The 121,896-nt window shown below is 44.2% G+C and overlaps 4 protein-coding genes across 7 annotated transcripts; 2 read left to right on the top strand and 2 right to left on the bottom strand.

Moving 5' to 3' along the window:
* The first annotated feature begins 6,235 nt into the window (after positions 1-6,235).
* Positions 6,236-63,361, top strand: IGFBP2 (insulin like growth factor binding protein 2). 2 transcript variants are annotated; one of them, XM_035128175.2, is made up of 4 exons: positions 6,236-6,686; positions 51,554-51,753; positions 55,376-55,516; positions 60,481-63,361. In XM_035128175.2, the coding sequence occupies exons 1-4, from the start codon at positions 6,257-6,259 to the stop codon at positions 60,646-60,648; spliced, it is 939 nt and encodes a 312-aa protein (XP_034984066.1). In that variant the 5' UTR covers positions 6,236-6,256; the 3' UTR covers positions 60,649-63,361. The 2 variants fall into 2 exon arrangements, with proteins under 2 accessions (XP_034984066.1, XP_060134458.1); XM_060278475.1 differs by having other exon boundaries at positions 51,554-51,744; positions 60,481-63,356.
* Positions 63,362-68,761: 5,400 nt separating this feature from the next.
* On the bottom strand, positions 68,762-73,680 carry RPL37A (ribosomal protein L37a). The gene is made up of 4 exons (XM_035128202.2): positions 73,525-73,680; positions 72,452-72,580; positions 71,183-71,265; positions 68,762-68,906 (listed from the first exon to the last, which is right to left on the bottom strand). Exons 1-4 carry the CDS (start codon positions 73,525-73,527, stop codon positions 68,843-68,845), a joined length of 279 nt encoding a protein of 92 aa, XP_034984093.1. The 5' UTR covers positions 73,528-73,680; the 3' UTR covers positions 68,762-68,842.
* A 64-nt stretch (positions 73,681-73,744) lies between these two features.
* Positions 73,745-75,203, top strand: LOC118091321 (ras-related GTP-binding protein A). Its single transcript, XM_035128188.2, has one exon. The coding sequence runs from the start codon at positions 73,921-73,923 to the stop codon at positions 74,860-74,862; it is 942 nt and encodes a 313-aa protein (XP_034984079.1). The 5' UTR covers positions 73,745-73,920; the 3' UTR covers positions 74,863-75,203.
* A 2,356-nt stretch (positions 75,204-77,559) lies between these two features.
* On the bottom strand, positions 77,560-121,342 carry SMARCAL1 (SWI/SNF related, matrix associated, actin dependent regulator of chromatin, subfamily a like 1). Of its 3 annotated transcripts, none has more exons than XM_035128216.2 (18): positions 121,284-121,342; positions 119,513-119,605; positions 116,715-117,652; positions 113,271-113,321; positions 112,306-112,566; positions 110,552-110,602; positions 107,342-107,525; positions 106,210-106,360; positions 103,272-103,430; positions 98,452-98,517; positions 94,538-94,678; positions 89,253-89,471; positions 87,906-87,976; positions 87,179-87,281; positions 85,350-85,532; positions 83,036-83,136; positions 78,937-79,036; positions 77,560-77,980 (listed from the first exon to the last, which is right to left on the bottom strand). In XM_035128216.2, the coding sequence occupies exons 3-18, from the start codon at positions 117,613-117,615 to the stop codon at positions 77,786-77,788; spliced, it is 2,937 nt and encodes a 978-aa protein (XP_034984107.2). In that variant the 5' UTR covers positions 117,616-117,652; positions 119,513-119,605; positions 121,284-121,342; the 3' UTR covers positions 77,560-77,785. The 3 variants fall into 3 exon arrangements, with proteins under 3 accessions (XP_034984107.2, XP_060134440.1, XP_034984112.2); XM_060278457.1 differs by lacking the exon at positions 121,284-121,342 and adding an exon at positions 120,925-121,124 and having other exon boundaries at positions 77,560-77,977; XM_035128221.2 differs by lacking the exon at positions 121,284-121,342 and adding an exon at positions 120,925-121,124.
* Between the last annotated feature and the right edge of the window lie 554 nt (positions 121,343-121,896).

The following is a 121,896-nucleotide window of genomic DNA, read 5'->3' on the forward strand; positions in this document are numbered from 1 at the left end:
CACCCAAGTTCTGCTAAGTTATATCTCTCCCCACCCCCCTTAAAAAAAAACACACACACAATAACATAAGGACACCCCAGTCCTTGGTGTCTCCTTTTTGCTTTGCCCATTTATTTTGCACAGTGCTTCATTGACCAAGCAGAGCTGTAAAATCATCAATGGTAGATGTCTGTGGGAAAGTGCTGCTTTGAAAGAGAATACTTTTTAACAGACAATTGCAAGACCTCATGCCTCTGGGAGGAGGTGCAATCGCAGTCCTCCCTCCTTTTTTTTAACAAAAGCAAAACTCCCCTCCCCGCCTGAACAAGCCTACATCTGTTTGGCAATGCCACATTTTCTGGGGTAAAATAAAACCCTGACAACAAACAGCTCGACTTATATATGGAGGGTAACTGCTTAGGAACAGAGCCCTGCTTGTTAAAGCTTAAATCTGTCAGAAACCTGCCATTCTCTCCACCACCACCCCTTGGGAGTAATTGCAGCTTGCCGCTCACATGAACTGCATCCTGCTTTCTACACATCCCAGGGAGAAAGAAACTCGGAACAGCTGTAATTCACACACACACACACACAAACACCATGAATGTCTGTGCTTTAGAAACAGGGGCTCCTTTCCATTTTGCATATCTGCAGAGAAGCAACACATATGTCATCTGAATCTGTCTAATTTGCTTCCATTATTATGGTTTCAGCTGGAAACAAAGAATCTCAAATGAATAAGAGCAGCAGACAATGGCTCAGGCAAGCACCGAGAGCCTCTGAACAAAGATTGCCCTTCCTTCCCACCACAGAACGATATTCAGTTGCAAAGAGAAAGAAAAGTGACGTTAACTCCTGAGCTAAGGCACAAAGTCAGAACAATGGATAGGCCCTAAGGAAGGAAGTGAAAAGCTGAGCAATTCCTGCCCTCAGTGAACAACCTGGTCCATGGTCACTATAGCAATCGTATAAAAGTGCAACAGTTGCTTTTGAAAAATGAGACTTTAGAGCTGGTTGTAACGATGCCACACAGTGTAACAGCTCAATTCTATTACAGTATGTGCCTTCTCAAATATAAACTCCACTGAGCTCAAGGGGATTTACTTCCAGGTAAGAGGGCATCTTATTGAAGGCTTAGTCGAGAGTTTTAAATAAACTGTTTCCTTTTCATCAGTTTATTTGGCTCATACTCCCATATTCCTGTGAATTTGAGGACATGCAGAAGTCCTAATGTCACATTTCTTAGTGTAGGGCTTGGTGGACGGGTTCCAGCTGGTGTGCTGGAGGTTCCCCAACCCTGATCTAGGCAACGATATACTGCACAATGGTTTAGGACACATGTAAAGTAAAGGTAAAGGACCCCTGGGCAGTTAAGTCCAATCAAAGGTGACTATGGGGTGCGGCGCTCATCTCCCTTCAGGCCGAGGGAGCCAGCTGTCCACAGACAGCTTTCCGGGTCATGTGGCCAGCAGGACTAAACTGCTCCTGGTGCATCGGGGCACTGTGATGGAATGTAGGGAACCTTTGGCTCAACAGATGTTGCTGAACTACAACTCCCATCGTTCCTGCCCATTAGCCATGCTTGCTGGGGCTGATGGCAGCTGTAGTTCAGCAGCATCTGGGGGACCAAAGGTTCCCCACACCTGGCATAATGGGCCCAGAGGACAGCAGTCGCAATGCTAGTGAATGGCTGCAGCACAGCACAGTGAGGACATCGTTGGCTTATGTATGTTTTGTGGTATTTTGCGCATCATGACTTTTTATTGATTCTTGTTTTGTAATTCTTTATTGTAATTGTTAAGCGTAACCTGTTTAATTATTTGCTGATAATTTAATTTTGCCCTTTACTGTTATATTCTGATTAATATTGCTTCTTTTTATTGGATCAGATTGTTATTAGGTGTGTGACCTTTGCTGTCTATTTTGTTGTTTCTTCAGCTTGTAAACTGCCCTGTGTATAGTAATATAGAAGGGAGGTATACAAATTAAAAGTGCAATGAAATGAAATGAAATTCACCCACTGCACAGCTGCAAGGGGCCTCCTTAGCTTCTCCCTGCCTCCTCCACTGTCACCAAGCAGCAGTCCCTGCTAAAGGTGGCTTGCTTGGTCGTTGTCTCCCATCCTACCTCACCAGCCACTGCCCTTCATCTTCCATTGCCCTCCCAAAAATGAGGATAATACTATACAAGCACCAACAGGGATAAAACTCTTTGCAAATGAAAAACCATTGTCAGATATACCAACAGCAAAAGGCTCTGAAACTGAAGAGTAATCCTTTCCCCCAGGAGACATCACTCAATGGCTCCTAAGGTCTCATCTAAGCAATATTTGCATGATTTTGGACTGCATTCCTATACCTACTTATTCAGCATTAAGCCCCACTGAACTCAAAGGGACTTATTTTATAGGATCATTTTTAAGGAACTGTTCCCTTTATCATTCAGACACCTAGCCAAATACTCCCCAGGGTGTTCTGATGACATCAAGGCTGCAAAGTGAATGGCAGCTGAAGAGATGCCACACCCCACTCATTAAAGTCATTCACTGTCTAACAACCCTTGCCCTCTGTGAGCTGAGAAAATAACAGGCCAAAAAAGGTTGCAGGGGTGGAGGAAAATACCACTGTGGGTTTTTTAAAAAAAATTATGGTGAAAAAGAACACTAGAATTGCTCATAATCACGCCATCTCTTGAAGTCTTCTTTCCCCTACAAGCCTGTTCTTGCCTCCTGCAGAATGTGAGGTCAAAGCAATGAGCCATTCAAAGCTCACCCATCTGAATTATTTGCAGCCTTTCAATATATACCGGTATATGTATGCCCTGATGTCTGCCTATAATTCTTCCATAGAACACAGACACCTCTTGCTTCTGTTCTTTCTTGTTCAACTTGGTCAGCTTCCTGGTGCAAGGAAAAGCCAGGGAATGAGAGTCAGCTTCTGTCTCAAGGGACCAGGGCTGCAGAGTTTGATTAGAGCACTGAATTAACCAATTACAAAAGCAAAGAGTTGATGGACTTACTTCTGAGTACAGTAGAGATGGTTAGGCTTGTGCTATAAGTGTGCACAGGATTGCAGTCAAAGTGTGAGTTTGGGTGGGGTTTTTAAAGCAGAACACCAATAGTGAAGGCAAACTTGATTTATTACTACCAAGGAAGCAGGTAGGACTTTATATCAAACAAGATAGTGGCACAGAGATAATTGTGTCTTTCTGTCTGTTGTTCACTTGATTCATAAAACTATTATACTTTTTTATTTATGGACATATTGATTTGGGAGGAAAGAGAGAATGGGGAGGTTTCCCACTTTGACCTTAAAATTCTTATAACAGTACCTTGGACAGAAGACAGTCAGGCGAACTAATGCCTGTGTACTGGAAGAAGCAAAGATCACTAGTGTCGAAACAATGATTCTTCAACATTTCAGTCATCCCACAATGAGTTTACATGGGACCACAAATCACAGGGCTAATGGCTATCTGCATCCACTCATAAAGCACTACTCCTCACCCCCACCCCAGAATCTGCAGCAGGCAGATCTAATACTAATGTAGTCCTCTTCATTCCACCAAACTGTGTGCATTGTTGTCTTAGCACTTGACCCAGCTGCTTCAGTACCATTTTGTTAAGGTTTCTCCCACCCCCTTTTTCTTTTCTTTTTGCTTCACTTGTCCAAAGGTCATTGAACTCAGTTAATGATAATATATAGGCAGGGCTTTTTCTCTCCCTCTTTCCCCGGCATTTGAATTAACCCTTTGGTCTATAACTGAGGGAACATGGGCTGCTTCCAGCGGTACCAGGAGCTCAAATTGGTTTCTGTACACCTAATAATAGAAAGAATCCTCTACCATTTGCTATGTGTGTTTACATTCTGGGGGAAAGTCCTGGAGAACTAGTGTGTGAGAATTGCAAGCCTTCTGTTTGCTCTGTGTGTGTTCTAAGAAGTGTACTATTAATTTTAAGGTTGCTTCCGAGCCATCATTCACACCAGTAAGGTGGAATTTGTAGAATTTGATTATATATCTATATATAAATATAGCAGTAGCCTTGCTAGTAAGTTGTGGGGATTTTCTTAGTTCTCTCATAGGGCTTTAATAGATAAACTGCAGGTGTCTGATATATTAATTATAAGGCTCAGATATATTCCTTTTCAGATGATTTCCCCCAGTTTCTTTTTTTTGTGTGTGTGTGGGGGGGGGAGGTTGGTCATAGAATATTATTGTGTTGGATTTTCAGATTCTTTTTGAAAAATCATGACCATAGTATCTGCCAAGTTTTCTTTCAGTGCCCAGATATTGCAAAGATCTTTCAGAAGCTAAAATTTTATTTCTAATCCTTCATGTTGCTGATAGCATGATTAGGTCATCTGTGTGCAGCACATTCTGAACTTCTGAGTCATGTAGGGACAGACTTGGAATATTTCAAGTGAGTGGAAGATTGTTGAGGTATATAGAGTGAGTGGTGTCATCTGAGATCTCGGACAAGACCTAGGGGTTATGGTCTGAAGGCACATAAAGTCCACTCTCTTGCTGAAACTAAGCAAGTTTGGGTCTGGTCTGGTCAGTGCCTGAACTGGTGACTTCCTAGAAACTCCATGTATCACCAACTTAGGTTCCATGATGGAAGGTAAACCTCGCTTCATTACCATATCAAGGCTTTAGAAGCCCATCTGCTGAAGCACAACGGAAAGAACGTTAAGACAGCTATTATGCTAGTGTTGTGTTATGATGTCATCACAGACAAATACAGCATCATGATATTTAGGATGGATACATTTACTCGTAATTCTCTCCCTGCATTTGAGGCAACAAGTTCAACCCAATCTCACCCATGTCTAAGCAGAAACAATTCCCACTGGTTTTAATTTATTGTAAATTACTCTCAAGTAGGATTTCAGCCTTAAATAAACTATAAATTTATTTAAAGCTTTTTTTTCAATTACAAGAGTGCAATAAGTGCATTTACAAGCACCTCACACACTCACATTTTAAATCCAACCACCAATTTTCACTTTGGGTTATCAAAGATCAAACACAATCAGTATTTCACAAATTGGTATTGTCTTTGTTAATGCCTTCAAAACTTGATTTCTAAAAGGAAGAAAAGTTGAGTTTAGCAGGCTTTTTAAACACCCACTTTTTTAGAATCAACTTTTTAAAAAATAGGAAATTTCCCCAAGAAATCATCTGTGAAATTAGGTTGTCCTTTTACAAGCAATTATTACTGTGTTGATATATCCCTTAATATATGGTATGTTTATTTTTGTACCATTTTAGTCCAAAGCAGGTGTACAATAATAAAAAAGAAACCCACAGAAAATAAAACAAAATGCAGTTGATCAAACCAGAACTCTGCACCATGCTCCTTTGGGAGAACAAGCAGGATATAAATTTAAGAAGAAATCAATCAATAATTTTAATGCTTCTTTAAAATAACAGGAAATGGAGAAACATTGGTAATCACATCTATACCGGTAATAGCAGAGGGGTGAATACTGCCAGCCTCCTGATTCAGCTTCTAGTCAAGGTTGTTGCATGAGCTTCATTCTCACCTGCCCTCTTGGTTGGCTCCCCCTCCCCATGATTTTCATTGAGTACCTAATGTGAATTTGCTTTTCAGGGATTTACAGGGTTATCTCTTTATTATAGCACAGCAACCCTGTGAGGTCGGCCCTGAGAGCCTGTCCCTCGTTGTCAAGGCCATCACACCCAAACTCAAAGCGGCCCTCTCTTCCCGAGCTCTTTGGAGAGGAAAGCCAAGATACAAATTGCTGCCGGAAGAAAGCTGCACCTGTTGAATTGCTGCCTGTCATGCAACCGTTAACCGCAAAGGAAGCCCTGCCATACACCTCAAATATTTTAGGGGCGAGCAAAGGGATCTCATCCCCTGGGAGTTGGGCGTGCTTATATGATTTTTTTACTCCGAAGGAAGACTGTGTGGTCTCCGTCGAGGCAGGCAGGGCAGAACGCGTCACCTTCTCTCTCTCTCTCTCTGTCTCTCTCTCTGTGTGGGGGGGGGGGGGAGAGAGAGAATGAGAATGTGTGAAAGAGACAGACAGACAGACAGACAGACAGACAGACAGACAGACAGACAGACAGACAGACAGCGCGAGAGAGGGGTGGAGCAGAGCGGAGCCCAGCTCCCTCCCCGAGCGATCCTGCCTTTAGGACCCAGCGGCGGCGGCGCGCCCGCCCCTCTCTCGCCTCGCAGCACCTGCCCGGCCGGCGGGCGCTCTCTGGCAGGCTGGCTGGCTCGCTCACTCCGCGAAGCGCTGCCTCCACGATGGTGCAGTTGCTGTTGCAGCCGCGCGCCGGGCGCTGCTCCTTGTGGCTGGGCTTGGGGCTGGCGCTGTGGGCGTCTCTGCCGGCGGCTCGCGTGGCGCTGCCCGAGGTGCTGTTCATGTGCTCGCCGTGCACAGCCGAGCGCCTGGCCGCTTGCGCGCCGTCGTCGCCGCCCGTCTCGTCCGGATCCGAGGGGGACGCGTGCCCGGAGCTGGTGCGGGAGCCCGGCTGCGGCTGCTGCCGGGTGTGCGCCCGCCTCGAGGGGGAGCCGTGCGGGGTCTACACGCCGCGCTGCGCCTCGGGGCTCCGCTGCTACCCGCGTCCCGGCGCCGAGCTGCCCCTGCAGGCGCTAGTGCAGGGCCAGGGCACCTGCGCCCGACGGAGCGACGCCGCCGAGTACGGCGCCGCCAGCGCCGAGCACCGAGCGGCCGGTGAGTGGACGGGGCGCCGGTTCCGCGCGGGAGGCTTTGGGGGGAACTAGGGCGTCAAATGAACCCCCGCCCTCTGAGCATGTGCAGTGTGCTCCCCCCTCTCCAATTATATGTATATATGTATCTATTTTATTGCTGCTATGTCCCACCTTTTCCTCCCAAGAGCTCAGGGCGGCGCGCGCGGCTCTCCCCCTCCCCATTTAGTCCCCCCAACAACCCTGTGAGGTAGGTTAGGCAGAAGGGCGAGGACTGGCCCCAGATCACTCTTCATTTGAGCTGAGTGGGGAGTCAAGCCATGTTCCTAGCCTGACACTCTAACCACTACACTACCCTGGCTCTAACCACTAGGCTTGAAAAGACGCTGGGCTTACTTCGAAGGAGAGGTGTCCCAGGTATTCTTATGAATCGACCTAATAACAATGTATTTAAGTGAGTTGCTTTAGTCATCTCTGAGGATCCCGTGTGGGAAATTGGCTGGCGAGGGTAAACTACCCGGTAGCTGTTGGGGCAGCAAGCAGCAGAAGAATCTGGTGTGAAAGGATATCAGGAGTCAAGAGTTGAACTAGTGAGCAGATGCATTATTGTGCAAGGATGGGGAGGGAGGGAGGCATGGGTAGCAATGGGTGAACACAAACATTGGGGAATTTGATGTGGGGTGAGTGGGAGGGGAAGGTCTTATGCATAAGGATCTTGAGGTGGGAGTCGGGACACAGGTAGTTTGGGTAAATTTGACAGGTGTGGGGTTGGATCTGAGGAATAGACTTCCTATTGTATGCAAAATTAAAAGACCAATGTATTATGCAAAAATGAAGATATGGCAATAGAGTTCTGAACTATTAGTAACTTCATAACTCTGTGTTTTTGTATCTGTTTAAGGTGTACATTGTTGCTTAGGTGTTTCCTACACCACTTAGAAACATTTTAAACACATAGACACTAAATAATCCACTCTACCCTATCAAGACTGTAAATGAGATGCCTTCTGTTTAACTACTTTCCTGTGTGAAAAGTTGCGTGCAATAAGCAAGTGTGCTCACAAAAGGCTTCGTCAAACTTCCCAACATAGCACGCTGGCTTTTTAAAGGCAGGATAGCGGGGAGAGAGCAGCAGCAGCAACATTCAAAAATATGGTCCATCACAATTCTGCCTGTTGGCTCTGTGGCACAAAGATTCTCACGAGCTACTTTACAGTCTTACATCGCAGCTCTGGCTGCTGTGATTGCACAGATATTACTCTGCTGTGTCTTGCGGAGTAATATGTGAAGTGTGAATGAAAATTATATATCTTTTACCATGCAGTGGACCTGTGTTTAAGAGCTGTCCACCTGTGGCACCCTGACTCATGTCCTTGGGAATGTTTAAGAACATGATTTGCCATTTAGATGTTTGTGGTGTACCTGTCGCAGACAGGGCTGCCGTATGAAGCAGCCGGAGGCAACACTGGGTGAGTTTAACTTTCTTTGGTCATCTGCTCTTAACTTCCCTTGTCTAAGCAGCTAAAGCTATAGGGCAGGAATGGGAAACCATTCCACCAACTACAGCCAGCATGACCAATGGTTAGGGATGATGGGAGTTGCAATCCTTCCTCAACTGGAGGGACAAAGGCTCCCCAATTCTGCTATAGAATGAAATCCAATGTTAGCCACACTCAGAGTAGACCCACTGAAATCAGTGGAATAACTCAAGTCCACGGGTTTCAATGGGTCTACTTTTGAGTATGACTGAGTTGGATATCACCCATTGTGTCCGGTTATCAATTGATTGCAGTTAGTTGCAATGACATTTTAACTCATGCTGACCAAGGTAGAGAATGAAGGGTTGCATGTGTGGGTCTGTATCTCTCATATTATGGTTTGATGTGGGAAGAAACTGTCTTAAAAACCAGTGTGTAAAATATAGGTATAAACACACAGCTTCTGGCGGACACATGCCATCTTTACCTACAATAAGTACCGTACTTTGTTGTAATTTTTTCCCATTATGAGTTGTTGACTGTATAATTATCTCAGACATTTCTGAATATATGTATTTGGACTCACTTAACTTTTCACACACACACAGCACACTCACAAGCCTGTCTGTTGGAAAAGTAAACTTTAAATTCAGCAGGACTCACTGAGGGCAAATTATCATAGCTGAGTTCTAGGGGATCTGACTTGTGTTTAGAAGTTCTCAGGTTGAATCCCTGGTGTCTCAAAGAAGAGCTTCCTGAAACCCAGGAGAGCCTCTGCAAGCCAGAGTAGACCATATTGAACTAGATCAGGGGTCCCCAAACTAAGGCCCAGGGGCCGGATGCGGCCCAATCGCCTTCTAAATCTGGTCCGCGAACGGTCCGGGAATCAGCATGTTTTTACATGAGTAGAATGTGCCCTTTTATTTAAAATGCATCTCGGGGTTATTTGTGGGGCATAGGAATTCGTTCATATTTTTTTTCAAAATATAGTCCGGTCCCCTACAAGGTCTGCGGGACAGTGGACCGGCCCCTGCTGAAAAAGTTTGCTGACCCCTGAACTAGATGGATGAACCAATGGTCTTACTCGGGAACACAGGAAACTCCCTTATGCTATGTATTTAGGATTGCAGCATGAAACAAAATGAAACTTTTCTACCTGAGCCCTGCGCTGCATAGTGTTCAGAAAACCACGAGCCTTACAGAATAAAAGGAATGTGGAGTCAGAAAAGCGGGGGATTGGATGAATGTGGATTTTGGATTGAACTACTTTTCAGCTATAATAAATGATTCACCTTAACACTTCGTTTCATTGGTGTTGCTCAAATTAACTTCATAAATCCTTTTGTAGCAGTTTCCCTGATAACACTTTCAAAAAAGCACACTGACAGCTTTCTCCATGCACCTCAGTATTGTCCCAAGAGATGGCAAATGGAACTGCAGAACATAACCATAATAGTGTAATGATAAAAGTGAGGAACTCTGATATTTAAAACCAGAGAGGTCTAGGAAAGCAGCAAAACAAGCTCAAACCATTGAACCACAGAAAGCAGGACTCCCATCAGATATAGGCTAAGTTGTAGTGAGTTTTTGGAAATGGGTTTACTCTTCATTTAATTAAGTTAACTTTTCAACCGGAAAAAACTTCACATAATGTTGTTTGTTCAGTATTGCATTCCAATACAATAAAAAATGAGTGTGTGATGGGAGGTTTTCCTTGATAAACAGAGATGGCTAACTGGGGCAATTGGTATTTGCTGAATTCAAGTGTGGAGGGGGGTAGCTTAAGATCATTCTCAGGAGCGCATGTGAAATTATTCTGAAACATACTTTGGCATGTTCTCATCTGTCAAAAGCTGATTTTAAAATTTTTATTTCTGTTTTACATGCAAATCTCATGGACTGCACTTATTTGCACAGGGCAGGTTGGGGTAGAAAAATCCTTCTCTTGACTGGGGATTGGCATGCAAAACTTGTATGCAATTCCTAAATTAAGGGGTTGGCAACTTTTATTTTGTCCCTGATGAGAGTCAGGAAGGTTGCCCAAGTGAAACAAGGAATAAGACTGAGAATTCTCCTGCTGTGGGCTTTGGTATTGTTTAATCTTCCACTGAGGTCTGGGCTGCCAATCCAGAAAAGGCTGTAGGCAGAAAGAAATACAAATAATCCACAGCAAGAAACGGATGCTGTTGCTGATTGCAAAAAAGGCTGTGGGTATTCTGGGGAATGTTGGAATGAAAATATCAAGTCTGTGCAAATCAAACTGACGGGCCAAATAGAGCTGTACCCTTTTGGGGTCCAGTTTTATAAAGTCTTAAACCTTCACTTCTCCCCATGAAGTTACTCAGTGCCAATTAGATTGACTGAGGTAGTGTCTCGATGCTATTTTGAGTGGATTTCCTTCCTCACTTCTGCTCACAAGCAACCGCATTCCATCCATTGCAGGCATGGGTAGATGTAACCAAGAGTCGCTGCCAACTGTTTTCAGTATAGCCTTCCAAATTCTATGTGCAAAGAGTCCATAGGTTTCATTCTAAGCTCCTGAATGATAAATATCCATTTGGCAATTGACCCTAGACCTCAAAGGACTGTCTGTAACTTACTGACATAAACACAACTTGCTGAATGAGGACCCGGCAATCTTTTATTTGAAGTTTCAGAGGCTAAAGGTTGCTGACTGCTTATTATGTTAACTCATCAACATGGGAGAATACTCATTTCTGAAAATAGACTAAAATATGTTGTGAAAACCAGGATACATGCACCTGGTTCCTGGAAAGAGGAACCAGGAACTGAGGAGGCTGTGTAGCCTGGGAAGAGCTGCAAGGGTCTTTACTGGGGAGGCAATAGGGCAGAGGGGGGCTACATATTGTCACTCATATCTTGGATAAGCATGTGATTATCGTCAGTTAGCCTTGAAGATTCATGTGTGCAGTGGGGGCTTAGATCATTTTCATTACCTTTATGCAATGACTATTTTTGGTATCGTCAACCAATAATGCTAAGTTTGGCTACAATAGTCTCTATAGCAATAGCAAAGGTGAATGCTACCTGGGAGTTAGCCCCAGTGAACTTGAAAAACCCCAGGTCACCTTTGTGGCTGTGGTAGGGACTAACTTTGAAATCCACAGCCAACTCCGCTCATACTTTCAACAGACTTGTGAAAAATGAATATGTTGCTTATTTATGTATTCACAATGTTTCTGTACCACCCAATAATGAGTGTTCTCTGGGTGATTCACAAAAGTTAAAGCCATGACATACAGAAATGGAACATACGGTAGACATAGAACTGAGGAACAGCAGATAGTCAATGGGCAGTGTCTAAACCCTTGCCAAAGGAAGAATGAGTAGGGATAGGATGAGAAAAGAAGTTCAGCTCTGTGGGTGGGGAGAAACCCAGCCAGGTGGTCAGTCTGTCCATCCTAGAGGTCCCTACTCCCTAGTCTGTCCCTGGGAAGTGTCATGGTCTAATCTGGGGTGCCTTTTGGGTGGGTTCGAAACCCCTTGATCAAAAGCTGCCTTGTTTCCGTGTCAGTGCCCTGGCTCAGGACTCTTAACTAGAACAGCCTGAAGCTGGTGTAGTTAATTTTCCTCTCAGTGGACAATTTTTTTTTGTTTTAAACTGCCTGCAAGGGGGAGGGAATAAAAAGTGCCCCCCACTTCTTCCTTGGCCGGCAGAGCTTGGGAAGTGATTTATGTTTTGCAGCTTAAATCTCCATCTCACTTAGGATTGCTCTGCATGGCAACTGGGTGAGAACTAAAGTTAATGCAGTTTACACAAGCCAGTTCCCACAAAAGATCATCAGCGAACATAACATTGAAAATGAGGAATTTGCACATCAGCAGGGGAGCACTTAAGGAATCCTGAACTCTTCAGTTATTAGCCATTGATATTGGATGCTACAGAACTGGGATCCATAAACCTATTTAACATAATTTCTCAAGGTTTGAATAAAAGGATTGTATGTGGCAATTTTGTTGTAAACCCCTCCCCCCCAATCCCCAACCCCACACTTCCTTCCATTTGTTGCGGAAGTATTCTTGTTAGGTTTCCCCCCTTTCCTGTTCTCTCACCTTGTTAACTTGATTGATCATCCTCTGTTCCTCCCTCAAGCACCTTCTTAGTGTGCTTTTACACATCAGATGTAATAAACTTGCTGCAGATGTTCCAGAGGCAATAAATCAGCTTGTCCCCAAGAGATCATAGGACCATCACCTCCTAATGCACAGTATTTCTGTGGAGTGGATTGGGTGTTGCAGCTTTTTGTTTGTAGGGTGTTTTTAGGTTGCCATTCTGCCCCTGCTTTAAATGTTTCCCAAGTTATGGAGCACTGCTAACCGGTCAAGATCCTGGCAGTACAGTATTTTATTGCTATTGGAGCTGTCACTGAAATTGTCACTATCACAGCCTCTTTTGCACTTTTCCAGGAGTAGCACCGGTGTAACAGAATTTTGGAACGGTGGGAAGACCTCGAACCATTTCTGATCATTCCACAGAGACTATCCTTAGAAAGACAATTCAGATGCTCCTTGATTTTGCAAAGGCAGGAAGAATTACAATGCTGGTTATTTAAAACTACTAGCACAGCTAATAAATATCAAGCAAGCAACTAACTGAATAAATATAGGCTTTTGACTCATGTGGCTGTCTTTCTGTGTGGGTGCTATATAACTGTGGACTTCAGGAAAATATTTTGCAAGGCTTTAAACTTTTCTCTTGCCTTTTAGCAGATGTTCTGCTCTCTCCTTGTTTCAAACATGCCTTGCTTCCTCTTCTTCTAGATTGGAGGTGGGTGTTAACTGAACCTGGTATTGCTAAAGGGGGCTGTTGGAGCTTCTGGACTGTGGAAAGCAGTTTGATGGGGCTTGAGTAAGGACTAACAATTTGGGGTGTGTTTGTGAGGAGTGTGAGATACAGAATGCATTTAAAATTAAAATAAAATTCTGCAATAATAAAACCTGCCAATCTGTGCTAGCACAGAGTCTGGAACAGCTATATCAGTTTTGCTTGCCAGACCTATAACATGACTTAAGACAGGGATGGGGAATCTGTCGTTGGACTCCTATAATTCCTGCTCATAGACCATTCATGTTGGGGTTGATAGTACTGTAGTCTGAAGGCCAGCAATATTGTGAGGACCACAGGTTAGCCACCCCTGCTGTAAGTGATGGTCCAAAGTTACCCAGTGTTTCCATGACTATGCTAGAATTCGTATCCACGTGTGTTAGCACCATAAATCCATTTAGTCCAGTACTCTTATCTCCAGCAGTTGCTGAGCTTGGGAAGCTTACAAGTACAGGGCAATATTGCATTGTATGTGGATTTAAGTAAGATAAAGTAAATAAGAGGAAATAGAAATGCAAAGAAGATAGGAAATGTAATTAGAAAGCTATCTAGGGGAAAGGGAGGAAGGAGTGGACTCAAGAGAGTCAGAATATATGTGAGGATAAGAAATGTTGATGATCTTTGTATTGAAATGGAAAACTAATAAATATTATTTGGGGGGGGGATACAAGTACAGGGCAATAAAAAACAGCCACTTCCTGATAGTTTGTCCCCAGCATCTGGTCACTAGAGATACATCTGATTATGGATGTTGCATTTATCTGTCATGGATACTGCACCTATCTCATCCTTCCATGAGTTTGTCTAATCCCAAGCAATATTATAGCACAAGATGCTTAGGATCTGTGGCATCTTATTGATTAGTTATTGCTGTCCTAAGCAATAAGGGCTCTGCACTTTTGAAATGATCTGATTTGAGCAATTTGAGACCTTAAAAATTATTAAAGATTTTCTTGGTTTACAAAAATACATGCATTTTCTCTTTTTTCAGGTTGTATTTTCTACAGATCAGTTATATTTCTGTTGAGACATTAGTGTTGTACACAGTATAAGGTTGGGGAAGGAGAGAGGGGGGTGGGATGGTAAAACTTACCGGTATATTCTTTTACCTAGTGTATGTGTGGAGTTTAGCTCTCCCTTGGTATGAAGAGGAGTTAAGAAGACTTGTGACCTTGCATGGAATTTAGCCTTTGGCCCGATGCAACATTAGTTCAGTACAGACGGTTTTACAAGTTCTGCTAATGGAGACTTCAGTAATTGCAGTGCCCTGATCCATGGGGTTCATGTTACACGAGCATGTTTGGGCTAGGATGAGGAACAGGATCATCCTTCTCTTTAAAACGAGAATGACTTTTCCAGCATGAGAGAAAATCTGAAAAGCAAAGTTCCTTTTTAAAAAATAGAATTTGAAATTGATGCCGAAATGTGATACTAGAAAAACATAGATAGAATAGATGTTGCTTCATTTTCTAATACCCTGCTCACATGGCATAGCTGCCAAGTCTCCCACTGAAAAATGCAGGATCAGCAGCGGCGCGGCACCGGAAGTCTCTTCTACGCATGTCTGGACATGCGTAGAAGCAACTTCCGGTGCCGCTCTGCCCGATTTCCGGTGCCCAGGCATGGGCAGAGCGGCACCCGAAATGGAGCCTCCCTGGCAGGTAGGAAATCTGGGGGATTTCTGGGATTTTTTTCTATTTGGGATAACAGCGGGAAACGGATTAAAATCTGGGGGTTTCCTGCGAAAAACGGAAGGCTTGGCAGCTATGTCATGTGGTGGCACTTCACAGAGACCAGTACTGTACTTTGATACCTAGCAGTACAGTTGCAAAAGGTATGTATGTTTTTGTTGGACCTAAACAGAGAGAGATGTTTTGTGCCTGTTGTGGGATTCTGCATCCTTTCTTGAAAATACTTATTTACCTTTCTATTCTCATTCATAGGAATACAGAGTTATGCATCTTTGGTTTCCCCATCTAGTGCAGTTTTATAATCCACAAGAAACAGGATTCTTTGTTTCCAGAAGCTCTCGCTTGAACCAGATCAATGCTGATGTGTGTGCTTGCTTGGTTTTGGAAGTTTCCGTTCATACAAAATCTCTACATTGCAGAAATCTTGTGATTTTTTAAATAAACATTTCTTAGAATCTAACAATATGTCTAAACCACCCATCCTAGCTAGAGACAGGTTTTCATTGTTAATGACTTTGCCTTTATATGAATGACTCATTCAGTTGGCTATTGAACAACAATTATATATTCTTGCACATATGTAAAGGTGTTACAAAGGCCCCTTTCTGTAGGGTAGCACTAATGTCCTCCCGGGTATGCCGTCCTGAATTTCCATCAACTTTGCGGGAGCCAGATCATAGTCCTGATCACTAAAAGTGCCATCCATTGATACTTCAGATAAAAGAGCGATTCCTCCAGTATTTACCCAATGACATGACATACTCACCCAGTTTTAATTATATCCTTGAGTCTGCAGCAGTCTCTCACAATTGCATACAAGTTTGTTCCTATGCTGATGCATTTCTAAACTCATTGGCAGTTCAGTTAAGCTTCCTTTATAGAATTGTTCCTATAAGCAGAAACATTTTAATATTGGGAAAGTTGAGGCAAATTTCTCTCTCTCTCTCTCTTTCAAAAAACACACCAAAAAAACCAACTCTTACACTGAACTGAGCTCTGGCATTTGTGACTGAATCTTGGTGGTCCTTTTTGAGAATTCAGACAATATGCAGTGATACCTCAGTTTAAGAACAGTCCAGTTTAAGAACAATTTGGTTTACAAACTCCGCAAAACCAGAAATAGTGTCTTGGTTTGAGAACTTGAATCCGAACTGTGGAAGGGCACAGGAGGTGGGAGGCCTCATTAGGGAAAGCGCGCCTCAGTTTAAGAACGGTTTTGGTTTAAGAATGGACTTCCAGAACGGGTTAAGTTTGTAAACCGAGGTACCGTTTTACCTGCATATATAACTTGTGACAATAGCTCTGCACACACCTTTTGCCTTATGGCTCACAAATTATGGCATTAAGACTGTTTTCCATCTTACACTGTTGCTGCTTGAGATAAATTACTGGTTCTACCAACACCACAGAGCAAGATTTGAATTTACTCTATGTGCAACTCAAAATATACTGATTCCCAAGCAATGTGAGCTTGTAGAGCTTAGATAGATCAACGGATCGATGGATCGACAGACAGACAGACAGACAGACAAGCAGATAGTTGTGCTTCATTTCTGGCACAGGAAGCCCACATGGGGGGGGGGCAGCATGACCATTTTTATCCCAGCCACATCCACCTGCCTTGCACCTGTTGACTGATGCAGAATAAATAATGTTGTGGTTGTTAGGGAATATAATCAGTGCCAAATGCCACCCCCACTTTCCGTAGGAATCTTCCTTTGCATGTGCTGCTTGATTCAAGCTGCAAAGGAAGAAAGTGCACTCCTGATTTCTCTTCTGAAGTTATGTCACTCGCCACCCCGGCCAAAAGAGCTCAGGATCCTGCCTGCTAGCCAGATCCTGTTTCCCCGCCTCTGATCTATCTTGGTGCAATCTAACTCAGAGCTCAAGCAAGTGAAGAAGGAAAGTGACTTTGCATTTATGGAACACGTGGCAAGCCTCCCACATGCCCCCTCCTCCTCAAAGGATGTGCTCACACCTTACTCCGTATAGCTGGCTTTCCGCAGTTCCCCTCCATCTGGTGCTTTTCTATTCAGAGTCTGGCACAGGGCCACTGAAAAACAAAAAAGGCAACCCATAGCAACAGAAAAGGAATGTATAAAAAGACTGCTTTAACAACACCCCCAAATTGTTCTTGTAAAATCAGGCAATCTAGACTACTGCAACCTCTTCCCACCTTTGGTTTCCTTTAAGGCATGTTCCCACATGCCACAGGAAATGGCAGATCCCTCTAGCACATGCCTCATCAAAGTGGTTTCAGAATAATGTCAGACCATTGAGATTGCAAGCAGAGTCCTACTGGGTCACGCCAAAGGCACATGTAACCCTGCATCCGCTATGGTTTTCCCAGTAGTGCTGTATGGAAGTGAGAGCTGGACCATAAAGAAGGCTGATCGCCGAAGAATTGATGCTTTTGAATTATGGTGCTGGAGGAGACTCTTGAGAGTCCCATGGACTGCAAGAAGACCAAACCTATCCATTTTGAAGGAAATCAGCCCTGAGTGCTCACTGGAAGGACAGATCGTGAAGCTGAGGCTCCAATACTTTGGCCACCTCATGAGAAGAGAAGACTCCCTGGAAAAGACCCTGATGTTGGGAAAGATGGAGGGCACTAGGAGAAGGGGACAACAGAGGACAATATGGTTGGACAGTGTTCTCGAAGCTACCAACATGAGTCTGACCAAACTGCAGGAGGCAGTGGAAGACAGGAGTGCCTGGTGTGCTCTGGTCCATGGGGGTCACGAAGACTAAACGACAGCTTCCAATTGAGTGCAGGAAGCTCTTGCAGCCTATCGGAAGCCACACCTTTGTTTTTGAACAGTTCCGGGAGTCAAAGAAACTCCCAGAACGGATTAAATTCGACAACCAAGGTACCACTGTAATGTCAACACTTTTTCCTGGTAGGAATCTTGATGCAACATGACAAGAGTGTGATTTGGTTGGGACCCCATGCAATACCAGAGTGTGAGCCGGCCCAATATTATTTATTTATTTTGTATACTGCCTTATACTCATGGGTCTATACCCGCAATAGGATTTTCTTATCCTTTAGCACGTAGTGAAGGACTGGCATAAAGAAAGGAAATGCCTTCGACTTTAATTCTGATATTAAAGAGTGGTGTCAACTATAGAACACTTTGGGTGGACCTTTTTAGACTTGCCTGACCTTGTTGAGACTAGATCTTGGTGTCAAGATCAACAGAAATCCAGCTTAATTTCTCTAGCCGTTCTTGTTGTTAGTCACGTACATGAGCTGACCTTGTGCATGTCTCTGTACTTAACAAATCACATGAAGGTGAATTTGTGGCTGAATTCTCCATGTAGTAGGCATGCCTGTGTTGAAAAGACACACCCACTACTATAAGAACTCCTTTATAACTATGGAGCTGCTTTCTACTGAGGGTGGCTGAAGGAGGAGGAGGAGGAGGAGGAGGAGGAGGAGGAGGAGGAGGAGGAGGAGGAGGAGGAGGAGGAGGGGAGAGAATCGAAGCACGATGCCTATTCACAGAGGCCAAGCCACAATTTAGCAATTGCATCTGAATCAGACCAAAGCTGCACAGTCCGGAGACCGCAGTGTGTCATCATATAGAGATAGTAAATGGCAAGGGTCTCTTAGAGAAAAGTATTTCTAGTGATCATAATTTGGGACAGCGGGTAGAATTATCACAGATTATGGCAAGACATCATCTGGAATGTTATCCCACTCCATATAACAGGATCCAATTTCCACCCAGCAGATTTTGGCCAACCTGAGGAGCTAGTAGTTGTTCATTCTTCATTGGTCAACTTCATGTAGTGTGGCTCTCACTCATCCACTAGCACAGAGGGAGGCAGAAGCAGCTTTACTACTTACAGAACAATGGAATGAAGCACCACACATTTTCTCTACTGTCTGTAGAACTACAGACTTGTGGACTTATTTCTTTTTCGCCCCCTACGAAAGAGAGTGAAGTACCAGTGGGCCAGTTAATTCCCTCAATGGGTGATACATGGCATGTCTGGATTCCCAGTCAAACTCTGCTATCCAAAGAGTATGGCGATTCTGCCTTTGGCAAATACACAGTGTGGTATTTGTTTGTTGGTGTGTGTGTATCATAAGAGAGGCAACCCAATCCCACTTGTGTGCTTACTTGCTAGTAAGCCAGTGGGACTTGCGCCTAAGAAACAGTGTTTAGGATTACAGGTCCAGTGAAAATAATTTCTTTTAACAGAACAGCAATATTTTAAACTAAATTCTGCTGGGTTTAGGGAACAGAGAGAAGTACTGAAGATTTCCCTGATTTGCCTGGATTTCCCTGACTTGTGCTTGTTTCTATTAGGTATTTTGCATTCTCATTTTGTATTTTTATATTGTGAATAGCCCTGTGATCTTCAGATGAAAGATAGGATACAAATTTAATCAACCAACCAATCAATCAGTTAATTATAATGATGAGGATGAGGATAACAACAACCAAGTGATGCGCAACCCATTAAATTTATCGGGAAATTGTCTTTGCCTCAGACCACAGAACTCATTTTAACCACTGTAATCTTTGTTTGGCTGTTTCTTTAATTAAAAAGCAAAATAAGTCTTTTCTCACTTGCTTTCCCTCAGCCCTCCCTTTCCAGACAACATAAAATTACAAGCCCTTTACAATTTACCACTCCTGTTGCATCCTGGGGGATCTCTCTCCAGATGTTCCTGACCGCGGTTGCAGGCATGCTAAAAAAAGAAAAGACGCTGCCCTCCCATAAACCTTTAATTGATCCTTTTATTCTCCCAACACATGTTGGAACAAGACTTTGAAAGAGTTTAGTCAGTACTGCATGACTGCCCATCCTGCGGGAAGATACAATCGGTGAAGCTCTTAGCTTATATGTGCTTAATTTATAGCAAAGGTGAGAGCGGCTTCACCTACCCTTCGGGCAACATCTTGCCTTGATGTAGAAGAGCAAGCTGAGTGTCTTCCTTGTGACTCTGCAGCTTAGAGCCATGATTCAGTGTAAAGTTATGTCTCTAATAAAAGAGAGGGCTGTTTTGTTTTGTTTTATCTTGGAGGTGCAATTACTTTAGAGGCTGATGGGGGTGAAAAACAGCCCATGGGTAATAGCGTCTATATGTTACTGTGGATTACTTCTGCACCTAGGAGGGAATTATGCCAGGTTCAGTCCAGGTAGGTCTTGGACGGTCCCAGGCCTGAAATGCTGGAGATCTGCTGTCAGTCTGTGTAGACAATACTGCATTTGATTGGCTAATGGTCTGCCTCTGTATAAGATGGAATTCTGTGTTCTTTGAACATTTCCTGACAGCTTGGGCAATTTCCCTGCACGGGGCATTGAGCCGAGGGGACTAATAATAATAATACCTATATTTATATGGGTACCTACTCAAAGTGAGGGGGGACACAATAAATTGTGCCCTTCCTCATGGTTCTGCCCCTGCTGCCAGGAACCACATTAAGTGGCTTATCTGATCTAACTTTCATAATTTTATGGCCCATTATGGGTTTCCAAATTGTTTCAGTTGTTGAAACTTTTGAATTACCGGCTCCAACGTGTGTGTGTGTTTTTAAACTGGGAGATTTCTCCCCCCCCCCTCCAGAGTAACAGCTTGTCTTTGAGCAGCAAAAATGTTCCAGCTGACTTCGAAAACAGTGCAGAGGTAAAGAGAGAGAAAGAGGGTAAATGTTTAACTTTTTTCAATAACAAAACAGGGTAGGATGTTAACTTAAACTACAGCCCTTCTCTCCTATAATGAACTGCTTTTCCCTATGGAAAAGCGGCAAGGCTCTTGAGAAACATAAGCTTCTGATGCAGACATCCTCCACAAAATACCATCAAGTGGGCTTATTGCAAAGGTAAATGGCCTTCATCTATGCCTAAGGAAGAAGGCTTTCATATATGTTGGCTGTAATTATTACATGCTAAAAGAGCCTTCTTGTGTTTTCACTCAGTATCAGCCACCCTGCAATGGCTATGAAAACACTGGATGGCACCAATGCCAGTGGAGTTAATAGACACGACGAAGTTCCACCCACTAATTTCAGCAGGTCTACTCTGAGTAGGATTGAGGAAATTTCAAGGATTGCCCCAACTTCCCTTCATGTTTCTGCAGTGTGCTCAAGCTTGTGGACGAAGTGCTTGCGAAGCTGCCACTGGATCCCAGTCTAGGATGTGATCTGTATTGGGGACCCTGACACTTTTCTACTAAAAACAGGGGGAGAGAAACTCTGTAAAAGTACAATTTGCTCCAAACAGCATCTTCAGGGGCATATAGATACCAGGGAAAAGGCGATATTTCAGCAGGAAACGGCCCTTGGGGCCCTGATCCAGATCCAGAACATGTTCCAGATCAGAGCTCTGCAGCTGCTTTTTCCTCAAACGAAGAGGCCAAGTTTAAGCATCCCGTTTCCAAATATGCCGACAACATAAAGTATATGAAAAGAGCACAAGTAAGAGTCCTACTAGATTACAGGCATGTCCAACAGGTAGATCGTGATGTACCGGTAGATCACTGCACGTCTGCGGTAGATCACTGGTAGATCATTGGCTCCCCCCAAAGAAGCTGAACAACTGTGGCTCCCCTAAAAAAAAGCTCAACATTTTACCTCCTCCCTGAAAAAACTCAACAACTTTGACCCAAACCCCCCAAAAGGGGGTAGATCACTGCCAGTTTTTAACTCTGTGAGTAGACCTGTACTAGAACAAATCAAAGGCTTATCTATCTCAGACTCCTATGACCCACAGTGGCCAGCCAGATGCCTATGGAAAGCCCACAAGCAGGACGTGAGGAGGGCAATTGCCTCACCTGTTGCTGTTTTGCAGCAACTGGCGTTCAGAGACACAATGTCTCTGATTCTGGAGGTAGCATCTAGCTGTCATAACCAGTAGCTGCTGATAGCGTTATCCTTCATGAGTTTATCTAATTCCCTGTTCTGTGGCGGCAAATTCCATAGCTTTAACTATGCACTGTGTGAAGAAATCCTTCCTTTCATCTGTCCTGAATCTGCCACTATGGATGTTTATTGGATAGCCCTGCATTCTAGAATTCGGAAAGGGGGGCTTATCTCTATCTGCTTTCCCCTCATGCATCGCTTTATAAACCTCTGTCATGTTTCCCATTACAGTACTCACCGTTTTCTCTAGAATCTGACCTATGGGCTCACTAAAATAATAAATGCACAAAAATCTGAAATCTTCCTGCATTTTTAAGCATCAACGTCTGGCGGGGGCTCTCAGCATAAACAGCACTTTCAATTGTGAGTTGTTCTGGGTTGTGGAGTAGGCTGCAAGTGTACAACCAATTCTAATTGGTAGAACATCACCTGAACTGGACATGTCTATACTCATTGGTTAAATGTGCTCCTTGGCTAAAGCATAAAGTGCATATAGTCATACCTTGGTTCCCGAACATAATCCGTTCTGGAAGTCCGCTTGACTTCTGAAATGTTCGAAAACCAAGGCGTGGCTTCTGATTGGCTGCAGCAGCTTCCTGCACTCAAGTGGAAGTTGTGTTGGATGTTCAGCTTCCAGAAAACATTTGAAAACTGGAACACTTACTTCCGGGAGTTTTCGCCACTCGGGAGCCAAAATGTACAAGTACCAAGGCATTCGAGAACCAAGGTACGACTGTATTTGGAATGTCAAAAGGTGGTTGCATGGTGGAGAAGGTGTAAGGGAGTCATGTACCTAAGGTTGGTTTGCACTCCTCCCTTCCTCTTCTGTGCTCCAGTTAGCTTCCTGATTAGTGCAAACTATAGTCTTCTTCTTTGGCAATCACTCGTAGTCGAGTAAGATTCCATGAACACTATCTGAACCAGCAAGCTGTGATTCAACCTTGCACTCCAGTCTAGAACATGTTTCTCTTTCTGGTTTGGAGGAAAGTACAAACCATTGTTTGTCATTTTCTTTGTTGTTGTTGTTTAGTCGTCTTAGTCGTGTTCGACTCTCAGTGACCCCATGAACGAGAGCATGCCTTGGAAACTCTCACTTTCTTCTCAAAGCTTCTCCTTTTTTTGTCCATGGAGTTTTCTTGGCAGTGGATTGCCAGTTCCTTCTCCAGGTGGATCACATTTAGTCTAAACTCTCGGCTATTGCCTGTCCGTCTTGGGTGGCCCTGCACGGCCTAGCTCATAGCTTCTTGGAGTTATTCAAACCCCTTCGCCACGACAAGGCAGTGATCCATGAAGGGGTTGTCAGTTTCTTATGTAAGAGCAAATTTTGGTTTGTACTAAGCATGAAGATTGGAGCGCAGGATGGGAGAGGATGCAATACCCAATCACTTATGTGTTACCCATCCATGGTTGGCATTACAAGTGAACTGGCTTGTACTCACTATTCATATGTAATATTAGTTTAAACACCTTTGTCTCTACATCTTGGCTCTTATGCCAGACATATTATATGCAGCCCACCTTTTGGGCTGGAAACATCTTGTACCCCCAGAATGCTGAAGGCAGCTGGAAAGAAGGGCCATTGTATGCACACCTGTCCTACCTCTAGGTATTTTCTCCACTGGTTCAAAATTGATTGATCACAGGTCAAAAGAAGTGTGACACATACAAGCACAGCATGGGAAATAACACTTTTGGCTTTAAAACTACCATCTGTTTCCAACCTCTATAGAAACCATTGTATCCAAACTTCAGTTTTTTGGAAGGTCATGTTCCATGAATTTCTTGAGCCAGTATAAGCCTAGGTATACAGTAGCATTGTTGTTTTATCCTGTCTTATTACTTGAGTGTTTAAAATACATATGCTTCCATTTTCTTATACTGCAGATAAATTGTTGTGCCCATTCTCAAAGTGTTCTAACAGGGGTGGTGTTCAGAAAGGGTTTTACTTATGTGTTTGAAACAGATGTCTTCCCTTAAGTGAGTTTCCATAAATGGGCTTGGTGAAAAACAAGTGTGGTGATCACATGCTTCCTTGGAAAATATATTCTATAGAGCCACTTAGGGCCGCTTCACCACCTCAAAATCAGTGGATACATTGGTGTTGTACCTTGCAGTGTGCATAAAGCAAGCTTGTTCCTTCTTTTAACTACATGCGCTGATATGTACTGGCATTAAAGAGCTAGCTTGTGATTGTCCTCCATTCTCTTTTGGTTTGTACAATCATTGTAAAAGCACGCTGTGTACTTTTATTTGCAGAACCCTACTGGGTATGCTATGTGTATAAGCAACATACAGTACCTGCTTGTTTTGTAGCATGATGTAAGTCTGAGCTGGCAGCACTGATGGACATCTTTTCACATCCAGAAAGTCAAGTTAGTGTATGTACGTATATGCCCTTAAGGGAGAAAGTCTTATTTTTAATTTCAACGAGCTCAATATGGTGGTGGAGTTCCAAGAAAATCTGATTGGAACACTAGGCTCCTTTTGTTTGTGTTAGTTCAGTCTTGATAGCAAGTATATTCCACAGTCATTTGAATATGGGTAGAAAGTTTGAAAGCAACTCTACATGTATGATTCCTTTCTTATGTATGATCTTAATCTGCTAAGAGTCCTTAAAGGTGCAAATACTGTATGCAGAATAACACAAACCCATTCCATGTTTTCACAACAAAATTAATCAAACTATGGCTTATAAGGTCTGCATGAATGTGTGGATTCTCAGAAAGGAAGTTGCAGCTGCTTTGCTTCTCCCCAGTCTATTGGGCTCCTGTGTCATGCTGAGCTAAGGCAAGATTTCGCTTGGTATGTTGTCTGAACCAGGACTTGTGATTCGACTCTCTCCTCACCATAACCACAAGATGCAGCCAAGGTTTGTTCCTGTCTGTGGCTTGTGGTTAAGCTCCCTCTTCACTAGCTTTAGATGCAACTCATGGTTAGTGCGGAGAGATTTTAAACACAAGTTCCAGATCGGATGACACACCAAGCCAAATCTTGAATTAATGCAGTGCAGTGCAGCAGTAAAAAGCACCAGGGAGGAGCAAAATGGCAGTGAGCTCTTCTCCAGGAGGCCACACATCTGTGCTAAGGCATACTTTGTGTCATGCAAACCAGACCATAGAATAAGCGGGCAAGGGAGACCCTGAGCCATTTTGCTCTGGTCACTTTCCTGTATTATGTAGGACATGTTTGGTTTTTATATCTCAAAGATTCTTAACTTTGGGGAACTTGCGTAGAGTAGTAGAGCAGGGGTCAGCAAACTTTTTCAGCAGGGGGCCGGTCCACTGTCCCTCAGACCTTGTGGGAGGCCGGACTATATTTTTTGGGGGGAAATGAACAAATTCCTATGCCCCACAAATAACCCAGAGATGCATTTGAAATAAAAGCACACATTCTACTCATGTAAAAACGCGCTGATTCCCAGACCGTCCGCGGGTCGGATTTAGAAGGCAATTGGGTTGGATCTGGGCCCCGGGCCTTAGTTTGCCTACCCATGGAATAGAGCATTGAACTGGGCTGATATGGGTTTAAATACCTGATCGCACATGAAGCATGTGCCTAGCCTAGCTCCCACAAAAGTTGTTGCAAAGATAAAAGAGGAAGGGGGTGAACCCTTGTATAGGACCCTGAACTCCTTGGTGGGAAGATATTGAAATGGTTCTAAACTGGTGCAAATTCTATTTCCTTGTTTGTTAGAACTTCTCTGGTTCACTTGGCTTAAACGTCAGTGCAAAGTAGCACCTGCCCTTGCCAGATAAGACTCCAGCCTTTTGTGTTGAGCTTGTTTACAGTCTTGTGTGTGTTGCTTTCCTGCTCAGAATCTTTTGTCTGGCAAAGTGGTGCCCTTTTACTGGTGGCGAGGGATTTAGGGGAGTGGGGGTGATGATGGTTTTCCTTGTGCTTGAAAAAAAGGATAATGAATTTCCCCCTCTTATGCTAAACAAAACCAGGAAACAGTAAAAAGAAAATTGAGGAGGAAACGAGAAGTTTCTCCTACTTCCATGTGGGCACATGACGCCCACCATCTGGAAGAGCCATTCTTGGAGGGGGACCCCATTCGCTGTTCTCCACCCCACCCCACCCCTCCCAAAACGTATCAAAAAAAGAAAATTAGGGCTCCTTCAGACTGGTGGTTTTCTGTGGGTGTATTTTGCAGCCTGCCAGTGATGCAATAATAGCGCATTAGTAGTGGATTTCTACTTGACAGTCCACGCATCATTCCATTTTGCTCTGTGATGCTTCCCCAGTGTTGTTGCATTATTATCATCATCCAGAGGGGCACACCTGCACTACACATAGCTGCCAAGTCTCCCGTATTCCCCGGGAAACCCCCGTTTCCCCAGCTGTTCCAGCTGCTCATTAGGCCGGGGGGGGGGAGTCAGAGGAAGGGCATCCTGCAAAGGCTTCAGCCTCCCCTTTGCTGACTCCTCAGACCCCGAAGGGGCGGCTCGCAAGAGGCGCCCTGCTTTGTCCACCTCAGCATCAGAGACGGGGTGCGGGAGGTATCTTGCGCCATCCCGAGCAGGCTTGTTCGGGTGTTCTGAACCAAAAGCAGAGCAATACAAAATTAAAAAATCCTTCCATTAGCACCTTAGAGACCAACTAAGTTTGTCATAGGTATGAGCTTTCGTGTGCATGCACACTTCTTCAGATACCCAGAGCAGGTAGAATTGAGGAGGAGTTGCATTTCTGAAATCAGGATGTTGCCCCATCACCCCCCCTTTCTGGGTTTGCATTTCAGGCAGAAAGGTAAACAATATTATATATACTGAGGTTGGATAGAACTGGGCATAGGGAAGGCTTTAGATAATTATCCACCCTGGTGGAACAACAGCTTGTCATAAATTGAACATGGCAAACTGCTGCAGCATTCACTCTCGCCGCCCTCCAGCCTGCCCACCGGGCCGGAAACGTGGGGGGGGGGGCACCAGAGGGATTTTTGCACCACGCCGCTGGATACCCTTAAGACGGCCCTGAGTTCTTCTACTGTAATTCAACTGAAGCCAGTAGAATTATCCCACTTAACTTCCTTTTTATACTAAAAGTAGTCATAAAACATAGATAGTCTGTGTCAGGCACCCCCAAACTGCGGCCCTCCAGATGTTTTGGCCTAAAACTCCCATGATCCCTAGCTAACAGGACCAGTGGTCAGGGATGATGGGAATTGTAGTCCAAAACATCTGGAGGGGCGAAGTTTGGGGATGCCTGGTCTGGGTAAAGCAGACGTGGCTTATAGTTCCATGGTGGGCTGTAACATTCTCATTTAATATTTCTTCTATTTTCCATGGGAATAATCTTTATTACTTTATGTAACGGGCTATCTCCTAAGTTGTTTTTTATCAGAACTAGTTTTCTCGGCTTTGTGAGAAAGGAGACAGAGCTAGCTCTGTGAAATCCTTGAGTGTCACTTCTGGGTGCTGCTTCTGTCATTAGTGATATGAGAGGCCAACCTCCATGGGTGCCACCCTTCCAGCACAAGCGCTTGCACAATTTTTAGCTGAACCTTCCTTAGTGGCCAAGCATTTCCCTAATAGCAAAGTATCACAGCACTCTTAGTTATTTTATAGATAAAACAGTGAGTGCAAACAAGGCACTCCTCCTCCACTTACTTTTTTGAATAGGTTTTTTTTAATCTAAGAGTGGCCAGCATGATGCCCTTTTCCCTCAGAAAAAGTTTTGTTAGGTCACTGGGGCTGCCCAGCTGTCGATTTTCCTTCCCCTGCATGTCTATAGGGTTATGTAAAATCCCCAGAGTTCAGATCTCCTGGCTGATGTGTTTTTTATTTGCATAAGACTGTTTTCAGTTCAAGGGCACCATTGCCTTTGGGATTCACAACATTTCCTAGGCTTGTGCAGTTTTCAGAGGACAGCAGACTTGCACAATCTCTGCAGTGGTTGTGTCGGTGACCGAGAACATGCTCATATTATTCTGCCACTGCCCTTGTACCCAGTTAATGTTTGTGCATTCGTTCAGCACTTCCTTGGGAAGTTGTGATGCGCTTTGAAAAAGATTGTGTGTGATTGTGATATCAACATATTCTGACCCCTTAATTTTGTCAGAATTTCAGATTCTAGAGTGTTTGTATATAGTGGAACCTCGGTGTTCGAACACAATCCGTTCTGGAAGACCGTTCAACTTCCAAAATGTTTGACAACCGAGGAGCAATTGCCGATCTGTAAATTCCTTTTAAAATGTGTCTCGGAAGCTGTTCAACTTCCAAGGCACGTTCAAAAATGGAAGCATTCACTTCTGGGTTGTTGGTGTTCGGGTTCCGAATTGTTCAGCTTCTGAAGCTTTCAACAACTGAGGTTCCACTGTATTAAGTTTGGGGATAAATGGCAAAAGTCATGTCCCAAAACTCAGAGCAAATTAGCAATGCTGCAAATGATATGTAATAACCCCTTGGTACTGAACAGCATAAAAAAATTTTTTATATATAAATAGCAACTTTATAAACAAGTAAAGTAAAAAGGAAATCAATTTTATTGTGAAGCTGGGTTGCTCTGAAAGTTCTGTTTTCAAACTAAGATGCACTAAAGCTAATGCATCTTAATTCAAAGCATCAGTTACTTCTGTGACAAAGCATCGTGGATGGAAATTGATCAGAAATTAAATCTTACCGTGGCATATTACCCACCCTACGTTTAAAGCACACAACTTTCCCCCAAAAGAATCCTGGGAATCATAGTTTACCTAGACAGAGAAAGCAACAATTCTCAGCACCCATAAGCCACAGTTCCCAGAATTCTTTGGGGGAAGGCATGTGTGGTGTGTAAACAGTCTTCAACACTGACAATGGGACAGCACAACTGAGGTCAGCAGGCTTGCTTAGAGGACTCTGGGTAAGCTCTGTAGCACACACACCTCCATCCTCATTACTTCCCAGCATGTGCCTGAGGCGGCTGCCTCACTCTGCCTAATGATAGGGCTGGCCCTGGTCTCAGGCTTTGCCTGCACATTACAGTAAATGTCTACTAATCATATCAGGTGGGTTGTTAAATTGGGGGATAATTTTTATTGGAAGGATTCCTTCTCCAGCCAGGATCTCTTCCATTAAATCACCTGACATAGCAATTAGTCTTATGGAGAAAAGTTCCCACTAGCTCTAGGATTGTGCTGTTTTCTTCTTTGTGGCAGTGGCAGGGATTAGCACTGCAATTCTCCTCCTCCTCTCTCCCCACTCCCACCCGCCCCAGGGATATCCCAGAACATTGCTGGCAGGTTTTAAGTGCTCTTTCAGGGAAAGGTAAGAATCCTGCAAAATCCAATGGAGGTGGTTTTATGCCCTCCCCATACACCGTTAAAAAAAGTCCAGGGGGGATTGTCAGGTCCTTTCCTGCTCTGTCACAGTATGACCTCCCCCAGTTTCCATCATTAGATATTCACACAGGAATGTTGGAAATGGGATCTAGATTTCATACTTATAAGTGTGTTTGGGTCAGAACTGGAATATAATACAGTACAGTATGTATAAATATAGGGTTGCCATATTTCAAAAGGGACACAGGGACACATAGGGACACAGGTGGCGCTGCGGGTTAAACCACAGAGCCTAGGGCTTGCTGATCAGAAGGTCGGCGGTTCAAATCCCTGCGACGGGGTGAGCTCCCGTTGTTTGGTCCCAGCTCCTGCCAACCTAGAAGTTCGAAAGCACGTCAAAGTGCAAGTAGATAAATAGGGACCACTACAGCGGGAAGGTAAACGGCGTTTCCGTGTGCTGCTCTGGTTTGCCAGAAGCAGCTTTGTCATGCTGGCCACATGACCTGGAAGCTGTATGCCGGCTCCCTCGGCCAATAATGCGAGATGAGCACGCAACCCCAGAGTCGGTCATGACTCGACCTAATGGTCAGGGGTCCCTTTACCTTTACCCTTTTATATTTCAAAAAGTAAAAACCAGGACACCCCCTTTTTTGATTGACTTGCCTAAGATCCAGGACAAAGCACCGCCTTTTGGAAATCTCTCCCAACCCCCCATACGTCAATTCCGCCTTTGAAATCCCAGTCATGTCTGGGGAAATATGGCAGCCCTATATAAATATCAATTGACAGTGGCACCTCAGGTTACAAACGCTTCAGGTTACAGATGCTTCAGGTTCATAGCTGCCAAGTACCCCGTTTTTCCCGGGAAACCCCCGTATTTTCTTACTGTTTCCCGCTGGTCTCCCGAATGGATTTATACCCCGTAAATCCCCCGGAAAGCAGCTCCTGCCAGCGGCCATATTTCTGGTGCCGCTCTGCCCATTTCCAAAATGTCTGTGGTGCCAGAAGTCGCTTCTACGCATGTCCGGAAGTCGTGTAGAAGCGACTTCCGGTGCCGCGCCACTGCTGGTCCTGGATTTTTTAATCCGGAACTTGGCAGCTATGTTCAGGTTACAGACTCTGCTAACCCAGAAATAGTACCTTGGGTTAAGAACTTTGCTTCAGGATGAGAACAGAAATTGTGTGGCGGCCCAGTGGCAGCAGGAGGCCCCTTTAGCTAAAGTGGTACCTCAGGTTAAGAACCGTTTCAGGTTAAGAACAGACCTCTGGAATGAATTAAGTTCTTAACCAGAGGTACCACTGTACATATGTAAAATTAAAAACATTCTGCACCATACGTAAGGCATTGAATGTACTATAAAAGTAATTTTGTTATTATTAAAAGCCCTACTGTAATTGTGGATTGCAATAAAATCAGTATTGATAAACAAGCTTTGAATTGAAGTGCTGACTTACTGAACATCTACTGACATAAACATAATAAGATGTCACCAAACTCATATTAAACACTACAGCCCTATGGCACGCAAACAGACTCTGAAGGAGACAGAATAGGCAGGCAGGGTGGAACATCCTCTTTGTTTTACCTTCATTTTTTAGGAAAATCTGATCACAAAGCAGGAAACTCAGTGGAGCAACTTTTGGATCTGATGCTCTTTCAACTAGCACAAAGTTGATCTGATAAAGACACCTATCCCCTTACTTTTTATAGTACATTTATTTCTCTTGCATAGCAATTAAGGCTGCACTTGTACTAAACTTATCTGACATGCTAAATAGTTCAATGTTAAGAGCAAGTTCTCTTAACAAGTTATGGCAAACTCTTAAACCACCACCTTATTTAAATGTTAAAAGTGAACTATTTTTAGATGTAGAACATCACTTTTGAGTGCCGTTTGTGTTCCACCACCATCCAAACTAAGTATAAGGGGAACGGGAGGCGGAAATCAACCTTCACTGGCAAAGGAAATACATGCTGACCTATTTTGAACACTTATTTATATTCAAGGTGCTTCTCTCCCTCTGTATAAGAAGCTGCTGTGACACAATATATTTTCTAAATTCTCTCTGCACTCTTGATTTGTGCTGATCTTTCTACTGTAGTATTGCCCTCAAAGTAAGAGGGTTAAGTATTCTAATGAATGTTTCTCTAGAATGAATCCAAATTTTACAAGAGTAATTTGTTGAAATACGGTAATATTTTTTTCTCTCTCTCTCTAAAATCATGCGGCTTTTAAAAATTCATTTGCAAGTACAGTACGCTCATATTTCTTGTGTAAAACAAATGCAAACAGTAATTTCACCCTGAAAATGTAAGTGAAATTTAACTTGAAGTATCTCATTGCTAATCTGAAATACTAAACCTGCATAGTAGCCATGAGGAAATTATATATTTGTGAAACTTTTGAACTTCCAAGTTGCATCAATCTTTAAACCATCTTTTGAAACCATGCATGTTGGGCGGGGTTCATCTAGTACAGGCATCCCCAAACTGCAGCTCTCCAGATGTTTTGGCCTACAACTCACATGATCCCTAGCTAACAGGACCAGTGGTTGGGGAAGATGGTAATTGTAGTCCAAAACATCTGGAGGGCCGAAGTTTGGGGATGCCTGATCTAGTAAGTCTCAACAGTGGAAATCCTACACAAGGACTTCAACTTGCACAATAGGACTTTCCTCCCTCCCTCTGGACACCCCCCTATGCCCCCCCATTTGCATTACCTGTTTGGTTTCCCCATGCTTGCAATCCCTGCAAACTCCTATTCACGAATCTCTCATCTGCACATGTGCAATGGCTGTCTCAAAGGTACACACCTCAGCTTAAGTGAAAAGTGAATGTGGCTTACATTTTCAAATGGAATGAAAGCTGGAATGAGGGGGAAATGCATCAAACAGCAGTATTTCTCAAGAAACTACAGAATAGATTGTGGCTAACATCATGTGTAGGGTAAAAGGTAAAGGACCCATGGATGGTTAAATCCAGTCAAAGCCGACTATGGAGTTGCAGTGCTAATCTTGCTTCAGGCTGATGGAGTCAACGTTTGTCCACAGACAGCTTTCCGGGTCATGTGGCCAGCATGAGTAAACCGCTTATGGCGCAATGGGACACAGTGAAGAGTGCCAGAGCGCACGGAAATGCCATTTACCTTCCCACCACAGCGGTACCTACCGGTATTTATCTACTTGCATGCTTTTGAACTGCTAGGTTAGCAGAAGCTGGGACAGAGCAACAGGAGCTAACTCCGTTGTGCGGATTCGAATCGCCAACAAGCCCAAGAGGTTCAGTGGTTTAGACCAGTGTTTCCCAACCAGTGTGCCTCCAGATGTTTTGGGACTACAACTCCCATCATTCCTGACCACTGGTCTTGCTAGCTAGGGATGATGGGAGTTGTAGTCCCAAAACATCTGGAGGCACACTGGTTGGGAAACACTGGTTTAGACCACAGTGCTACCCATGTCCCTAATGTACGTTACATGTACACAGCTTCAAATACCAGCAGTAAGAGTGCAGTGGAGTCAGAGTAAATGGTAATGTGTACACAGCCAGAGGGTTGAAAGAAAGGAGCTTGATTTTGGCTGGTGAATGAAGCTTTAATGCTATCAGAATGCCACTGAAGAAGAGCTCCGGTGGTTCTGTTTGCCGCTTTGCTCTTCATCCAATTCATGTCCTCACCTTCACCCTCTACTCCCACGCAATTGTCCCAAGAAGACCCATCAGCTGATGAATAAGTTTGTTTTTGGCTTTCTCCAGCTATCAGCTTTGTAGTGGGGCCTCTCATCCCTGGGTCAATGTCACAAGGCCAGGATCATCCACTATTGCATTCCATCAAGGTTTCGGGAGGAGGTGGAGGAGCAGCTGTTTCAGCAGGGCAATTGGCCCAGCAAGACACTTCGTTTAAAGATTAAGCTTTTGTTTTGCATCGTGAGATGGTATGTCTTGGGGCTTGACTTACGAAGGTGAACGTGCCCTGACAGATCAGAGAACTAAACCTACCTACTGAAGGCGATGGCTACACCTCTAATTAGGATCTGTGTCTATAATTTCTTTCCCCATTCTGTGGTGACTGATGGGTCAAGTAAGAACTTGTATGATATGCTTTGTGATTTATTCTGGCACATTTCTTTCTGCTAAGACAGAAAGAAATGTATAGAGTTCTACAGGAGCTTGGGAGCTGGCAGATAAAAATGTATGAGTTGGAAATGACCTCTAGTACCATTTATTCCATAGATAACCTGTATGGGGCCTTGCAGGTGTTGCTGGACTATAACTCCCATCATTTCTGATCATTGCCCACACTGGAAGGGGCTGATGGGAGCTGGAGTCTAACAACATTGGCTACCCCTGATCTAGCCCCAAACCAATTCTGCCAGCCCTCTGAGGGATTGGAATAGCTGAGCTCAAATCTTAATGTAGTTCTTTTGAATGTGTGAAGGCTATCTTCTCTAAAGAAATGAACAAGTTGTACCATACCCTTCCACAGCCAAGGAAGTATATACAGGCAACTCAGCTTACGCTGGGGTTACATTCCGGGGATAGCTCCTAAGCCAAAATAATATTTAGTCAAAATACATAGGGGTCAATGGCAGATGGAACTGCCAAACCCTTTTTTCCTGGATGCCCACCCCCTTTTATTTTGCTTTTTTAAAAATTCTCCAAGTGTGTAAAGCTGAATGCTCACAAGTTAAATGTGCATAAGTTGCACTTTGGCTTTACTGAGCTATCCCATTATATTCCCCTGATTAGACTGAGAGGTAGCCATTTGCGTAAGCGAGCTTCATAATGAAGTAGGGTCCCCCTCCCATCTCAGCCCCAGCATTCTGTCCACTACATACACAGCCTTGGCTTGGGGTCTGCTTTCTGAGGGCAGTTCCTGAACCTCTGTTTATCTCAGAATGTTAATGCAAGATCTGGGAAGGCATTTTATAGGGAAGTTTCAGAGTGTTGGAATTGTGATGCTCAACTCTTCTGTTGTCTGACAGTTCTCCTGTGTGAGGCCTCCCTGACTGTTTGGCCTTCCTCTTCTCTCATTCCCACACCATCATCATGCTAAGGCTCTTAGCATCCATGGGTACATTGGAGTGGGAAATGCATGGTCCCTCCTCCATATGCTGTCGAACTACATCTCCTGGTCCCATCAACTAGGATGGTGGGAAATGATGGGAGCTGTAATTCGGCAACATCTGAAAGGCTGCAGATTCCCCATCCCTGATCTGCGTGTAACTTGTGGACTTGCCCTTTTTCAGTCATACTCCTGCTGCAATTTTGGGTCTTGGGTGCTATGTTTCTGTCTACATCCTTCCCAGCAGAGTTCGTTTTGCTTTGCCAAGACAAAAGCTGATGCATACGTCTCAATTTGAGGGAAGGTGTTTGATGGCACCTTGAAGATTAAATGCCTTATTGTGACATGAGCTTCTCTGGGCAAGTGCTAAGTTGATCAGAGGCATGAAATACAGTACAGCCAATGGGAAGCTTGAAATATAGCCAATGGGAAGTTTGTACAGCCAATGGGAAGCTAGCAAAGCATCAGATGGAAAGATGAAATGGGCCTGGTGGGTTTTCTGAACTTTCTCAGTGTGAATTTATCAGGAATTTCCCATCTACTACAGCCACTGTTTCAAAATTAATCACACATGTCTTTTTATTTAAAGTGACATTAATGATATTCCCCAAAGAAAAGCTGTTTCTTCCCCAGGATCGCAGAGAAAAGTCACAGATAAGTGGGCAATTCAGTCTTTTTATAAATATATCCCTCCATTGTGAGAGCTTAACAGAGTTAGGAAGTGTTCAATTTAAAATAGCGTCCAAGGGCTCCTGTTTCTTAGCTGAGGTCTTGGGGGTTGAGGCAAGCTATGGTTCTTTTGCAGAAACCTCTTTATTTTGAAAAGAATTATTCATGCCATTACGCAATCTATGCTGAATGTTTAATTTGTCACAGTGTCCCTTTCCCTTTTGTTTGCCGGCTCAAGTAGACTTCTACTGAGTCACTTTTCCTATTGACGGGCTTTAGATGCAATAATGATCCATGGGCACAATTTGATTGGGAATTCTCCATGTGAGCAACGACCATGGTGGCAAATCCGAGGTCTTCGTGAAAGCAAATGTTAGCCAAACTGAAATTGCTTTCTATCGTGAATTCTTGTCCCAGTTCACACGGTTGCCTGGCATCGTGGCTCCCTCCCTCTCTCCCCTGACTCTGTGTGCAGAAACCAGCAGCAGCATTCAATAAGAAGTGGTCCTTGTTCCCTGCTTCAATATGGTTTTGAAAAATAAGACCTCTGTTACAGCCAGAAATTGAACATAGTGGACATCTGTGGGTGAGGTGTTTTGGGGGTGATACCTGCAGTCTTTTCAATGATGAGGACTAAAACTAATTTGAAGAAGACCTTGTTGCCATGTTGTAAGCTTCAGACATGAGTATAGAATGTATCTCTACCTAAGAAACTCATCCATTCATTCATTCATTCATTCTTTCATTCAATCATCCATCCATCCATTCATTCATTCATTTATGTAATTTATTTTTTGTGGGAAACAGAGAGGAGGCAGTCCCAGCGGGGAGCAAGGGGGGCGGGTCGCCCCAGGTGTCACCACTGAGGTGAGGAGATCTGCAATTTCCTGCATTCCTTCAGCCAATCCCCTTTTTTCTTGTTATTTTCTAGCCCTCTGGTATGGAGGCTGATTTTAGGAACAAGTAATATGACTTTTGTTAGATCAGCAATTTCACGTTTGAGTTTTTCAAGAATTCTTAAGCAGACGCCATTCAGACACTACAATTCGTCAACTTCAGTGTGTAGGTAAATAAGACCTAGAACTTTCCAATCTTTCCAATGCCTGTTCTGCTGGGTGCTGTGAACCCCAAACCAAAAATGCCAAGAATATAGGTCCTGCTTTTGGGGAGCATCCTTGGGGAGCATTCCCACTTACAGAAACCCCCTCTGAAATAATTTGATAAGCTAACAAGTAGCAGAATTTCGCCCCTGCCAGGAGCTTGAGGTTTGACTGCAGCACCCACCAGGCTTAACACTTTGGGAAAAGAGATCCCTAATCTCAAGTACAAGAAAAAAAAGTATTTATATGAATGCTATAGTCAGGAAATAGAAAAGTCAGCAGAGCAAGGTATTTAGCCTACATGCTATCAGTTCTTTTACTTTAAAAAAAAGCCTCACATTTTTGGAAAAACTGCAAAGGAAGCAAATTTTTGAGAACTATTTGAAATCGGCTTGCAAGAGAAAAGTATCCACTGTGAAGTGTAGAGAGTGCACTTAGTTTTGAATAGTGTCTTTAAACTCTGCTACCCAGTAATTTTAATAGTCCAATTTTACGTAGAACTCCAGTCGCCTAGGCTGATCGGCTTCCAGTGGGCTTTGATGTGCCTAATTTAGCAGACAATTGGGCAGCACGACATCTACAAAGGACACCCCTTATTTCTCCCCGATGTGATATGTCCTATTAAATTTTAAACCCCTTTTGTTGTCAACCCCTCCTCAGCACAAGCTGTAACCAGCATTGGAACCCCAGCTGCTGAGCATCACTCAGACTGTGTTGCAACCTCCCTGCTGACGTGCCTCTCCTTGCGTCTTTTGTGTGCTGTCCTCATCCTGACGCAGCTCTTTCCTTTCTTTTCCTCTTTTATAAGGGTTCAGGCTGGAGGCGTGACAGATTTTAGGCTTGTCAACCTTGACGGTGTCTGTTGGAAACTGCCCCGGCAGTAGAGTGGAAAACTTCACGGAGCGTTAGATATGCCGCCTGGCTTGACAGCCTCCCGGGTAAATGTGTCTGGACAGGGCGATATTTGCCCTTTTCACAAGCGCCTGATTGGAGGGAGCAGCTCCGTGCATGCAGAGACTGTCCCCGAATCACGTCATTCCGCCCGTGGCGTCAAGCTGGGCCTCGTCAGCACCCCACTTTGAATTAGTTTTTTGTTTTGTTAATGAAATCACACGCACATTTATTCATGAGGTACGAGATTATTTTGCTTTGAATTCCCTCCCTCCTGGAGCTGCCAAGCCGGTGGGGATTCCCCATGTGGGCGCACTGACAAAAATGTGGGAAAGCTTTTGCTTGGGAGGATGTAGCCTTGGGGGTCGGGGACTGTATTGTGTAGGAAGGTAGAAAAAATCCCAGTCATCTCACTTTCTTTCCTCCTCTGTGGAAGGTCCCGTGTTCAAATCCTCAGGTAAAAGGATCACGTAGCAGATGATGCCCAAGACCCTCAAGAGCCAGCGCCTATCAAGTTAAGACCATACCAGGCTAGATGGCAAAATAGGCCGACTTGTTGTGTATATTTCATAGCTTGGTTCCTTGAGGTTGGGATAAGACTTGAAGGATCCAAACTGTCCTGTCTATGCTGTCAGAGTACAAGGAAAGGGGAGACTCCTGTTGCACTCACGTCCTACTCATCAGCATCCCCTGGGCATCTGATGGTCCACTATGAGTGCAGTACTGTATCCTGAACTAGATAGACCCATCAGGCTCTAATTACATTCTCAAGTGATTGACAATGGATAGGTGGGCAACACTGTTCTTCAAAAAAAAAGTGCTTAATGTAAGAAAGATAAAAAAATGTGTTTTTTAAAAGCATATGTTTTCAGTTTTTTAAAAAAAAATGGAGACACTGTGAGTTCTGAATCTACTTTGAAGCAGTAATTTTTCATTTCATTATAGCCAGAAACTCATTTTAGCAACTGAAAATGTTTTATTTGCAAAAGGCGATGTTCATTTTCCTTTGCCTTATTATGTAAATTGAATGCCATTATGGTGTATAGAAGCTGATTTATCTTAATATTTGGCAACTGAAAGTGACAATTTGGCTGCATTAGACTGTTTAGTTGTATTCACCTCTATCTGATACATTCAGAAATTTTTATTTTATTTCATTGCAAATATATATCCACAAATGAAAGCAGGGATTTTTATCCTGACTTTTCACACTGTCCCCTTTTAGTCTCAAGTGGTCAGGAGTTACTCTACTTTGTTTGATTCTGACCACAACAGAGAGGACAGATGGACAAATAGTCTATCTGCTATCTGGTATTTGGGGAAGTTAGCACATTCTTTTGAGAGTTCTAGTAAAATGTGCTGGTAAACAGAGTGCTGAGATTCTCATAAGACTTCTGTAATTGTAAGCACATCAGTTTTGAAAATTATTATTGTACACTAGAGTACAACTCAGTAATAGAGGGTCAAGATGTGTGTCTGAGTGAGTGAGAGAGAAATGTGTTGACATAAGAGAGCACAACTTTCAGCATGCGCCACTGAGGTCAGATAATTTTCCTCCTGAAGTCGCTTGATTGAAGAACCAAGAAATGAAGAACCAAGAACCACAAATGTAAGTATTCAGACAGGATTAAAATACAAACCTTTTAAGGAAAGCAACATAAACTCTGAAATGGAGACTGCATTCTGATCCTAGGTAAAGGGTAAAGATAAAGGGACCCCTGACCATTAGGTCCAGTCACGGATGACTCTGGGGTTGCGGCGCTCATCTCGCTTTATTGGCCGAGGGAGCCAGCGTACAGCTTCCGGGTCATGTGGCCAGCATGACTAAGCTGCTTCTGGCGAACCAGAGCAGCGCATGGAAACACAGTTTACCTTCCCGCCGGAGCAGTACCTATTTATCTACTTGCACTTTGACGTGCTTTCAAATTGCTAGGTTGGCAGGAGCAGGAGCGAGCAATGGGAGCTCACCCCGTCGCAGGGATTTGAACCGCTGACCTTCTGATCAGCAAACCCTAGGCTCTGTGGTTTTCATGAGAATTTGGTGGTGGGGAGAGGAGTGCATAGTTATGTTTGGTTTCACAACTTGGAAACAGATAATACTGGTACTTATGATGGTTTTTTCAGGAGCTTACCTTGTCAGTACTCAGTTTTGGACTATGTCATTCTTGTTTTCCCTCCTTTACAAAAGTAACTTTTGGCATATAAAATGGAGTTTCAAAGTCCAGTATTCGTCCACTGATTAAAAAAGAATGTCATTTAGCAATTGGGATTTCAGTCCAAAGGGCAGTCTAGTACATTTTACTGCAGCAACATCCACACACTGCAACTGGTTACTGTAATTAATATAAAAAGAAGCTATTGTTAGCATGAATGTTCAGGTTAGTGGATTATGGTAGCTGGAGGGAGCATGGATGCTCCTTTTTGTTCCGCTTTAAAATCCACCTTAAAATATTTCAGTGCTAATAATAATAATAATAATAATAATAATAATAATAATTTATTATTTGTACCCCGCCCATCTGGCTTGGTCTCCCCAGCCACTCTGGGTGGCTTCCAACAAAGATTAAAAATACATTAAAATATCACACATGAAGGGCTGCCTTCATATGGTGACATAATGCAATATTTTATGCTAATGTTTTGAATACTTAACTTTTAACTCCCATCAGCCCCTGCCTGCACGGCCAGCAATCAAGGACAATGTTGCAAGGGCAAACCATAGAGAGTCTTTGGTTTGCCTGCACCTCCCTCACTTTTCCTGTAGTGTACTGGCCCCCAGGGTTTCACAGCACACTGGTTGAAAATCACTCAATTAGGGCAACAGGGCCAGGGTAGATCTTTGATCCTAATGGGGAAGAACTTTTTCAGCAGGGGGCTGGTCCACTGTCCCTCAGACCTTGTGGGGGGGGCAGATTATATTGGGGGGGGGGTGAACGAATTCCTATGCCCCACAAATAACCCAAAGATGCATTTTAAAGAAAAGAACACATTCTACTCACGTAAAAACACACTGATTCCCGGACCGTCTGCAGGCCAGATTTCGGGCCTTAGTTTGCCTACCCATATACTGTATTAGAAGAAATTTTATGGGTGTTTGCAAGTTCTTGAACAGAGCAACCTAGCTGGTGACAAAGAAAGCCTTGACTGGCCTGTGGCTCTCAGAGCAATCAAAAGTGGGTTGGGAATGCTGGTTTCAAATTGTAATGAGGGCAGTTTGCACAGGCTTATTTATCACACCACCTTTTTGTCTCTGGCTGGGTTAATAACCAGGCCACTAGACCAGGCAAGCAGCAGGCCGCTTCAGGTCCCCTCTCTGTGGTCTGGCTCCCTTTCCACGCCTGCCACCTCCTCCAGAGACCTTCACATGTTGGGTAAAGGGGCAGGACCCTTGGAAGCATAATTTGAGGGTGGTTTTGTGTTCTTGTTTCTAATGGAGGGGAGCCTTGGCCCGGAGCCCAGGAATTGGGTGTGCAGCAGTTCTCAGCAGCGTGACAGCGATGTGTGTGAAATTTGAATAGCGGTAATGAGGTGCAGCACTCAACCTAATTGAATCTTGTCTTGCAATTTAGGTTATTGACACATAGCCTCAGCAAATGAGGTCATCGTTGGTGCTGTGGCCATATCCTATATTCCTTCTATTTTGAAGATAGATGTTTATTAACTTGTGCTGTTCATTTTTTTATCATTATTTTATATGTGTGATCCCCTTGGAGAAGACTGAGCACTTTATATGTAATATAGCTGATTCCTAATGTTGCCTGAAAGCTTGATGTGTCTCTCTCCATTTTAGCTTCCTGCTTCTCTACCCATCGCATAGGGACTCCCTGGCTTTATGTGAAGCCTTTACTGCAGTGATGGAGAGCCTGTGGCCATCCAGATGTTGCTGGACATTAATAGTCTTTACTCATTGGCCATGCTGGCTGGTGTGACATCTGGAGGGCTGAGGGTCCTCCATGCCTGTTTTACTGTGGCTATTCTCTCTCCTGCAGGTTGCTAGGGATTTTGCTGTGGCTACAAGACAGGATGCAGTGGAGCAATTGGAAAGTGGAAGCCAGAATCGATTCCACAGTCTAAGGCTATTGATGGGAGAAGCAGTTTCATGGATGTGTATGAAAGGAAGGAACAAGGCAGCGTTAAAACAAGCGAAACTGCTTTATACCTTATGGTTCATTTGACCCACTATTGCCCTCTCCAGCTAGCAAGGGGTTTTTCAGGGTTTTGGACAAATGACTTTCCTAGTCGTGCTAGCTTAATTGCTTTTTTAAAACCCCAAAATTTGGATTTTCTTTTGTGCTGTGACTTTTGCAAAATCAGAAGCTTTTGGTGAGGTGAGCCGGGTGACTTTTGTTTACAGCATTTGGTTGGAAGACTTTTGGCCTGGGCTTTTCCCCTCTAAGGAGTTAAGAGTCAGTGTTTTGAAATGTCCCCAACTTAGAGCATACACTGCCAGGTTATTTAGGATCTGTTTCAGAGCTCAGATGGGGTAAGGGACTTGCTTTTAATGCTGGCTCAAGGCATACAAGCGATAACAGCTTGCGCTTTTCATGCCCACCTTAGGTGGAGTTTTCCACTAGAAAAGGGAAAATAAACCTGTCCGGGAGATGGAAATAAAGTAGCTATAAACTGAGTACAATTGAGCCAGACGTATCTGCTTTTGAAACACTAGCAGATGTAGTAGTAGCTGTAACAGCTGTAACACAATACAGCCTTTTTATTAACTGAGGGCGGTGGATGGTTCTGAGTGTTTTAGAGCATGGATTTATTTTTAGGAGCTATGAAATTTTATATACTAGCTGCAGGTGCTCGTACTTCAGCTTTTGCTTCTAGTGCCTAGAGCAAAGCAGGCAGCTTTATTCAGCAATTTTGCTGTTAACCGGCTTGCTCTCACTCAGCTGATGTGCTTTATCTTTAGACGAAGAGGTAGGGGAGAGGTTGTCTTGTGAGGGTCTCAAGGAGAATTAAAGAGCCTGTAAGTTCTGTTGAGAAGTCTCGTAGGAATGTGCCATTTCCAATCCCAGTGTTTGTAAAGGCTTTCTACATATTTCAGGCTGAGGTTCAGATGATGTGAAATGATGATGTGAAATTAGGTTCATCCTATTTTCCAACAGTTTTAAAATGTATCTTTCACTCTCTGGCTCTTCCCAAAACATTGCAAGGGAGACCAATACATTGTTTGGTTTGGCTAAAGGTGTGGAAAGCAAAGGAAGCTGGTGGTGATGGCTTTGATGTGCCAGTCCTTTTTTAGTGTCTCTGCAAAAGGATGCACCTTAGATGCCTCTGTCCCTGCCTCCTCTCTCTTAGAATCATAGAATTGTAGAGTGGGAAGGGACCACAAATGTCATCTAGTCCAGCCCCCCACAATGCAGGAATCTTTTGCCCAATGTGGGCCTCAAACCCAGGACCCTGAGATTAACCAACTGAGCTATGTCCTACCTCTTCTTTTTCATTGTCCTTTGTTGCTGTGGACTACAGCTCCTATCACCCCTGACCATTGGATAAGATGACTGGGGATTGTGGGATTTGTAGTCCAGGGATGTCTTAAGCCCTAAGGCTCCAGAACACTGATCCAACAGATTTTAGATGTCACAGCCCTACTTCTTTCCACAAACACCTCACTACTCAGCAAGAATTTACTGGAGTTAATTAGTTGGTATAAGTGGAAATGCAAACCTAAGTTACATTCACTGTCCTTCTGAGCATCTGTGTGTGATACTCATTTGTTAGACTAAGGACTAGCAAACCAGGGCTAAACCTAGACATGCCCAATACCTTAAAAACAGCCTTGTGTTTCATTCTAACCCATAACTCAATGTCATGTGTTGAGAACTGTACAGTATTTCTAAATACTGTTACTCACCACCTCAATTTCTGAGCAGTGCAAGATTCTAGGGGTCCACTGGAGACTGTGGTGCCTTTATGATATGGGGATTATTTATACATATATACAGCATAAGGGACACGGGTGGCGCTGTGGGTTAAACCACAGAGCCTAGGGCTTGCCAATCAGAAGGTTGGTGGTTTGAATCCCCGCAACGGGGTGAGCTCTTGTTGCTAGGTCCCAGCTCCTGCCCACCTAGCAGTTCGAAAGCACGTCAAAGTGCAAGTAGATAAATAGGTACCGCTCTGGCGGGAAGGTGAAGGCGTTTCCGTGCGCTGCTCTGGTTCACGTGACTCGGAAGCTGTCTGCAGACAAACACTGGCTCCCTCGGCCTATAGAGTGAGATGAGCGCAGCAACCCCAGAGACGTCCGTGACTGGACCTAATGGTTAGGGGTTCCTTTACCTTTACCTTTAGAACCTGTACCTATGATAGAGGAGCTCACAGCATTGTGCTCCAAGAGGTTATTGCTTCTCCCATGGCCCGCAGTCTTGGATTCCGGCAGAAATTAGTCATTGCCCACTGTGCTCCTGCTTGCTGCCTTTAACTGACTGCAGTTATTTTGCCTCCAGTCCACATCATCCCCAGCTGCAATCCTAAAAACCACTGCTTTAGAACTCTACTTCAAAGGCTTTTGTCTTTCTAACTAATTCTGAATTGGGGAGGGGAGCTCCCACTTGCTCTCTAGCACAGAGCCACTCCCTTTGTCCTCCTAAAGACTTATATTTAGTGGGTCATCACTAGGCTGTCTCCTGGCATGTATTTCCACATGCTAAATCCAGTATATGGCACCCAATAATTAGAAGGGGCGTTTAGGCACCCCACAAACTGATAGCAATATTGTGCAGTCAGAGAGACAGGGTTACTGATTGAAGTGACAGCCTCATATAAACTTTAATACTTACCGTAGTTCCAGCTGGAGGGCATTGACCACAAGAGGGCTTTGCTCTCTCTTAGTACTCCAGCTGGATATGTAAGAAGAAGTCGGGACAAAAGAAGAGGTTTGCATGCCCTCACTGTGGACTTTACAGCCTATTATAGCTTGCCATGCTGTGGAACATGGGGGATCTAACCAGAGACACAAATAACTCTGAGCAAATGTGTCATAAAGGGGGAAAGTGAGAGTAGGCCTACTTGGGAATTAAGTCTGTGGTCTGAAGGACCCAAGGAAAGAATGGGGTCTTGAGAAATAAATTGTTAGAAGGACAAATGAAACAGCAGCACACAAGCAACACACAAAATATTGGGGAAACCCAATTGAGTTTTTGCTTCTGCTAGCAGTTGCCTGTGCCCTTTAGAGACGTCCCACTCCCTCAGACTTGGAAATTAGCAGGTGCAAGGTGTTGTTGTTGATGATGATTTAAAAATAATTTTAAAATGATTTTTTAAAAACACTATAGCTTTTTTAAAAATTAGTGATGGTCCTGCTGTCTTCTGGGCATAAGCACTGGAATGTCTTGTCTTCTTTATTGAAGACTAAATTCTTTGTCCTGTGCACATACTGGAGGAATCCACAAACTATTCCGTTTTTTTTAAAAAAAAATGAGGAAACTATTGGGGTGACTTTGTTCTTTGTGAGTAAATCATGAAAAGGAAATGGTAATGGTTACAGAGCATTCTTTCCACTCTGTATCACATTACTGGTTCCATTGATGTTTTGAGTATGGAAAATGAAGGAATGGAAGAAAGGAAAACTGTGTTATTAATAACTTCTTGTTTTGTTTTAATGGGCCAAGTGCTTCACAGTCTTAGTCCTGTGTGGAAGGTCATTATTCCTGTTTTATGAAGACTGAAAGATAGTGACTTTAAGGCCAGAGTGTTATGGAAGAAGGATTTGGACAAACATCATTGGGCTGCACTGGCTTTTATGAGTATGAATTGCAAGGCATTTTGATTTTTTGTAGCTGATGCTTCTCAAATGGGTATTTTACTAATCAAGCAACTTTCGCCCAACTGAAATTCAAGGCTGCTTTCCTAGGTGTGGAAATCAATTGCAGAAATGATTTTTCAGAGAGTAGATGCTGGGGAATGTTGAGATAGGAAGCCAATAGGCAGAGAAAAGGGAATGGGACAATGTTGAAGGAATAAAGCAGAAGATTGCAACAAGCTTTAATGAGTGTGCCATAAACCTAAGCTGAGGCACTCTGTGGCATTCAAACAGGTCTATGCAAATTCTTGGCAGTAGAATCCCACTGTGACTTTGAAAACAACAGAGCAAGTGAAAAGGACACCAGGATGAGGATACTTCAAGATGCCCTGATCATTGAAAAGTCACCCTTATTTATTTGCAGGGAGGTTAGAGGTCACTTATTAAATGAGCACCCATACTGATTTGTTTGTGGGGAGGTTCGATGGTGTTGGAAATATCCACAGCATACCTATAACTCTTCTACAACTTCAAAGAAGTCATGACTTCCCTTACTGTAGCATCAATAATGGGAAAACTAGCTTAGGCAATGTGCTGTAGGCTACCGGTATGTAGCACAGCAATGTCCCTCAACATATTGCTGCTACTCGTCAGCATTTGCCACTTGAGGCAGCTGCCTCACTCTGCCTAATGTTAGGACTGGGTCTGCTGCTAGCTGATTTTTAAAATTATGTTTGGCATGAGGATTGATTTCATGATTCTTCCATGCACCCGAAGCATGGGTTGCCATGTATTCCAAGATCTAGGTTGAGCCAAACTGGGGCTAATTGTGACCCCCTTCTGAATTTTCCTGAAATCTATGGAGCCTCCTCTATCGTCTCTCACCAGATGCTGCCCATATGCTTCCAAGTCTTTTATTACCTAAAACGGAACATTACAAGAACTTGAACTTGCTTTCTTAAAAGAATGACAACTGCCATTCTGGTGATTGCAAATTTTGCTCAAGAGGTCAGAGTTCGTTTTGGAGAGGCCATTTGGGCAGGTTGAGTAGTGAGGCACAGCCCACTTTATCAGATGTGGCAAATGGATATTTCCTTTTCCTTTTCTAATAGTCTGACGTCTGCAGCTCCTCCTTTAAGCTTAAGGTAAATGATCTAAGTGGAGTGCCCTGCAAGTGGATGGAACCAGATTTGGTTTGGTCTATATGGGACATAGAATCACTGATAAACAGTTCCTCATGAGTGACCTTAAGAAAAGGCAGACGGAGAAAATGCAAAGTGAAATGGGGAAAGGAAAAGGGGGAGGGGAGGGGAGGGGAACGCCCTGGGCAGAACCACTGTCTGGAAAATAGACAGTGGAAAAGTGTGATGTGGTTTCAAAGCTAACAATATTTTAATACATTCTGCTGAAGCCAGTGTGGCTGAGGAGGTAAAGTGGACAAAATCAAAGATGGGCACACAGACAGCAATAAAAGGGTAGGGTGGAGCACTTCTTTGACCTTTTGGTGTGTGTGTGTGTGTGTGTGTGTGTGTGTGTGTGTGCGTGCGTGCGTGCGTGCGTGTTTTGGAAAAAATATATATGTAGAATTCCCCACCACCACCGGCTTCAATTTCTTGAGTGGAAAGTCAGACTTCGGGCCATACTGCACTCTGTCCTTCCCAAAACCTATACTAAAATATTCAGTTCTGGGTTCCCGAGGTGAAATTGTATCACTGAAGGCATAGGGACCTCTCTTTTTGTCACTTTTGTGGAAGCACATAGCTGCTGGTGTGTTTATGCCAAGGGTTGGCCACCTCCTGTCAGCAGAGGTTAGATAGGCAGCAAACATACATAGCCTGTAACTTGGACGTGTCTGTTGGAAGCCCTGCCCCATTGGCTGCAAAATCCTCTCTCTCTCTCTCTCTCTCTCTCTTTACAGGTAGGTAGCCGTGTTGGTCTGAGTCGAAGCAAAATAAAAAAATTCCTTCAGTAGCACCTTAAAGACCAACTAAGTTTATATTTTGGTATGAGCTTTCGTGTGCATGCACACGAAAGCTCATACCAAAATATAAACTTAGTTGGTCTTTAAGGTGCTACTGAAGGAATTTTTTTATTTTGCTTCTCTCTCTCTTTGTGTGTGCTTGTGTATATACACATCCTGGTGAGGGTGGAGTGGGGGAGACTCATGGCTTGGATCCAAAGGAATGTGAGTGTGTGACTCCTTACCCAAAGACTCTTTCCTGCCGCATTTTGTTCACTGCTGTCCCTTGAAAAGCAGAACACTCCAGGACAAACAGGGTGGATGTGTTGTGGTGGGAAATGCATCTAGGGGTGTTTGTGGAAATTTGGGTGGGGTGGGAGAGCAAGCGTCTTGGCCCCCACAGCATTCTGTAATGTGCAAAGCAGCCCTTAGTGGTGCCCCCTTAGGAGCTGAGTCCTGCTCTTTAAGACAGTTTCCAGCACTAAACTATGGTTCAGCTGAGGTATTCCTACTTCCAGTGGCATAGTAATGGGGGTGGGGGTGGGGGGCGTGCCGCCCCGGGTGGCAGGCTGGGTAGGGGGCAGCAGGCTGGACCGGGGTGACCACCTCCGACAGCCACCACCGCTGCGAGCGCCCCTCGCTGCCCATGTGGAGGCGAGGCCGGGGTGCGCTGCGGAAAGAGCTCTGGCGGCTTCTGAACTTGGCTCCTCCACGGCGTCTCCTCCCTGCCTGAGGAGCCCCCCTCCGCCAGCAGCGCAGCCTTCACCCGCTTCCACGATGGCCCTGAAGAAAGCCAGGCGGCAGGTGAGCAGGACCAGCCCCTGCGGAGCCAGCGCAAACTGGCTGTGAGGAGAACCGCCTCGAGTGTGGTAAGGACAGGCGGAGGGAGGGCCAGAGGGAGAGGGGGAGGCCTGCCGGACGCCGCTGCCTGCTGTGTCACCGTGTCGCCACGTCGTATCCCTCCTGTGCGCATGTGCATCGTGTGTCGTGCGTCATGACGCATGCGCGTGATGGACACCCCGCCCCCCAGTGGGGTGCCTTCGGGTTTTCTGCCCAGGGCGGCCAGGCGGCTAGCTACGCTGCTGCCTACTTCCCGCCTGCCAGGGTGAGAACCAATGATGTGATGCCCAAATAGTCTTGAAAAGTGTGGGTTAATTTTATTTATTTATTTTGTTTAATGAAATGTATGCACCGCTTGACCAAAAATCTCAAGGCAGTTTGCAAAAAGATAAAATCAAGAAAAACTCACAACCCTTCCTTTAAAGCATACAAAAGTTAAAATACTAAAATGCTAATATTAACACCTTGAACTTGGCCCGGTATCAAATCTGCAGCCAGTGCAGACCTCTGAGCACAGGTGTTTTATGCTGACAAGGCCTCGCTCCTGTCACCAATCATGCGCCAGTCTTCTGCACTAGCTGCAGCTCCCGGATCAAGTGCAAGGGAATCTCCACATGGAGAGCATTGCAGTAATCCAGCCTTGAAGTAACCATTGCATTAACTACTGTGAGCAGGCTTTCCCAGTCCAGGAATGCCCATAGCTGTTGAACAAGCCACAGTTGGTAAAAGGCATTTCTAGTCACTGAGGCTACCTGAGTCTACAGTGACAGAGCTGAATTCAGAAGCACCCCCCTCCTGCTCCTTTTTTTTGGGGGGGGAGTGCAACCCCATCCAGGGTAGACAGCTGACCAATTTCTCGGACACGGGAGCTACTCACCCACAGTGCCTCCATTTCCCCCTCTTGCTTTATGGGTGATTTTGCTATGACAAGATTTGAGAACAACTGTGAGGCACAGGAATGTTGTTTGCTTAAAGGTGACCACTGTACTAGACTAAAATATATTGGAAGTGTTGGGATGCAACTGGGCTTGCCCTGGAGGCTGATATGTCTGCATGGGAAAGAGCAGATAGAGAGGGGTCCTCCACATTTCCTAGACTGTTCTCTAACCTTTGCTGACCTTCCTTGATGGCTAGAACGATACTCTTAGGGCTACTAACCTCATTTTGCTACTTCTTTCTTCTCCATGCCTTGCCTTAGGGGAGAGGTGTCTGTTTTGGCTATCTCTCCATCTAAGATGCAAGGGCAAGCATAGCTTTTTGCATTCTCCTCCTTAGTTACATAGAACTAGGATCTTTCCCCTATCAAGCATGTCTTTCCTGCAATAAAAAAATAGTCCCATTGTGGTCATATCCAGGGCAAAGCAGGTTGCCTCCACAGTGATTAAGTGCCAAGTTCAACTTCTGCCGGTGCATTTAAATAGTCATTGGAGCAGACATTGCAAAAGCAGGGGATCCTCCCAAATCTTTCCCTCTCCAAGCAGACTTGAGACTTTTGCTGCCCAAGGATCCCAGCAGAAGTTCAGAAAAGGTTGGTGCGGGGATGCTGCCGCAACACATCGGAGCTGGGACATGTATTCTGGACTATAAATTGAATGAATGAAGAGGACTGCATCACACCAGCTCGGGGAAGGATGGGAAGAATGAGTGCATTGTTCAGGCCCCCAATATGTACCTTCAGCGATGGAAAGCGAGCAAAACGGGCAAGTAGGGCATGCTGCTAAAAGCTGGATTTGCTCGTGCTGAAGAGGGATTGTCAAAGCTGCCGTTTCCATGTGCTTTTGAAGGGCTTGAAAGCACTTCCTGTGGGGAGGTGACAGCCAAAGGAGGCCACGGGATGCCCATTTGGATCATCCCTGTGCCAGCAGCCGTCCGGGACAACCAGAGGAACTTGCTAAGCAACCACCCATTGGAACATACTGTTCATTCTCCTGCTTAGCAATCCCTTTTCTACTCTCACAGTTATGCTGAAAAGACCGGACAGCAGCGGAAGATAATGCATCGGAGGAGGGGGCAGAGTGGGGTTAATATTGCATCACTTATCTGAAAGGCTCTTGACCAGCCTTGAGTTCCAGATCTTCAGCTTTTGCATAGTTCTTAACGCTTTGAGCTAAGCACAAATCCAACCATGCAATGATGGCTGGATCATCAGGTGATTATCTTTTTTAAAAAAATAATAATAATTATGTGCCAGTGTCATGCATTAATTAGTAGGGAAGTATCATCTTGGGCTGGAAGGAAGCTACCTTGGTAAGTACCCAGCAGACTATTTTAGGCTACATGATGGTAATAATTTGAAACTTTGACGCTGGTGGACAGGTGAGCCATATGATACCATTGGATTGGACAGCCCAGGCATTAAAGCACAACAAAATTGGACCCTGGTCTTCTATGAAGACTTGATCAAAGGAAGTATGCCAGTTGCATGCCAGGCCAATCTCCAAATTCCAGCAAGGGATTTGGGGCTGGAGAACCCAGGTCTGGTTTCTGGTATGGCTCCAGCTCAGCCCTGGGAAAACTGTGAAACCACAGCTGAATTTGTCACACTAATTGTGAAAAACTGGGCAGCACTTCCCAACTGTGCAATATTTAGGGGTCATGCGGGCTAGAAAGACAGTCGAGGTTCTGCATAAGAGGTTTGGAGCAGCTGGGTCTTTGCCAAGTCACAGTCAACAGTTGTCAGTGAATTTTTGATGTTTCCATGCATGCTCCTACACCAGCCAGGTGAGGTCAGGCTTTGGCAGCCAATCTGTACTGAGCCTCATCATAGAAGCTCATAGAAACCGCCTGTAAAAAGTCTGGTCTGGAGTTGGCGACATCCAAACAGCTACAGGTCCAAATTCAGCTGACTTGTGCTGAAATCAAACCTAGATGCCATAGGTTGCTGGTTAAGGCAGAATGGACTAAAATGAGGACTAGGCCAAATGTTCACCGGCTCTGATCTTTATCTTTATCTGATCTTCAGTGAAATAGAACTAACTCGTGACATAGCCAATTAGATTTGTCTGTAGGGGAAAAAAAGTTTCACATTTTGACACATTGAAGAAACAGTTGAAATTTTAGCTTGGAAGTGTTGATGAAGGTACCAGAACAAGAGACCTTTTTCCACGCTGCCCCCCCCCAAAAAAATCATTAAAATCGTGAATCTTTTCAGCTCAGCCATGACTTGAATGATGACCTGTCCTCCCCTTCCTGGCCTTTCATTAAGATCTTGTAGGGGGGGCTTTACATTTGTTATACAATCGTGTATACAGTGATGCATCACAAGACGAAATTAATTCATTCCGTGAGTCGTTTCGTATTGCGAAAATTTCGTCTTGCAAAGCGCGGTTCCCCATAGGGGAAAAAATTGCAATACAATTTTTTCTATGGCTGTGCTTCGCAAACCGAAATTTTTTTGCAATATATATAGAAAAAATCGTCTTGCGAGTCACCAAAAAAACCGCGAACGCCTTTCGTCTTGCGCGAGTTTTTCGTTGCGTGAGGCATTCGTCTTGCGAGGTACCACTGTATTTGATTTCAGTTACATGATGAGATAGTGAATTTGTTTATAAACAATGCAAAGCCTGCTTTGTTATGTTGCTTTTTATTATTATTGTTATTATTATTCTTGGCGTGATTTCTCATCTAGTTGCTTTCTTCCTTTTTTGGTTCTTTTTACTTATTTCCCCAAAAGGGGCCTCTTTTTAAATTCATTTTATTTATTTAACCAGAGCCCTTAGGAGTAATTATTTGCCCCTCACCCCCCATCCCCCATCCCCTTGAGCTACTTGGCCATGTTCAGCTCAGATTCTGCTTTGGAACCTCTTGAAAGCCTGAGGGTGACAGGTCAGGAATGAACTTGGCCCACAGTATCTGAGTGGAGGGGGATCATCAAAGGATGGGGACCAAGATGCTTAGCTTATCCATTTTAAAATAAAAAATCTTTCTCCTTACAGTATAAATGGGACATAATGTTCTGCATGCTTAGCCAAATGGTCTCCTGCGGTTCAGACATGTGCGACTTCTGATTTGAAATAAATGCATTATTAAATACTTTTGACCATTTTTGTAACCAAGCATTTAAAGGCTGGAACAGGGGGCGGGGAGAGAGTGTTTCCTCAAAGCAGAAGCTCCACCTTGTCTTGGCTGCTCTGCAGGGGGAGTTTTTTGGGAATCTCACACAGCTGGGATGCCACTTCCACGGAGCTGTGACTGGAGTTCATATCCCTCACTGTGGGGATTTTCCCAATTTGTTCCATCATGGGCATCTCTGGGCAGAGCATTTGGGTTCTGTGGCTAACATAACCAATACGCCAGTTCTAATTTTTCTAGAAAAAGAGGTGCCAGAACTCACCATGAACAGCTCTCTCGTTCTCTTATAATGGCATTGGCGCCCACCTGAGAGGTGCCGGAACTGGGTTCGGAACTGGGGGGGAAAGCCTTGCTGATGCCCCTTTTCTTTCTTCTCCCACCTCCTTTTCTTTTTTTGTCTGTGTAGATGAGGAACAAACCGAAGTATCTATTGCAGAGAACGTGGTGGATGCCGCCTCCAGTGTGGTGAGTGGCGGTGGACGGATAAAGCCCCCTAAAAATGGCAAGGAGTTTGCCGTCATCCGTGAGAAGGTGAATGAGCAGCAAAAGCAGCTGGGCAAGCCTACCAAGCACCACCACCACTCGCCATCAGTCAGGGTGAGTGAGGTAAACAACGGGTGCAGGGGATGGTCTTCAAGTCCCTGGAAAGGGTGCAACATGTTATTCTTCTTGGGGGGGGGGGGGAGAACTATATGTAGTTCGAAGATGATCACTTGGTGGGCTTTTTCTCTAGCTGTCAGAGGCATCCCTGTCCCCAGTCTCCATTAGTAGCTGGAGGAGACTTGCAGAGAGTGAAGGATGTGCTGTTGAGTAGAAGAGTAGGAGCTTTTCCCATCGTCTGGACCCCCTGGGAAACTCGGCAAACCTGCTGGAACTGGGTGTGGAGAGGGCAGCTGAATGGGACACAGCTGTTGGGCTACCTGAGAAAGTACCAGCCACTTTGAGCCCGCCCGTAAAAAGCGAGTCTAGAGTGAGAAACTAGGATGGTGTCCGCTGTTTCTAGGAACTCTTCTCATTGTGAGACTTTTGTGGGCGAGCTGGGAGTTTCTTTGGACCCTGAGTGAGAACCCAGAGGCTGAGAGCTTGATCCACAGAGTTTCTGGTTGTCAAATGAATAAAGTTCATTGGGTGAGACTGAATTCTGCTCACCTCCCCCGTTGTAAACAGTGCTGAAGGTTACATCGGGGCCAGGCTACAGGAAGAGATGAGACAGCACAGCGAGGAGGAAAATAGAGCCAAACAAACAGAACACAGGATACCTCTTCATGAGATTGATGGATTTTGGCAGGGCCCAGGAGGAGGACTTTGCCACACAGTTGTCATTCAGGATTACAGCTGGCATCATCAACCAGAGTGCAGGGATAATTCCTATCAATAGCTTTTCTAATTTAGCTGTGGATCCTCTTCCCCCACTTGTCGGGTAGAACTGATGCCACATAAGCTTTTGGTCTTATACTCACAACTCTTGGAGGCTCCTAGAGCACCATTGCTTAGATGCCTCCAGAGCAGTCTTGGTGGTGGTGCTGCTGCTGCTTTTCCTGGGGTTTTCCATTCTCCTGCTCTGTGCTTTTAATTGCCACACTCAAGCTGGTCTAGTTGGCTTCACTGTTCCCTGGCGGGCCAGGTTCCAGGCAGAGTCTGAGTGGCTGAAAGGTATTCAGGATGCTTTCTTGGACAGAAACTGGTGGACCGGAGTGCTAAAAATTGGTTTTCAGAGTCTCTTCAAAGCAATTGCAGGCTGCATTTAGGGACCTGGCGTGCCGTCAGCTTGTTGGTGGCCTTTGCAATCTTCAAAATCAAAAGAGAAGGGCAGCGCACTGGTGGCCCAATCAGATAAGACACGTAGCTCTGGTTATAACTTATGGAATACTATGGAGTCGATAAGCTAAATAAAACCACTCACCCAGAACAGGGAAAAGAACCGTGGCAATTTATCTGTGAAAGATTCCTTGCCCAGCTGATTGCCCAGAACAAGATCTACCACTGATATGAAGATGGCTGGAGTATTAAGGCCTCACTGAACATGTCTGAGTAAGCATGCTTAGGATTGTCCTGAAAGTTTGCATTCTTTATATAGGCTGTAAAATTTTCAGCCTTGTACAGCAATGGATCCCAACCATCATACTATGTGTTTCCTGGTCTGGGGTCTATAGGCGGGATAATGGAGCGTCTCAGCAGGATGATTGCATTATGTATGCCAGGTAGTGTTAAACATTGCAGCTGGGGCAGCAACCTCATGACCAAACACCACTGGGAATTAGAAGGTAGCATCGGGGTGGTGGGGGAGCTTAGTCTCTCACAGTACATGAATATTAGCTTGCAGAGCAGTGAATCAAGATGTATACAAAATGGTAATGTTTGCCCTCCATGATGAATGGAGGCACTGATTTTGTGCACACTCCCGGACTGGATAGTACAACCTGAGGCAATATAAAATGTCACATTACTACCAGCAGCATAGCCAGGGATATGTGTATATATAAACTGTGTGCTAAAAATATCCCAAGTTTTGGGCCACACTATAGCCTAACATCCAAGCCAAGAGGAGCTGAATTCTGCTGTCCGTACATCACTTATGCAGAGCAGGAACATGTTGCGTGGGTTTTCTTTTTCTGTAGCATTTCCTCAGAGGCTACCATTAGGGGTAAAGAGTAACACACCGTGTCATACCTTTGCTTCCTAACTATTGGAAACTCTTTACAGCACCCTCTGCCTCTTTTGATTTCATCAGTTGATTTCATCATTCAGTTCCTATTTTTCCACAGCCCAAAGAGTCAGGAACATGTTGCTGCTGTTGTTGTTAAGGAAATAAAAGTCGAGAGATCTCAGAGAGCTGAACTCTGTGGCAAATAGCGAGACTGTATCGTATGATCACAAGGATAGCTCAGTTGGTTCGAGTGTGGTGCTGATTAACACCAAGGTCGCAGGTTCGAGCGTCGTAAGGGACAGCTGTATATTCCTGCATTGCAGGGGGTTGGACGAGATGAACCTTGGGGTCCCTCCCAACTCTTATGATTCCAAGAATCCCAGAACACACTGGTGCCCTTCTTAAAACCGTACAGGAGCTTCGTGGGAGGTGTTTTGCCATGGGTTCTCCCTATGTGCCCCCTAGCATTTAAAAGGCTGCAATCACATATGATCAACCTTGGAAAGACCCATGTGATCAAGGGTCTCCATGCAAGGAGGGCTGACAAGGACTGCCTCAGCCCTTCTATCCCAGCCCAATCATCCAGAGGATCCCTGTTAGTTGTCTCTCTGTGTTACAGAGCCCTGACCAACCTCAGCTAAATGTCGGGCATTTACAGTACTGTGATTAGTCCCACAATATAAAGCAGAGATTCTACAGGCATCCTTGGGCATCTCTTGAGGACTTTTTAATACAGAGGAGACGATTGCAGCTGTATAATTTTTATCTTTGATTAGCCAGCTGCCTTAAAGACTATCTGTTTTTTTCAATACAGTAGTTCAAGGAGCTACTCATTGGTGCTTTTTTTCATAAGTATAGTGGGTGTAGATTTCTATCCAGTGTTTGAACTTTGTTTTGAGGCTATAAATCAAAGTTCCTCCTGAGAAGAGGTTGAATTTGATCAACTTAAGTTTGCAATTTTACTGGAACAGGTAGAATCTCCATGGAAATTGGGCATGTAACTAACCTCCTATGATTCTTCTAAGAAAGAAATGGTAGGAAACTGTCTTAAAGCATAAATATTTGCAAAGAGCTCTCAACAGTTCTTCTTCCCAGCCCAGACCTGTCTAAAAAGTATATTCAGAAGACAAAAAAAATCCTTGTTACATTATCCCCTTGTATCTTCATATCCGTTAATCAAAGATGATGCAAGCCAGTTATTTCAAATCGTTTGATATTGAGTGACCCAAGCTGCCTCTATACCAAGTGTGTTGTGTCTTTGGGCCTTGGGCAAATAACCATTGGGTCATAACACTTTGATCCTTTCTGGCAAATGTTCAACAGCCTCGAGACAGTATGACTACAGACGAAGTGAGGTGTGCTAGAATGCTTTCTATGATGCTTTGGGATGAAAAGGAGTCGGGTGTGGGTTTGGGGGCAGAACCTGCAAAGCTACCGTAAGCAAGAACTGCAAGCATTATGTGGCAGAGAGACCCCTTGACTTATATCCCACATGTGTCAGAAGGTGAAAGCCATTGTGTCAGCTGAGCCCTGCCTGATGTCCTCATTTGTTTTTTCTTCTGCTTTCTTGACCTTTTGCAGACCCCCTGCCAACAGGAATTAGATCAAGTCTTGGAACGCATCTCAACCATGCGCCTGCCAGATGAACGGGGTCCGTTGGAGCACCTCTATTCCCTAAATATCCCAAACTGCGACAAGCAAGGCCTTTACAATCTCAAACAGGCAAGTGCAGAGGGTGCTTGGGGCCAGGGTCCTTCAGACAGCTGTCATTTGAGGGATCACCAGTGCTGATCAAGGTATGCAGGGCGGTTCAGCCGGTTCTGGTTTTTGCAGGTCAGCATACCTAAACAGAGATCAGCATGGGCAGCTTGGTAGGACTCTGGGTAGGTTTGAATACCTTTTGAATAGCCTTTCAGAACTGGGCGAAAAGGCCATCTGGTTCTGTCTAGGGCAGGGGTCAGGAAACTTTTTCAGCAGGGGGCTGGTCCACTGTCCCTCAGACCTTGTGGGGGCCTGGACTATATTTTGAAAAAAATATGAATGAATTCCTATGCCCCACAATTAACCCAGAGATGCATTTTAAATAAAAGGACACATTCTACTCACATAAAAACACCAGGCAGGCCCCACAAATAACCCAGAGATGCATTTTAAATAAAAGGACACATTCTACTCATGTAAAAACATGCTGATTCCCGCATCCGGCCCCCAGGCCTTAGTTTGGGAACCCCTGGTCTAGGGAGATGCTCTCCAGCAGCCAACACAGCACTCTTCAGGACCTAAAATTCCCATAATCCATGCCCATTGGCCATGTTGGCTGAGGGTGATGGGGTTAGGAGTCCCAACAGCATTTGGAGGGTACCACATTGGCCACTGCTGCTCTTAATGCTCATGGGGAAATCATAATGGTGCGAGTGAAAGCCCCACTTTTCCTGTTGTTCGTTTGCCAAGTGGCAGAAACCGCCTGCTTTCCTCCAACCAGTCTTACACTCCCCAAGGATGTACTGTATCTGGAATACAGAACGGTTGAATGAATCCTAAATCTGGTAGATAAATCTACCAGTCTTCCTTTGAGCTTATGTGCCACTCAACAACAAGCATATTTCACTTGCAAACCTTGTTCTGAAACCCAGGGTCCATTCATGAGCAGGAATGTAATAAGAGTTCAGTCGACATCTTGGTTGAGGTTTATCAGGGGGTGGGAGGTCGGGACGCCGAGCAGGCCTTAGGAAGCCTTGTGGCAATGATTCTACGTAATCATTTGGGCATGGGTCTGTGACAACAATGGCGACCTTCTGAAGGTAATGGGGCTCTCCTGGTCAGCAGACAAGAGCTGCATTTCTAGGTTAGCAGCTGACCTTGTACCACATCCCATGTTCAATCCAGAGCCTCAACTTTTGGTTGGAGATAAAGCACACCAAAAATATGCCCATCAATTCTTGGAAAGCAAATGCGCCTAATGGCATTTGAGGGGACTTCAGCTCCCAAAGTTTTGAGTTTGCAGGCACTGCTGTATGGATCAAGCTCTAAGGGAGAAAAGGGCTTTCTGGACCCTGCATCCTGCTGACCCATGCAATAAGGCATAAGAGCAGCAGCAGCTCCCAGGAACATGGAGCCAGGAGTATACTTCTGGTCAGCGGCGGAGGAAGCTGCTTGGGCACCTGGGGCGGTGCGCAGGGTGAGGGCGGGGCCTCTGGAGTCTGCTTGCCTCCTCCCACTCAGCCACCCTATAGCTGGGGGGGGGGAGGCAGCAAGCGGACCGTTTGGGCAGTGCGAAGCCTGCGCATGCTCAAGCCACCGTATACGGTATCTCCCAGAAGAGATGCGTGGCTCGGGTGCACTCCAGGCCCCACGGTGAGTGCCACCCGGCATTTTGTCACCCCCCTCAGTGGTGACACCCGGGGCGGCCTGCATCCACCGCACCCCCGTTTCTGGTCCCATCTGGTGTCTCTTGGCGGGAGCACCTGTTATTCTCTAAAGCATGCATCCCCAAACTGCAGCCCTCCAGATGTTTGGGCCTACAACTCCCATGATCCCTAGCTAACAGGACCAGTGGTCGGGGAAGATGGGAATTGTAGTCCAAAACATCTGGAGGGCCGAAGTTTGGGGATGCCTGCTCTAAAGGTTGACTTGGCAGATGTATCTCTCTGCTTTTTCCCTTTCTAAGGCTAGCAAGCATAATTTATTATTATTATTATTAGTCCTGCTGGACAAGCTGGGTGTGGACCCAAATGTAGGGTGTGGTTGCTTTGATGCAACTTTCCCCCTTTGGGGGAGATGAAAGCGGCAACCTTGATTCCCCCAAGGTTCTAATTACCTTGCAAGGCCCACACCCCACAGCTGTGGCTAATCCCCCTTAAATGAATTAGTTCCCTAAAGGGATTTAGCTGTGCTGAGTGAATCTTGCTCTTCACATTGCCTTGTCTTGCACCAACATTTTCCATTGACTCAGGAAGCAGGCAGGTACATACATAGTTCAGACCTGTACAGCCCTTGCCCGTCATGTTCATCCCTGCCGCAAAGAGAAAAAGAAAAACAGTATTGCCTGAAGTTTGGTTGCTCACACGGGTATTACAGACACACGTATTTATACCGTGTTTCCCCCTTTTTAAGGCGTAGCCATAAAGTAAGCCATGGCAGGATTTTTAAACATTTGCTAAACATAAGACATACCCCGAAAATAAGACATACCTCCATGCCATGTGGAGAGAGACCGCCGAGCGCCCCAACCAGCCAGTGGGACTCAGAACGCTGGCTGCAGCAGCAGCAGGAGGAAGCCTGCCGGCTCGGTGCCTGGAGCCAGCTGCTGCAGCGACGAGCGCGCAGAGCACCCGAGCCAGCGGTCTTGCCTCCGCCTGGCCCGACCGAGGAGACCTGCCTCCCCGCCTCCCAGAACCAGTGGCTGCAGCATGGAGCGCGTCGAGCGCTCCGCAGGACCCAACGCTTGTAGTGCTCTGTCGGGCCGGGCGGAGCGCCTGAGCCAGCGGCCTCCGCCTGGCCCGGCCAAGGAGACCTGCCTCCCCACCGCCCAGATCCGGTGGCTGCAGCGTGGAGCGCATTGAGCGCTCCGCAAGACCAAGCGCTTGGAGCGCTCTGTCGGGCTGGGCGGAGCGCCTGAGCCAGCGGCCTCCGCCTGGCCCGGCCAAGGAGACCTGCCTCCCCACCGCTCAGATCCGGCGGCTGCAGCGTGGAACGCATTGAGCGCTCTGCAAGACCGAGCGCTTGGAGCGCTCTGTCGGGCCGGGCGGAGCGCCTGAGCCAGTGGCCTCCGCCTGGCCGGCCGAGGAGACCTCCCTCCCCACCGCCCAGATCCGGCGGCTGCAGCGTCGGGCGCTCCGCAGGACCGAGCGCTTGGAGCGCTCTGTCGCGCCGGGCGGAGCGCCTGAGCCAGCGGCCTCCGCCTGGCCCGGCCATGGAGACCTGACTCCCTGCCGCCCAGATACGGCGGCTGCAGCGTGGAGCGCGTTAAGCGCTCCGCAAGACCAAGCGCTTGGAGCGCTCTGTCGGCCGGGCGGAGTGCCCGAGCCAGCGGTCTCCGCCTGACCCAGCCGAGGAGACCTGCCTCCCCGCCGCCCAGAACCGGCGCAGCGCCAAGCGCTTGGAGCGCCCTGCCAGGCCGGGCGGACCACCTAAGCCAGTTTTTCTTCTTTTTTTCTTCCCTTTTTGTAATGTACAGAAATGCAAACTATAGCTTATCATCATCATTAATTAATGTACAGAAATGTAATGTACAGAAATGCAAACTATATCTTATCATCATCAGGTAATTAAAAAAAAAAGACACCCCACCGAAAATAAGACACCCTGTGTTTTTTTGAGAAAAAAAAGTTGTAAGACGGTGTCTTAAAAAAGGGGAAACACGGTAGATGCCTTGTTCATTTGCTTTCTATTACTGGTTCAAGAGCTAGGATAGTCAAATCCTTCTTAGCAATGAATCTGCAAAGGACCTTCAGGACAAGTCCCAGTCTCTGAGTCTCAGTTCCCTTATGCATTAAATTGAAATGTCAGAGGCCTGTAAGTTGTCCTAGCCAATGAGTATAAGAATGGCTCATCGTTTTTTGCATTCCATACGCTGAGATCTTTCTGTGGCCTCAACCTTGTTACATATGCATTAGCTCCACTGCTAAACACTTTACTGCTTTTGAAATGTCAAGTGCTAATCACATAACTCCCCACTGTTGTCACATTTTTGCAGTTTATGCATGGTAGCATGTGAAAAGAGTGATCTTTGCTAAAATATACTGTTAGCGGAGTTTTTCTTTTTCAGGTCACTCTTTCCCACTCCTTTCCATGAAGCTCCCCCTCCCTCGTTCCTTTGCCACACACGTTCCTCTCCTGTTTCCCACCAGGAAACTGGTATTGCAGCTGCTTTTTAGGAAAGCCAATTTAAACCTTACATGTGGTCAGGGCCGTAGCTAGGGGGTGGTGAGGTGGGCCCCCACCAGGGGTGCAGGCGATGGGGGGGTGGGCGCAAAATCTGCTTTAAAATAGGTCCATAAATATAAATATTGATTGCCTCATAAGAAATGGTTTTTAATAGAGGGTGAATTGAGTGGGTAGGGTGGGGTTGGAGGAGAGGCAGAAAGAAGAGCTAATTTGCCCCTAGCTAGGGGGCACAATCTGGATGGTTCTGCCAGGGGTGCAAGATCACCTAGCTACGGCTCTGCATTATCATATGGTGAAATCTGTGGACACTCCAGGATCCCCGACGCTTATGAATCCTAGCCATGAGTTAAATCCACTGTAGAAGTAATGGGTGGGTGGGTGCAGAAGAAGTGTATCTCTTGCACACCTGTTCCTATATACCACTTGCACCAGATATGAGGAAGCCCCTACTGCAGTAGAACATTTGCATCATCTCAGACTTTCCCTAAATATGATGTTGGTCTCTTTTAAAAAAAAACACCACAAGAGGTGCTTGTATATTTTGATGGGATGTATAATGGTGTTACAGTGAAACTTCAATGCTCTCACTGCACGACAGTTGCAGGCAGCGATTTCCCTTGCATTCTTGCAGCACCTCCAGCCCATTGGTGCTGCTCTTAGAGGTGAATGGTGTAAACTGCTTCTTCCCTTCCCTGTCTGCGAAGGAAGGAAGTCGAGAACGTTGTTTTCCATGTGCTCCATTTCAGGTAGTCATGCCTAAGCCAATGGTCTCTTCTTCTCTCTCTCTTCTCCAACTTTAGTGTAAGATGTCGGTGAATGGCCAGCGAGGAGAATGCTGGTGCGTTAACCCCAACACTGGGAAAATCATCCAGGGGTCGCCCACTGTCCGCGGAGATCCTGAGTGCCACCTCTTCTACCCTGTGCATGAGCAAGAGGACCGGGGAGCACATGCTTTGCATGTGCAATAGACGGACGTGTTCTCTCTCTCTCTTTCTCTCACTCGCTGGCAGGCAGGCAGCTTGGCCTCTCGTCTCAGCGCTGGATTTTACATGGGTTTCGATGCATCTTATTTTTATCTCTCTCTCTCTTTTCTTGGAAGGTCCAGAAGCCCTTTTGTGGGCTTCGTGTGCCTCCCAGTTGCTTACCTTTAAATCCTTGGGGAAGAATTGCAAAGGGGCTTGGTGGCAGGGGTGGGGACGGGGACTGGTTTCTAAACCTTAAAAATAATCTTTTGCCTAAGAGGTTTCACGATTATTAGACCACTTGTAGCCTTGCAGCAAACAAGCAGGAGAAACAAGGGAGCTGAACTTCCCTCTTGGCCGTTGAATTTCTTACCCAGGCCTCTCCAAAGAACCCGGGGGATCATGGTGGATGGGAGAATAATTGCCCCAGCCCCCACCTGCCATACACACACACCAAAGACCAAAGATTGTAAATACTGCATGTTGCCTGCTACACACAGCCCTGACAACCCGTTCCCCTGTTATTGTGTGGGTTGTAGCATATATTGAGGGGGTGAAGAGAATCCTTGTCCAGCACATAACTCAGCTGGAATGCTACACAAAAAGCATATAGAGTGGGAGGGAGCTACTTCCTGACACCAATTTCTTCCACAAAGCACTGCACTTGACACAGAAGTTCAACCCCTCCTCTTTCCCTGCCCTGGGAGCCTTATTCTTTAAGAATTTTGCACCTCTGGGCAACTTTCTCTTAGGTAGGACCTTGTATTGCATTCAGTCTTGATGCATCCTAAGAAACACTAATACACAGAAAATGTCAACGCTAGGCAGTCAACTCTTTCAGATAAGGTTATAACGAGAGTTAAACTCAAAAGCAGGGAAGAGAGGGGTCAAAAATTGGGGGAAGAAGCTTAAATTCAGTTGTTGTTATTCCCCCTCCCCCAAGAAGCCAAAACCCATTTAAAACCCACATTTTAAGCTGCTGCCAATGTCCCTCCTTCCTTTTGCTTGGGACCCAAGTGAGCAATGCAATAGGTAAACAACACTTTATACAGTGTGCGGTAATCCCCCGAAATGCAGACTGAGAAGATGATGGACACACATGCATATATACACATGGACAGAATAATAATTAATATCTGGGAGCTGGGGTGATGTGGTGTTGAATATGACGTTCCCAATAATAGATTGTGCTTCTCTGATATTGTTTCAGACACTCTTGATTTGGCTTTTGTGTGGATCATGCAAATGCTGAAAACTGATTTAGCAGCTGCATGAACAATTAGATTTTCTTTTATTATATATACCAATTCATATTTACAGGACAACTGCTAGGTTCATCTACTTAGTATAATCATTGGAGGTTGGGTGCTTTTGTTTTTCTGAAATACAGTATTTTGAGGGGGGGAACCCAAGCAACATAGTTTCCCCCCCCCCTTTCTGCAAATGTCCTGAGTGTGCAGCAAGTGCTTTACTTTACCACCACGTTTTCACAAGTGGAGCAATTTCCTTGTCCTAACCGCCATCTTGGAAGAGAAGTGTCTTGAACCATTATGCAGCAGTTAGTAATCGGAGGTGGTTTCAACTACTTTTATTCTTCCCTCTCCTCTCCATTGTGAAAATGAGGTGGTAAATGAACAGTGTGAAAACGCCACCACACACCACCCTAAAATAAATGACTCATAGAGATTGACTTTCTTAGTTGGGTTCTTTCTCCCCCAAGGCAGAGATCAGATGGAAGAAATGAGGTGAAATTTAAATGTGTAATGCAAAAGAGTGCGAGCAGTCGTTGAGTAGTTTGCTGGATAGAGAAAACAGTGGTGGTGCGGCAAAATGCTAGGTAAGTGTTTGTGGAATGAGGGTGCCTGCTCTGTGAGGGAGTACAGAACAAGGGCAACGATGCAAGTGGTTATGACGGAAACAGATCCCAAGTACACTGGAGACTTTTTAGGAGTGGACATTGTTCAATGACCATCCCATTAGACCATTTGGATAAAAAATATGGCACATTCTAGCCTGCTGCGATGATGGATGGATGAAAATGAAGAGTGTTAATGTGGTGGTGAGATTACCTTTTTTAGTACCAGGCAATTTTGCCTGGCATTTCCCGAACCCATAGGCTCATAAAACAGAAAGTGTTATTGTTTTTGGGATTCCCCACACAGCAAAAGGGGGGGAAGGGGGGGGAGAATAATTACTGCTTCCCATTTTCAATCTATTTAGCACCCATGAACATTAGTGTTAGTGCCTTGATGGGGAACATCAGCTGCCCCTCAGACTTACCTTTAGCTACCTTTAGGTTCTTTTTAAGTACAAACCTAGAACTGTGGTGCATTCAGCATCAATGAGGACATCAAAGCACCTCCAAGTTCTGGGGGCATAAATATGTGTTTCTTTTTTTGTTGGGTTTTCCCCCCTCTGAGAGGCATCCAGATTCCATACTGCAACACCTAGTGATTATAAGGGGGCAGGTGGTGCTCTTTGTGGTTGATACACATTGAAGAGGAATTTGAACATCACAAGCATCAACTCACAACTGAAATTTGTACTCCTGTTTAGAAATCACAATGCTTTTTTCTATTTTGTTTTGATTGCTAAATTGTGAGAAAGTTGGAATAAATGAAATGGGATGCCAAACAAAACATGTGTCGCCCTGCAGTTTATTGTATTGTGTGTGGCCCAGGGTGAGAGCATCAGCATTCACCTGGTGAGCCAGCTTAATGATACAGTGGTACCTTGGTTCTCAAACTTAATCCATTCCAGAAGTCTGTTCCAAAACCAAAGTTTTCCAAAAACCATAGAATCATAGAGTTGGAAGAGACCACAAGGGCCATCCAGTCCAACCCCCTGCCAAGCAGGAAACACCATCAAAGCTTTCTTGACATATGCCTGTCAAGCCGCTGCTTAAAGACCTCCAAAGAAGGAGACTCCACCACACTCCTTGGTAGCAAATTCCACTGCCAAACAGCTCTTGCTGTCAGGAAGTTCTTCCTAATGTTTAGGTGGAATTTTCTTTATTGTAGTTTGAATCCATTGCTCCGTGTTTGCTTCTCTGGAGCAGCAGAAAACAACCTTTCTCCCTCCTCTATATGACATCCTTTTATGTATTTGAACATGGCTATCATATCACCCCTATCAACCAAGGTGCGCTTTCCCATTGAAAGTAATGCAAAATGGATTAATCCGTTCCAGACTTTTGAAAACAACCCCTAAAACAGCAATTTAACATGAATTTTACTTTCTAACGAGACCATTGATCCATAAAATGAAAGCAATAACCAATGTACTGCAGCCACACAATCAATCAATCAGTAGCTGAACTAGGTTCCACACAGTCACAAAAACAAAACAAAGAGCCGAAAATACAAAAAATGGAAAAAGCAAAGACAGACAGACCTCAGTGTGACACTCAAATTGGAAGCGTAACACTCAAAACAGAGCATGTTCAGCTTCCGAAAAAAGTTCGTAAACTGGAACATTTACTTCAGGGTTTGCAGTGTTAGGGTTCCAAGTTGTTTGAGTACCAAGGCGTTTGAGAACCAAGGTACCACTGTAAATTACAAACGCTGCTCTCATTAGGCATCACTGCACATCTTCAGCTGTTGATCCTATTTGTCTGCTCAGAAAGGGGAGATGTTCATGACCAGCTTTTTATGTATCTGTATGAGTTAGCATCCACACAACTGGAGTGTGAGACTTTGCTCCCAGGTGCAAACACTTTCCTGATTGGTAGGACTGTCAGAGACAGTCTTGGTAAGGTAAATCTCCCTTGAAAAATGGTGGACATCTCCTCAAATACAGCAGCATCTGTCCAGAAAAGACCAGGCACATCCTGACACATACATTTGAAAGTGCATCACAAAAATGTAGCAAGGTAAATAAAATGAAGGGGATTGATTGAACTTCAAGCTAAAATTCCACTGCCGAAATGGAAATAGCCTCTTTGGGGAAGCCATGTACACACACAAAAAAAACAACCCAGGCCAAATATGTATTGAGCCTCTTTCAGCATCTTTCCATTTCCTGGGGGCTAAGGACAACTAGGTAACTACAGAAGGAGTTGCATGCTCTTGAATAAAGTTGTCTCAGCTCATTTATAAAATGAAAAGGCAAGATCAATAGAACAGTGGCCAGGGAGGGAAATGGAACTAGTGGAACTGCAGCTCCCACATGAGGCCATTTGTAAAACTGAAGCTCAAGTATCACAGCAACCCAGCAGAGAAGAGATGTGTTTGTTATTTCCCATATAAATGCAATATTCCCCATGCATGCTTTTAATTTAGTTCTTACAAACTTATTATTGATATACTATTATTCTGTGGTCAGTGACGGAGCAGGACTACGTGTTACTTGTGCCAAAATGCCCTCACCGTATTAGGCAAATATTTTCTTGTGGTTGAATAGAATGTTGGACTTAAACGTAGAGTTCGTTTTCTGCAGGGTATGGAGGGGAGTCCTGGATGGGTTGTTCCTCCCACTTGCTCCACTGAGCAGGATCAGTCAGATTCTGTTTCTAATTCCAAAGTGCACTACAGCTTTAAACAAAACAAAAACTACAGTACCACCTTGCAGCACAATAAATAGAAAAATAACCATGTAATGGAAGAGATGAGAAGAAATGACAAAGTTGGCTCCAATCTAGGACAAACCTCTTCAATGATAACTCCATCTCGCCCTATACTGTAAGTTCCCAATTAGCTAATTACTGAGGACCCCCTATTTTTTCAAAAGCCAAACCACAGGTACCCCCTACTCTTGGAAATTTTGATAATTCTATAGTAGTTGCCTGTGCAAAGCTGTTTTTTGAAGAAAATGTGGGGTAGCCCATAATAAGCAATGGGTTTTAGGTATACTATAAAAAAAACCTGGCGCGCTCTGCTCCATGGGGTCACGAAGAGTTGGACACGACTAAACTACAACAAACAAACAAAACAGACCATAAAATTCATTATATTACCATGCAAAAAAGACAGTAATCCAGTTGGGAGGCAGACATTTTATTAATGTATAGTACAAGTGAACAAATTATGTCTAGCAGCTACTAAATGATGATGATGATACTTACTTACTTACTTACTTACTTACTTACTTACTTACTTACTTCCTAGCCACACATCTGTCTGGGGGTTGTCCCAGCCACTGAGCGGCTCCTAACAAAATGTTCAAAACACACTAAACCTAAATGTGATGGGAGAAATCATGCTTCTTTTTGTCTTGAACAATCTCTTCCACATCTGGTTCAATATTTCCTACTTTTATTCTCAAATCTGGTTCAACATCAGGCCAATTTCTATGCTTGTTCATATAACAAAATGTTGAAAATGTTTGTTCACAAAGAGATGTGGAACAAAAGGGAACTAGATGTTTCAAAGCTAGATGTTCAGCTAACTTCTTATAATCAGCAAAAACTTTCACCCAAAATTGGTCCACTCTACATTCTTTGATTTCAATGAACCATCACAAGTCATGTCAAGAAGTGCATCTTGCTTTTCTGTAGATGAGCCGTTAGTTGTACATCACCACATTCAAAAGGATTCCTTATCCGAAGGTTTTCAGGATTTGGCGCAGGGAAGTAATCTAAATCATGCAGGTGCTTAGTAATGTAATGTTTTCCTTCTGGTATCAATTCGTCGTCAGTGGCCTCCAGAAATTTCTCCAGTGTTGGGATGTTAGTGAGGCTTCCTTCGACTTGGCTTCCTCAAAACCATAGTTTTTTAATCACTGCCTCAATCTTATCTTCAATGCAAAAAATATTCATATCGCTACCTTGAAGACTTGGTGTTGAGGGTGTTAAGTATGTGAAAACATCTGCTAAGTAGGCTACAGTAGCCCTTTCGAGGACTCGGAAATCCTTAAGACTGCAGTAATAGCCACAAAGAGCAGTTTCCAGCCCTGATCCCTCAGGCTATAATTTGTATGGGCTAGAGGGGCGATTTGGCGTCTTCCACATGTGCTGGTCCCAGTTGAAAACATTTACGCACTGTGGGAGGTATCAACAGAATGGCTCATCGCAATAATCTCAAAATGGACTCGGACCCTTTTGTTCCATGACTGAATGGGAGAACGGCCACTTGCCTCTTTCAAGATACTAGGTTTCAGGCCCTGATCTCCCCTTAACATTTGCATTTAAGAAAATTTCAGCTTCCTCCTGCACCACATCACCTTCCGGGTTCCCTCATATATGCACGTGCAAGATCTACCAGAAGCCAAGATGGCGATCTCTATCCTCCCATAACAATACTATGCTCCTCTGCCAGATGTGAACCCACCATTACAAGACCATGGCCCTGCTTAAGAGCTGTGCAGTGGAACCTCGAGTTACAGACATAATCCGTCCCGGAAGCACGTCCGCAACTCAAAGTGTTCGCATCCAGAATTGCCACGTCTGCTCATCATGCACACAGCACGATTTAGTGCTTCTGCGCATGCACCAAGCGTAATTTAGTGCTTCTGCACATGCGTGAGCAGTGAAACGCAGAAATAACCCGTTCTGGTACTTTCGGGTTGCTGCGGGACACAAGACGAAAACATGCAAAAGTTCCTTTGCTGGAAAATATCCACTACTGCATTGAGACTTTCCATCTTAAAGGTAAAGGGACCCCTGATCATTAGGTCCAGTCGCAGACGACTCTGCGGTTGCAGCGCTCATCTCGCTTTACTGGCCGAGGGAGCTGGCGTACAGCTTCCGGGTCATGTGGCCGGCATGACAAAGCCGTTTCTGGCAAACCAGAGCAGCGCACGGAAATGCCATTTACCTTCCCGCCAGAGCGGTACCTATTTATCTACTTGCACTTTGACGTGCTTTTGAACTGCTAGGTTGGCAGGAGCAGGGACCGAGCAACAGGAGCTCACCCAGTCGCGGGGATTCGAACCACTGACCTTCTGATCAGCAAGCCCTAGGCTCTGTGGTTTAACCCACAGCGCCACCCGTGTCCCCCTTTCCATCTTACTTATGGTACTTCTAAAAGAAAGGAAATGCCTGATAAAACTACCTTCTAAACAACATTGTTTAGGAGATGTGCTCAGTATCTTGAGATTCAAGAGAAAAGAACATACCAGATTTTTTTAAAAAATGATTTGAATAGACATCAAATTTTAAAAAAATTATTTCAGACAAAAACAATCGTTGACGTATATGGTACAGATTTTATGAGTTTTTGTTATATTCCAAGTTAAAGTTTCAATATGGCAATAATGTTTAGCCAAGATTTCGGCATTGCATGGGGTTGGACCATTGAGTCCCGTTCAACTCTACAAAAATATGATTCCCGAATGCTTTGAACTCAGCCAATTATGTGTGTGAAAAGTGTCTCACTCACTGCACTGGCAAAATACTGGCATCCCATTAGAAAAGTGTGAAAAATGCAGGGCAGAGAAATCTTCACTCCCAATTTTTCCACTCCTGCTGGGGATCAGGATTTAGCAAAAGTGCCCCTCTACCAGTGTGGAAGGCCCTGCTGTGCCCACCAGGCGCAGTGAAGACACATTACCTCTGGGCAAAGCTATTTTGGGCGGCACACGGAACAGAGCAATGCTGGTGCTAGATCCACTGATGAAAAGGTAGCCCAACTCTTGGAGACAGCTGATTTCTGCCCTGATGCCAAAGCAGCCTGGAGCTGGTGGAACAAAACCACCCACCCATTCACTGCCCCAGTCAGGAGGGAATCTGCTGCTCCTCGTCCTTCCAATTAGGATTGCTCCGTTTTCTGAAAATAGAACTCTACAACTATTCATGAGGCCTTAACAGCATTTTCTGTTCTGTACCTTAGCTCCAATTATATTTGGAAGAGTACAGATCACATGCTGGCAAAAATATCAGTTAAGTGGGATCAATTTCAATGTGAGTGATTATGTGCTTAACTCTCCCACCAAAATCAGCATGACTTACAAGCACTTCATTCTGCATGCTTTAATTTGTTCATTATACTTTTATTGGGATGTTACTGCTTGACAAATATGTCAACATTCTATTTTAACTTGACCTGATTTGGAATCCACATGTATAGCACATTATTGCTACTCTTACATAAACCAACTGAGATTAGGTGCAGAAAGGGAAAAAGCAAGATCAAAAAGGTACACTGCCTGATGGGACTGTTCTTGCACAAAACACCCAACAGGGTTCAATGTTCACAGCCACCTTTAATTGACAATAAGGACATGAACTGTAGAGGAAGAGTAACAGTGGAACAAAAATATGCTTCTACTGGTCTTTTAACTCCTTCAGTCTTCTGATGGCAGATTTCACTGTCACCGCTGAAGTGGTGCTGGAAGAAACAAAAAGTATCACTATTACTTCAAATGAGACAATTAGCAGTTTCTGTAATAAGCTTTTAAACTTTTTTTTTTAGAACAAGAGTCAGCTAAATGAAATGTTTAATAGAACATACAAAATGTTGGGGTTTTTCTTCTTTAGATAAATAATAATAATAATGTATTATTTTTACTCTGCCCATCTGGCTGGATTTCCCCAGCCACTCTGGGCGACTTCCAACAAAATATTAAAAATACAAAAAAAATCAGACATTGCTGCCTTCAGATGTCTTCTAAAAGTCAGATACCTGTAGTTGTTTATTTCCTTGACATCTGATGGGAGGGTTTTCCACAGGGTGGATTTGATTTAAATCAATCTGATTTAAATCACGATTTAAATCACGATTTAAATCACTAGTCAGTAAGGCTTGATTTAAATCATAGTTTTCTACATAAAGACTAATTATTCCTGGTATAACTTTAATATGCAAGTAGATGAAGATTTTTAGAATAACAACTTTTCATATTAGTTTTTTATCCCCAGTTTAATGGGTTATTCATATTTGGACAACTTAAAAATAATCATTACCTTAATAATAACAATTTAAATAGATTTATTGAACTGAAACAATAACATTACAGCATATGTTATTTGCTTAAACAAACATCCATGTTTGTTAACTAATTTGGCTAAACAAAATAATATATTTTAAGAAACTTAGACTGTCAGCCCAGCCTACACATGAAAAACTTAAATACTGTCCACTCCAAACAATCAGAAAAATATTGTTTCTATTCTATTCACTGAACTTCTTGAAACTTAGCACTGAAGGGGTTGTTTCTGTATTCATAGGTTTGTAGAACAATAGGATTAAGGTCTTTTTCTCAACTCTGTTCATGTTATAACATTTTTGCTGTGAAGAAGAGGCATGTGATCTCTGTTGAGTCAAATTCAGTTTTGAGAACTGCAAAAGTAAACCAAGCATCTGTGATAATATCTTGTAGGGTTAGGGTTAGAAAATGCCCAATAATCTTACAAAAACCTCTGGAAGAGCATGACATTGTGAATGGATTAATGGAATTTATTTACCCAAAAAAATAAACATATACAACCTTATTCTACATAATTAAAAAACTAATCTTTATTTCATGATGGAATAACCTTTGGATGGTAATATATTTTCCTCAAAAAGCATTTTATTTAAAAAAATCCAATTTAAATAAAAAAAATCGATTTAAATCAAAAAAATCCGATTTAAATAAAAAAAATCCGATTTTTTTGATTTTTTTAAAAAAATCATTGATTTTTATCCACCCTGGTTTTCCACAGGGCAGGCGCCACTACCGAGAAGGAGCAATCATGAGGACTGCCCCCATCCCTTGCATCAAGTATTTTTTAAACACATACAGTCAAACCTCTTCTTACGTCCGCCTCTGCTTGTGTCCATTTCACCCAACGTCTGCAGCAAACCTGGAAGTAACCGGCAGGTTTGCTGCCGTCCGCACATGCGCAGAAGCGGCAATTGCCGCCCATGCCTGCACACAATGGCACCTCTCCCAGCGTTTCGACCTCCGGAACGGATTATGGTCGCAGGTAGAGGTTTGACTGTACATGTTTGATAATTACATTGCTAATGTCTCTATTTCAGGGATGTCCAATAGGTCAATGGCGATCTACTGGTCAATGGCAGGGGTAAATCACGGTTGACCCCCCCCCCGAAAAAAGCTCAACAACTGACTTCCTAAAAAAAAGCTCAACAACTTTTATCAATTCAATGGGTAGGTCACTGCCAGTTGTTTTTTTTAATAGTGGGAGTAGATCGCAGTCTCTTGTAGGCTGGACATCCCTGCTCTATTTAAATAACTTCTACCTTCCCTTTCACTCCCAAACACTGATCACTGTGAAGTTGAAGAGAAAATGTTTGATATACAACCATGAACCGTTTTTCAAGGGGATTAGACAAATGAATTAGAGAAGACTACCTAGTCATTGCAGCTATGTACTATCTCCTGTGTCAAGAGGAAGCATGCCTCTGAATACCAGCTCTGGGAGTCAAGAGCAGGAATGCACTTCTACACGTCCTGTTTGAGTGTATCATAAGGTTCAGGTTAACCACACCACTGCAAAAGCAGAATCCTGGACTAGATGGGTCCTTGATCTGATTCAGCTGGGTTCTTCTTAATTTACTTTCCACCAGCATACCAAACTCCACACAGCACCCACCACAGATGAAAATGGAATATTCCCCCCTAGGTGCGCATACCCCTCAACCAATATAATTTCTCTTACTTGTATGTCCAGGCGCCACCAGCTACTGTTTTCATACAAGAGCCACAGTGCCAAATACCCACAGCTTTCCTCTTCATTTTGGTCTGTAAAAAAACACACAAAAGCTACTTACTTCCCCAGGGAGCATCCAGCATACCATGGCACTTCCATCAAAATGCATCTCAGTATCTAGTCAACATTTTAAACCAGGGGTAGGCAACCTAAGGCCCGTGGACCGGATGTGGCCCAATCACCTTCTCAATCCGGCCCACGGACGGTCCAGGATTCAGTGTGCTTTTACGCAAGTAGAATGTGTGCTTTTATTTAAAATGCATCTCTGGGTTATTTGTGGGGCATAGGAATTCATTCATTCCCCCCCCCTCAAAAAATATAGTCCGGCCAACCACATGGTCTGAGGGATGGTGGACTGACCCACAGCTGAAAAAAGTTGCTGACCCGTTTTAAACACACAACAGTGTTAAAAAAAAGTGATGATAATGCATGTTTTTAACCCTACACACATGAATTTGCATAGAATCAGGTCTGAGCAAATGTAAGCTCAGGACCACACACCAAGAAACGCCACAACATGTTCTGAAACAGCAAGCACATATTGGGAGAACTGTTTAGCCCCATGGATTCTCTACTACAGTATGTACTTCCACAGGGGGTCAGTCCTATCCTTCCCCCATTTAACATCTACCTGAAATGGTGGTGTGGTCACTCAAGAGTTTTGTAGACTGCTGTTGTTACGATGCAGCTCTACTTCTCTTCATCGTCAGCAGCTGAGGCCATGAATGTGCTGAATCGGTGCCTGGCACCATTCAGATAACAAAAACTACTATAGAGTCCCTTTCAACTCTACAATTCTATGAAAATTTTCAAAAGTAGGGGGCTCATGGCTTAATTAATAAAAAAAACAGTGAGTCCACGGTCTACAGTACTTGGCTAACCACTGATCTACCTCATTTGTGGCACTCTAGATGCTGTTGGACTATCATTCCCACCATCTCTAACCATTGGCCATGCCAGATGGGGCTGAATACTGTTGAAACTACAACACCTGGAGGGCCACAGGTTCTTCATACCTACTCTATACTCTCATGAATTTGATTGCACATGGTGGTTACTTTCAAGCCTCTTTAAGTTGATTATTACAAAGAATACTATGCCTGAGCAGTTTAGTTAGCATAAGAGGCAAAAGGTAAACTATGACTATTAAGTGGAGTTTTGAAAAAAAAAAATGAAATTATGGACTGGGAGCTCTGCAGCAACAGAGGGTGCACTTACCTTGCCACAGAAGGAGCAAGTATATTTAGCATGCTGGCTAATTTCAATCTTCTTCACCATTTTCCTCAAGGAAGCTCCGTATCGGGTGCCATATTTACCCACAATCCCAACCTTCTTGGTTCGTTTGGCCTATTACCATTAGAAAAAAAAAGAAGCACATTAAATTTTCATTTCTGGCAAAGTTATTTGCAACTATACCCACACTTACAACAATTAACAGCCTGACTCTAGGCATGTTTACTCAGAAGACACGGTGAACTCAGAAAAACACAAATTCCAAGTTAAAGCCATTTATTACCGGTTCTCCAGTGTAGCCGTGACTAACAACTTGTAATAGATACTGAACTGGCATAGAGACCAGGTAACCAGGAGCAGAGGGCTGGCGACCCCTTTGCTATATTCATTTTTAATACGTGTGCATGCATTGCAGCATCAGTCCTAAACTGGTGGGTCAGGACCTACCAGGCCCATGCAGAGCATAGCTTTCAAGAGGACCCGAAAACCCAGGGATTCCTTAGCCACCTTCTGCAGCAAATGCTGAAGACCAGGCACCCTCAAATTCGGCCCTCCAGCTGCTTTGGGACTACAATTCCCATAATCCCTGACCACTGGTCCTGTTAGCTAGGGATGATGGGAGTTGTAGTCCCAAAACAGCTGGAGGGCCGAGTTTAGGGATGCCTGATTAAGACGAAGGCGACAACCCCTCTCTACTTCCCATCGTTGAATTTAAACTGGAGGAAGAGGAGGGAAAGGAAAACACTCTCCAGCTGGCCACCGCGCTAAGTCAAGCGAGGCCTCACAGCAGCAGCAACAGAGCACAAGCAAGGGAATCCAGCCCGCCGCCGCCACCATCCCTCTCCCCCGCCTCCAGCCCGCAAGCAGCAAGCGCCCCTTCCACCAAGCCGACTTCCCCAAGCGCCGGTACCGATCAAAACTGCTCCCAATGCTCGGCTGCCTGGATTAGCCTGCCCCCATGTTTCCCACTCCCGGCGATCCCGTGCGGGAGAGGCGAGCGACGGAGAGGATGGCGGCGGATAAAACCCAAGTAGCAAAGGAAAGGAGCGGTTGCTCACCATCTTGTTACCGCTGCAGGCCCCAGGGAGAGAGAAGGAAGTGCCCTCTGCGCACGCGCAATGCCCCACCCGGCCAGGAAGGGAAAAAAAATTCAGAGCGTGACGCAACCATTGAGACCACGGAAGCGACTGTCTGCACGCCAGGAGGTACTGCGACTCTATGGTCAAGACTTCCTCGTCTCTCTAGCTTTTCGGTTGCCTCGAATAGAGAGTAGCAGCCGCCGTAGAAGACGCGAGAACTAGCCTGAAGTCACCTGACCCTCCAGTCTGAAGTCACCTGACCCTCCAGCCTGAAGTCACCTGACCCTCCAGCGACGTCGACGGAGAGGTTGCTCGCGCCGCAGCGTCTCCCCCGCCGATTCTCCCCGGGCGCGGCCTTCTGTCGCCGGGCGTGTGATGCCAAACGCAGCCATGAAGAAGAAGGTTCTCCTGATGGGCAAGAGCGGCTCTGGCAAAACCAGCATGAGGTCCATCATTTTCGCCAACTACATCGCCCGCGACACCCGCCGACTGGGCGCCACAATCGACGTGGAGCACTCGCACGTCCGCTTCCTGGGTAATCTGGTCCTCAACCTCTGGGACTGCGGCGGCCAGGACACCTTCATGGAGAACTACTTCACCAGCCAGAGGGACAACATCTTCCGCAACGTCGAGGTCCTGATTTACGTCTTCGATGTCGAGAGTCGGGAGCTTGAGAAGGACATGCACTACTACCAGTCGTGCCTGGAGGCCATCTTGCAGAACTCGCCCGATGCCAAAGTCTTCTGCCTGGTTCACAAGATGGACTTGGTCCAGGAGGATCAGCGCGATGTGATTTTCAGGGAGAGGGAGGAGGATTTGAAGCGGCTCTCGCGCCCGTTGGAGTGCGCCTGCTTCCGGACCTCCATCTGGGATGAAACTCTCTACAAGGCGTGGTCCAGCATAGTCTACCAGCTGATCCCCAACGTTCAGCAACTGGAGACTAACCTGAGGAATTTTGCGCAGATCATTGAAGCTGACGAGGTCCTTCTTTTCGAGCGGGCGACTTTCCTGGTGATTTCCCACTATCAGTGCAAAGAGCAGCGCGACATCCACCGATTTGAGAAAATCAGCAATATCATCAAGCAATTCAAACTGAGCTGCAGCAAACTGGCTGCCTCCTTCCAGAGCATGGAGGTGCGCAATTCGAATTTCGCCGCCTTCATTGACATCTTCACCTCCAACACCTACGTGATGGTCGTCATGTCCGACCCTTCCATACCTTCCGCTGCCACCCTGATCAACATCCGCAACGCTCGCAAGCACTTTGAGAAGCTGGAGAGGGTGGATGGGCCCAAGCACAGCCTCCTCATGCGCTGAGCGCGCTGGGGCGGCTGCTCCTGCCCAGGGAAGCTCAGCCAACACGGGAAAAGGGCGCAACCTCCAGGCCTATAACTCTGGAAATGGCAATTAAATTTGGAATGTTATGAGATAATAAATGCACGTCCTGTACGTCAATAAAAGAAGACGACGACGTGACAACTCTGAACGACTTACAGTAACTGCATCCTTCTTATGGCACAGTACAGTAACTCCCTTTGGATGCTAATCTTGCATTGTGACATAATATGGTGCATAATAGAAAGTAAGCCACTGTACTAGGGGAGGTCAGAGTCAAAAAGCTGGGACACTGGGAATGAATAAATAATATGAAATGGCAACGTGCTATATTCTTTTTTAATATGTGTGCATGCATTGCAGCATCAGTCCTGAACTGGTGGGTCAGGACCTACCAGGTCTATGCAGAGCTTGTCTGAGGGTCAGGGCGTGAGTCTTGTTAGAATAAAGTTACAAACTCAAAACAAAAAAAAAACAGCTGGTCCCTGGTGGGGGGCCCCAGCCCGCTTAACCCTCCAAGCTCCAGGGCAAGTGTAACCAGGGTGCCCTCGCTCCTGTACAGTCCTGGGACTTACCACGAGGTAATGGTCTGATGCAAGACAGGTCACAACAGCAGCATTACTACAGAAATAAGTGGGTTTTTTTTTAAAAAAAAAAACATAAGAAATGGGTGCCCATATGCATGCTTGAGTTAAAAGTAGCTCCTGAAGACGACCGCCTTAAAGTATCCACAGGGCAGTTTAGCATCCGGATAAATGAATGCCTTTGGGCAGCTTTGGCAGGAATAGGCAGTTGTGATGCACACAAATATTTGTTACAGTCAAACTGGGCTGCTGTATTGAGCTGCCTCCAAAGAACATCCAGAAATGTCAGCTGGCACAAAATGCAGCTCCAATCATGCTAAGCAGAACCTGTTGTATGGAGTATAATTCCACTTTTATACCAGTTTCACCATTAATTATCTGCTATAATCCCAAATCTTAACCTGCAAACATAAATGAAAGGCCCAAAGAACTCTCCCTTTGAAGGCAATTTCCCAATTCAAGCACCATTACCAAAAAGGTCCTGTCTCCACAGCTATCCTGCTGCACGTCATATGGTGGGATGAGGACAGAGAGAAGGGCCTTGGAAAATTAGCTGCAAATGGGAATATTTCTATGGGAGAATGAGGTTTTAAATTAAAGTCATATACAATAAAGGTTAATTTCAAAATGTTTTATTATTTTGTGTCCTTCAATCAAAGTGAAATCGCCTGGAGGAAACAAAGAAAATCCTTGAATAGAGATCCACTGAGTCCTGCCTGTGCAGACAACCTGATTCTGCAGCTGACTCAGTTCAGTGAATGGTAAACGAAGGTAGCTTGGTGGAAGGGTACATGAATTGCACGCAAAAAGGTCCCCTGTTCAATTCCCACCATCTCCAGGTGGGGCAAGGAAAGACAACTGCCCAAACCCTAGCTGCTGCCAAGTCAGTTGTAGACGATACACCGAGCAGACCAGTGCTTTGATTCTGTATAAGGGAGCTTCCTATTTTCTAAACCAAGTTATGCAGGGAGACCAGAATCAACGTAGGCTCGCTATTCAAATTAGTCAGTGCAGAAGCTCCATCCTTACCCAAGTGTGAGCAAATCCCATGCCTATATAGATGTGGCCTGGACTTGTGCTTTGGTGCTTGTAAGAAAAAGCTTGTTGGGCTTGAGTAAAAGCAAGGATGTTAAATGACAGAGGATGGGTGGAAAAGCAAAGTATGCTCTGCAGGTTGCCTGTTGTCTACCTGGAATAGAATCTGAAGGTTGCCAAGTCTTTCTCCCCACAAGGAATTACCCACCATCTATGATAAGGGTGGAAAACCTGTGGCCCTCCAGATGTTGTTGGACTCCAGCTCTCATCAGCCCCAACCAGTATGGCCAATGGTCATGGATTATGGGAGCTGCAGTCCAGCATCTCCTGGAGGACCATGGGTTTCTCACCCTTAGGTAAAGGTAAAGGACCCCTGGACGGTTAAGTCCAGTCAAAGGCGACTGAGGTTGTGGCACTCATCTCACTTTCAGGCTGAGGGAGCCGGCATTTGTCCACAAACAGCTTTCCGAGTTGTGGCCAGCATGACTAAACCACTTCTGGAGCAATGGAACACTGACGGAAGCCAGAGCACACAGAAAATGCTGTTTACCTTCTCTCCACAGCAGTACCGTACCTATTTACTTGCCCTGGTGTGCTTTCAAATTGCTAGGTTGGCAGAAGCTGGAACAGAGCAACAGAAGCTTATCCTGTTGCGTGGATTCAAACCACCGACCTTCTCACCCTGAACCTCTAACAAGTCATATCTGGTTCTAGTTTATTGTAACTTACGGATTCAAGGAAAACAAACAATTAAAGCATGCCTCCTTTTTCAGTACCACTGTGCAAACAAAACATTCATTTTATAAAATGTAACCAGAAGTGTTACCTTTCTCATAGAATTTTACAGGCCTGCCCTCAAAACAGGCACCCCACAGTTCTTTCTAGCAGCTTCTTGCTTAATTATTTAAATCTGTCCCACGAGAATAGAATTGTTGAAAGCCTCTAAACTCGCCAAACAGGATTTATTTGCTGCATGAGGAGGAGTATTCCATCTCTCAAGAAATCCTGTGGAGAGGTATTAAACGCAGAGCTGCAGCAAAGATTCAAGCAGTAAAATTCATCTGTATCACTGCAGATTTTATTGGAGTGTGGGTAGAGTCACAGATTCTTGATTTCCCAGCTAGAGAAGTAATAAAAAGAAGGCAGCTAAAGCTGTTCAAGTCAGCAAACAAGCTAACCCATCTTAAAAATAAATATTTAACAATCAAAGCAATTTTCACTGATTTTTTTTGGCCCTCCTTTAAATACAATCTTAGTTAACAAAAAAAGCGCATCATTTTCTGAGTTTACTGTCTGCAAAAATATTCATCAACACGCCGTTTCTTGCACAGACTTGATTCCGTTTCACTCGATGGAGTCTGTGGTCCAGAACCTTCACATGCATCAACTATTTCCACAAGCAGGGCTTCATCCATATCATCTGCATCCTCCGAGAAGGTCCTCTGGAAAAGGTTTAAGATGGTCTGCTGATTTGTGTCCTGCTAGGAAATTAAAGAGGGATGTCACTGGCAAGCAGACAAAAGAGCTCTGCTAGTCAACAGAACAGACTAAGAAGACAGTCAATAGAGAACAGATGGAGGAGACATGGAGGTATCCCCCAAGATAATAAGATGCAGACTAGACCATCAGCCTGCTTTCCTCTCCCTGCTATTTGAGTGGTAAAGAGAAATGGGGCACATTGAAATAGGAGGATCTCTGAAGAGCAAAGGATGGAGCTTCTCCATCAAAGTCATTGCAGTGAGTGACACCATCCGATAGGTGCCTTTGATTCAAGTATGGCTGCTGTCCACAGAAGGAATCAGAACATGGTAAGTCATGCTTGGAGATGCCTGAATAATTGCTTTTTTATTCTTTTATTGCAGGGGTGGGGAATCTGTGGCCCTCCAGATGCTGTTAGATGCCTACCGTATCAGCACCTGCCAGCATCAGTAATGGGAATGATGGGAACTCTAATCCAACAACACCTGGAGGGCCTCATGTTTCCTACCCCAACTTTATTGCACGAAAGACCATGCATGTTGGAGAGAAACTAAGTGCCTCCAGGAATTTAGGTAAAGGTAAAGGGACCCCTGACCATCAGGTCCAGTCGTGACTGACTCTGGGGTTGCGGCGCTCATCTCGGGTTATTGGCCGAGGGAGCCAGCGTACAGCTTCCGGGTCATGTGGCCAGCATGACAAAGCCGCTTCTGGCAAACCAGAGCAGCACACGGAAATGCTGTTTACCTTCCCGCTGTAGCGGTATCTATTTATCTACTTGCACTTCGACGTGCTTTCGAACTGCTAGGTTGGCAGGAGCTGGGACCGAGCAATGGGAGATCACCCCGTCGCAGGGATTCGAACTGCCAACCTTCTGATCGGCAAGCCCTAGGCTCAGTGGTTTAACCCACAGCGCCACCTGCGTCCCACTCCAGGAATTTAGTTTAATGTTAAAAGTTACCTTGTAGAAGAAGTAATCTGTAGCTTCGGCTGTCTCAGAGAACTTTGCTTCAGACAGGCCAGCTTCCCCTAAGACTCTGATCTTCTCTTGAATCATTGGCCTAGTGGAGAATACAGGCATTACAATTACAAAGAAGATTCTTTGAAGCAAGCATCTTTCTTAGTGAAAGCACTATAAGCATTGAACTACTCAGCCAGTAAGCAGAGGACATCACAGATGAGAATTTTTTTCATTACTTTGCTGCACACTATTTGCATATATACTGTCTTTTCAGATTTCTATGTGAAGACGTCAAAGGTCTGCATTTTAAATTCCACCTCCCAAATAAAAACAATTCCTTCACAATGAATTTGGGATATTTTGCTTGGAAGTGGAGGAACGTGGGAAACATTAAGGAGTAACAGGGATATCAGGAAAGAAGATTCATACAAGCATTTGTGCTGCCCAGCAAAGTCCATCCTCTGCCTCTGTGGTTTCAAAACACTGCTATATAGACACACCTCCCCTTCTAGCCTAGGAGGACTGGGAACTTGCGCCTATAGAAAATACCAAGAGCTCTGGGAAAATAGCAGTTTGGTGTATTACTGCAGCTGTGCATATCCCTAAAGTTAAAAACTAATTCCCATTAGTTGGCTGCCAACATAGGCTTAGCAAGACGGCAAGACTGGATCCCTGCTGAGAGTGGTGGGGGAGAGAGGGGAGAATCCTGCAGGGAAATATTGTTTTGAAAATGAATGGAACACCCCACCCCACCCCCACACCATTTGGAAAGACAACACTGGGGAAACTGTTGGGGTCTGCATGCACAGCCAAAGTATTCAGATGACCATCAGTGCCAGGTGAACAAGCTTCACTTCACTCCCCTCCACCCCAGCACAATCTGAAGGGGAGAGAGTAAGGCAGGAATGAGGAACCTCTGGGCCCTCCAGATGTTGCTGGACTCCAACTTCCATCAGCCCCAGCTAGCATGGCCAATAGTGAGGGATCATGGGAATTGGAGTCCAAGAATGGAGGGCCATGAATTCTTTACTCCTGTTGTAAGGAATACAAGCAAAGCCTGTGTTCTACTTAGTCAGCTCCTGAAACTCTAATTTCATGCAAGTCAGGGTGTGGTATGATAATGCAACCTGAGAAGTTTTCTGATTAGAGACAGAAAGAAAGAACAAACAACATTATCTGAAAATACGCTGTGTGTATGTCTGAATTTTTGAACATGCACAGGCTGAGAGCTGGGAGCAGAGAAAAGAAACATGAATACATGCTTAGAACAACAACAACAACAACAAGGTAGTGGGTAGATTTCAGCAAAGATTAAATTATTATAGTCGAAAGCCGTGAAAATTTCTGAGACTGGGGGTGAAAAGTTAACACATAAGATAGGCAACAGACTATAAAGGAGAAATGAAAGTCAGTGAAACCCAGATGGTGCAAAGTTGTAAATGAAAGGAAGATGGACAGATTTTACAGCTAGGGGATCCAGAAAGGGAATAACATAAGGTCTGTGTGTGGATGAAGACGATATAGAAAGTGCCCAAGTTGGGACACTAGCAATTAACAGTGCAAGCTTATAAGTGTAAGAGTAAGTCCCATTGAGTGTGCAGGATTGCAGCCTATTCAACAAGGAGGAAAAAATGTGCAACTAATTAAAAAGAAAATAATTGGTTTTGAAGTAAAAGTGTTGTGAAAATATTTAAACATTCTGCATTAGGGTGATGCCTTTTTCATTTTTTTTCCTCAAAAATTATTTCCTGTAGCACAAATGGATGAACTTTTGCCTATTAATGACTAAAATGAGGTATATTTCATTGAAATATTTAAAAAGGTTACGCACAAACCATTTTTAATTTTTTTTGTATGCTGTTTTACCATTTCATAAAATTGTATTAACAATTCTATATATATTTCATATCAAATTTGGACACAACATCACAATCCACAATGGGGAGTGTTCTTAGCAACGTAGGGTATACAAATGTCACACCTGCGCAAGGTAAAAGCCTCTTTTTGGGACCTCAAAACTCAGCCAGCAGACCCTACCGGGCATGCTGGGAAAAGAACCTACAGGAGAGGTAGCAAAACATCGTCCTCTAGCGGCGTCTATTCTGTTACTGCAGCTAAAAAAAGCTTCCTTGTGTGTTTGATGACCCTATATAATGTTGTATATATGTGACTCTAAAGCTTGGGTTCCAATTTTATATCTGCTTACAGTGACTTCAAAAATGGTCAAAAAACTGATAAATAAAATTTTAAAAATCATTTTGTGCGTGAGGGTTTTATAATCAAATCTCTTTGAAAGTAAGATTTTCTCTAATCTTTAATGAAAGCTCATCAAATTATGATATAGGGAAATGAGGTTGTAAAAAAAGTCATCACCCTATTCTGCATAGAGCAAGGGGTACTTCTTTTTCTGTCAATGGACACACACTCTCTATAACCTTCCTATAACCAGTCCCAGCCAGCCAGCCACATGAAATTTCTGAGCACTTTTCAAACGCAGCCCCATGTAGAGCTTTGCATGCTTACTACCACTGTGGTTAAGGTGATGCATATCAAAAGGTCCAGCTGCCACCAGCAGCCCAAGCGAGCTCTGCTACATGGCAAGTTTCCCACTGCTTACGTACAGTAGCTCCCTCCCACTGGCGAGTGCCATGTTCATATTCTGTAGCAGCTCATCTGTGACAGCTGCAATTGCCATGCAATAAATACAGTCCTGCAAATCAGCCTCAAGATAAAAGAAAAAGAATGTCACTTCTTTTCAACGGAAGGCAACGCTTCATACGATAACACAAACTTTCCGCTAGCCAAGTGTTCTCACAGTGCCTCGTGGAAAGAGACGGGAACAACCCCCCACCCTGGCAAACAGCACATTTTCTTCCACTCTCGCACTAACCATTTTATGGGCGGCGATTTACAAGTAAAATGGGGAAATGACTGTCATTAGCTTTCTTTCATGTGTGGGCGATATGTCATCTCCTACTTTCTTCTGAGGGAAGGATATAATTATTTGCAAAGCTGATATTCAGGGCTCCAGAGAGTACAAAACATCTGATGATGTGCCTTGTCTTGCTGCCGGTGGGCCATTTCCCCACCTCCACCTTGCAGCACAATCCTCCCAAGCCTATAGGCGTTCCTGGCTTCATCCTACTTTTCTTCTCAGTCATGAATGCGGACTGCTGGAGAGCTGTAACAGAAGTTACAGAAGGAAGATGCCACCCAAGCATGAATAGACCCAACCAAACTACTTGGGCTCTGGTCTTCAGATCCTCCACACACACACACCCAAAGAAACCCTCTTGAGCGCATTGCAAGCTCAGAGTGAGCAATAACCTGAGATGGCTTGCATTTCTTCACTTAAACCCTTGCAAAATGCTGAAAACCAAGGAACAATCAAGTACCAGTCATCCTGCACTTGAATGACACTTGTGATGAACAGGAAAGATGCTGATTTTCCCAAACTGATTCTGATTGCAAGAGCAGAGTGCTTCCAGTCTCTAGGCGTTTTTGTAATAGTCTGGCATGCTCAGGTTGTGGGGAGAGTCATTGAGCAGTGCTGACAAAACATATGGCTGCTCACTGCCCATGGACTCCAAGTGGAATCAAAGGGTTCTAACTGGGTGACCTTCATCCTCTCCCGATCAAAGTTATAAACCACAGCATGGAGGGAAGGAGATGGAGAGGACCAACAGAATCATTGAATTGTAGAGTTGGAAGGGACCGTGAGGGTCATCTAGTCCAACCCCCAGCAATGCAGGAATCTTTTGCCCAACTCAAACCCATGACTAGGGCTGGGTGATATATAAATCTATCATCCAAAATCAGTTTGAGGTCCATATCAGGATATCAGTTTCATTCATTTTTGACCTGACAATGCATTACAAATCATGGTGTGTGGGTGTAGGCGCGCACTATGCAAAAATCACAATGTGGGGGAAACCGTGAAGCCGGTCAATGCCTCTAAATAGTTCCATCCTTTTTGGGGGGGCATTTTTGTGATACATCAGTATATCCCAATGTTTAGCTGGTGATATTTTGCAATGTTGAAAACCAGGTATCGTCCAGCCCTCGATAATAAGAGTCTCATGCTCCACCAGCTTCTTACCACAAGTAATCATCAGCTGTGCCTTTTGCTACCAAGTAGTGAACATCCACAGAATTTGTTTGCCCAATTCGGTGCGCCCGATCTTCTGCTTGGATCAAAACCTGCATTTAAAAACCACATACACAAATTAGAAAACAGAGAGAGAGAGAGGAGAGCAATTACTGCTGCTACAACCCCTCACAATAAACCAATGAATCATTATGCTTGGGTACAGAGCAGATGGCCCTTTCCTTGCTGACAAGAATTATTAAAATGTAAAGAATGAATGACTGAAAAGAAAGCATTTTACAAAAAGGAAACATTGAGGATCAAAGAGGGAGCTAACATTTACAAGGTGTGAGGGACAGGGGATATCGCGAAGTCCCTCCCCTCCTGAGTTCAAGCCCAGCACTGACCACAGGGGAAAGCAGAGGGAGCTCTGATTCCAGTGGGGAAGCAGGAAGTCGGGTCCGAGGCTCAGGCAAGGTAGCGGAGCCAGGGTCCCAGGTGGGACAGGAAGGGGCAAGTAAGGGGGGGAGACCCATCCCTCCAACGCCAGAATTACGCAGAAAGAGGAGGGGCAAGAGGATGGGTCTTCCGAGGCTTTTGTGCTGGGGAAAGACGCGCCAAAAGTCATTCGGAGGTTCTGATACCGACTGAACACATCACTCTGTGTAAATAGCAATGACTTTAGCACTGTAAATACGCAGCACCAATAAAAGAATAAAATGCAGAGCTGCGTAGCGTCGTTACTCTGAAGTAGCCTACTCCGGCCACTGTGACACAAGGTGACACGAAATGGGCTACCTTGTCACTTTGTGTACTTCTATTTTCACAATGGTAAGAACAAATGAAGAGAGAGCCTAGCAGAATCAGGCCAGATTCCCATATGGGATTCTGTTCCCACAGTAGTCAACTAGACGGCTATATAAGAGCGCTATAACACTCATGGCCAGTAACCAGTGCAAACCTAATCCTCCATGAAATGAGTCAGGATGTTCCATTAAAACAGCACAAAAGAGCTGCTGTTTGAAAGTGTACAAAGTTTATTCCAAACTACAGTTATGATACAGCACAAACAGCTGTTCCTGGTGAGCATTTAAGGTCCCCAACCCTAATCTACGGGTTGCCATCTGATTGGATTTTATTCTGATCCTGATCTGATATTAGGATGTATTTGAATTTATTGCCTGATTTTAATGTGTTGTACATTTGATGTTAGCCGCTCTGAGCCCAGTTTTGGCTGGGGAGGGCGGGGTATAAATAAAATCATCATCATCATCATTCCAAAGCTGCTGGCATTCATTTGTTTTGGGAGACAACGGAGCACTTACAATGTAAAGAACATTACATTAACCTAAGCAGTGAAATGTATCTCAGTATGTGGTTATTGGAGCAAAGGCCTTCTACTGCATTCTTGCCAACTTCATTTTGAGAGGAGAAAATTGGAGATGGGGCTGCTGGACTGTAAAAATGGAAACCCGAATTAAAGCTCAACCTCTTACATAGATGCACAAGTGACTTAAGGAAAGTCACTCTCTCTCTCTCTCTCTCTCTCACCCCCAGCTACCCATCTTCAGAAGAGGGGCAAGAGTGGTGTACCTCAAACGAGTTGTGACTTTCAGGTCAACGGCTTGCATACAGTAGCACACACAATGTTACACACATACAAAAAGGACAACTTCTGCTCGCCCTGCAGCCTCCCCCCCCCCCCCAGGATAGGGGGCACTGAAGGGAGAGCAGAGGAAGGTGAGAGTTCAGAGTTCAGATGAAGTCTGTTGTACAAAGTGATAGTGCTTGGTGTAAACCAATCGGCAAAATCCCAAAAAGGTTAGTTGTGACTAAATCCAGTTAACTGGAGCTTAGCTGCATCCATGTCGTTGTTTTTTAACTAGGTTTTGCTCAGTAAATATCGTAGAGGACTTGACAAATGATAAATAGGTGTGATTGATAAAGGGAAACCTTAGCCACGCAAACACCTGAAATGGAGCAGGAGGGAGAGTTGACTGAACAGTTTTGTAGTCATTAGGCCGCAAGAGTGTGTTTTGGTTCAACAGAGCCAAACCAAGCAGGCTATCAGCAATGTTTATTTGTGGTGGGAGCTGAGTGATCAGCAGTAGCTTTAAATACTATATGCAAAACATGCATCACCACCAGACAGATACTCATTTTTATAGGTACCATCTAACAACCATAGCTACAAAGTCATTATACTTTAACACATAAAGTACACAATTCAGTTCCCCCACAAATAGCCTCTTATGGTTTTATCTTACAACTCTGAACAGCGTCCTTTCAGGAGGAGCACCCCCGGGCAATATCCAAGCTGTCTTACCCCAGGGTTCCAGAACAGCTCTGCAAACACAACTAAATCAGCGGATGATAAGGTGAGCCCCATGTTAGCCGCCGTTAAGGAGAGGACAGCCACAGAGTGCTTGTCAGAGAACTGGAACTCTTGGCAGAGGGACTGGCGCTCAGCTGAGGGTGTGGAACCGTCAATGCGAATGTACCCAATATGCTGAAAGGGAAGGTGAGGAAACAAAGGGTCACTTATCATCAGGGCTTGCTCCTCTCTCCTCACCTGGCTGAAAACTGGAGCCATGCCAAACAGAGCATTGGGATCCCCCCTCCTTTACTAGTCAAGATGCGAAGCAGATGATTTAACTTGCATTTGTTATATTTGTGACCTGCCTTTGCTCCAAGCAGGTTAGAGTTGCTAGGTAGTTGTATTTGTCCAGACTCACTGGCGATCAGTTATCTCATACCTGCCAGCCAATCCCAGTAAACAGGAATTGCTGGCTGGTTAGCTAATTTACCCCCAAACACTCCCTCATGCCATCTGGCTTCATTCTTTCTGACCCTTCTCCCCACTGCTTGGAACAGGTAACTTTGTTCTCATCCTAACACTCAATCCAGTACTGTACTATAATAAACGCTTTCTGATATCTTTGAAGAGCGAGAACATTATCTAGGAAAACCTATTTTAAATTGCCTTAGCGCATATTTAAGGCAGCCCTGACATATGAAGGCCATTGATACCAGGGACTTCGAGCTGAACTTGAATCTGGGAGAGCTGCACTAAATCTTGGTTAAATACAGATGCCACGGATGAAAGAGGTTATTATCTTTCTGGAACCAAATGCTTTCCCTTCCAACGAAGGCTAGAACACGCAGTACAGGGAAGGCCTGTGAGCTGTGGTATTTAGGAGGGACAGGGGTGCTACAAATGTCACTGCCAGGTCGCCAGTGATGACCACGCCTTTCAATTTGATTAGCGTCTCCCCAGCACAACTTATGGAGCTGCTCTCTGGCCTAGCTCTGAGACTTGGAAGCACCCAGAGCCAGCAGGACTTATCTGAAGCTCACTGGGATGCCAGAAACAAAACTCCAAGTCAGGGAAGTGGCAGGGTCAATGGCAAACATACAGGGAATTTTTGGCTAGAGGGAATTTTGCTACAGAAATTATGCCAGATGGCTATTCAATTGGCAGGGAGGAATGCTAATGAGTCAGTTTTACATGTAATTATTTATACTCTTCATACTGTTTAAACTTTATACAGGTCAACTTGTTGGGTTTTTTAAAAAGCTTTAGTTCATGACATGCTATTGATTAGAAATATGAGAACTGACAGCCGGAAGATTATCTTTAACACATTTAATCCCTCCTGATGTTGACTGGTTTACTTCAAGGTTATTAATCCCAGTGGCCAGGTTTGTATTTTGTGAATCCTGGAAAACACTAGACAAGATGGCAGTAAAAAAAATGTACGCAATGCGTTTTTATGCACCATTGTGAATAGGTTCCAGGCAGCTTTGTATTGTGCCAATGATACAAGAGTTTACCAGGATCTCCAAGTCCTGGAAAAGGAGTAGTGATCGTGAAGCTGAGGCTCCAATACTTTGGCCACCTCATGAGAAGAGAAGAATCCTTGGAAAAGACCCTGATGTTGGGAAAGATTGAGGGCACTAGGAGAAGGGGACGACAGAGGACAAGATGGTTGGACAGTGTTCTCGAAGCTACGAACATGAGTTTGACCAAACTGCGGGAGGCAGTGCAAGACAGGAGTGCCTGGCGTGCTATGGTCCATGGGGTCATGAAGAGTCGGACACGACTAAACGACTAAACAACTAAACAACAACAACAATAAATGCAGATCAATTTACCTTTTTCTCCAGTTTCTCACTGATTGTGTCCAGAATGAGTTTGTGATGAGCGAATACCAGAAACTTTTCTCTTCCACTTTCCAATAAATCAAAGATATATTCTCTACAGTGAACGAGAAATTGGGAGTAGGAGGCTCAGAAGATACACATAGGATTGTTGTTCCAGAAGCAATCAGTGTATGGTTAGGATCAGTGTATGGTTAGGATCAGTAGTCCTCAACTTTTATTTTATTCAGAGAACTGGCAATTCAGCCAAATCCCAGTTCCAAGGACCTGTTTCTCACATGTAGTTGAAACTACAGACCATTTTTGAAGACTATACTGTAAAGGTCAGGACTTTTCACAACTGCAACAAATATATTACGTCAAAATCTCCGCATCAAAATATGATCAGTTGTTTTACACTGAAGATCTACCTGCACGTCACCTTGTACAAAATAGGTTTAATACATTTGAAATGAAAGCAATTAGGACTCATTTTGCTTATTTTCAGCAGAACCAGACATGGATGGTTCTGCTGAATGGATAACTTTGAGGATAACGTTTCTGTAAAATATTTGCCAGGCTGGTTCAACACCGAGGCCAATGCTACAGTGCTTAAATGTTTTAATTAACATTTCTCCCAAACTTGATTTCGCTGCAGGTCTTGTCTTGCAGTTTCCTTTCCACTGCAGTAAGAATCACCTAGTCAGGTAGGTTTGTGTAATACTGTGAAACAGCAACTTACATGATACAGTTAATTTTGGCTTCAGCAGTCCTGTTGTAGAAGAGAAAGAGAGCTTCCTTCTGTTCTTGTTTCTGCAAACAGATATTTGAAAAACCCGTCAGTTAGGTCCAGAAGGTTGTAGCTAGCAGCTCAATGACGAGTGGGACTCACAAGTGGCAGATTTTTGCAGCCAAAATTCTAAAAGATGACATGCTTGAATTTTACAAAATTTATTTATACAAGTATAAACCTCCCTTCCCCCTGTGTTATGTTTTGTTTGCTTTGCCAAACCTGGATAATTTGTTCTGCTGTGGAATTATTAAAGGTGCCATTATTAAAGGTGAAGTGAGAAATAAACACCCTATGGAAACCAAAAGAGGTGCAAGGACCTTTAATCGACTCTAGCAGGAGTAGGAATAGGAAGGAGAACCCCCCCTCCAGCTCAATGTGTTGTTATTTGATTAACCTTTTTATCCTAAATCTAGCACAGGTCTAATGTATAAAGCAGACTTGGGCCACTAGGTGCAACTCTAAAAATGTCCTGTGTGAATGCAACATACATATTTCACATAGGTGCTGTCATCGGAGTTATGAATATGTCTAGCTCTCTGATAAGCATGCACATAATGACAAAGACAGATTCCCCTTTCAATAACGTGTGAAATTGACCTAACCTGCAGGCTTCTGACTTTTGTTGCCGTTGCTGAAGAACGTTACTGAAGGATATGCAGGTTTTATCAGGAGGTAGCTGCCATCTGTCCCTGCTAGGTCTTGATGGAAGTTACCCAGCAAACACTATGTTTTCCCTCCTCTCTCCGAGGAGGCGGCAACAACACAGGTTCCAAAGTGGTCCCTGCCAACTGCCTGGACCAAGCGCTAAGCGGGAGACAGAACCGCCCTTCCCCTGTCTATCATATCTCGAACTATGCAGACAGACTCGGTTCAGACATCACAGCAAGCCATGGTTTGTACTAACCATAGTTAAGAACCAGTAACATGGTTTGAGCTTTCAAATGTACAACAGGCAAACCACAGTTTACAGCCAATTGTCTGCTTTTGTTTCCTCTCTCTTCAGCGTGCAGCTTCAGAAATTTGTTGCTCTCTCCCATCTCCATGGTTCGGCAACCTCTAGAGACAGAGCACAGCAACAACCGTAACTGTGCTTTGTCAATAGTTTGTATAACGGCAAACCAGAGCACAGACTGCGTTTTGATATTCTGACTTTGCAACCCTTTGGAAACCCAGCTTTGTAAACTGGCACAGGGTTCAGATGTAAAACAGCACACTGTATATTTAGATTTTCAAGCAACCGTTCATCATTGTGACGGAATGCAGCCACGTTCTCGCCCAACAATATTTCCAACTCACACTCTTATAGCCCTTGGCCATTTCCTTTGCAGCCGCTGCCAGCTCAGCCTTTGTCCTTGCATTAATGCCTTCAGGAGCTACCACCACCATTCTGCGCTGCTTTGCAGGGAGCTGAGAGAGCACGTCAGACTTCAGGCGACGGATCATGACGGATTCTTCCAGCAGAAGCTTCAGTTCACCAAGGTTGGAGGAACCAGAATAATCCCACCCCCAAGGCCGCTGAGTGGAACAGACACACAAGAGGAAGCAAAAACTTCAAAACATCATCAGTAGCATGCAAGGGCTGTGAGTATACTGCACATCTATGCACTGGGATTCTGAATTGAATTGAAATACTTGTACAACTTGTTTACAGTGAGGTTACAGGAGCACCCCCACTCAGCTCTCTTAGTCTTAATTCCCCTCGTTTACTGACACACACACACCAAACCCGAAAGTCAGTTGCCACGTTGCTATCTTTTCATTCAGCAGCCTAACAGCCCATGGATAGAAGCTGTTCTTTACCCTGTTGGTGTGACTAATCATGCTTCTATATCTTCTGCCCGAGGGCAGGAGATCAAAAAAGTTCCGGCCAGGGTGTGAATCATCCCTAGGAATTTTCCTCACTCTCCTGAGGCAACGGTCTTCCGCGATGTCATCCAGAGGATTCACAGGACAGCCCATAATATATTGTGTTGTATTCACCACCCTCTTTAGGCACTTCCTATCCGTTGATGTCAAGCCAGCGTACCCCACCGTGATGCAGTATGAAAGGACACTTTCTACTGTGGACCAGTAGAAGGAGATCATCAAAGGTTGACTGACATCATTCTTTCGCAATACTCTAAGGAAATGGAGTCTCTGTTGGGCTTTCTTAACCACCTGGGTTGTATTGATTTTCCAAGCATTTTAGTGATCCAAAAACCTAATGGAGTTCTAGACTGAGCTTTAGTGCAATAACCAATATGTAAAGAGAATTCCCCAAATATTTTAATCCCTGTCATCCTTTCTAACTGTAACTGTGCTGTAATTTGTATGTTCATCTGAGGTCAGGAACAGAAATCTCACAAGCGAATATGAGAAGTGTTCACTATTTTTGGTTGTTTTAGTCCACAAAAGTTATGTAAATAATTACGTTGTTTTCTGCATTTTTTTAATGTTTCCCATCCATTGAAATGCCATTTTGAAATGTTTATTTTATTACATGAATTACGTTAGTCTCAATTATCTACTGTGGCTGAAACGAACAAGGTAGGTTTCAGCAGAAGCAGAGCAGAGGAAGGTATCTGGGTTGAAGATATTGCCTGAGGATGTCTGATTGGAGGAGTAAAGCAAATCATGGGCACATCAGTGCGAGACATTTAGGAGCACACATCTGGAGTCTGTTTCTCAGGTATGACGGTAATAAATAAGAGCAATCACCACAAGTGTTTTGCACCACTTTTCAGCGAAGACAACTAAGGTGCATCCAATCCATGAGCATTTCATAAATTATTTTTCTAAGGAGCTCTGAATCATGAAAATTGTATCAACCCCCTTTCTTTCTAGCGTTGTAACGGAACTCTAGTTGCAACGGAACTCTAAAGTGTGTTTACAGTCTTCTCGGCATAGCAGCTGAGGGATGATCAACTTGGCAAGCAAGAACAGATGAGTCTCTGTTCGGCGGGGCACTGAAGCCCTTCCCCAACCACTAGTCCACTCCCCTTTCTGGCTTTTGAGGTTTCAGCAGGCATGGCCCATGCACTTTCAAAGATATATGTGAATCTCACAACAGCTTGGTAGTTAAATGAAAGCGGAAATCTTCAGAAAATGAAACTTTGCATCTAGCAGCGTATTCATCATCTGCACTCCTCCGGCTTATTCAGAACATTGTTGGCAATTAAATAGAGCCTCATAGCATAATCATCATATTGACAACGGCCTTGTAAAATGACATCCGCTAAAATCACACATGCCCTGGATTCCTAGGATATCAAACAGCAAAGTTAAGAAGCCACTTTTTTTTTTGACCCAGGCCATTCTCAGTGGAAGAAGTTGCTTAGCTCCTGAACTTTTCCTGGCTGAGCATCTGTGACAACCTACCTGCACTTTTCTGTCTTTTAATGCCCACTATTAACATCACCTGCTTTGAAAAATGGCTTGATGGCAACTATAAAATTTGGCTCATAAATAAAAACAGGTGACGTTTCATTTGTTGCACTTTTTTATGAGCAAGAAGTGCCAAGGAGTTGTGGATCGTAAACCAATAAACTAATTCCATCTTTGCTTATTGCATCTGCCAGAGATTTGTGGTCTTCTGCCGTGAAGCTAAATCAATTCCGTTTAAAATGGAGTGTTTTCTGGGGTCTTGTTTTTTAAAACTGAGGTGTTCAGGTTTGAGATTTCCTTGTTGCTGTTTAACCCAGACAACACAATTTATATTAAGACTATATCCTACTTTTATTATGGCAATTTCTATCCTTATGCATCCCAGAGCAATGTTTAATCATATTTTTTAGCAACTCAGGGAAGAATGACACATCACAAAGACAACAGGGAAAGGAACATTGGCAAAGGGCGAGGGGAGCAGGTGGGAGAAGAACTTTAACCCTTCTCTTGTCCACTAATTCCTCTTCCCATCCCGCACCACTGTCAGCTGGGCTGGAGAAAGCCTGGTAATGGGGAAAACAGCAGGGGGAGGGTGTTTGTGGGAAGAGCTGGTGAGTGCAAGAAGGGTTGAGGACCCACAGAACCATTGAAGGATGGCCTGAAACAGGGGGATTTACAAGAGAAAGAAATGAAGAAAAGGATAGATGAAGAAAAGAACAGTAAAAAAGGAATAGTGATAACCACATAATTATTATTGTTGTTGTTGTTGTTGTTGTTGTTATTTATACCCCGCCCATCTGGCTGGGTTTCCCCAGCCACTCTGGGCAGCTTCCAACAGAAAAATAAAATACAATAATCTATTTAACATTAAAAGCCTCCCTAAACAGGGCTGCCTTCAGATGTCTTTAAGAATGCCATAAAGCAGAGAGAATCAACGTCTTTCCATTATGAGATAGCAATATATATATATATATATATATATATATATATATATATATATGAGAGAATATATATGAAATAAAGTTAAGGCCGAAAATAAAATACTAAGTCTGAAAGAACTGGGGTTTGTCATAAACTTTGGCCAGAACAATAAACAGGTGTGTATGTATGTATGTATTTGCCTGTTAACCTTTTGCCTCCCATTAAAAACAAGAAAAGTACCACAATTTCTGGGGGGGAAATGGTAGGGTGATACCGTATTATGTATATGCAGGAAATGCACATACCGTGTTTCTCATATTATAAGACACGTCTTATATTTATTTTTTCCTCAAAAAAACACACTATGGCTTATTTTCAAGGGATGTCTTATTTTTTTCCTCCTCTTCCTGCTGCGGCCAGCATTGCTGCTGCTCCTATCACTATGTCTTATTTTCGGGGTATGGCTTATATTCCTTGAATGCTTAAAATCCTGCTATGGCTTATTTTATGGGGATGCCTTAAAATATGAGAAACAGGGTACATAAGGAGAAACAGCAGAAATAACTGTTAACATTGCCCATTTATTTCAATGGGTCTATATTTAAGCAAAATGGATATTACCCATTAGGTCTGGGCCTGGCGCATGTACAAAAGTGAAAGGAGTGTGTTTGTGTGAAGTTATTCAGAGCAGGAAAGACAAAGAAGGTCAATATCTATATATATATAAATGTAAACCAACCATGTTTGTTTGTCTCCACTTTTCGCCAAAACCGCTTGACCAATTGCGTTCAAATTTGGACACAAAGTCACATGCAAATAAGCGAGTGACCACATACCGTTTGCATAGACAGGCACCACAACAGCGCCAGGTTAACCCCCCGAAACCCCGTGTTCCATAACACACCACTCAGACAAAAGTGCATGCTGGGAAATAGAAGCCAGAAGCTGCGTCTTCAAGGGCGGGACAGAGTGCATACTGGGAAATAGAAGCCAGAAGCTGCGTCTCACAAGGTAGGGCAGATCGTAAAGTCAGGAACCAATATGCTATAACTGCCACAACGGCCATTCCTCCACAAAGGGCCACACTGGGATCCTGCCCCTAGCCACCCACGTCCCACCGTCAGAGACAGGCTGCGCCGACACCACACCGGAAACCAAGCCACGCCACGCCATTTCCATCCCCTTCCCTCTCCAAAACACCTCAGCTCAGGTTTGCAGGGAGAAGAGGTGGGGACTCGCCTGCGTTGGAGGTGGGGGCAGGACGGGGTTGGGATGGATCATGGGTCGGAACGGGTTGTGGGGAGTCGCAGGGATGAGCCACAGCAACGTGTGGCTGGGCCAGCTAGTATTAGGATAAAAAAAAGCATGGACAGATGAGTTTATTATCAGTGAATATTTATGCAGCACTCAATCGTTAGATGAGTGTTTCTTATCAACTAATTGAAGATCTACTCTGTTTAGGGGGAAGTGAAATAGCAACTGGAGGAGATTTTAATGAAGGTATAAATGCAGAAGAAGAAGCAGACATGATACAATCATGAATGCACTGCAGAAGCAAGCATTATCCCTTGAGATGTTACAGCTTGTTGATATTTGCAAACATGATAATCATAATGAGAAGAATTATACCTTCTGTTTCATACCACATTGGAGCATCTGATTTAGTGGTATGGAAAGAAAAAAGGAATAGTATTTGATCATGCTCATATTTTTGGTAGTTCAAAACTCATTAATCAAAAAGCATATTGGAGACTGAATCCTTTTTCTATTTAGGAATACAGAACTAATGGATTCATAGTAATGTCCAACTCCATATTTTTTCCTTGCCGATATTACACCTCATAATATGGAGCCAGTTATCAATATGATTGATGACAACACTATTTATGACATTGCACACTGATCAATTTAATGAGTTATTTGGTAATCACAGAGGTCAAGTTCAGTCAGGCTTTCTCAGTTGGTGAGCAATCTAGCTGGTGAACAACTAGGCTAGGCAGAAGCTATCCAAGGCCTCAGGCAAAAGTCAATCCCAGACCTAACACTTGGCTAGGAGCCTTTTAACTGGAGATGCTTGAGAATTAGCAGAAAACCTTACAGTAAGCAAAACATGTATTCTACCATGGCGGTATGGCCAATTGTCACTACGGAAATCTGCCCTTTCACAGCAAGACTTCACCGAGAGATCGTAAAGGGAATGGCAGTGCACAAAACGCTTCACGGAGTGGAAGGTTGTTATTATCCCCAAATAATAATTTCCTGGCTTCTGCTTTGCCAGGGATGGAGATTCACGTTACCTGCTTAGCATCACAGTAGCGGAGCCCGAAGGCATGGAACTGAGAGAAGAAGGATGGTCTGACAGCTGCAATCTGCGTATAAAGCTCTGCAGGGCGGGACATGGCAGGGGTTCCGGACAACAAGATGACTCGTTTGGCAGCCTGGGGATATAAATGTTGCAAAAGGTTAATTACATGGCTGCTATCACACATAGAGATTCGAGGACACCCAAAAAAGTAGACATGGCCCTAACTACGTATTTTTTCCTCAAAAAAACACACTATGGCTTATTTTCAGGGGGTGTCTTATTTTTTTCCTCCTCCTCCTGCCGCGACCGGCATTGCTGCTGCGCCTATCACTATGTCTCATTTTCGGGGTATGGCTTATATTCCTTGAATGCTTAAAAATCCTGCTATGGCTTATTTTATGACTACATCTTAAAATAGGAGAAACAGGGTAGCAGAGCTAACACAGCACAGTGGGTTAGCAGACCCCACCGCTAGGCAGACTGACATGGCTTCCTCAGACGGCAGATTTTGAGTACCATGAAAGAGCAAAAGTGTGTTATGATTGTGTGTGTTTTTTCTGCCAAGGAGAGATGCTTATGAGGCTTCCAGGTGCCAAAATAACTTGGCTGGCCTTGGGTACCACACACCTTGATTTGGTGATAGCAGTGATGGGCACTTAGCTGCCAACTATCCCGTTTTTCACGGGAAACCCCCGGATTTTAATCCGTTTCCCGCTGTTCTCCCGAATGGAGAAAAATCCCAGAAATCCCCTGGATTTCCTACCTGCCAGGGAGCCTCCATTTTGGATGCTGCTCTGGCCATGTGTGGGCACTGGAAATAGGGCAGAGCGGCACCGGAAGTCACTTCTACGCATGCCGGCGGCCATTTTGGTGGTGGCCACAGGGCGGCGGCTGTCACCAAGATGGCCACCGCCCTGCGGCCGCCACCAAGATGACCACTGGGCATACATAGAAGTGACTTCCGGTGCCGCTCTGCCCTATTTCCGGTGCCCACACATGGTCAGAGCAGCCCTGGAAGTTGCTTCTTTGCAACTTCCAGTGCCGTGCCGCTGCTGATCCTGCATTTTTCAGCGGGAGACTTGGCAGGTATGGATGGGCATCATATATGCTGCTCCGCCTCAAGGAGCAAAATGTCTTCGGCTGACCCAAGAAGTCCCTTGTTCGACTCTTGCCTCTGCTAGCAACTAACTAGGTGGTCTTAGGCATGTCGCTATCGGCCTCAGCTCCCAAATCTGCAATGCAGAGATAACAATAATGGTGTATCTGAAAGCGTTCTTGGGAAGCCCACTGAAGAGAGCATATTTGGAGCACTCAAATAAAGCACGGTATAAATGCTAACATGTATTGTAATTAGAAGGAACACAATCACCCTCATTTTGCTTTCTTAGATGACACCCATAGTGGTGGTGGTGGTTGATATCCATCTGTCTCAAGAGACAATGAAGTGTGCCCCTGGTGTGAAGCAAAACCACTGCGTAACCTCCCCTGGGTGCAAGCATGGGTAGTGGACCCCGCTCTTGGCCTCGCTGATGTGGTCCAAAGGAAATCAGAGCAATACGTTTGGCATCAATTTGGCTGCAGAGGTCGCCGGAAGGAGGCGTACATTGTACCATCCAACCATCTTAGGGACTCCATTCTGGATTTGTGTAGGGTCTACGCAAGGTTGGTGCAACGTGGACACACCAGCAGGAGTTTTGGATTGGCTCTGCTGCTGCGCCCACCCCAGGGCAGCCTCCCACCACCTCCCACCCCCCACCCCCCACCGTCCGGCCGTGTTCCTGACATTTGGAAGCCAGGTAAGTGGTACAGTCCCACCCGGCCAACCACTATGGGGTGCCGTGAGCATCAGCAGCACAATTCCTGCAATGAGAATGTTCTTTGTATAATAAAAGGTGACACCGAGAAGACATTTCCCCAAAGAGAAATTCAAGAATCACAGACATATTCAAATGCAGAGCCAATGATATAATAGCCAGATCCCTGCACTGCACTGGGTATCAAAAGGCTTCAAAGAGCAGGAGGAAGGATGGGGAAATATGAGAAAATAAAAAAATGATTCAACATGCAAAAGTGTCTTATTCTCCTACAGTGATTTACTGGATTTTTAATGATGTTCACAGCATGTGGCCTACAGCACGCGGCCTGGCATGCTTTGCATTATGGCTCCAGTATGATTTAAATGTTCATTGTGCTGGATATACAATTATAACCATCCTCCTGATTCCTTCTTATTCTGCCCTTGTCAGCTGTTTAACATTTAAAGTGTGTGTTGCCCTGCCTGACACGAAATGGAAATATCTGATGGTAATTTCAATGCAGAAGTTTGCTTCTTGGGAGAGAATGAAATGGGACTGGAGGGGTGACAGCATCTGCACGCTTGGGGAAATTTCATTTCTGTCATAAAAGAGTATTATAACTCATGCCCGCTGCAACTTTGGAATAAGGTTCAGATCTAACTAAATATCACGGATGCAAACAACCTAAAGTATATCCATCACACCTGGGATATTCAAATTACACCCAAAAGGGAACGATTTGAAAATGACAGTGTTTTGACATTAGATAGTAGCCGAGCTCCTACACCCCCCACCCTTTAGAAACAGATCTTTCAAAAACTCTTCAGCATAGAAAGAATGAATTCTGGAAGACCTTAAGGACTAGAATACTTTTTACAACTATATTCATTCCTCAAAAGCAAACTGATTTATATTTCCATATTTCATATTCATATTCATTCTGATTCGTATTTCCAACAGCATTCATATTTCCATTTTAAAAATAGTAATTAAAAAGGACAGTGGCAGATTCTGCCAGTTCCAATGCACACCTGATATTAAGGGTTCACTTGGAAAATCATGCTAATCTAAATATTTTGTAAATTAAACTTCTTGATCCATTTTATGGGTTCAAAAAGTGCCCCTACACAATTCTCAACACCTGGTTGCAGAGCAACAAAGGCGTTTTGTGCAGAATTTAGGGTTCCTCAGTAGAGACGCAAGGTACATTACTATGAATAATTACTTCTGAAAACTCATGGAGTTTCAAACTTCAGCTCCATGTTTTATACATGGGCCTACTTGAAGATTCCATACATCACTGCCTTAAAGCGATTTCCTCAGGAATTTTTATAAGCAAAAAAATGGATATTAAGAAATGCTACTTTATCTTAAGAAGCAATCAATGCCTAAGTGATATCAAAGATTAAGCTTTTAATATTATAATTATGCCTATTTTTTTCTCAAAAGTATTATATTCCGACCTGTTCTTCAACAGAATTTCAGAATAAATATGAAACTTAAAGGCTCCTTATTAATCCATTATTGATTCTATATCCTTCATCCAAGCCACTTTAAGGATTTTCAGGTTACATACCAGAAGAACAGATTTATGAGCTCTGTGTGAAATACTTATGGAAGACTTTATCAGCTTTGGGATAAATCAATTTAATTGGTGGTTACTGACATATCAAAATTTATAGGAAATAAAAGACAGATCATTATTTCTCTGGGCAGCTTCACTTGGAAATATTACTTTGAAGCAGACTCTGTGACCTGGAATTCATTTATATAATCCTAAAATACTCAAAATCTCAGATACTTCGGAATGATTATGCATTTGGTCTGTAATTAAATACTCAATCTTCTACTACACTTAGGATTTCTGAGCTTATTTCATGCGTTCCGCTGTAGAGTTTAACTGATAAACCAAAATTGCCCAATCTGCATCATAGATAGGTGAAAAAGCACAGAATTTCATTACGTCGCTCGTTTTGGGATTTTGTATGGCTCCCAACTTGTCACTACAGCACAGACAGCAGCCTAGCAAAATTCTTTTGGCCACCAGGCATCGTGAATATGCAGCACCTAAAAGTCAAATGCCCAATTTTGAAAACCCTGGCATGCTCACCTTCAGAAGCGGCATCGCAGCCCGGCATCGAGCAGTTTTCCCATTCTTCAGAAAGTGGGACTCATCCTGAAACAGAAGAAGGGGAGAGAATGTGAAACCAAGAGCAACAGCCAAACAACCAAAGAGCAATTGATATCAGCATTCCTCCAAATGTGGGTCCCCAAATGTTGTTGGACTACAACTCCCATCAAACCCCAGCCTGCATGGCCGATTATCGTGGATATCAGCAGTTGTCGCCCAACAACACCTGGAGACCCTTGTTGTTGATCTATCAACAACCATAACCAAGCCAGTGAAGGGAGGGGAAGAAACAATTCTCGCTATTAATATTCTCTTTGCCGCTGCACAGCCTCCTCTTAAATGCAGATAATTGCGAGTCTGCACTGCACGGATTCCCCCAAAGGAAGGGGTTAATGAAAAACCACCAGAAAGGAGGAAATCTAATTAGGAGCCAACCGGTTTGCTGTTAAAAGGCTCGCCAGGTAGGAAATAGACCTACCATTTGAGAATTTCCCCTCCTGGAACTCTATTGCCATTGCTGTTACAACACCAAGCTTCGGGGTGCTAAGGAAATTGGCACCCTCCCAGGGAATGTGCTCGTCTTGTCGTATTTGGACGAGTAAGCAGCCATACACAGAGAGGGTAATATACCCCCTTCAACTGGAAGGGACTGCTTTCTCAATCTTGGTTAGCAATAAGGTTATGCTAATAACAGCCACCAGCAGAGGGAGGATTGAAGAGGGAAGCGAGGAAGCACAACACCCTGCAGAGGTTATTGGATGCAAAACGCAGGACCTGAATTCTACAACATATCAAGTAAGAACGTGAATGAGGGCCAAACCTTCACTAAGTGAAGTGGGAGATCCCACTAAGTGGGAGATCAATGACTGTGATTATCCGCAATGTGTTTTTTTAAAACAAAAACACAGGAGTTTGAATTTGATATCCCACTTTATCACTACCCTAAGGAGTCTCAAAGCGGCTAACACTCTCCTTTCCCTTCCTCCCCCACAACAAACACTCTGTGAGGTGAGTGGGGCTGAGAGACTTCAGAGAAGTGACTAGCTCAAGGTCACCCAGCAGCTGCATGTGGAGGAGCGGAGTTCACCAGATTACGAGTCTACTGCTCTCAACCACTACACCACACTGGCTCTGAGTGAGAGACAGCCACTGAGGAGTGAGGGAGTTGCCAATTTCTCTGGAGCAATGCCAGCGGAGGGGTTTTACCCAGTCCTGTCATACCATTCTTCTCAATCAAAATGACACGTGTACACACATAGCTGCCGTTTGCCCCACAGAGGAAACACTAAAGGTGTATTTTCCACCTGTACAGCAAACAGGGCCAAGGTGATTAGGAAGAATGGCCCACTCATCGATGCTGTCACTGCCAAGCACTTGGTAGCCTCTCTGCTGTATTTCAATAAACAACATCCACAGTAAGGTAAATCCACTCCCACCTCTCCCATGTAAAGCATAGCATGGTTAGGCCTTGTGATGCGAGGTGGAAAAAATTTCTAAAATGGGACTTCCTTGATTTTTTTTTCTCCAGTGTTTTATTTTTCTGCAGAAAATTTCCCATTTCATAAATTCATTAGTGACAATGAATGGGTTCAAATATTAGGCAAACTTGGCAGTTTCAAAGTTAGCTGTGTTTACTAAGCACAAGTAACATGTGCTAAATTAGATTATTCTCTAGGGCATCAGAATTTTTTCCATAGCAAATTACCCTATTCAACATTTTCCAGAAATCCCACATTATTGATCAGGGCTAGAGAAACATAAGACTGTTATATGTTCTGCCCGGATACTGAGAACCAGTGCTGAGGGCCTTCTGAGGTTCCCACACTGCGAGAAGTGAGGTTACAGGGAACCAGGAAGAGGGCCTTCTCGGTAGTGGCGCCCGCCCTGTGGAACGCCCTCCCATCAGATGTCAAAGAGATAAACAACTACAGTCGTACCTCTACTTACGTATCCCTCTGGATACGGAATCTTCAGGTTATGGCCATGGCAAACCTTCCGGGTTTCGCCACGCGCGCATGCACAAAAGTGCATCTCTATTTACGTAATTTTTGGGGTGCAAACGGACCCCCAGAACGAATTAAGTTCATATCCGGAGGGTCCACTGTATCTGATGTTTAGAAGACATCTGAAGGCAGCCCTGTTTAGGGAAGTTTTTAATGACTGATGTTTTAATGTCTTTTTAATCTTTGTTGGAAGCCGCCCAGAGTGGCTGGGTGGAAAATAATAATAATAATAATAATAATAATAATAATAATAATAATTGTAGTTGTTTTGTTGTTTAAGAGCCTGGCCTGCTTCAGACAAAATGACAAACTGAAGTTAGTTGAAAATGGAAACGGGTGCTTCAGATTTCCTCCTTGCGGTTGTGCAAGAGGAAGGGAGTGGAGCAGAGAATCATTTAGCATTGCATGTAAATGCAATATTGCAACATCAGAATGACCAGTGAAGATACTGAGTGCTGCAATGGCCGCAGGGCTGCCCATAGTGGCAGGGAAAGGGAAAAGATCACTCTTAAGTCCCACACACAAACTGAGAAACTACACAAGCCACGCCAGTCACCAGTGACATCAGCTGATGGGTGGGTGCGTGTGGTTTGGGGAGCAAAGTGTTGCAGGCCAAATTGGCCAGAGGTTCCCCACCCCTGCTCTATATGAATTAGCCCAGCAGACTTTTTAAAGACTTCACAGACCAGTACCTTGTAGACAACCAAAAAATGGAAGTGTTGGGATTATGGTGCAAGCACTTTCACCTCTGGCACTTTGACAAGAGATTGCACACTTATACAAAGGATTCCTGAGCGGCACTATTCCTGAAGAGCTACCATAGCAGCTCGATATATATATTTTTAACTGTGAGGATGAGATCTGAGAAGCTGCTTGGCTCCAGGACCTTAATTGATGCTGGTGATTTGGGTATCTGCTGACCTCTCAGCATCAGATGCACTCAACTACGCAGAAAATTCTTTGGCTGTGGCCCAAAACACATTTACTTGAAAGGGAATTTCTGATGAGATGAGAAGCAAATGTCCAAGTACAGAGGATTGAAGTGTTAGAACTGTGGGTTATGATGACTTCAACAAGACTCATTAGGAAACAATAACAAAAACTGGGATTCCAGAGCAGCCTTGAAGAAATATAACTAAACTGCGGTTTAGTATTAGGTAGGAGAACGAGCTGGGACGAGTCTGAAGCTCATACTCTCCCTGTTTCTTTGTGCATAAGAATGAGGGAAGATTGAAAGCTTCCACTTTTCATTTTGGGAAAAAACTACAGTTTCCTGTTGTATGGCTGAACTGAGGAAGCTGTGGTTTGTTTTAGAGCTGTGCACAAAAATGCCCCCCTGAAATTCTCCACCATATTTGTGTGGAGAAATTGGGCGGACCACTTCACCAAATCTCCAGCGGAAGGAGAAATTCTTCAACGGCTCAGCAGGGGTGAAGCTCAGCATTAGCAGTAGCTAATTCTCCTTCCATGTTTGAAGCAGTTTTCTCTGTTATGCTTTCAAGTACAACAGCAGCCTGGCCACCATTTTGCATTCCCCACAATGCCACAAACCTAGCATCATTCTGGGGCATCTGGGGAAGGAGAGGGAATAGTGGCCAACAAGAATGTTCTCAGAAATTCTCTTAGGAAACTGTCTTTTCTGGGAAACGGCTTTGGTTTATTCTAAGTGTAAATTAGCTAACAAATCAGGATTCAAAACCACAGTTTGACCATGGTTTGTTTAAACTGACCATGCTTGGAATATGGTAAGTCAGATTCTGAGTTTGGTCATGAATTGAATCTCTAGTTTATTCAGAAACCAAAAGGGGAAAGTTTTCAATCTTCTCCCTGTGTCCATCAGGTGAGGTGGGAGGAGGAACACATAAGGCCAAGGCTCTCCACAGTTTGTTCCCATAATGCTGATTCATAGTTTAGAACTACCAGGCCACTTTCTTTCTTTCTTTCTTTCTTTCTTTCTTTCTTTCTTTCTTTCTTTCTTTCTTTCTTTCTTTCTTTCTTCTTCTTCTTATTATCATCATCATCCATCTGACTGGGTTGCCCCAGCCAATTGCATGTACAAATTCCAGAGACTAAAAGGTCAAATTTCCCCAGTATGTGGTCACTGGAGTCTTCAGTAAGGACTTACTGCAATCAGGAGAAAGTATTTCATTAAAAATAACCAAGACCCTTACAACTCATTGTTGCCCAGAAACGCATGAGAAAATCGTGATGACAGCTTGTCCCAAAACCTCAAAACAATAAACAAATCGGAACTTGGCATGAGTTGGTCCTTCTGGACCATGAGATGGATACATAAATCATGAGATTGGAAAGGCGGGTTTCTATGTCCCATTCCTTGGCCCTGAAAAGCGGCTCATGACTTTTAATGCAGGGAATCAGAAAGGTAACAGGAGAGCTCTTGGTCACTCTTCAGAGCAGGCAAGAACATCCACATTTCCAGAAATACAGGGAGAATCTCTTGCAACTAAGTGATGTCCTAAACAACACATTTTGGAATCAAATGTGTGCTATAATTGCCGAACAGTGTAAAATGAAATGGCAATTAAGAGGACACAGTCGCTATTAGTAAGCATTAGAAAAGCAGCCACTTCTAATTTCATACTGTGCAAACGGCAGCATAACATGAACCACAAACTTTCAATTCAGACAAGCTTTATTTACAGCTTAAGAGCCTTCCATGTCTTGAGACTGTCTAATATGCCCTCATGCCTGCACTGAACACGCTCCCCATCATTGTCTTAGACTGGCCCAGGGAAACTGTGCCACCTGCCTCCCCCAACAGGATGCCCTACTTACAACAATCACAACTCGGAAGGTGGTTTTGAGCTGCTTCTCCATCTTGCTGAGAAGGTCAAAACTGACAACGTTTATCAATCTTGCCGACAGGCAGTCCTTGCCTGTTGCTATGACACTGATGGCATCTGGGCTCAAGGAAGGAAGCCACCTGTGGAAAGCCTCAAGCAGCAAAAAGAACAAAGAAAGAAAAGGACGTGAGCTGAAAAAAATATTTTATATCTAAATGGCCTAAAGCTTACAGCCACCGTTCAAAAGCAGTTGACACTGTTCATACGGCACTTTTTGAAAAGTTTGCTAAGTGCTATACAATCCTTAACTGTATTCATCCCCCCCAGCACACATCATTTTGAAATGTTTTTCTGTGGACACTGAGGATTACATTGCATCTGCACCAACTGTTTTTCACACGAGTTCCACGTAGGACTAGTCAGCCTGCATTGTATCTCAGGTAATATGCCTGATACAGACACAAGAAGTTGCCTTATACCAAGTCAGAATGCACAAAAAAACAAGGCATGCAAAAGAAAACCAAAACGTGCACGAAAAGGCTGGTTTGAAAATTCAATTTATGTGAAAAGATGTGTATTCAGCATCAAATGTAAATGAGCAAAAACAGATGGAGTAGGTAGCATAAAGCACCTGTTTCCAAATACTTTCTTCATCAGTGTCTAAGCATATTCCACTTAAGGCCAAACACACGAAACAATTAGTCTCTGTTCAATATAGCATCTATAGACATGTTAAAACCATAAGGCTATGCTAATATTACTAATTCCATTAATACAATAAAAGTTCTATCAAAAATACTCCAAAAGCTACTATAGGTAAAGGGTAAAGGATAAAGGGTAAAGGGACCCCTGACCATTAGGTCCAGTCGTGACCGACTCTGGGGTTGCGCGCTCATCTCGCATTATTGGCCGAGGGAGCCGGCATATAGCTTCCAGGTCATGTGGCCAGCATGACAAAGCCGCTTCTGGCAAACCAGAGCAGCACATGGAAACGCCGTTTACCTTCCCGCTGTAGCGGTTCCTATTTATCTACTTGCATTTTGACGTGCTTTCGAACTGCTAGGTTGGCAGGAGCTGGGACCAAGCAACGGGAGCTCACCCCGTCACAGGGATTCGAACCGCCGACCTTCTGATCAGCAAGCCCTAGGCTCAGTGGTTTAACCACAGCGCCACCTGGGTCCCAAAAACTACTATAGCCACAATATAATCACTTGAGATAAGAAAGGACATGAATAATTATTGCTTACCAATCTTGTGATCATACAAGCCTCATGGGGGGGGGGGGTCTTTCCTGGTACCCTGATCCTAATCCCAAATCCTGCTGTATCTCAGTTATACTAGCACACAAAGTTAATTGGTTGCACCTGAAATATACCTGAAAGGTATTCTGTTGCCTTTTGAACCAAGAAATGTGTGTTTGGCCTTACAGCAATCTGTTTTCTTTAGCTTATACCAAGTCAGATCGTTGATCCATCTCTTGCTCCCACTGGTTGGCAGGAGCTCACCATAGTTCCAAGAGTGGTTCTCTCCCAGCCCTACCTGGAGATGTCGGGGATTGAACCTGGAACATTCTGCACCAAAGTAGATGCTCTGCCACCGAGCTTAAGGCCCTTCCCAATTGGGGACTCAATTCCGGATCCCAGAAGAAAGTCTCCCATTAAAAAGGTATCCACTTGCCCTATTATGTTCCTTGCAGGAACCGAATTTTCAATGAAGTGGTCAGCCTGTGCCTGGGCTGAAGAGACATTGGACTGCAAGTACAAGTTTATCCATAAAAAATTAAACCCCAGCATACAGAAAAACTAGAGCGTTCCCAATGTAGCCTTGTTTCAGAGGAAGCATTTTTCCTCCCTTTCCAAAGCAGTCTGTTATGTGATCCATCTCCGCAGTCTGAGGTAGTACAACCACAAGGATGAACACTTCACAGAGAGCTAGGCTGACATCTGGATGGGTGTCGTGCTAGGAAGGTTGCCCCCCATGAGACACCTATCTCATAATGACAGAACAGGGAGTGAAGTTGTGGGTGGACGCATTCACAGGCAGGTGAATGTTAAGCACAAAGCATGCTGGGGCCCAGCCTGCCAAGGTCCCTGAAGAAGTTGCAGTCCAGTTGGCTTGGCTATGGTGCTCACCCACAAACAGCAATTGCACTTTATGGCTTCCGCCGATTATGGTGAGCAGCAGTCTTTCCACTCAAACAGCCCTGTTCTGCTCTATTCATTTTCACTACTAAGATAAATACAGCTATGTTGAGATCATAAATGAACATTAGTATTAGCCTGATTCTCAGACCAGAGGCATCTCACAAAGCTGTTGGCTTTGTCCATCCTGCCAGGATTATAAATTATTATATTTAGCTATTTAAGCATTTTTGGGTGGGGGGGGACCCAAAAAGCCTCAAAACATCCAAAGCAATGGTCAAAATCAGCCTGCTTAAAGAATACTGAATATGCTTTTAAACAAGCAAACACAATTTATTCTTAAATTAAAACACACCCTGGCTTTTACTACCCACTTCAACACAAAGTAGGCCAGGGCGACTATTCGAAGAGAATCCCTGTGCTGCTCTTTTCATAAATAAAGACAGGAATAGTAGAGAGTTTTATGCAATAGTCAAAGAGATTAAAGAGTCTCCATGTATTTCCATATGCCCATTTTCACCCCTAAACTGGGCTCTCAGCTCCATGATGTCCATTCTGAAGACTCCTTTTGGAATTATGAATGAGAATCGCAAACAGCAGTGAAGGAAGGATGCCAAGTGACAGGACTGGTGTAAATCCTCAAAGCTGAGGACTAACATGAAGCACCATTCCTTTCTGCCCCCATTGTCTCATTTTTCATCGGCGCCAACAATTGCAGTGTCTCTCTCAGAATGTGAAAGACAAGCAAGACCGAAGACTAAAAAGGAGTTGAGAAAATGCAGGCATTACCTCCGCCCATGTATATCTCACTGAAGAAGGAGTGACCACCAGCAGAGGCCACTCTTTTCGATAGTATTCAGCAATACAGATTGCCTGGATTGTTTTCCCTAAACCCATGTCATCTGCAAGGAGCAGACGACCTTCTTTGGCAATTGCAAAACTGAAAGAGAGGGGAGGGAAAGAGACCGATGGGTTATTGCTTCCATTTCCACAATTAATTCAGTTCTCCTAAGGCAGGGTTGAGGGACTTGTGGTTCTCCAGATGTTGCTGACTCCAACTCACACCATCTCCCATCCAGCATTACCAATGTTCAAGGATAATGGGAATTGGGTCCCAGCAACATCTGGAGGGCCACAGCTCCCTGCTCTATAATCTAGTTGCAAGTTAAATACCAGACCCTCCCCCCCAAAAAACCCCACTTTCTTATCTTATCACTTTCTGATTCAAGCAGAAATACAGCTTCCATCTCAATCAGTGTTTCTCAAACTTGGGTCCCCAGCTGTTGTTGGACTACAACTTCCACCATCCCTAGCTAGCAGGACCAGCAGTCGGGGATGATGAGAACTGTAGTCTAGCAACAGCTTGTAAATATATGTCAAGCTGATTAGCAGAAGCCTTTGCATCAAATGAGTCCACTACTTTGTGCCTTGAAAAAGATCCCAACTGCGGTTTCTAGTAAGCCTGTTTCTCAAGCAGTTGAAAAGGCAGCAGACTCTGTTCTCCCTACGCGGGGGAAGGAGTAGCTAGCAAGAATAGTTAGCAATCAAGGTTATGTGCCTTCCACACATTCCTGGTACAGGAGTCTGTTCCCTGAGAATGTCAGCTTTCAATATCTCAAAGGATCCTCTTCAAGTAATAACAGCAGAGGTGAATTAGCAAGGGGGAAACCCTTGGCTTTGTTTCATGGCTTTGTTTTTTTCATGTGTCGTTTTATAGACCCTGGAAGTCCCTGCCTCCCCGTTGGGCCAATGGTGGGTCCAACAGCAAGAGATACAAGTTACCTCTTCCAGATTGTGTTGGCAAAGCAAGAAAGCAAAGGAGGGTGGGGGAACGATGGATAACAACTCTCAAACTAAATGCAAGTGCCAACGTTTTAAATAAATGGTGTGTGCTTTTCAGAAGACCCAGGGCTTGACTTACTTCACACCTTCTCTCTGAAATGGCATGAGGCTGGCCACAAGTTTAGGATCCAGTCCTGAAAGGTCTGCTTCTGGAATGTCAGCAACCTTCGAGGCAGACTTCTCAAACTGAGCAGCAAAGGCTTGTATTACTGGCTTAGGCAATGGCTCCACTTCCACTGCTGGAAGGCTCCTTACCAGTTCAACTAAAAGGAAGACACACAAGAAGGATTTGTGTCCCTAGGAGCATTTGCAAACAACCTTCACTTAAGTTTGAACAAGCACACAAACAGATGCCTTGCTTATGCAGAGTCCTAGACCACCCTACCTTTGCACATTTACTTACATATTTTATGGTTCTCTCCTTTTGAGACAGAAAAAGATTACTTTCCCCAAGAATGACTTCTTCAATCAAATGCTTTATTGCAGTCGATCAGCCAATAAAGAATTGACTTCATGAAAAGTGCCAATCTAAGCAAGGCGCATAGACACATGTACAAGTACATAATATAAACAGAGAGCTAGGAAAAGAAAGAAGGTGATGCAGAACTTTCAGAAAATGCTCAGGTTTATTTTGGCAAGTTCTATAGCAAAACAGAGTTTGTTTGTTATGCAAATCAAGCATGTTTGCACAGCTTTGCTTAGTTTGCATAGTTTATTATTTTTCTGGCAAACAGAAAAGTTATGCTATTGAATCTGCACACATCGATCACTGGAAATCTTATTGATCCATCCCACCGACTGCTGAGATTTAACAGGTCATTGCCCACATAGTTTCAAACCTAATTTCACATGAATAAGGATTGGAAACTTTCAATTTTCTAAAATGACTCCCACTATACAGTACCAAACTTCATAGTTACATTTCACTTGCACGGAACTGCACACACAAGTGTGAAAGAGAAAAAAAATGACAAAACACCTATATGGCTTACCAGTACCTATTTGAATTGAACACAGCACTAAAGTGAAACAGTTTGAAAAATAATCACTAGCATCTCGGTCTGCAACCCACCAATAGAAAGAGTGCCCTACATCTCTTGCTTCCCACCACTGTCTTCTCAGACATTTTTTTTTTAAAGCAGAATCATATCAGGAGTGGACAATAGTGAGAATTACCAAGTGTTTATACATCTTCAAATGATTCCTCTTCTAAAAATAAAATGACGAAATGATTCCTTTCAAAAATGCTGAATATAATGACTCTGGATTAAGCACTGTCTGTTCATCTTAAACTAGCACTGACACTAATTTTTTTCTTGACACAGCAATCAAAATGTTGCCACAATGTATTAGACACTGCAACAAATAAAAAGACACAAAATCCTGCAAGCAGTCTTTCCTTTCAAAGAAAACTAAAATCACTAAAATATGGAAATCAACGGACTGGAACATAATTCTGACAGTGAAAACAAAACACTCAGCAGACTCAGATTTGCACTCACGTTATAAGAGCTTGGGTATTGACTGCAAACTACAGTTAATTTCGGTTATCTCTAGAATGGAGGCAGCAGATTAGACCCCTGCTACCCAGGCAAAATCCTTCATTCTGAAAGCATATAAATATGTGAACGAATTTCTGTTTGTGCTTATAGGATAGGCTATTCAGTATGCACCCTTTGGTTTAATCTCTGCTCCTCCAGCAAGGAAAGAAGCCTCTCCCTGCTGAAACAGAGTCCTGCACTGTTATTACGCTCAAAAAGTTACTTGCTAGAATTATAAACTAGCAAATTGCCGCAATTATGCCATCGCTGCTGTTTTGCAGACAAGCATGGAAAATCAGGATGTCTCAGTAGTTTGAGTGATTCATCCAAAAAAACGTTCCCCCTGCTCCTTTGTCCCCAAGTGACCTTTTACCTCAAGACAGCTAGGCAAGTGTGTAAACAGGTAAAACTGTTAAGATACAAGGAGCAGGATCCTTTTTTTAAAGGAAATTGTGCTATGGTAGAAAAGTCCATATTAGGGGATTGGAGACTCCTTGTGACAGTGGTACCAACGAAACTAAGAGCCATGCACATGGAATCCAGCTTCTGTATTTGTACCCCTAGCTGGTTTAAATAAAAGAAAAAGAGCGCCTAGATAGGTATTTCACACTCCATTTCACAGCACAATCCAGCAGCTGTAGCAACATGCACAGAGACATATAGAAAAAATAAACAACTGTAAGTAATTGCGGAGAAGCTGTTCAGGAGATAGTGAGCAGGGGTGAGTGCAGTGTTGAATTCAGTCCCCCACCCAGCAGTCTCCCCCACCCCCGGTTGCCCAAACAATGCACCCTTCATGATGCCACACTATTTTGCAGGCCTCCGCTTGCATAGAGCCAGCTGCTTTATTCACATTCAGTAGAGCCTGGGACTTGGATTTTTAGACGAGGGCTGAGAGGAGAGCATCTACAAAGGCCTGCTTGCCATTTCCTTGCAACTAACCCATTAAGAACTTGAACATTTGTCGAAAGGTACAGGAAATATCTGACTGCATTCTCTATTTCCAGACTTGTTTTAGGATGATGCACAGCTTCCTATCTTTCTGGGCCAGGAGAAAACCCTGATAGGATGGCTTTAAAACACACACAAACATATACACCCCAGCAAAGCAGATGGAAGTTTTCCTACCTTTGAATAAATCTGCGCCAAATTACCCATTAGAGCTACTTCAGAGGAACAACAGCTGCTCTACTAGATGCAACTGCCTTCAATACTAAAGGTGTGCAACAAGGATGGGAAAACTTTGGCCCTCCAGATGTTGCCATCCCTGACTGCTTTGTTGATTAGAGCTGATGGGAGTTAGAGGCCAGCAACATCTAGAGCAGGCATCCCCAAACTTCGGCCCTCCAGGTGTTTTGGACTACAATTCCCATCATCCCTGACCACTGGTCCTCTTAGCTAGGGATCATGGGAGTTGTAAGCCAAAACATCTGGAGGGCCGCAGTTTGGGGTTGCCTGATCTAGAGGACCACAGGTTTTCCTTTCCAAATGCAGAAGATACTCCTAAGATTAGGCTGCAAATACTAATAAACATGTCTACTTTTCACACAGACAATATTGGGTTATGATGCCATCCTATAAGTAAGTTTCAATGTGAGCGCATTATCCCCATTGCAAAGCATCAGAAGAGGCAAAAGTGAAACTCGTGACCACGTCAAGTACCTTTAAGAGACCATTTCTAAGAACCTAGTTTTAAGTGAGTAACCCCCCTCCAAAAGAATAAAACCTGCTGAGAGGCAGCTTCTTACTTAGTCTTAGATAGTCCTCCATGAGAAAATTCCATTTTCTAGTCTTCATATCTGTAAGAGTCATCATATGGAAATAAGCAAGTACAAAGTACATCAACCTTATATGAAATTCTAGCAATCAAGAATATATTCACCAGCATCAAATTATTCGTGACAACTAAGCAGGTGGATTATTTTAAATACCAGTAGGTTACAATGCCAAAATTCTTTTTTCTGTCCTCCATATTCACTGTGTGTAATATTTGATATCCTATTACAGGATGATTCATTTTTCACTTTGACACCTGGACAATGCTTGTCTATAAGTATTCGGCTGCTTCCCCCCCCCCCCCAACTTTGTGTTATTATTACATAGTCCTTGTTCTGTTTTATATGTATATTTTGCACATTTGGATAAATTTTAGTACAACTTACAGTTCTTGTCCTGACTTTAAAAATGTTTTAATGGAGATGAAGCAACTTCATAAATCACAGTTTGAAGATCTCAACTAACTGTATTTAAAATTAAGCATACAGTGGTAACCTTGGTTCTTGAACTTAATCCGTTCCGGGAGTCCGTTTGACTCCCGAAATGCTTCGAGAACCAAGGCACGGCTTCCAATTGGCTGCAGGAGCTTCCTGCAATCAATCAGAAGCTGCGGAAGCCACGTCAGACGTTCGGCTTCCGAATAGCATTCACAAACTGGAACACTCACCTCCGGGTTTGCGGCTTTTGGGAGCCGATTTGTTCTGGAGCCAAGCCGTTCAAGTACCAAGGTACCACTGTATTTTAGGGTACGGGCAACATGTTAAGCTGTGGCTAATCAAAAACGGAAACAGAAACTTCTGATTGCTTTGTAGCTGGGCCAGATAAGAAAGGTGGGGGGGGGGTCTGGGCTAGCTCTGTCTCACCCTTGTTATGCTAAACCATCACACAAAACAGTCCTCTCCAAAGAAAGTTAGAGTGAGACAAGCAGGCCTCCCTTGGGAGACAGGGCATTTGACAGTCACAGCACCATGACCAAAAAAAGCCCCATTTCTCATCCCTCAGTTTTGTACACAGGAGATATAGAGCAGGAACTTGGATGCTGACCTGATCACAAAGGTAGGGCTTTAAAACATTGGCATCAACAACCAGGATTACAGATGAGTAAATGAGGCCACATACAAACATGCTATTTGAAAATGCCACCAATGGAACACATTAACCTAAGAACTCCTTGTTCTTTGCTTTTCAAATTTTCATTGCAATTAAATTAAAAATGACTTATGAATAAATGTAACAAAATGCAACATATCAAAAACAGCCAAAGGAACTGCATAAAAAGCAACCAGATTTCAACAAAATGTATATTTTAAAAAGGAATTCAAGTATAAAATATACCCTATTTGACATCCTGTATCTAACAAATGTCTGCCAACTCCCTGTTGTTCTGCCTGGCATTTGGCCTGGAGCCAACCTGATCCCCTCCCCCATTTCCCCTTTCTTTTTCCCTTTTGTATGAGGCTGCATTTTTAATTTTAATGTATTTAGTCTTGTATTTTAACTAGTTGTTTTATATTTGGTGTTAGGCGCTCTGAGCCCAGCCTTGGCTGGGGAATAAATAAATTATTATTATTATTATTATTATTATTATTATTATTACCAGCAGTACATGAGACAAATTATGTAGGGAAGGTAATAAGAGGGAAAATGCCACCTGGAAAGACAAGGTGCAAGCTTCAGAGACCATGGCTACACTGTTGAAGTGAAGGCATCAGCTTAGATCACTCACCATAATTCCTGGAATTCAGCTGCTTGAACACCCCTATGGCGCTGTCAGCATAGCCAATGTCTACTTCAAACCGAGAGTATGAAATCAGCACACATTTCCCTCTGATAGTTGCCGATGATTTCTGCCAGCCACTGCATGTCTGCAAAAGGGACCTCAATGGAGGACTTCTACCAGCAGAAGATGACTCAGTGGCCCGCGAGGTTGCTTTCATTCCTTCCAGAGGTGTCAAAGTCACAGAGGGAAGTTGCTCTGCTTGTTCCACTATAGATAAAAACAGGTTGGCCAAAGAATAAAAGAACAAATGGATAATGGGACGGGCACAGGGGGAATCAACTGTCTGTGGAAAGCAGAAAATTGAAGACAGCTGAGAGAAACAGCACCAGAGGCTTTCAGATGCAGAAGAAAAGCAGAGCAGGAAGCTCAGAAGACATTCAGTTATTCTCCCTACTGCTAACTCAGCAGGGACTGTTCCCTCTGTGAGTTGAGTTACACTTGGAGAGCAAAGACTTTGCTGGCATTCTGAACTTTCAGTTACTGATGTGCTACAAAAACCTCTTTTTTAAAAAATAATAATCTCAAACTGCACTCTAGTAAACAATGTTTTTCTTTTCAAAATAATAATTTTCTTCAAACAGCTCTTGAACAACTCTTTTATGAGAAAGATCTAGGGTTGTGTACTTAACTAAATCCTACTCTGAGTGGAGCCATTGAAATTAAGGAATCTAAGTTAGTAATGCCCATTAACTTCAGTGGGTCCACTGTGCGTAGGACTAGCTTTGAATAATGCACTTAGTATAATAATGCACTTGTTGTACATCTAGAGTCCACATTTTGAATATAAACTACTTTTTCTCTGCTATGAATTAAGCAAATCATTTTAAGAAAGAAACCATAGGCTCTGTTGGCCAGATTTTGTGCCGATTCATTCTGTACCCAACATGCATATCAATTGTCCTATGACTTACTGAGATGGCTATAGTCTTCCAGACTGAAGTTCCACATCTTTGTTGCAGGATCTAAAACAAAGCAGAATTTAGAGAGTCATTTTGGAGAAGAAATGGCTCTGTTAATGTATTCAGAAACGGCAAGTTGCACCTGCGCACAGAATTCCTACACTTGTTATTTATTTTGCATTTTGTGGCTCCTTTTTGTTGTTTTTGTGACTGTGTGGAACCCAGTGCAGCTACTGATTGATTGATTGTGTGACTGCAGTACATTGTTTATTGCTTTCATTTTATGGATCAATGGTCTTGTTAGATAGTAAAATTCATGTTAAATTGCTGTTTTAGGGGTTGTTTTTAAAAGTCTGGAGCGGATTAATCCATTTTGCATTACTTTCTATGGGAAAGTGTGCCTTGGTTTTGGAACGCTTTGATTTTGGAACAGACTTCCAGAACGGATTAAGTTTGAGAACCAAGGTACCACTGTATTACTTCACTTATTGCGAATTGTGGGAAGGCTAAACTTGCTGAATTTTGAGTCCCTCCTGCTCATTCTACTGAGTCAGATCCTGGACCTCTGCCCCAAAGTTCTATCCTTGAAACCACCATTGAGAAGTTTCATTTTTCTTTTTGGCAGTACAGTGGAACCTCGGTTTATGAACACCTCGGTTTATGAATTTTCGGTTTATGAACGCCGCGGACCTATCTGGAACGGATTAATTCATTTTCCATTACTTTCAATGGGAAAGTTCACTTCAGTTTATGAACGCTTCAGTCTATGAACACACCTCCGGAACCAATTACACCCATGCTTCAGTTTATGAACGCTTCACTTTAAGTACTCCGTGGACCCGTCTAGAACGGATTAATCCACTTTCCATTACTTTCAATGGGAAAGTTCGCTTCAGTTTAAGTACTCCGCGGACTGTCTGGAACAGATTAATCCACTTTTCATTACTTTCAATGGGAAAGTTCGCTTCAGTTTATGAACGCTTCAGTTTATGAACAGACTTCCGGAACCAAATGTGTTCATAAACCGAGGTACCACTGTACTGACATGTGGAGGATCAGTCAGGCTGAGAACCATATGAGGTAGGATATACATGGGGTTCTGCATGCGGAAATAATTGTAGCAGAACTACAGCAGGCCAAGACCAGCAAGGAGACTTAACATGTGCACAACACAGCACAGAATGATAGCCTATGTGTGCCTGTGACAGCCAAGAATTTCAAATGCAATGGGAAGCAATTTCTCTTTCATGTTCAAACAGGAGTTCTAATCAGGGTTGGCGCAAGACATTTTACTGCTTGAGAAGAGCAGTAAAAGGTTGCCCTCCCTGCCTCTCACCAAGGCGAGGCACATAGGCAGAGTACCCAAGTCTGATGGAGTTATTTTGGCACCTGCGGCATAACATCCCACAAGCCACTCTGCCCCTCCCTGCCATTAAGAAGGCAAGTAATAATAAATCTATTCTGGCATTTGATTAAAGAAAATTTTAATATCAATTTGGTGATTTGCTTAAAATGAGGGAAGAGCAGGGAATTAACGAAATTTGGTAATTAAGGCAAAGCAGGATTAGAAAAAAGTAAGAAAAAGGGAAGTGATGTAGGAGTGGTAGGAAGCCGAGTTTTAAGTTATATGTTTATTGTATTGTTTGGAATATTTGTTTTGTATATGTCTGTTTTTATTATCTATATTATTGAGTGTTATAAAATATCAATTTTGTTTTTGTTCTTGTTTTTGGTTTTTTTCTTTTGTGTTTTCATTTCTTTATTCCTTTTGTAAATTTGAGTGCGTTTTTCTTTTCTTGTATGTTGCTTTTTATAATTTTTGTATTATTTGTATTTTGTATTATTTGTATTATAAAAAAATTAAAAAAAATCTATTCTGGCATTTCATTACAGCCAAAATCAGTGGTTTGCGATGGCCACCCCACATCAAATTCACCGTCCCAATGGCCTTAAGAGATTAGTTCACAATTTGAATGTTTTTTGCATGACCTTAGGCAAAAAATCCTGCTATCCAACAAACTCATACTATGAGTAGACCCACTGGAATATAAGTTAGCCATTTATGTTTATTACAGTGGGTCTGTTCCAAGCATGACTTTGTCAGGCAGAACCCAAAGATAAGTAAATAATAACTTGCTCTTCTACTAGATGTTCTCGGGGCACTGTACGACATAATAAAAGAAAATTGTTATATAGTCAATACAAGTACAACGGACAAACCATTTCTAAAAGCATTACAAAGAACATACAATATGATCAATACTCGACGAATACACGCACACCAATAACCTGACAGCGGCAGCAGCAGGGGTAAACAATATTACACATCAAAACTGGCAGCAATAAAACTAGGTGTCACGCATTACAAGCCAGTTGAAATAAAAACGCCTTGAACTTTCTAGGGAAAGAAACCCATTGAGGAACCTGCAGAGCTCCACGGCCTAGACTGGAACTGAACCCAGGATTCTATGGCTCCCAAAACTCTGTGCTGATGGCAGAGTCTGGGATCATACCCATTACCCCTGCTTCCTCCTCCACCACCATTTGCTGCCTGTCCCCCTGAGTGAAGAAAATGTTGGAGAAAGGGGCAGATAAGGTGAAAAGGCTCTCTTCCCAGCTTGAATCCCTGCGTTCTTTTCTCACTCCGCATGCAAGGAGAGGGACAATAAGTTCCAGCTCCACTATAATAATAATAATAATTTATTATTTATACCCTGCCCATCTGGCCGGGTTCCCCCAGCCACCCTGGGCGGCTTCCAACAAAATACTAAAATACAGAAATCCATCAAACATTAAAAGCTTCCCTAAACAGGGCTGCCTTAAGATGCCTTCTAAAGGTCTGGTAATTGTTATTCTCTTTGACCTCTGGTGGGAGGGCATTCCACAGGGTGGGCGCCACTACCGAGAAGGCCCTCTGCCTGGTTCCCTGTAACTTGGCTTCTCGTAGAGAGGGAACCGCCAGAAGGCCCTCGGCGCTGGATTTCAGTGTCCGAGCAGAACGATGGGGGAGGAGACGCTCCTTCAGGTATACTGGACCGAGGCCGTTTAGGGCTTTAAAGGTCAGCACCAACACTTTGAATTGTGCTCGGAAACTCTTCTCTACTCCGCTATTGGGGGTGGGGGGTTGTCAGGACCAGATAAGCAGCTCATGAGAAACTGAGAAGCAATGGGCCTACAGAGACTAGAGACATCTCAAAGGTTATGGGAGCCCCACTCTACACACTCCTGGACCCAGATGTTACCGGTACTTCAGAAGCCCACCCTAATCTCACGTCTCCCTAATTCTTGCAGTTCATTCAGGTTTTTCCCTCACACACACGAGGGCTAGGGTCCTTGCTGTTTTTTTGAAAAAGACAGAACATACAAATAAAGGCAATTCTGCATTATCCACAAGATCTAGCACAACCCTAGCTATGGCAAATCCCAAGTGGCACAGGAAATTATCAGTCGCCTTACCGTATTTTTTGCTTGGCAAACTCCTGAACAGTTCGATCAGTTTGGCATTATATCCTATTTCAACCCGGAAACGGTCATCGGAGTGCTTGACACATTTTCCGTTGAGGCCATCGTGCGCTTTTTTCTGTGTCTCAGCCACGTTGCCTGTGCCCTCCGAAACGGGCAGTTTCCATTGCCTGCCCCCTTCTACAGGAGTCAGGAGTTTTTTTGTGCCATAGAACAGCAACGTGCTACTACCTTCTTTTTCAGCAATGAGTTCGCAGGCTGGATTTCTGGCACTTGCCTGCATTTCACTGTCATTGGTGACAGTGCCGCTGGTGTCCACTGGTGGCATATGTTTAATGCCACTGGGAGATATTTCCCGAATCGAAGTGCCTTCATTTTTGCAAAGCGTCCTACTAGCGTCTAATGTCGATTGATGCTGTTCTGCACAAGGTCTTGGTGGCTGCAATGTGCTAGAACTACACCGGATGGGTTGACCTTGCTCCTGAGCACTCAGGCCAGAATAATGCCCATGAGGGTGACTCAGAGAGTCTTTCCCCACTGGTGAGAGCTGCTTAGCACTGCCTAGATTTTGGCTGGAGTCCTCTGGACAATCCCTCTCCTGGGCACCATACAAAATGGGTCCCTGGGAGTCTGAGCTATGGACACTGTGTGGCACTTGAAGATTCCCCAGCACCACATGGTTGCCAGAAACCTGGAGGTGATGGCTGGTGTGGTGGTTTTCCTTCTTCAAAGGCTGCTGCAGTTTTCCTTGACAGCTAGCAAGTGCCTGCGGGTCAGGCAGCTTCTTAGCAACGACACCCTGCTGAGCTGCCAGGCGTTCTGCTCTCCTTGCCAAAGCCTTCTTGCGATTCTCCTCAATCTTCCTTTTCTGTTCTTCTGTGAGCCCTGATGACATCTTCTCTTAAGAAGTCACTGCAAGTCTGTATAACTGCCTGGAGATGGGGGGGGGGGGAACAAAGGTGTTATAGCTGGATGATAAGTTTAAAATTTGCACTCGAATAAAAAAAAAACTTTGTGGCTTTTGGGTAATGTGTGTGTGTGTGTGTGTTATTATACTAGACCAGGGGTGGCCAACTCCCAAGAGACTGCAATCTACTCACAAAGTTAAAAACTGGCAGTGATCTACCCCCTTTTTAGGGGTTCAGGTCAAAGTTGTTTAGCTGTTTTAGGGGAGCCAAACTTGTTGAGCTTTGTTGGGGGGAGCCAGTGATCTACCACAGGCATCCAGTGATCTACCGGTAGATCACGATCTACCTGTTGGACGTGCCTGTACTAAACCTAATCATTGGTCTAGTCCAGGCATAGGCAACCTTGGCTCTTCAGATGTTTTGGAACTACAACTCCCATGATCCCTGACCACTAGCCCTGTTAGCTAGGGATCATGGGAGTTGTAGTTCCAAAACATCTGGAGAGGCAAGGTTGCCTATGCCTGGTCTAGTCATTCCCTTCTGTCATTCCCTTCTTGCCTGTGAGATAAATGGGAGGTGTCTCTTCCCAGAAAGTGCCTGCCATCTGCTATATTTATAAGTTCTTGTATTAAACAGTCAGGGGTCCCTTTACCTTTACCTTATGTTATAGTATGTAAAGAGCTGGACTGGAACCAGGGAGACCACAGTTCATATTCCCTCTGTGATATTGAGCAAGTCATTACCACTCAACCTAATCTATCTCTCAGGGTTGTTGTGAGGATAAAATGAAGGGGAGGAGGACCATGCCTTGAGCTTCTTGGAGGAAAGAGAGGGTATAAATGCAGGAAATAAATAATAAATCATAGAATTGTAGAGTTGGAAGGGATCCTGACGATCATCTAGTCCAACCCCCTGCAATGCAGGAATATGCAGCTGTCCCATATGGGGATCAAACTACAACCTTGGTGTTATCAGCACCATGTTCTAACCAACCCAGTTGTTGGCGTTTTGTTGTGGTTTTTTTTATTAAAAAAAAAAAGCTCTACAATTAGGGAAATCTTGCTAAATGATTGAAAAGAGGGGATTTTAATCAATTAATCTAGAAGTAATTAAACATTTTTGTTCCACCAAAGACCGCTTAATTTTTAACTACATACACAGGATATACTTCAGACACGGAACAGCTATTTCAAGAGATTCTATCATATATTTCCATTTCTTCCCTTTCCTATTCCAAGGGCCCAAGATGGACTCAAATGTTTCTATATTTTAATACATTTTGCAGGTGCAACTAATATAATTACATCCGGACTAACCTGAGCAACACAACTATCTTTTCACATGAATCTGAGATTAGGAAAAAGGCCTCTAGTTCTGAACATTTTACTTCGGAGCAGACTAGAACTCCATGATAGAAATCAAGCACTGGGATGCATCTCTTAACACTAGTTTAAGGAGCCTGACACATGAAGTTTGCAAGCCTAAACATGAACCTAAACTCTGTCACCTACACTGGCCATGTACATGAACAGGTGTGAGTACTACATTAGCATACTGAAACTTATACCAGGTGAAGAAAAGGAATTATTCAATTCATAATGTTCAGCAGAAAGCAATATGGGCAGAAATCACACCAAATAGGTAATTAAATAAACATGTTGTTTCTACCTCTTCTGCTCAAACAAGTGCCATGTTTTATTGCAAACACTTGGTTATCCTTTGCACAGTTACATAAATTTAATCTCCAAATGCTGGGCTGAGTCATACAATGTTGTTGGTTTAGTGTCAGACCTGTCTGATTTTCCCTTGGCCAACCTAATCTGGATTATCTCTCACAGTGACTGGACATGTAAATTTCCCAGCATCCCCATCAATACTGCATACCTTTCCACACACAACAATTGAAATGGGACATCATTTGGATACGTGGTAAAACTCTTCACAATCTGGTCAGGTGCCAAATCAAATCATGCAGCCCTTTAAAGAAAAAAAATTCACAGATTGAAACGAATTCAAAAAGAGAGAATATGAACCAAACCTCTTTCCTGCAGTGACAAACAAGATACAATGGCAGATAAAGCACTTGCAATCCAGGTGCTTCTTAAACAATAGCTCTAGATGGATTAGACCAGGCATCCCCAAACTTCGGCCCTCCGGATGTTTTGGGCCTACAATCTCCATCATCCCTGACCACTGGTCTTGTTAGATAGGGATCATGGGAGTTGTAGGCCAAAACATCTGGAGGGCCGCAGTTTGGGGGTGCCTGGATTAGACTAAAGACAACAAGACTTAGCTAGAGACAAAAGGCACTGGAAGCACTGATCACTGCCTCAAATAGAAGCAAACTTTACTGTAGGTGGGTTCCCACCATTCACCACCATCAACTTCAGCTAGCCAACAGAAAAAGTGCTATCTACAACTTTTTACAGGTAAGAACAACAAAGTATCCAATTCAGGTGAAACAAACAGGGTTTTGGCAAGGCACAACCTTTTATGCTAATCGATGCCAAAATTCACCATGAGCACCTCCCTCGTTCTCTTAGAATGGCAGTGGCGCCCAGCTAAGAGGATCCAGCTGATAAAAGCCAATGCTAATGCTACTGGCATCCTATAATTCTTTAGCAAATTTAAAGTGACCTATATGAAGCTAAATTTCTTAGACTAGGTTTCACACATAGATTTGTACATACAGCTCGGGTTCATCCAATTGAAAGCATTTTTAAAATGATACAACCTAATCAGATGGGCGGGTTACAAGTTGTTGTTGTTGTTGTTGTTGTTGTTACAAACTCTGCAAAGTCTACTTATCAGAAACTAAAGCAGGAACAACCTTATGCATCGCAAGGAGCTGACATCTCTCTTTCAAGCCACCTTTGGCTTTCTGGGAAAAAAACAGAACATCTGTCTCCAATCTAAGTCACAAGCCTTTTAAAGTCAAAACATTTCACCCACTCAAGCGCAGAGCTTCTTGACACAAATACCAGGTGGTCACACCTGCCACTGGGCTCTGGCAGAAACGAATTCTGAACCTCTCAAGACTTCAGTCACCCAACCCAACAACTCATAACAAAGAGAAGCAGCTGTGATAAACTATTGCAGCTAAAAACAATAACAACTGAAAGTCCAGTGCAAATTTGTTAGCCTTTAAGGTGCCACAGCAGCACTCTCCCGCTGTTGTTGCTGCAAGAGACTTGAAACAGCCTATCGATTACTGTATTGTGGCATGCACTTTTCTTGGACACGAAGTTTCTGCCAGGTGCTTAAGAGGCCACGAGATTCTCGCTTGGTTTTCCTACCGTCCAAAGAGGGGTTTACTCTCTGACCACTGCCCGATCCTCTTCAGTTCCCCGAGGGGCTCTTCACGCCTCTCACTCACAAAGTGGGGCGCGACCCCAATGCACTAAGCCCCACCGAAAATGACTCCCACCCCCTCTGCTCCTCGCTCACTCTCTCTGCCTCGACCAAAACTCCCGTCCGAAACTCCTACATCCACATCTTCTCCCTTTCCCCCAAATGCTTCTTGTCCACCCCCGCCCCTCTTCCCCTAAGCTGCCGCTCAGCCTCTGCGTGCAACGCAAGCCACGTTTCTTTCTGCCCACAAAGCCCAAAGCAAACTCAGTTCCTGGGAAACGTCCCCGTCGGATTTCATCATTACCCAAACTCCGCCGGCAGCCTAAAAGGCCTCTTAACCACCTCCCCGCTCTTGACTACAACTCCCATCAGGCAACGCTCCGCTCGGCTCGCGCCTTGCCTCGTGGGAACCGTGTGCTAGAGAAACGAGCCTCGGTGCACCATGGGAAATGAAGTCCCTCACCCACTCAAGCCACGTTCGTTTCCTGCGAGCTCCGCGGCGTGAAACCAGCTCCGCTTAGCTCTTATTACGTATAGCACAATCCTGGGCAAGGCTGCTCTGAATTAAGTCGCCCTATAGTCAATGGGGCTTACACCTTGGTAAGTGCTAGTTACAGGCTGGTAGCCGTGTTGGTCTGACGTGTTGTTGTTTAGTCGTTTAGTCGTGTCCGACTCTTCGTGACCCCATGGACCATAGCACGCCAGGCACTCCTGTCTTGCACTGCCTCCCGCAGTTTGGTCAAACTCATGTTCGTAGCTTCGAGAACACTGTCCAACCATCTCGTCCTCTGTCGTCCCCTTCTCCTAGTGCCCTCCATCTTTCCCAACATCAGGGTCTTTTCCAAGGATTCTTCTCTTCTCATGAGGTGGCCAAAGTATTGGAGCCTCAGCTTCACAATCTGTCCTTCCAGGGAGCA

The sequence above is a fragment of the Zootoca vivipara genome, chromosome 1 (genome assembly GCF_963506605.1).
Source record: "Zootoca vivipara chromosome 1, rZooViv1.1, whole genome shotgun sequence".
In the NCBI taxonomy this organism is placed as follows: Eukaryota; Metazoa; Chordata; class Lepidosauria; order Squamata; family Lacertidae; genus Zootoca; species Zootoca vivipara.

What these genes read in the sequence shown, in the direction of transcription:
- SMARCAL1 (XM_035128216.2), bottom strand. Translation starts at nt 117,615, where the DNA reads ATGTCATCAGGGCTCACAGAAGAACAGAAAAGGAAGATTGAGGAGAAT. An exon ending in TTTGCCAAGCAAAAAATACG is followed by an intron (nt 113,322 to 116,714) that starts GTAAGGCGACTG and finishes GCTTTGTTTTAG; the next exon opens with ATCCTGCAACAAAGATGTGG. An exon ending in CAGATTACTTCTTCTACAAG is followed by an intron (nt 77,981 to 78,936) that starts GTAACTTTTAAC and finishes TTAATTTCCTAG; the next exon opens with CAGGACACAAATCAGCAGAC.
- IGFBP2 (XM_035128175.2), top strand. Translation starts at nt 6,257, where the DNA reads ATGGTGCAGTTGCTGTTGCAGCCGCGCGCCGGGCGCTGCTCCTTGTGG. An exon ending in CGCCGAGCACCGAGCGGCCG is followed by an intron (nt 6,687 to 51,553) that starts GTGAGTGGACGG and finishes TTGTCTGTGTAG; the next exon opens with ATGAGGAACAAACCGAAGTA. An exon ending in GCCTTTACAATCTCAAACAG is followed by an intron (nt 55,517 to 60,480) that starts GCAAGTGCAGAG and finishes CTCCAACTTTAG; the next exon opens with TGTAAGATGTCGGTGAATGG.
- LOC118091321 (XM_035128188.2), top strand. Translation starts at nt 73,921, where the DNA reads ATGCCAAACGCAGCCATGAAGAAGAAGGTTCTCCTGATGGGCAAGAGC.
- RPL37A (XM_035128202.2), bottom strand. An exon ending in CTTGCTCCTTCTGTGGCAAG is followed by an intron (nt 71,266 to 72,451) that starts GTAAGTGCACCC and finishes GTTTTTTTACAG; the next exon opens with ACCAAAATGAAGAGGAAAGC. An exon ending in GGTGGCGCCTGGACATACAA is followed by an intron (nt 68,907 to 71,182) that starts GTAAGAGAAATT and finishes TGTTTCTTCCAG; the next exon opens with CACCACTTCAGCGGTGACAG.